We start from the raw sequence: 144,179 nt of genomic DNA, 5'->3' as shown, positions 1-144,179 counted from the left end.
ACAGGGGGGGAAAAAGTCATCTTACTACAGGTCCCATTTGGGCTTAGGTGATGCCAGTAGATCTGGGTGAAAATTGAACAAAACAACTCTAGTTAGGAATTTGCAAACCAATAGTCCAATATTTAGTGCCTGGCACACAGTAGACATCAGGAAATATACGTTAGGTGAAGGTTTCAAAATGTATATTTTGGCCACAGGTAAATAAAATGTCTTAGCTACTGAGTTATATTTACATTTTAACTGGTTGAATCGCTCCTGTATAGGCATCTCGCTATTTCTATTACACAGAAGCATTTAACTGGAATATCCTGGCACAAAATCTGCCCCCTAAGAAAGAGCTGAGACCAAAGAAAGAAGCCAGAATGTTCTCTGAAGAGCCAGCTGAAACTCCTGGAGTCAGAGCCAGCAGGTTTAGAGCTGTTATCGAAGAAGGAGCACCCAGAGCCCCAAGTCATGTTTACTTCATCTCATTTAGCACAGGATTTAAATAATTTTATCTAGTGTCTATGCCAAAGGTTAGAAGGGTTTTACTCAGTGCTAGTTTCCTGGGGTAGAATTTGAAAGCAGGCTTTAAGAAATACTGGACCCTACTTTGGAATCTCGTTGCCTTTTGTCCTCAGTTCTAATTTTAGGACTCTTTGTCTATCTCCAGTTGACCCTATTGTATAATTGTTTATGACTCTAATTTCCTCTTTCAGGGTAGGTCATATATTGTTACTATTTGTATTCCTTACTCCTTTAAAGTCTTTCCAAAAACCTCATACCCTGCAGGCATCCAATGAATTCTTGTGAAACACAATGAATCAAAAATAGAGAATTAGAAGAGTTGATGTTCTGTTGGAAGCAACAAGAAGTCACAGCCTTGCTGCCTGGGTCATCGTGCCCGCTGTCCCCCCGGCCCCAGCCACTGCCCAATAAGGGCACAGTGATATGGATATGCTTATAAACTGCTGGAAGGCACAAACCGTTCAAGAAAAACATTTTAAGAACAATGCCATATGTTTGTGAAGACATAGGACACAAGGATGTTCACTGCAGTATTGACACTATGAAACATTGCCCATCAATAAAGAGCCAACAAATATTTTGAAAATTAAATTAGAATATTTCAATGTAATATAAATGTATACATGTGCATTAAAAAGAACACATGCGTGTGTGAAAGGACGTACACTAACATATTAACAGCGGATGGTGGCATCACAGATGGTTTTTATTTTGTTTCTTACAATGCTGTTTTCCGAATTTTCACCAATATATGCGAGTTAATTTAATAAGCAGAAACAAGAAAGAATTTTCTTTGTGTGTGTTCAGGGGTAAGCTGTAGCTATCTGAAAAATTCATTTATGTAGGGAAACCCATGCCTTGACCATCCTGTGTTAGACTTTTAGGAAATGCCCACTATGTTAGGTCCCGAATATTCAAAAATAAAAGACATGGTCCCTAGGCATTTTGTTACGATTACCTCATTTAACCCCCACAATTATTCTGTGAAGTTAACATTAATATTATTCTCCTGTCACCTAGCGGGAGGCTGAGGCTTAGAGAGGTCAAGCGACTTGGCCAAGGTCACAGCTTGTAAGTAGCGAAGGAGAGCTTCGAACACAGCCACCCCCGCTCCAGACGCCCTTCGCCAAGACTCTCTCAGACAGTTATTCTCAGGGCGATGTGTGCTGAGATGGAGGTAAGCGCAGAGCGTTCTTGGAGCGTTTCTAACCCAGAGCGAGTGGAGGAAGGGACGCGGAAGGCTACCTGGAGGAGGAGGAGGGGCCACCTTCACGGAACAGAACGTGAATGGGAGTTGGGGCCCGGACAGGGGCAAAAGGGTGTTCCGGGCAGAGGAAGCCTCGTGTGTCTGTGCTCGGAGGCCCGAGGGATGGCGGCCCGTGAGGCTGGAGCCGCGCGTGCGGCTGGGGCCAGGGGGAGAGGGGGCACGATGACCCAGGCGGCAAGGCTGAGGCTTCATTTCAAGGGGGAGATTTGCTTGACCCAAGAGTGCCGCACAAAATGAAAGTCTTTCTTTTGGTGTTGCACTCGAGGGTAAGAAAAAGGGTTAAGCAGGCTTTAAAAATCCCATCCCGGCTTGACTGATCGGTGCCATGGCAACCCAGCAGCAGCCAACACTGTCAAGGCCTCTTCTTGGATACAATAATAAACAGTGATAAAACATTACCTCAAGGCTTTATATTTTTGCCATCAGTTAAAATTCTGTGTGGTGAAGACTTCTGCAAATCACAGCTAAGAGAGAGAAGGAGAGAGAGAGAGAGAGGGAGGGAGAAACGTACATTTAAAATAATGTACTGGAAATACTTTATGCATATGCTCTAAGAATTCAAAGGCTTTAACCTATCAGCCCCTTGAAAAGGCCAAAAGCCTGATCAGGCAGAGTTCTGAAAGGGCTTTCTCCGGAGGAATAAAGACTTGACAGGAGGTAAACAATGACGCAGCACTCCGTAGCTTCCAGAAGCATCAGCCCCATGATGTCTCTAGTAATGGTTGCTGTGGGGCGAACGCCACCCCCTCGCCCCTCCTTTCACTTTTAACTCCAGCTTAAAGAGAGGAGCACAGTCGCACAATTGCTGCCGTGTGACAGCTGTGTGGCGGGTGGGACTTATTTCTAAAACAAACCCACAAATATTGAGATCTGGTACCCTTCTCTCAAAGCCGCTCTCCAGTCCCGCAGCGTCTTCAAAGTGACAATTCTTCGGAGGAAATGAAAGCTTCTCCGCGGGGAGAGACTGGGCTGGGTTGGAATCTGGATCCCCCCTTCTCCTGGCAGCTTCCCCTTCACCCCTCCCCTCACCTACAAGAGCTCAGTCTCCTGCTTTGTAAAATGGGCCTCTTCCCCCTCCAGTCTAGAGAATGAATGTAAAGGCGACAGGCAGGGGTTGGTGTGCAAAAATTACTAGCTGTTCCTCTTTACTCAGGGACACGAACTCTCAGGCTAAGTCAGACCATGAAACCCTAGGCAGTCTGCACCCCTGGTACCGTATGTCATTCATCCTGAGCCACACGCAGTTTTCATGTTGTAACGTCTCTGAAATGGGCCTGTGTCTTATAATAGTGCGTCAGACTTAATCGGCAATGAGTTTTCTTTCTTACTGATCAGAAAATAATGGAGCATCTCACGGTGGGCGGAATCTTACATTAAACGAAACAGGGTAGTCCCTTCCAGCATATGGAGCATTTTTCTTTGGTTACCTGCCAACAGATAAAAGAAAGAGCCAAGCCCTCCTCCTATGCAGTCAATCTCTGACAGCGGAGATAAGATTCACGGCAAGTACTCATCTGGTCTTCCTGAGCGGTTGCAACCTGGCAACACATCTGTTCCGGAGAGAAGACACATCGGAATCATCCGTCTACTCAGTCTCCTATGTGGTCCACACCATCTGCCGCCACCTTTCCCTGTCCCCTCGACTGCCCGCCCCGCTGCACGTGCTGCTCTAAAGGGAAACAAAACAAAAGAGACTTGGAGATTTTCAGAGCCGTTTCCAAAATGGAATCAGGAATGTAATGAATGTAATTTTCTGGGCTTGTAGAAACGTGTTGATCACAGCGGCAAAGCTTGCTGGGGGAGAAAGTAGGAAGGTGCTCAGGCAAACACACACACACACAGACACACACACACACAGACACACACACACACAGACACACACACACACAGACAGACACACACACAGATGCACACACGCACGCAGGCACGCACGCACGCATGCACCGGTTCTTGTAAGAATCAGAACCAGATTATGGAGCAGGTAAGGAAGCACTTGTTTGGGGATCCAATCTATCAGGGGCTAAAACGTCATTGGCATGAATTAGAACCGCGATACCAACTAACTCCGGTTGTTCGAAAGCAGGTTTCCCTACCCGGTGGCTGGCTGAAAGAAACACAGGTGGGTACTCTTCCTGCTAATTGAGACACTGACTTTTAGGAGAAATAGTTAAAAACACACAAATAAACAAACGAAACAAAACTCCCTCCAGGTGCTAAACCTGTTTCAAGGGAGTATTTTGGGGGTGCTTGTTGGCAAGTCATATAGTGTGGTTCCGGGACTGACCACCGATCCTAAACTCTCATGCCTGAAATTAGTACTCGTGGTTAGCAAGTTAAAACAACTGTCAAAAACTGTCAAGGATGTGAGATTTTGGTCTCCTTGCATGCTAACAAGTTTGTCTGCCACTGTTCCACTGGATGCTAGGAGGTGACACGTTTCCGGGTCAGATAGTTTGGAACAAAGAGAGTTAGCACCTTGCTTACAAGATGTGTGGAAATGCCAGAGACCCTGGAGAATTGTTCCCCAACAACAGCCTCATAATGTGACCTCATGGAAGACAGTATAGCATGCCCATCCCATGAAACAAACTCATTGAACAGTATATTGAAACAAACATATCGAAACATACACCAAAAGTATATCAATGTCAAGAGCGGATTATTAGACTGCGTAGGAAGTTCACATGGTCTAGCTCTTGCCTAGGGCAATGCAGGGTTCATTTTCTCATGGGAATGAACTTGAATAAAAAGATCAACTCATAGAGAAGGAAATAGGACAAAGAACACAAGACTAGCTCTTTTTCCTCCGTATTCAGAGACATACATATCATGCATTTCATCATTCAGAAGAAAGGGTAAAACTGGATGCTTAAAAGTCGTTGGAAACATTTAGCCTGCAGGCGATCCAAGGGTTCAAAGTTCCATCATGGAGTGCTAACTTTGTTCCTCTTTCAGCAGAGATGGCTTTTCCTTTCTTTGGGGGTGGATCTGAGGGTTCCTCGTCCTCATACTTGAAGGACTTAAATTGGGAGAGAAAGCTGCCAGATTTGAGATGACTGGAACTTGAATCATTTTGAATTTCTATATCAAACTGATTGGAACGTTTGGAATAACCTTAACATGTGTAATTCAGCTGTAACTCTGATTTCTAAATTTTAAGCAGTTTTTCCTTTTCCTAAAATGAATCTATGTGATTATTGTCTTTCATGTAATAGTCATTTTCGTAATAACTTTGACTAACCGGTAGCCTAGTGCTATTTTGGAAAATAACATCTCCATACTACTAGTAACTAACCCGCAGGCCTTACTCAATTTTTGTCAATGGTTCCTTCTGGTCCAAAACTCAATCCAGGTCCCCCGCTGCATGTAGTTTTCAAGTTTTTAAGCTCTCCTCCAATCTGAACAGTTCCTTATTTTCCATGCCTTGCCCTTTTAAAGAGTCCTTCGGTTTGAATTGGTGTCACGTTGTCTCATGATTATGCAGAGCGTATGCATTTTCATGATTATGCAGAGCGTATGCATTTTCGGCAAGAAGACTAAAGAAGTGATACTTGGCGCTCTTCTCCCCGCAGCCCGTCAGGAGGCGCACGAGGTCAGCAGGTCTCACTGGTGAGGCGGCCTTTGATCATTTGGCTAAGGTGGTGTCTGCCAGGACCCTCCACTGTAAAGTTACGGGTTTTTCTCATTGTAACTAATAAGTATCTTGTGGAGAGACACTTTGAGACGATGCAACTATCCTATTTCTCATCAGAGTTTGTCCGCTAATGTTGGCAATCTTGCTAGCCTGTGACAATTACTACTATGATGTTTACCAAAGAATCATTTTCCTGTCATTCCTTCAGCATTCATTAATTGGAATTCTACAGAGTCTAGGCTGATCTTTGGACTTCCCTTTCCCAGTCCTGGAATCAGCCATTTCTCCAAGGAGCCCGGGTTCCCTTGATTGAAGAATGATGTTTAGAAACCAAGATGTGGTGGGTACCAGGTGTGCTCATCGTTGCTGGGGTGTCATCACTGCCAGCCACTTTCAGTGTAAGAGCTAGGAAACATCTGTATGCACACACACACACACACACACACATCTCTAACTACTTAAACCATGATTCACATTCATATCTCTGATGCTATTCCAACACAAGATTGCTGGTAATCTCCCTTTTGTCCTTATTTATATCTTCTTTCTCTTTTATTAAGATGCTTGGTTCTTATTATCCATAATTTACTTATTTGTATAAGCCTATAACGCACATAAAGTAGTTTCGGAGTTGCTACCCCATATCTCTGTGGAAAACAAATTTACCAATTCAATAATCAAATATTTCTGTAAGTTCATTTTTGTTTTTAGCCTTACATTACATTATATTGCAGTGTGTCGTGATTAATTTTATGTTTCAACTTGACGGGGCTCTGGGACACCCAGATATTTAGATGACCATTATTTCTAGGTGTGTCTATGAGGGTGTTTCTGAATGAGATTAACATTTGAATCAGCAAACTCAGTAAAGCCAATGGTCCCCCACCCCTAGGTGGAGGCCAAATGCAGTCTCTTGAAGGGCTGAATATTCAAAATCAAAAGCTGGTGAGAAATGATTATTTTCTCTCTGCTTATCTTCCAGTGGGGGCCTTGGTTTTCTCCTGCCTTTGGAGTTAGACTCAAACTAGAACTTATACCAATTCTTGGGCCTTCGGGCTCAGATTGGAACCATTGGCTCTCTTGGGTTTCCAATCTGTGAGCTGCAGATCCCAGAGCTTTCTCAGACCTGTGTGAGCCTATTTCTTATAATAAGTCATAGGGAGATATGATATAGACCACATGGTATCTATCTATCTATCTATCTATCTATCTATCTATCTATTATCTATTTATCTATCTATCTCATCAATCTTTCTATCTATCATCTATCTATCTATACCTATATTTATATCTGTATCTGCTTCTATCTCCTACTGGCTCTGTTTCTCCGGAGAACCTGGACGACTAATACACAATATAATCAAAATATTATTTTCTAAAATTACTTAGGCTAATGCTTTTCTCTGGTATTCTCTTCATCGTGATCATGTTGTTCATTTGTAATTGTCCATTTGGTACCATTTATAGTCCTTAAAAAAAAATTAAGTCAGGTCCTATCTGCACAAAACCCTCCAGGGCTTTCCATCTTACTCTAAGTCAAATTAGGGGTACTTCTGTGTTCTAAGCCACACGTGATCTAGCCTCCTTATGCCTCTCTGACCTCATCTCCTCACCACGCAGCCCCTTGCTCACCCCTGTCCAGTCACCCGGGCCTCCTTGCTGAGCCTTCAGCAGCCCCCACACGCTTCCACGCTACTGCTTTTGCCCCCGCTCTCCGCCAGGTAGCAACATAGGCGAGGCCCTCACTCCCTTCAGGCTCCTGGGCAAGAGGCACTTTATATATTTACTTCTTTTTTTTTTTTAAAGATTTTATTTATTTATTCGACAGAGATAGAGACAGCCAGCGAGAGAGGGAACACAAGCAGGGGGAGTGGGAGAGGAAGAAGCAGGCTCATAGCGGAGGAGCCTGATGTGGGGCTCGATCCCAGAACGCCAGGATCACGCCCTGAGCGGAAGGCAGACGCTTAACCGCTGTGCCACCCAGGCGCCCCTATATATTTACTTCTTTATCTGTCTTCATTATAAAAATGTAAGCTCCGTGAGTGCTTTGTTCTGCTCGCTGCCATGCTCCCTGCCCTAGGATAGGACCTGGAACTTGGTAGGAAACGAAGTATATTTGTCGTTGAATGTTGCTGAATTAACCTGCTTCATATTTCTTTAAGAAAATATCCTAGGTGTTCTAGATGTCAGTGAGGAGCGTGAATTGCTAACAAATTGCCAGCATAAGGACTGACAGTCGGTATTTCTGCCTCGAACGCATATTACAGTAACTGTGCAAGTTCGGTGTGTGATTCAGTCTTATTCATTAGAATGTTTGCCGGCAATACAGTCCTCCTCATCTCATCTGACAGCTGGCTGTCCGCAGAAAGGAAATGTGTTTTTTTCTCCTAAGTTCTCGACAATGAACATGTATTATTTTTATAATTGGAAAAAGAAGCAAATTTTGCCAACAAGCTCATCTGTTAAAGCAGGAGTCCCCAGCAAAGGATTATTGTGATTGTCGTGATACCCTCCCTCACTCCTCATCCTCCTGGGGAATCTTTCAGGTTGCCAGGCTCCAGAATCAACTTTTAAGGCGTCTGTCTGAAAACAGGATTTGTGAAGCGTATTTTCACCTACAGACAGGCCATCCACTATTGGGTAAACCAGCCTATAAAAGGACAGTTATCCCAAATCATTTAATGGGAAGAGGCAGAATAGGGAAACAGTACACATCACCAAAGCACGAGGCAATCATTGAGCTGGTTCTTAGGGAACTTGACAAAGGGAGACAGAAGTGAGAAGAAAAAGGAATTGAGCTCTAATAGAGGGTCAGGATGTCGCTGTCGCCTCCTGCATTTGAGCACAATAAGGAGGGTGGGTGGATAGCTCTGGAGGGAAAGCACTTAAGATAAGTGAACTGTATTATCAGCTCTAGGATACCGTGTTTGGAAGCCAGATACAAAACACCAAATTATGAAAGCAATTGAATGGTTTTTCAACTGAGAAATAATAGCTAGAAAGTGTTTCCACCAGTTGAGAGCAGGATTTATTTCTGTAAATTGAAAAGACTGGGACTAGCCAAAGGGATTGTTAGATTAATGGAATCCTACACCGAGTTTCACTGGGGAAGGTCCTCAGCCAGCCCATTTCCTGATGGAATGTTACCAAACCTAAGGGTCGGTGGGTGATGGAGAATGAAATGGGCAAGGGGAAGAGAAAAGAGGACAGGAAGTCTTAATTTTGTAAAATCTCATGGGATAAGGGAAAGACTCTGAAGGTTGACAAATATCGAAAACCTCTGTGGTCCCTCTGGTGATGGAGAGCGGTCCGAGATTTAAGGGACTCTGGTCAGAAGCCCCAGCATCGGGGCCAGTGGGGTGGGCGCATCGGAATGAATGATGAAGACGTAGGTGAGAGGAAGGATGTGCTCCCTTCCTGAAGCCAAGGGCTCTCCGTCACAGAGAACACCTGGACAAAAAGTGGGGAAGATAAAGCTTCTATGAATATCAAACATGGCTCTTCAGGCTCTTCAGACTTTTCTCCTAGGAATCATTTAACTCCAAGAAACCGAGGCAACACAAAGGACCCCTGGCACCCCCCCATGAGGACTGCAGATTTCAGAAGCTGTGGAGAATCGCCCCCTGGGACCCCCCATGAGGACTGCAGATTTCAGAAGCTGTGGAGAATCGCCCCCTGGGACCCCCCATGAGGACTGCAGATTTCAGAAGCTGTGGAGAATCGCCCCCTGGGACCCCCCATGAGGACTGCAGATTTCAGAAGCTGTGGAGAATCGCCCCCTGGGACCCCCCATGAGGACTGCAGATTTCAGAAGCTGTGGAGAATTGCCTCTCCAATGCTGATCTACCCAGCAGTTTGCTGCAGGAGGACAACTTTGGTTGCCTATCCAACAGCAATCCCCAACTCACTCTCTTCCAACAGACCCTGAGGTTTTTTTTAGTATCCACATTTTGCCAGGGAACCGTGGGCTCTAGGGAATGCCTGTCCCATTCACAGTCCCAGGTGTGGAAGTTTGATTACACTAAGCCAATGGAGAAAATCTCATTCCCTGACAGTGACTGGCTTAGGAAGAAGCCATTTTGGCCAGGGAGACATCAAGGAAGCCTGTGGCGGAGGCTTCTGGGAAAGTTTTCGTAGTTCTTTAAAAGAGATACAAGGAAAAGTCCCATTTTTGAGTTTGGATAATGGACTACGAAGATGTGAGACCTGGATGGCTACAGCCATTTCTTTTGGCCATGAGGAAGCTGACCAACATGATGGGAATGGAAGAACAGAAGAAAGAACTTGGGTTTTTGATGACACTGTCACGGCGCTGGGTTGAACAATCCCGAAGCTGTGTTACCTCGGACCTCCTTGTTATGTGAGCTAAGAAATCCCTTAGCTGTTTGAGCCATTCTGAGTTGAGTTTTCTGTTGCCTGCGTTGTTCCTGTTTCATTTTCTTACTCTTCTAATGAAACTTTGAATGTGCCTGCAATAAATCCTTTACTCTGGAGCCGGTTATGGAGAAGCAGTAAGGCCTCTCTCCCACTTACTGTGTGGGAGGTCTCCCAGAGTGCAGAGTGGGATACTCCCAGAATGCCAGTCAGCCCCAAGGAGAGACAGGGGCTCCCATCATAGCTAGATTCAGAGGCAGCTTTTCCAGGTTCTGGTAGCCCATTGCGATAGCTGAAAATGCCCATTGGCTTGGAGGACTCATGCATGGACCAGACTTAGAAATTGGTTCTTAGGCTCACCTTTGGGCTGGGTCCGCCTCTGAGGTACTTGCTGTTGTCTGCTGCTGTCCTCGGGATGCCCGGACACCATCCCCGTGCTGTGTAATCTGTTATAGGACTAGCTCAGCAGACTTGGAGTGCTCAAACCTTGCACATTCTAAAGAAAGGGCTGGCCTTAACTAAATCCTGGCAGATAACCTCTAGGCCCTTGGAATATCCTTCCTCATGAGAGTGTCTTCATATAATTGATTCTTTGGTCCAAGCCAGATCGTTTATGCTAACAATGTGATTTATGGTGAACATCTGTTTCATCTGCCTGGGGCGCTGGACCACACTATATCCGTTTGACCCGTGGAGACCTGGAGACTCAGTAGGTAAGGTCAGTCACTCGGGTGCTCCGTGCCTATGTGACTGGCCCCCAGTAACAGCCCTGGACACGGAGGCTCAGGTGGCAATAATACTTTGTTCGTGTCATCCCATATTGCTGCTGGAGGCATTAAGCAAAGCCTGTACAGCTCCTCTGGGAGGAAACAACTGGAAGCTTAGGCCTGGTTTCTCCTGCTCTGTGCGTCTTTGCCTTTACTGATTTTAATCTGTATTCTTTGCTGTAAAAACCATTAGCATACATTTCCCAGCTTTTCTGAGTTCTGTGAGTCCTTCTAGTGAATCATTCAGCCTGAGGGTGGTCTTGGGGATCCCTGACACTCCCACTACACAGAAACCTAGAACTTCTGTTGGAATCTCTTATATTCTTTCTAGAGTCACATATCAACTCAATAGTTTACTGTGTCAACTGTTCCCCTGGAACTAGCACCGGGACACGGAAGACTTGGCTTTGCATCCCGGTTCCATGACATGGCACTGGCGGGGCCTTGGGGAAGTCATAGATCTCTAATCTGTTCTCTTTTGCCAAGTGGGACAATATCTGCTCTGTCTATTACAATGCATCGTTGTGGGAAACACGTCAGATAGTGCATGTGACAACGCTTTGAAAATTGTACGGATTTTTAATGAATAGATGTTGCGTATACTTTTAACACTTGACACAGAAGTGGAATATTTAGTGGCTAACACTGAGTGCTGAATTTGTGCCAGGAACTTTGACAGGAACTGGCTCATTTAATCCCCACTCTAGAATCAGCCTCATGTTGTATCTTCAATAGAAACTTTGCGAGGAGGAAATCAAACACACTTCCCACAGTTCTTTAACTAGCAAAGAGCAAAACCAGAACTCAAACCAGAGCGTCTGATTGAAGAGCTCAAGCAATCAGCCATTTTACAATGCAGCTCTGTCCTTTCAAATACCTCCAGTGAATTCAGTCTCTTAAATATAAAACACCTTAAAGATGTGTAGTCCTTCATCTGAAAGTACCAATAACGACCTAGAAATGATCCCTAGACCGAGGCCACTAGAGAAAATACACCAGTCTTACTACCTAAGACAATTCTCCTTCATTCTGGGTCAGGATATTCAACAAGTGAACTTATCTTGGGACATTTAGGGACACACCACTCCACAACACTAACAAGAGGAGGGGGATTCACTGCCCTGGCTCCCTTTCCCTGTTTACCCAGTTGTATTTTGGATAGATTTTCCTTTCGGCATACAACTGCCACAGTCATGACTAGGGGAGAAATCTGTTATGTCATCTGTCAAATGTGTGAAGCATCTTCCACTGTCTTCTGAGATAACTGGAAGCTTGGTCATGAAGCCCATCTTTAGTACCTCAGTTTTGGTTGTGTTTTCTATGTGGGTCAAGGACGGAAACAGTATATCATTTCATTCCACTGATTAAATGAGGAGAGAGGTTTTGGGTACAGATATTCATACATAAAACAGAGTTGAAAGTGACAACATATTTCGTTGTCCCTGACACTTTGATACACGTTTCTTGGCAGCCCATGATGCCAGGGGCATAAGAGACTAGGTAATGTAGGTCAAGGATCCTTGGGCTTTGAAACTCACATTCGAAACAGAATTATAAACAATGAATCTTAAGACTCTGTACTTTCTCAAGATGCATTGTGGATTTGTTTTGCACTGTGTGCTTTGCTGCATGATCTATTTGCGGTGTTGGAAGGCAGTAGATTTCAATGGTCATGTAGCAGAAGCAAGCACGGTTCTTCCTCAGAACGCATCAGTGAATTATGGAAAATCTGGACCATCGATAAGCCAGATTCCTGACGAGTATGCAGTAACATACGCAAGGTGGTCTTCAACCCCGTGGTCTCGTTCGGAAGGCAACGATCAGATTCTCTTTTCAAGCCGAGGTTTTGAAACACGCCGGCAGCATGAGTTTTGAGAAGCTCTTGTTGTAACTATCATAGTAGCTTCAACACACCCATACACACACCACCACATACACACACGCCACCCCACAACGACTCCCCTCTCACACCAAACACGCTACACACAATACGTACACCACACCATTCGCACACTACACTGCACACACACACCATACCCAGGGTATCACACGCTCACCTTTCCTTTCCACCAGGCACAAATACATCCACTGCACACGTGTGCCACACCGCGCCACACACCATAGCGCACTCACGCACACACACGCACACACGCACACACACACACGCACACACACCCCTCTCACATCAAACACACACCACAAACACCTTACCCCACGCACATGTCCTCTCACACCAAGCGCAATACAGCCCCTTCCCCCCTCACCCCCAACATGATCTGGCCACTGGCTACCTCCGCACCTAACTTCCAGCCTTCTCTTCCTTGTTTACTATACTTCACATACACCCGCCTCCTGAACCATTTCTCGAACACTCCAAACACACTCCTGTCTCTGCACCGGCAGTCCCCTCTACTGAATCTCTCCTCTCCTGGATATGCACATGACTTGGCTTTCTTCAGAGAGCCCTGCCCTGACCCCTCTACCCAGGAAAGCACACAGATCACTCACCGTCTGTGTCTGCCCCTTCCCATCACTCTCCAAAGAGGCTTTAGTGATTTGTATTCGCGGTCACAACCATGAGTTGCGAATGGTCCTTAGACATCATCTAATCTAGTCTGATAGTCTCAATTTGCAGAGAACAACGTGGAAACCTCAAAAGAGGGAACTTGTCCAAGGCGACACAAATCATTCCTTCATCCATTCAGCCAATGTCGAGTAGCTCCTACGTGCCAGGTGCTGGCTCGGTACGAGGTAGGGGAGGGGTACACAGAGGGCAAGGAAACTTATATTTTATTCCGGGAGCCAGGTAATAAACAAGTAAATGTATAGAGAATGTTAGGGAGTGATTCATGCTTAAAAATAAAACTAAACAAAACAAAAAGCAGGAAGGGGGGGGGAAGCCAGAAGTAAGAAATAGCCAAGAATAGTTGAGAAACGTGACCCCAAAGGCACATGGAGATAGAGTCTGTCGGGAGTTCTCCAGATGTTAATCGAAGATGGTAGCCAGGTGGGAGGCTAACTTAGGAGTGCAGAAGGGTTAGCAAGGGGTTCCTTTGGACTTGAAAAGGAGGCCCAGTTTCTGCCTCTAGCCTCGGCAAGTGTAAAACACCCTTAGATGGCATAATACTTTCACTGTAGCAATAATTGCAGCGAAGACAACGGTGAAATCTGGACTGAATCCACTCAAAACACTGCATAATGAACCATCACAGAGTTTAGGTACCTCAGTTAATGTCAGGGACTGATAGTGGCTAGAGCTGACTTGAAACCCAGGAACACACAGAACCTTCTAAGAAAATAATTAACCATCTGAAAGGGGGAGCCAGGCTCTGGAAAGTGGGGGATTCGGACTACTCAGTTCGGAATGTCCCATTCTACACCCATTTGGGAATGGTAACAGTCCACTGGTGCCCCTCATGAGATGAGACCCAGAAATAACAAAGGCCGAGAAAGGTAGACCAGATCTGAACAAAGACAGAGATCAAGAAACAATGGCTCCTGTGAAAATGACCCGTCCGGAGCTCAGAGACTCCTTTTATCCTTTTATCTCCTCATGCTTGAGGTTCCATCTAGGAGGCGGGTACCAAATGGGAACATCTGAGTGTGTGGGTGCACGCAAGTGTGTGCGTGTATGTGCGCACGTGTGCATGTGTGAGTGTGTGTTGTGTGTGTGTGTGTGTGTGTGGTGAAAGAGCAGGCCTATTTGGGAGGAGTCCCTACCTGTTAATGAAATGTCCTGTCCGCCTTGTCTGGTACAATTAATTAACTCAACTCATCATCATTTTAAAGAAAGAATTCTCTTGCAAATGGTAGCCTGGAGTTTTCTGCTGCTCGAACCTCCAGAATGAGGGCTGCTTCTCAGATCATCACAACTGTTCACTGGCAATTTCTATAAAATAGGCCATTTGCACTTTGATCATAAGGCCCTCTTTGATGGCAAGGTTGAGTGTTTCTGAATAAAGTTGCAAATCTCTAAAGTGGCTCAAACCTCTCCGCTTCAATATTAACAGCTCTGGGTACAATGTAGATTTTAGGGCTACCTAATCCTCATAATTTTAAGCATTAAAAAGATACCTTTTTTGAAAGACAAAAAAGCTTTTCCGAGATGTTTAGAAATTAGAATAGGAACATTTTAGAAATACTTCTTGCTGTATGGTGACTAACATAATATAACAAAAAAACATTAAAATAAAAAAAAAGAAATACTTCTTGTATAGAAATCTTTCTAATAGCGCTCTTGTGAGTCTTACTTTATATACCTTAAGTATTTTATTTCCTATAACAGCTAAATCATCTTTGCAAAGGACTGCTTTGGATTTGTTGACGATTCTGCTTCTAATCATTCCTGTATTTGAAGACATATATTAAACATGATCAAATAGGAAGTTATAATGTGCACATTGAATCAAAATATACCGTTATTAAATATGAAGACAATAAAATTAACTTAAGGCTCTGTTTATATCCACACTATGGGAAAATTTTATATTAGGTTTTGTGATCAGTACCACAATCTTGCACAAGCTGGAGGACAGTCAGGAAGCCAATGAGACATTGCTGAACGTGGTTTACAGATATATTACTTACTCTCCACCAACTAAAGTAATTGTGAGTGCTATGCGGTTTGCGAAAATGTTTTACCATGAGATCTTTTAATTTGCAACACAACTATTTGATAGGTAGAATAGGTTATTATTTCAATGTTATAGATGAGAAAATTGAGACACAGAGAACCAGAGGGAGTTACCTAAGGTTACATGACGAGAAAGTAGCAGAGACAAGTCCCCCGACCCTAACCATAACAGCCACTCGACAGCGCAGTTCTCTCGCTGTCCTATGCCTTGAATTCAAGTATAAGTTGATATCCTTTTAGTTTAAGGATTTGCTTACCATTATTTTGCAGTGGTGCTGAGCTGTTCAGAATAGGACTTATCATTTGTTAGTGGCATCACTTAAAATTGGGAAGATTCCGGGTTCTGAAAGGTATTGAAGAGCTACATGAAAGAGTCAGCCTTTTGAAGTTCTGGTGTGCAGGTTTCCTGCAGATGATAAAGGCCTGGATATTTGGTTGCTTTCCCAGCTCTTATTGATCAAATGTCCCTTGAGTACATCGTGCTGCCTTCTTACTGTTCATTTAGCCTTTAAAGTAAGTGATAGTTTGGCTTTTGTCATCTCTAATAGCTCATTTTTAAATGGGATCAGGCTGAAATTCTTTTTATAAGAGGACTTACTAATTCCATCTGCTAAGATGAAGGAAGATAATTTGTTTTTACCGTTAGAAGAGTTTGACAGATGGACAGGCCAGTTTTCTTGATTTATAAAGAGATCATTCAAATAAATTAAAAGGTGAGCGAGCCAATAGAAAAGTGGGTATAAGATATGATCATGAACCTTAAAGTACAAAAATACAAATGGCCAATAAATAGATGAAAGATGCTTATAATAAAAGAAATGAACAGCAAAACAATGAAATAACTATTACATCAGGGAGAAAGTTGGATGGTACTTACTCCTGGTGAAGGTTTGGGGGGATTAAAGGCTCTTGTATCCTACTGATGGAAGTGTAAATGTGAAGACCCTTCTGGAGTCCAATTTGTTATTATCTATAAAAATTTTCATTGCACATGTCCTTTGAAGGAACAATCCCTTTGCATGGAGCTTACTATATAGATATATTGACCGAAGTTCATCTGGATTCTATGCACATCAAATTTCATCAGTTACAGTATTATCTGTAATGGCAAAAAACCATAAACAATGAATTCCAATCAGTAGGAAATTGGCAAAATAAAAGATAAGTCCATAGATACAAATACTGGTACATAAAAGATAATGTAGATCTGGATGTGGAATGTTTTTCATTATTTGGTAATAAGTTAAAAAAAACAAGAAAAGAAATATGTAGTATGATCCCCTATTCAATAGATTAAAAAAGAAGAAAAATAAATAGAAAAATACACATGACCACACGCACATGTCTAGAGCCCGCACAAGTCCTTCTGCGTCACAAGTGAACCACAAACACTATCGAGTAGCAATTACCTCTGATGTGAAATCCTGGACAAGAAGGAGTCAATTCAGGAGAGGGGATGTGGCTTATAATTTCATTGTGTGTGTTTGCCTTGTTTGAATTTTCTATTTTTTAACCAGAGACATGTATTATTTCTGTTCAAGTGTTAATAAGGAATGTCTTCTCTCCATTTCACTAAAGTGAAAGAAAAAATAAAAAGGAAGAGAAGGACAAAGAAAGGGGTTTTGTGTGGAAAAGGAAAATAAACACATAAACAGTCCTATCTACAAAGTAAATTCACAGTTATCTCCTGTCCTAATCTAATTAAGGCCTTGCATTTGCCAAATCCCCTCCTGATTCTCCCCTGCGGCAGGGAATGACCATCTTGCCATGGATTAGGTCCCTGAGCATCTGCAGATGTCCTCACATCTCGATTGGCAATTCACATCAGGAAGCAAGCAGGGATCTTGGTCACTGGAAATTGTATCTTTTCTTTAAGATCGTATTTATTTATTATTAGAGATGGAGTGCACACATGAGAGAGAGAGAGAGAGAGAGAGAGCACAAGCACAGGAGCAGGGGCAGAGGGAAGGGGAGAAGCAGACTTCCCGCTGAGCAGGGAGCCCAACACGGGGCTTGATCCCAAGACCCTGGGATCACGACCTGAGCCAAGGCAGACGCTTAACCAACGGAGCCACCCAGGTGCCCCCTGGAAATTATATCTCAGAAGTCACCACTAGGACTTCTTTTCTTTCTCTGGCCCCGGCCAGTAAGGCACCTGCTGTGAGTCATCTTATGCTTGTACCACGATATTGGTCTTCAAGGAGCGGGGATGTATTTAATATGCAACAGGATTGTACTAGCGCAAAGTCCGAACCATGACAAAGGCTCTCTCCTTGACCAAGCTGTAGTCAGGCTCCTCTGAACCCTCTTCTCAGCCTGATCTCAACTTCAGCCTATAAAAACTGTGGACGCTCAGCACAAATGATTTTGTCCATTCCCATCTGCTTGAATCAACTCTAGCACAGTTTCTAACAGCTCGAGGCTGCTCTCCTAGGTTTACTCCAGCCTCTCTTAAAGGATCTGCCTGAAAAAGCTCAGTGCTTCCCAGAGAATCTACTGTTTGTTCCAGCCCAAAGCCCGGTGATAGGCAGATCAGTCCTTGAACACCATCTTCAAGAAGATTCTTTAGAAAGCTTGCAATTGTCAATTTTTTCTCTGCCCTTTGAGATATAATTCTACCACCCAGACTCTTTTCTCAGGGACCTGAGAGTCTTTGGACAGCAAACACTCGGGGAGATGACTCTGCTAACAGACTCTCCAGGGGGGGGGCGCCCTACGTTGGGGGCTGTCTTGCTTTAACATGTGCGGCTGCCTCCTGTGGATCATAAAAATAGGGGATGTTTGCTTCTCTTCCAGCTAAGCACTAATGAACAAATCCAGAGGATCTAGTCACGTGGACCAAGCCCCCTTAACCCCCTTCAGGGCCTTTTCCTCAGTGCACTCCAGCCTTTAAAAGGCTCTGCCTTTTGGCAGTGTTGAGTTCGGTTCACGCCAGCTTCTCTTTCCTATTGCAATAGTTTGTGGCCGCATAAAATCTACCCTCACGGCTTTAACTCCTGGCTTTGTTTATCTTTAACAACAGGTCTCAGTGAATATCAGGTCATTGGGTCTGGACCCCAGAAACTCCACAACGGTCTTCCAGATCTCACCAGCATGATGTACCCCACCCCAACCAGTCCACTCCCAAAATTCAACCTGAGCCATTATTATTGAATTGGAAATCACATAACTGCTTTTGGTCCAATTATCTACCCATTTCATTTCTGTTCTTTCGGGGCCCCATATGAGGGGTGTCACATCAAGGCATCCATCAGAGCAAATCCTTTTAGGATGGGTATAGAGTCTTCTTTCTTCTCTTAGTACAACCTTGCTACAGAAATCATGGACCTTGAGGTACTTGGAAAATGTGTTTGCTGATGTCATGTTGCCTTATTTGGTTTGGCTTTTTAAGGATTAAATCCTATGGGGCACGTGGGTGGCTCAGTCATTAAGCGTCTGCCTTCATCTCAGGGCATGATCCCAGAAGCCTGGGATCAAGCCTGGAATCAAGCCCCGCATTGGGCTCCTCCGCTGGGAGCCTGCTTTTTCTTCTCCCACTCCCCCTGCTTGTGTTCCCACTCTTGCTGGCTGTCTCTCTCTCTCTCTCTGTCAAAATAAATAAAACAAAATCTTAAAAAAAAGGATTAAATCCTAAAACTTGTGCAGATTTCTAAACGTGTGAAAACAGTCAGCAAAGAATGTTTGTGTCTCAGTGATTTAAATTACCTTTGTATTATTTTACGGGCCTACATGTAAAGAAAATATTCTCTAGAGTGTCCTTTATAAGAAAGATGGTGGAGTTACTTTTTAAATTGTACTTTTAAGCTCCAAATAGGAAACACTTAAAACATTTATAAAAGTAGAATAGTGTTTTGCACCATTCTCTACTCATCAGTGTTACAGAGAACCATAATGTCATATATCTTTTATTATTTCCCCCTGAATGTACTACATCTCTAATGATAATCTTTACGAAAAAGAGCTAACTTTTTGTGCGTGTGTTTTTATGGAAATTCTGGTTAGTTGACACACAGTGTGAGTTTCAGGTGTACAACATAGTGATTGGACACTTCCATATGTCACGCGGTACTCATCACAGCAAGTGCATTCCTTCATCCCCATCAGCTATTTTATTATTTTAAGTTCTAATTTAAATTCTAGTTAGTTAACATACAGGGGAACATTGGTTTCAGGAGCAGAATTCAGTGATTCATCACTTCCATACGACACCCCGTGCTCATCCCGACAGGTGCTTCCTTCGTGCCCATCCCCCATCTAGCCCATCTCCTTCTGTCAGCTTCAGTTTGTTCTCTGTAGTTAAGACTCTCCTGTGGTTTGCCTGCCTCTCTCACGAAGAGCTAACTTCTAAAGTCCTCAGATGTGGATTGTGCACCAGCTGGGTGTCGGTAGGGACGGCTGGCATTCAACAGTAAGAGGATGTTACTTGGTCATGATTTGGGTTTTATTCCAGGAACAGTGATGCACTTGGGCTGAGTTGTGTGCTGTGTCCCTTTCAGTCTCCCTCCTCACTGACAGCACCATTTCTTAGGTCTTGGGTAAGGTTAAGAGTGTGGTTAGGGCCATCTGAAAATTGAGTAACAGTACAGTACAATGGCTAACCTGGCCTCAGAAGTCCGCCGCTCAGCCTCACGATTTCACATAGGCCATGCAGGGCGTGATGCACTGTTTCTTTGATAATATAAAGATGGCATTCAAGTTTGAACTATAAATCCAACTGTAAGCCATTTAATTCCTCCATAGCATGAGGACATTTATACAGGGCCATTTATTTCAGAGGAAAAAGTCTTACTAAGATTATATGAGGGCCTCAGTTTTTTATTTTGAATGAACCGTATCAGAGCTCCGGACTACAGGATTCAGTGCACACAGGAATAAAAATTAATTAGTGCAATGTGTTTATGGCATGGTTATTTTTTGCCCCATAACCATGTTTATGCATAGCCACTTAAATAAATCAAGGTTCCGTCTTAACTAACTTGTTTAGAAGAAGTTCATTGGCAAATAACAGAGTTCACGAAAAGGGAAGGGGCGATTTACAATTTATTAATATGCGTACTGGCCGCCAGTTATTGTTTTATTGAAAAACCAAAGGCATCGGAAAAATTGCAATGTTTCCACTGTTGTCAGTTGTCCTGGATGCAAATGGCTTCCCATGTAAAGTGCAAGACACCTGCTTCCCCCTGAGCTCCTCATTTTTTATGTAAACATGAAGCAAAACGTGACAACAGAGTCAGCACGATCAGGATGTCGGATAAAACTGGAAATGACCCATGCTCGCGCTGTTCCCTCCAACCTTCCTTCCCTTTGCCTTCTGCTCTCAGCAGTTCCAAGAGCGAGACTCCGCTGGTATAATCCGCCCCAGGACTGGGGAGGCATAGAACAACAGCGTGCACCTCTGAGGGTTCTCCCGGATGAGGACCTGCAATTGTTTACATATTCACTCTAACAAGTGTCTAGGAAAGATGACTAGTTGAATAATTTTCTGCTTAAATCAGACGCCAGGAGTCTGAGAGGAGGCACAGGAAGCCTGTTGCCTTGTGCTTGTTAAAGAGGGCATTTGTGGAGCATTCCGAAGAGAAGGATCTATCGGGGGTATTTTTGCTCAACTTAAGGAGTGGAATGCTTGGATGAAAGTTTCAGATACTTTTATTTGTCATGTCAATAAGTCACAGGGGCTTGACAGTTTTATAGGATGAGTCATCTTTTAAGCATGTGACAGGTGTTGGGATGTCCCCAGTCCTAGAGTAAGAATATGGTTCCTCGATTAGAAAAGTCATTCATATTTATAAATACCATCAGGAGGCCTTTAGGTTTTAAAAAATGTTCTTAGCAGACGATTGTTCTATGCTAAAGACTGAGCATAACAAATATGATTGTTATAATAAAAATACAATGCATGCCTTGGTCTAACACATAAGTAATGTGTATGGCTGCTGTGCTGTATCTCAGTTCATCATAGCTAACTGTTAATGGAACTAACAACATAAACTTTTACCCTGATGCGGCAGTTCCGTATCTGTAAACAAAATCAAACAAAACAGTTGTAATAATATGTTATTTTAACTCTTTGAATGTGCAATCTGCTCATTGCCGTCAACATTTTTATCCCACTCATCAAATATATACTTACAGTAATGATTAAGCAATTCCCATAACACCCAAAACATAAAAACAATTGGGATAAGAAATATAATGTTAAGTAACCTTAACCTGATTCTGTCTTCCTGTTTACCCCTCCCAAGAGGATTTTACAGAAAACTGAGTAAAATACCCTAAGTGATCTCTGGTATTTCAGTGTGTATCTTATTAGCTCTGCTCTTGAAAAATGAAAGCTTCACTACTTTAAAAAATTATCCAAATAAGAGTTTTTCGGCTCCTGTAGCTTGGCGGCTCTCCATCCACTATTTGTGAGTAGTAGAATCTTATCTTCAAATGAAGTTTTATTTGAAAACCCTATATGTAATAGTGAATCATATGAAACTGCTCGGGTTGGAAATGGGCAGAGGGAGCTCCGAGTCCTACTTATGAAGCGTCTCCTGTGGGCAGAATTCAAGACTTCCTGCCCAGAGAGTCTGAAAACCACTGCTGCAGCCCATCATAAGGACATGTGTTCTTCATCGGGTACCAAGCAAATCAGTCAGTGAACACTACCCGGTTGGAGTTGGCTGCCATGGAGAGGTCCCGTTCCCCGCCTGCTAGGTACGCTGCCTTCTGCTGGGATTCTTCAGCGTTCCTGCCAGACACATGGTCCCTTCCCCGTCCTTTGTACCTTGTGATTCTGCAGACTTAGCCGCAGGTGATTGGACTGGGGATGGGCACCTGCTCTAAGGACAGTTATCTATAGGCTGCCCAGTGACATTTAAGTAACCTGGCAGGAGAATTCTGCCCAAAGGGGCACTGCATTCTGGAAGGTCACTCATTAACCTACCATTATCTGTGGGAAATTTGAACTTGGGATGTACACGGAGGAATGTAGTAGGGAGATAGACAGAAAGAAGGCAGAAAGCAGAAGACTTGAGACAACATGAATTGGAGTTAGTTACGGCAGGAAAAGTGGAAGAAAAGAAGAGGTAGGTCATAATGAGGCAGAGCCCTGGGGAAGGAAGAGGCTGTCCCCCCTTCAGTTCCCTTACCAGACGGTTGGGACATTGGCCTGCCAAGCCCGCCATGAAGGAAGTTCTGGGATGGCTTCCGGCACTTCCTCACTTTCCTGTGTATCCTTATAGAAATCTCAATCGCACAATGTTACCTAAGCTCACTCTGCGCATTTCAACTTGAAAAAGCCTGACTAACGCCATTGGGTAGTTTTCCTACTTTAACAAGCCTATAATTCAACTCGGAGATCATATGTGCAACCAGGTTTAGACACCAGATGTGTCCATATCTCAGGACCCAGAATATCAGATGCAAGGCATGTGCTCTTCCAGTTCCACACCTGCCCCTTGGCAGACATCAATCATTGAACATGACCCTTTATTTTACTGTTGAGACAGGAATCAATTTCAGAAACTTTTTCAAGTCGTCCAGTGGGCAGTTTATCAATCAATATTATTGATGCAAGAGTTGATATCTATTTACCTTGCTTCAGTAGTGCTCTGAGTGGAATTATTTTTCTTTTCTTATTTAGCAGAGTATTTGGGTAGATCTATGGTTTTCAGTACTTCCTAGGGCATCTGAAAGCTTCAGCTGGGGTACCTCAGTGGTTGCCTCTGGGGAAGGGGAGTAAGGCTCAGAGTGAGGCTGAGTAATTGAAGTCCACATAAAGCCTGAATAGCTCCACTTTTATCTGATGTATGTATTGATGTCCCTGGTAAAATTTTATTTGAGGAAAAGTCTCTGCAACTAAAAACTTTTTTCCCCCCCAAATCACTGAATTATTGTATCATCAGCAATTGGGCCATGGTATTCATACCACCATGACATTTCATAGGTTGATCTGACAGAAACTATCCACTGGCATAATCAGCCAACTATTTAAACTTCTCATTTCAAGATCTAAAATGGCAGAGCAACATTTCTAAGTACTGTTTTCAGGTTTTTTATTAATGAAATACTCTTTCATACATCAATGACTTGGACGTCACTAATCAGCCCATTTGATCTAATGGTTAACTTGCAGAACATTTCACCCAACAACAGCAGAATACATATTTCTTTTCAGGTACACATGAAACATTTACCAAGACAGACAGTATTCTGAGCCATAAAATATGATTAAATAAATTCAAAAGGATTTAAGTCATGCCAAGTATGTTCTCTCGCCACCATGGAATTAAATTAAAAATCAATAACAGAAAGATAACTAAAAAGTTGTCAAATATCTGTAAACTAAATAACCCACTTCTAAATAACCCCTGAGTATTGAAGTAAATTAAAGAGAAATGAGAAAATATTTTGCACTGAATGCAAATGCAATCAAAACATACCAAAATTTGTGGGATACAGTGGGATTCAGCTGACAGAGTTATTAAAGGGTAGTTTCTAGCATAAAAATGCCTATATTCAAAAAGAAGTCTCTGAAATCATTGACTTCAGCCTCCACTTTAAGTATTTGAAAATAAAGAGCAAATAAAATCCAAAGTAAACAGATGAAATGAAATAATTAAGATCAGAGTGAGAATCAGTGAAAGAGAAAACAGAGAAGCAACATAAAACGAATGAAACAAAAAATGAGTTCTTTGAGAAAATCAATACAATGAATTAAACCCCCCGCCAAAACTCCAGACAGACTGATCAGGGAAAAAAGAGAGAAAGAGAGTGAGAGAAGAATAAACAAGTTAAACAATAAACAACATCAGGAATGAGAGAGCTAATAACACTACAGACTCAACAGAAAATAAAAAAGATAATAACGGAATTTACTTTTAAAAATTTATGCCAATAAATTTGACAACTTAGATGAAATTCTCTGAAAGGCATAAACTATGAAAGCCCATTTTACAAAAAATAAATAACCTAAATAATTCAGTATCTATTAAAGAGATTGAATTTGAAATTAAAGCTTTCCCCCAAAGAGAACTTGAGGCTCAGATGACTTCTCTAGTGACTCTTACCAGATATTTAAGGAAGAAATAATACCAACTTTACAAAAATTCTTCAAAAGAATTGCAGAAGAGTAAATACTTCCCAACTCAGTCTAGCAGGCCGGCACTATCCCAATACCAAAAGAAAAGACATTATAAGATGAGAAATCTATACACCAATATCCTTCATGAAACTTAGTGCAAAAATTCTTTTTTTTTTTTTTAAGATTTTATTTATTTATTTGAGAGAGAGAGAAGGCAGGGGCAGGGACAGAGGGAGAAGGAGAGAATCTCAAGCAGACTCCATATTGAGCACAAAGCCTGATGCAGGTCTTGTTCTCACCACCCTGAGATCATGACCCAAGCCGAAACCAAAAGTCAGAGCTTCACTGACTGAGCCACCCAGGTGCCCTCTATACTGCAAAAATTCTTGATAAAAGTTAGGTGAATTGGGGGCGCCTGGGTGGCGCAGTCACTAAGCGTCTGCCTTCGGCTCAGGGCGTGATCCCGGCGTTCTGGGATCGAGCCCCACATCAGGCTTCTCCGCTATGAGCCAGCTTCTTCCTCTCCCACTCCCCCTGCTTGTGTTCCCTCTCTCGCTGGCTGTCTCTCTCTGTCAAATAAATAAATAAAATCTTTAAAAAAAAAAAGTTAGGTGAATTGAATCCAACATTATGTAAATAGGATAATACATCATGGCAAATAGGATTTGTCCCAAGAATGCAAGGTTGCTTTAACATTAGAAAAGCAGTAAGTATAATCCATCCATATTGAGAGATTAAGATGAAAAATTGATCATCTAAGTAGATACACTTGGCAAAATCCCTTTGTATTTGGCATTTTGCCAAATCCAACATATATTTCTCATAAGAACTCACAGTAAACTAGGAATAGAAAGGAAAATTCTCAACCTAAAAAACAATTTTTACAAAAAAAGCTTACAGCTAACATCATACGTAATGATGACAGATGATTGAATGTTTTCTTTATATTATTGAAAACAAGGCAAGGATGTATCCACTTTCATTCATCATTGAACTAGAGAGTCAACCAATGCAATAAGAAAAGAAAAAAAGGAAAAACACTGCTGAGAAAAATTAAAGACCTAAATAAATGGAGAGATATACTATATTTATGGTTCAGAAGATTCAAGATTAGTAATATGTAAATTATCTTCAAATTCATCTATAGATTCAACATAATCCCAATCCAAATCCAAGCAGGATTTTTTGGGTCAAAATTGACAAGTTGACTCTGAACTTCATAAGGAAATGCAAAAGACCTAGAAGAGCTGAAACAACTTAGAAAAGGAATAAAAGTCACGAGCTAACACTACTTGATATTAAGACATATTGTAAAGCTACAGTAATCATAGCAGCATGATATTGTCATCATAATAGACAAATAGATCAATGGAACAGAATAACAAGGATAGAAAGTCCAGACCTACACACATATGGTCAATTGATTTTTGACAAAAGTACAAAGTGCTATTTACTAGAGGAAGGATAGTCTTTTCCACAAATGGAAATACAACAATTTACAAACCATATACAAAGAAAAAGAACAAGCAAACCCTCTTCATTCCATACTTTGCATGGTGTACAAAAATTAGCACAAAATGGATCATTGATCTAAGATCTAAAATTATAAAACCTGGATAACATAGAAGAAATTCTTTGTGACCTTGAGTTAGGCAAAGATTTCCCAAGTGCAATACCAGAAATAAGATCCATACAATAAAACCTGAGTGAGACTTTACTAAAATCAAGAATATCTGCTATTTAAAAAACACTGTTTTGTTTTGTTTGATTGAGAAGTCAAACCACAGACTGGGAGAAAAATGTTTGCAAATGGTCCATCTGATAAAGGACCTGTATCAAGAATATATAAAGAACTCTCAAAACATTTAATAAGAAAATAAATAATGCAATAAAAAATGGGAAAAGATTTGGACAGACACATCCCCAAAGATGTTACACAGATAGCAAATAAGGTTGAAAAAAGTGGCTTAACATCATTAACTATTAGCAAAATGCAAATTAAAATTGCAATGTAATATCACCATACCCTATGAAAATATGTATTTAGAATATCTAGATATCCCACCCTATTCAGAATGTCTAAAATGAAAGACTTGCTATAATAAGAATCAGTAAGCATTGGGACAACTGGAAGTGTGGTCACACCCTGTTGCGGGAATTCTGAAAAAGGTAAATATATACCTACCACATGACCCAGCCATTCCACTTCCAGTTTTCTACCCAACAGAAATAAAAGCATATGTCTACGCAAAGATGTGTACATAAATATTTATAGGAGCTCTATTGGTAATAGCCCAAAATTGGAAACAACCCAAATGTTCATCAACAGATAAGCGGATGAACGCATTGTGGTATATCTACACGCCGGTACTCAGCAATAAACGGGATGAGCTCTCAAAACAGAACAACATGCATCAATCGCAAAATAATTATGTTGCGTGAAAAAAGCCAGACAAAAAAAGTACATACTTTATCATGCCCTTCTACAGAATTCTAGAAGATACCAACTAATACATAGTGGCAGAAAGCAGATCACTGATTTTCCTAGGATGGGGGTGAAGAACGAAGAGAGATTAAAGAGCATGAGAAAACTTTTTGATTGTACTGATAGCTTTGTGAGTCTATATACATGTGAACACTTACTAAGTTCTACACTTTATCTACAGTGTATTGTATATCAATTATATATAAGTAACATTGATAAATATATATGCATAAGGATGTTCATTGCACTATTATTTAAAGTAACCCAAAACAGAGACAACAAAATGTCTAACAGTAGGGAAATGGCTAAATAAATAACGATGCGTTCATAAAATGGAATTACCATGCAGTCACTAAAATATTTTCAGGGGATGTTTAATAACATGGGGAAAAGGTCGCATCACAATGCAAATATTAAAAATAAAGAGAATTCAAAATTCTAGATTAGAATGATCTGATTTTGTGAATTAAAATAAAACAGCAACAAAGCAGGAAGAAAAATGTCACTTTTTAAAAAAAATTTTTTTATTACATTATGTTAGTCACCATACAGTACATCCCCGGTTTCTGATGCAAGGTTCGATGATTCATTAGTTGCATATAACACCCAGTGCTCCATGCAATATGTGCCCTCCTTACTGCCCATCACTTGAACATCTGTGATGCACTGGCTGTATCACAAGAACATCTGTATTCAACTTTTGTTCTTGCTTTCTTACATCCAGCCATCTCTGACTTGAATATATAATATCGTAAGGAAGGGGAAAAGAAACTTTTTTATATCCTGGTAAACTGAATAGAATTTTGGCACATCGTTTTGTTGATTGTAATGAAAGTACGTATCTTAACCGTAGATCAAATAGGATCTTTAAAAGGCAATGTTTTTGCAATCTCTGTTCTCCACAGATAACTGATGTCGTGAAAAATTAATCACCTTTATCTGACCTCAGCTTGGGCTGACCTATATATATATATATGAGGCTGTGTTTATACACTGTTTAGAAGGGGCCATTCCAGAACTCAAGTAGCACTGTTATACCTCATACAATAATTTTTAGTGTTCAGAAACATGAAAGCATCTTTTTTACCTAGTAGAAGTTGTAGGAAAGGTTTTTTCGACCATTAATTGTCACTGAATATGGATCTCTTTAATGTGACTGCTATCAAAGGGAACACCTGATTTTGTGGAAAACCAACAAGCCGCGGATTTGGTCAAACAATCGAGGCTATGACATAACTGTGCAGTTAGCCTAGGAAGTAGGATTTCTCAATCAGCAGATGTTAATTCTTCATTCTAATCTAATAAGCTTATTTTCTGCATTCTGCTTCCCAGAGCATGGTAAGCTTATCACGAAGCTCAGGTGTTTCCCTCACTAACGAGAAGATGGGCATATGATTTGGTCTTGATTTAGGGAGTTATAATCTCCAGGGGGTCACTGACTAATTCTTTCGGGACTTCTCAAAAATGCACAGGACATTGCATTGCCCTTAATAAATCTTTAATCATTGAACAGGTTTTTGACAAGATTTGCACTGTACAGCCAAGCTCTACAAATGACAGCAAGATAAACTTGTAAATCACTTGTCATCCAAGTACCAAGGGTTGCGCCCCCATCTCCGATTCCTCATTTTCCAGATTTGAGGGACTTCACCACAGCCTACAGTAAAGCTGCTCGATGCCTTGAGGAAAATGTTCATTTTCTAAAGAAGAATGGCAGACATTGAGAGCAGAGGTTGGAAGGAGAGAGGCACCATCAATCTAGTTTTCCATACTCTATATCTTGACAAAAAGATTAAGCAGCTTCAAGATGTATAATGACTTTTTATTACTGAGGACATAAGGGAAGCGATTGTTTTTCACACTCAACAAAATATGGTTTGAGCAATTACGATGTAAGTCGCACCCTGACAAAGTGGAATACCAAGTTCTGGATCCAAGCGTGTGTGATTGGCATCCTGCCCACCTTCAGGGAAACATCGTGTTGGCTCCAATTACGAGTGAAGCACATTTTCTGTGGTATAAACACTGAAGTCAGTGGCAAATCCACCATGATGCTTAAAAAAAAAAAAAAAAAAAAAGAAAGAGGACCAGAATGAGTCACTAGATTCTATGTATTCCTCCAATAGAATACTTTTAGGCCAAGGGACGAATACCTAATTGACAATAAAAACGATGGAAAGCCTTTAGTGTGAGTACTACATATAAACTCTATCCACTTTATTATTCCAATTAATGTGTTCATACCTTCGCGAAGACTGAACTATAATTATACCCATTTTAGAGGCCAAGAAAGGGAAATTGACAACATCTATCTACAGCTTGCTTTGACAGAGCCAGGACAGAAGCCTAAGTCCATGGTGCTTTTAACCACTTCTCTACTGCCCCCGTCCCTTCCTCAGGCAGGTTAACCTACTCATCCAAAATACTGTTTAGCCACTTAATTAGATTAAATTATTGTTTTATTAGAAAGCATATTAGCACACCTCAAACAGGCATTCTTATTCTTGCATATTGAGGAAAAATCACAAAGGAAGTTTTGCTTAAAAAAAAAAAAACCTCCAATATTTTTTAGTAATTAAAAAACTCAATTTAGTATGGGCTTCAATTTACTTTAAATTTTTATAAAATCTGGAAGTGGTTTTGTTCTTAAAGAGTCAGCGGTTTCAGAGCAGGTTTTCTCTTACAGGGCAATGAGCACCCACCCATTAGTGACATAAATTTGTAGCCATGAAAGAAAACCGGGGAAACCACATAGAGGCCTCTGCCTTTGGTCAAAGCCTCAGGTATAAACCATCCTCCACAACGTAGCAGCACAATGGCTTCTTTCCCAGTGTATAAGAATAAGGTTTTCATGGACTTTTCCCATAACTTTATTGAGATATAATTCACAAAACATACAACTTACCCACTTAAAATGTACAATTCAATGGCTTCAGTATTTCACATGACCACTGTCTTAGAACATTTCATTACCTCAAAAAGAAACCTTGTATTCCTTGGCTTCAAAAAGAACCATGTTCCCATTTTCTCCAGCCCTAAGCGACTATGAATCTACTCTCTGTCTTTGTAGGTTTGCCCAATATGAACATTTCGTATAACTGGAATCATATAATGTGTTGTCTTTCACGGAGCGTGTTTTCAAGATTCATCAGTGTTGTAGCACGTCAGTGCCTCGTTGCTTTTTTACGGCTGTATAATAATCCACCGTCTGTATAGCTACCACTTTTTGTCTGTCTATTCATCAGCTGAGGAACATTTGGGTTGTTTCCACCTTTGGGCTATTACGAATAATGCTGCTAGAAACATTCATGTGCAAGCTTTTGTGTGGACATATGTTTTCATTCTTCTTGGGTATCCACCCAGGAGTAAAATTACTGGGCCATATGGTAACTCTATGTGTAAATGCTTGAGGAACTGCCAGACTGTTTTCAAAAGTGGCTGTACCATTACAAACTGCCACTGGAAGCATGTGGGGGTTTTGATTTCTCCACGTCCTTGCTAACACTTACTATCTGACACATTTACTCTAGCCATTCTAGTGATGCAAAGTAGCATCTCATTGTGGTTTTGATTTGCATTTCCCTCATGACTGACTAATAATGTTGAACATCTCTTCATATGCTTTTTGGCCATTTCTCTAACTTCATTGGAGAAATGTCTTTTTGGAACCTTTGCCCATTTTATAATTGAGTTGTCTTTTTGATCAGTGAGTTGTAAGAGTTCTTTACAAATTCTAGACACAAGTCCCTTATTAGATACATGGTTTGCTCATAGTTTCTCCCATTCTGTGGGTTGTCTTTTCACTTTTTTGATGGTGTTGTTTGAGCACAAAACTTTTACTTTCAGTGAAATACAATTTATCTATTTTTTTCTTTTTCTGTTTGTGTTTTTATTGCTCTAAGAATCCACTGCCAAATGTGAGGTGATGAAAATTTAACCCTAAGTTTTCTTCTGGGAGTTTCATAGTTTAAGCTATTTAGTTTAGGTCTTTGATCCATCTTGAATTATTTTTTGTATATGGTGTGAGGTAAGGGTCCAACTTCATTTTTTCTTCATGTGGCTATCCAGCTGTCCTAGTACCATTTGTTGAAAAGATTGTTCTTTCTCCTTGAATTATCTTGGCACCCTTTTCAAAAAAAAAAAAGTTGAACATAGACATATTGGTTTTTCGAGACTCTCAATTCTATTCTATATATCTATATTCTGTATATCTATCCTTATTCCCATGCCAGTACTGCTGTGTTGCACAGAATAAGATTTTACAAACATTCATGGTTGACATAATCCAGGGCCTCGCAAACTCCAATAATGATTAACTAGCATTTACCTTGGCAAATAATTTGACTCAAAAGATCTGACCACTTTTTGGAACCTTATACTATACCCAGAGTGAACTGTGATAAAGTTGCATGCTATCTATCATGTTTTGGATGAAATTTGCATGACAAAAATAAGTCATATTTTCTTATCTGTGCTTTTTGAAAATCAAAATCTCAAAATACAATAAACTATACAATTTTGGAAGGGGAAAAAAACTTAGACATTATCTAGACCAATCTATTTTGTTGTATTGTTTTTACAGATTAAAAATCAGACCTTGACTGTTTTCATAAGAAAGGGACCACCTTCTCCCAAAGTGTGACCTAAAAAGCATTTGCTCCATTAAATTTATTTGCAGACTAGAAATAATTCAGGTAGTTTGACAGACTGTGAACCTCTCGAAAGGGAACAAACAATTATTGGTGTGGACAGAGTTTGTCAACATTTCTTTTGTAGCCAAGACCCATCGCACAGAGGGTGTGTCAGCAAATATTTAGATGACAGAATTTTGTCTTTGTCTTCTGGATACTTGGCCCCGTGTGCACCCCAGAAAAAATCTTATTAGTAAAGATCATTTTAAAATAGAGACATATTGAGAAAATAACTGTCATATTTTGAAACAAAACACTAATGAAATAAACTAATAGAAATCATGGAATGATTGATTTGGGAATATTTTCTTGTTCTGCATACCTTGTATATCTGAATTTTTCATTAGTCTGATTAATATAGATTTCTAGTGTGTTAATTTAAAGGAACATGGTTTTATGGATATTGAATAAAAGCTCCAGTGTTCTGCCATGCACTGAATTGTGTCTCCCTCAAATTCGTATTTTGTAGCCCTAACCTCTGGTTTGGAAACAGGGCCTGGGAAGAGGTGATAAAGGTTAAATGAAATCATCAGGGTGGAGCCCTGATCCCATAGGGCTGGTGCTCTTGTAAGAAGAGGAATAGACATGAGAACTCTCTCCCTCTCTCTCTCTCTTTTTCTCTCTCTCTCTACCATGTAAGGACACAGCAAGGAGGCAGCTGTCAACAAGCCTGGAAGGGAGTTCTCACCAGAAACTGAACGGATCAGTAATGGGATAGAGACTTCCTAGCCTCTGGAACCATGAGAAGTACATTTCTGTGGTTTGAGCCACAGAGTCTATGGTATTTTTATTACAGCAGTCCAAGCTGACCGATAAATGCTCTCAGATGCCAAAAACCAATCTAGACAATTTTTCAGGATCAGAATCTAGCTAGCGGTTCACATTATTGTATGCAATTGTGTTTCATTGTAGTTACACATGAAAGGATGATATGAAGATGTAAGAGGTATAAATCTGAAAGGCTGCCTCTGATCTGTTCTAATCATCCCATCACGTAGAGAATGGGTGGTTGCACGTTGGATGAACACAAACCCTGATCTCTAAGATGAACAAGGAGGTGCAACCCATACCACATTTTTAAAAACACTGTATTATTTGTTTATTTTAGAGAGAGAGGGAGGGACACAGGGAGACAATCTGAAGCAGACCCCGCACTGCATGCAGAGCCAATGTTGGGCTCGATCCCAGGACCCCAAGCCGAAATCAAGAGCCGGTCACTTAACCAACTGAGCCACCCAGGCGCCCCACCTCTCCTCCGCAATACCACATTTCCTAACAGCAAAGAAAGAGAGTTTTTTTTAGTTGAAAACATTTCTAGAAGAAGGAGGAGAAGAGGAAGGAAAGGAGGAGGAAAGAAAGAAGGAGAAGGAGACTTTTTTTTAAAGGGAGAAAACAGATAAAGCAAAGAACTTTTTCTTTCTGTTTGCTTGTTTGTAGGCATCGGATGGCCCTGACTTTGAAGAAGTTTAAAAGTACATTTCACTATTTAAATACCAATACAGGGAAGCTGATTCAATTATAGAAATGCTATGTATACGCTGAGGCTAAAATCTTAAATGTACCACATGAGCTCATGCGTGGTTGAAACAAAAGAACCCCAAGCTTGAATATTTTTAAAGAAATCTAATCAAGGCTAAGAAAAAGAATTTTAATCCTAAAAAAAAAATAAGCTATTTCTGGAACTACAACAAAGTACTTGAACTAATGCGACTCAAAGAAGAATCTTAATAATCAAAAACTTTGGGTCCTAAAATATTAAAATATTAAAGATTTAAAATTCCCAGCCAAGATTTGTCAAAGGAGGTGCAAAACTGCAGGCCAGTTGAATAACTCATCCCATACAGCTTACTTAACTGCTTAATTCATTCACCTGTTAATCCATCCTCATCAATCCTTTGGAGAGACTCTTTTTTTTTTTTTTTAAAGATTTTATTTATTTATTTATTCGACAGAGATAGAGACAGCCAGCGAGAGCGGGAACACAAGCAGGGGGGTGGGAGAGGAAGAAGCAGGCTCATAGCAGAGGAGCCTGATGTGGGGCTCGATCCCACAACGCCGGGATCACGGCCTGAGCCGAAGGCAGACGCTTAACCGCTGTGCCACCCAGGTGCCCCCGTTTGGAGAGACTCTTGGTCAAACTCGCCTTTGTATGCCCGACTCTCCGAACACGGATGACCCAGTGAGTGATTGTCTTCACAAATGGGACCACCGTAACTGCACTGAAATTCCACTAGCACATTCCAGAGGACATGACACTTACTACAATAGACAGAAGCTGTGATGTCTTTAAAATCCTTGTGAAAATTCTCTCCGTGTCCAAGAAAGGGACCTACTCATTGGGCCCATCTCCAGTGAGGTAAGAGAATTGTGCCCAAGACAAAGTCATTTTTGAAACAGCTTCCAGTTGTCCCTCATGACGGTGGCTATGGCTTTAAGACAAACCTTCCGTGTTTGCCTCCTGAGAAAGAAGTCCTGATTGTCATAGGCATTTGGAAGAGGAATGGAGAGGTGAGGGGAAAAGAAACCACCAGCAGAGGCCAGCATCCAGGGCGGATCCCTCTCACAGGGGGCTTACTACTGATTTTGGCAGAGACGGAGGGAGGACTGGAAGAAGCTTTTAACCCTTCTCTGACTCTTGAACCTGAAATTTCCTTCATCATTTTTATAAAAATTCCTAATGAGGCCTAATGCAGAGAAGGCTGTCACCCTTAGTTTTGGCAAGGTCCCAAACCACCATCCATTCATTTATACAAACATTTATTGATAACCTATGTGACAGGCTTTCATACATAAACCCCTTCTTATACCCGGATAAACTGGTGACAGCACGCTATAGTCAGACCACAGTGAATTGGACTAGAATTGACTTAATTTGCTCTATGTGTTCTTTATTATTTTTGAAAAAGATAGCAACTTTGGAGTAAAGTAGACAAAAGTTAGAGTCTTAATTTGCACATAGTCTAACTTCCCCAAACTGTTCCCACCTGACTCTCCAGATTCAGATCATGTGGTTCAACCTTGCTTCATGGATGGCGGGAAACACGAAAGGAAAACCTCTTAAAAACCTGCTGTGCCTTGGAGTCGGGTGACCACTAGAGGAAGCCAGATGCTGGCGCCCTCTAGTTCTTAAAGACTCACCCTGAGGCCTGCCTCTTGCCCACGGTCCCTGGGGATAGTGGTCTCCACTCCTGCTCTCGCTGGAGGGCTTCATGGCCGCAACCTCAAGGCTTCTGAGGTAGGAGTATTTGCTTTTTTGAGTTGGGGAAAGCTTTACAGGTCAAGGGGCAGGAGGAGTATCAGGGAGGCAGGCCTCGCTATCCCAGGGCAACCTAATTTTGAGCTAGATTTGAGGTGTGTGCATATGCGCTCTGAGCCAGACAGAGATCTGGTCCCTGGCGCCATGTCTTCTGTCTCTTGCCCAGTGCTAAGGAGACAGAGCAGAGTGGGACAGCTGCATTTCCTGCTCTGACAGGCCAGATCGTCATTAGCTAAACAGCTTCTGCCCAGATAGCCAACATGTCTGTGTGTAAGTCAGAAGCTGCACTTGGAGGCCGACGAGCTGAGTTTGAATAGAAGTTCTATCACTTCCTCCCTATCTGGGCCTCACTTCCTCCTGTGTCGGCTGGGGGCGCTTAGCTCCCAACTCGCAGCTCTGCTATGAAGCTAAAATGGTAGAAGACACGCCTCTAATGCAGTGGTGCGTGATGGGTGCTCCGAAAGGTGTGCCGAGCCTCCATTTTGATAGTTGCTCTCTCCACACGTGTGCCCCTCTGTTTACTTTGACTTTGTGTCTCTTCCTGTTCTCAGCAAATCTTTAGTGAATTACCCAAGTCCCAACTTAGTCTTTTCCCTTCCAAATGGAAGAAGAGAGAATGATGCGAACATACGAAGAGCTTTACCAGTATGTTTCTCTAGATAAAATATATGACTCTCAAAACCATGTTCTTTTAAAAAAAAAAATCGCATTCTTGGCCACCCTTTGGGCACATGTGTTTCCCTGCATACACGTCCCACAAATTTCTGATGCAAACTGGAAGGCAGTTCAAATCTGGGAAAAGCTGATTTTCTGAAGCCTCCCCATCTTTCCCTCCTTTTTTAGGAGTGAGATGCAGGATCAATGATGGACAGGAAGCAGGAAGGTACCAGCAGGACATAGTGCAGTAAAAAGCATAAAAGCCGAGCAAACAATCACACTTGGACAAACCTCAGTGTCCTTATTTCTAAGTTGGGGGTAGAACGCCTCATTATATCAAGGTTGTGAGGACTGAACCAGCTAATACAGCGAAGCTGCCCCACACATTACCTGACAACGTAGTGTGTGTCCAAGAAAAGTTGCTTATTTGTACTCCTCATCTGTGACTCCTAAATTCACAGATTCGCCCGTTTTCTGAATTTCCAGAGCCTTCTCTTCTATCATGCATCATGTCTAACCTGTATTACAGTAAACGGCTGTTAATCCACTCCTTACCCTTCAGGACAAGGACTCTGTCTGCTTCATCTTGTCACATCCCAGAGACCTAGCCCTGTACCATACCCAGCATTCATTTATGGAATGGATACGACATCCTATGGAATTGGGAGGGGACTGTGTGTGATTTTAAAGAAAGCATGTTCTAAATAAATAAATAAAGAACCAGCAAGCTCTAGTAGGCAGCAGCCTCTAAAGACAAACCTACCAAGAATGAGGGAATATTAATTAAGAGGAAGGGAAAGGAATTTCCATTTGGCTTTGCACCCAGCAAAGCATTAGGAGGCAGATCAGAGACAATCTCTTGCCTGCTCACGATGCCCGCTGCACATTGACGTTCTTCGCCGTAGAAATGGAACTTTAGTGCCCAGTTCAAAGGGCAGAAGCACTTGAACATCCCAATGCTCCCCGGAGCCCAGGGGAAATGGGGGGTCTCATCAAAGGCATAAGAGAAAGGCAAGTATTATGTCTGTTGTGAGCAATGACAAATAATGTGACTTCACAAGGTTTTCGTTAAAAATTTACAACACCGGAAGGCATTACGGTAAAATAATGTATCTTGGTCTTGGCTTTCCTATGAAGAAAACACAAATTTCTATTTGCTGAGGTCAAAGACATGGGTTGTGATTAAAATCGCAAATCTTCAGCTAAAATCACTGTTTTTCTGTGAAATAGAAACAGTGAGGGATAGAGTGGGTGGAAACGCTTGCTTCATCTTCCGCACTAACTTCACAGAATACGGACGGATATATTTTCCTCCGAGACAGAAACCTAATGGAGTAGGGCGAAATTTGCCTAGGGACTCTCATTGGAATAGCACTTACTTAAAAAAAAAATTCCACAGCCCCGCTCTTAGAGTTTAAACAATCAAGATTCTGTATTTGGAAGGCAGTAGGAAACGGGGCTGCTGTTCAGTGGCCTGGAGGAATCAATCCCCCGCAACAAACTTGGCAGAATGGTCCCTTGTACAATTGACGGGGACCGTACTGAATAATTCCAGGTTTGTGCGCTGCTTGGTGCAGTGTTGGCTATCTAACGAGTGTTAAATAGAATAATACCACCGTGTGACAATGGAGAGCCCGATCCTCTCATTCTTACTGCTAAACCCACATGCCAGATGGTTGTACACACCCGTAGTCAAGCGCAGAGCCGTGTGGGCCGGGGCCGGCGTGGTGGCTGTGAGTCAGGCCGCAGCCGTCTCTGCTGCTCTGGTGGAAAGAGCCCCCCTACCTCCACGAACAGTGATTAAAAGCTGGGCTGGTGGGTTTGAGAGCTCAGCGAGCCTGGGATGGGTCCAGACAATTCATGAATGACACTGATTTCCCTCCACTCTGGGCAAAACGATGACATCTCAGCTCTCTTTGCCACCTAGAGAAGGGACTTTCTAATTGGATCTGTAAAGAAACTGGGCCACCTCAGCTAGAACAGGTGTGGCTGGCTGTGGATGAGATGTTTAAAGTATTAGCTCCTTAAAAAATAGTCTTCCTTGAGGGCACTGCACTGAGTGAAGTAAGTCCATCATGAAAGAGCAAATCCTGGATGATTTCACGTCCAGGAGGTCTTCAGAGTCGGCAAAGGCATCGAAACAGAAAGTGGAAGGGTGACTGCCCTTCTTAGGGAAGGGGGGATGGGGAGTTACTGTTTTACGGGGAAAGAGTTTCAGTTTTGCAAGATGAAGAGCTCTGTGGAGGGAGGGTGGTGCTGGTTGTGCAAACGTGAACGTACTTAATGCCACTAAACTGTACATTTAAAAAATGGTGACGATAGGGCGCCTGGGTGGCACAGCGGTTAAGCGTCTGCCTTCGGCTCAGGGCGTGATCCTGGCGTTATGGGATCGAGCCCCACATCAGGCTCCTCCGCTGGGAGCCTGCTTCTTCCTCTCCCACTCCCCCTGCTTGTGTTCCCTCTCTCGCTGGCTGTCTCTATCTCTGTCAAATAAATAAATAAATAAAAATGGTGACGATGGGAAATTTTATACTATGTGTATTTTATCAAAATTAAAGATATACAAAATAAACATACACATAAAAATCTAATAGGCATCTATTTTTTTCCTGAGGGTCAGTGAAAACCATGGAGAGGTTCTTCTTCTCATAAAATGAGAGCAGATGATTTTTGGAGCATTTTAAAGGCTGTTTTCCATAAGACTCTTTCATGGCGCTGTTGGCTCCCTCTAGAGCCTGGGCTCTTTGGGGCAGGGTGATGCCCTCTTCATCTTTGCGTCCTTACGGCTCGGAGTACGAGGCCCACAGTGTCCCTGGGCTGATTAAGACAACCCAAATGTCAAATGGATTCTTCCCTTTCACCAAAAATTAATTTTAAAAAATCAGACTGCTTCTGAAGCAACCGAATTCAGTGGGAGGAGAGATGTATTTCTCTTTGACATTTGAAGTTATATAAGTCAAACTTCAAAGAACACCAGCACATTCTTTCATCCGCATACGGTTTTTGAATTGAAGATCTCAAACCTTCAGTGCTCTGACCTCATGTTTCCTTGTATCTGGGAAATCGAACTTCACAGTGGACCAAATTGTGTTGTGTCAGTTATTGACTCAGCAGAGAAGGCCTGATCAATAATTACCTGAAAGAAAATGCTAGTTTGATCTATGAAGCTCATGTTTTTACGATCAAAGGACCTTCTGAGGGAGGCTCACACCCTTTCACTGATTATGATCCCAATTGGTGACACAGAGGGCTCCCCAAACATTTCTCTCTTAAGTTCAAGGTGAGGCTACTTCTCTTGTACTTGTGATCTGTGCCATGAGATTGAAAAAAGGGTGTTGTGGAGTAACTTTGTGTCTTAAGGGTTTTGTCTCCCCAGTAATAGTCTTTAAGTTCCTTGTGCAGCCCTGTTACCACATTTTGTTAACAAAGTTGGACCTGACCGTATACTGGACACATTGCCCTTGTCAACTACAAATTTACCAAACCCTTCCTGGGTGAAATATGCTTGCAATTTACAATTAATTGATTGGTTGAATGGCTATTGATGGAAAGAAAATTGTTTATCGAAGTGGGTCTTATTGCAACCATTGTACTTTTCTCTTCATTAACAACCAAGTTGGCAAAACACCCTTTACACACTTTAAATCCATTGTTTTTGTTTTTAATCTCAAAGTAAGGACAGAAGAGGTCATTGTTGGCTCTTCTTTAGATTGGTAATTTATGGGACAGATTGTTCATTCCTTTATCCCTCCCACCTTCGTTCACTGGCTTTGAAAAAAAATGTTTTTATTGTGGTCAAACACACAAATACAGAAAATTTACCATCGTCACCATTTTTCAGTGTACAGTTGAGAGGCATTAAACACGTCCATAGGGGCGCCTGGGTGGCACAGCGGTTAAGCGCCTGCCTTCGGCTCAGGGCGTGATCCCGGCGTTCTGGGATCGAGCCCCACATCAGGCTCCTCTGCTGGGAGCCTGCTCTTCCTCTCCCACTCCCCCTGCTTGTGTTCCCTCTCTCGCTGGCTGTCTCTATCTCTGTCAAAAATAAATAAATAAATAAATAAACACGTCCATAATGTGCAACCATCACCACCGTCCATCTCCATAACTGTTTTCATCTTGTAAAACTGAAACTCTATACACATTAAACAATTATTCCCCAACCCCCCTCTACTCCCCAGCCCCTGGCAACCACAATTCTACTTTCTGTCTCTATAATTTTGACTATTCTAAGCACCTCATATAAGTAGAATAATACAGTATATGACTTTTTGTGACTGGCTTATTTCACACAGCATAGTGTCCTCAGGGTTCATCCATGTTGTAGCAGGTGTCAGAATTTCCTTCCTTTTTACATCTAGACCGTATCTTGCTTACCCATTGCTGATGGGTTGCTTCCACATTTTAGCTATTGTGAATAATGCTCCAAAGAATGGAAGTATTATGTTCATCTACTTTGCTCAACAAAGCCCATAATACTTCACTTGGAGACATGAACATCATGGAAGGGGTGGAAAAAGCAAGAAGATTCGTGAATGATTTCAGCCACGAGTAAACATCCTCCAAGTCATCTATGTAAGCCAGTTATTATGTAAAAAAATAAAGTAGGATCTCTATTTTATGCACTTAAAAATCACCGAAGGGACTGTACACTACCCAAATCTCCGTGGATTTCAGAGTCCTTGAGATGTTCGCCAGAAGCGATATTAGGGTTCAAGGTTAGTGATCCCTATTCTTGATTGCACATCAAAACCACAGGGCTCCTTAGAAAAATACTTATGCATAGATCCCACCCCCAGGTATCCTGATTTAACTGGCCTGAGGGTGGGCATCAGTATTTAAAACTTTTTTGCATGGGGCGCCTGGGTGGCACAGCAGTTAAGCGTCTGCCTTCGGCTCAGGGCGTGATCCCGGCGTTCTGGGATCGAGCCGCACATCAGGCTCCTCCGCTAGGAGCCTGCTTCTTCCTCTCCCACTCCCCCTGCTTGTGTTCCCTCTCTCGCTGGCTGTCTCTATCTCTGTCAAATAAATAAATAAAACCTTTAAAAAAAAACTTTTTTGCAGGTAATTCTAATGCGTAGCTAAGGTTAAGAATCGCTGACACAGCTTAAGCCCCCTCCTCACTCCCATTTAGGGAGAGAAAAGGGGAATGATGGGCCAACAGCGACATGGAAATTGGTGTAAGGATGCAAAGAGGGACTTGAAAATCCCAAATCTAGTACTCTAAACCTCTTGAAAATGTCTCTTACATATTCTGTTCTTTAGAAAGGACAAAAACATAAGTAAAATATTATCAAGTAGGTAATTTTTATTCAACATAGAAAGATGTAAATTGAGATCAAATGCATGTTGGAAACTTTAATTTAGCTTTCACTTTTATATCTTAATTATAATGAATCCAAAAGATGAAAAAATTCTACCTCTTATCAGAAATCTGACAAAGGAAGACAAACATCATCTGGGTATGCCTTGAGATATTATAACTTCTAAAATTAAATCGATTAATCAAGGGCATGAAGTTTATTTTTATTTTATTTTTTAAAAGATTTTATTTGTTTATTTGAGAGAGAGAGAGAGAGTGCACACCAGTTGGGGGAGGGGCAGAGGGAGAAACAGACTCCCCGCTGAGCAAGGAGCCTTTTGATACCAGGACCTTGGGATCATGACCTGAGCCGTCAGACACTTAAATGACTGAGCCACCCAGGCGCCCTAGGGGCATGAAGTTTAAAGAAGACAAGAAAACAGAAATGAAAGAACAGGACTGATTCTAAAGATGATTCCATTCTGCTGTAAAAGTCAAGTAATGGAAACCCAAGAGGAAGTGCAAATGGCCAATAAACATGTGAAAAGCTGCTCAGTCTCGCTGTGGTCAGGAAAATGGAATTTAAACCATGGTTTATTTATCAGATTAGGAAAAAGCAAAAAATTGATAACATCCAGACTGGGCAAAGATGTGGAGAAAAGGGCAATCCGATGCACGTTTGAGAAATGTGTTGCTTCCAGACAGAGCCTGAATAACAGGAATGTGCAGAGTACATAAGGTCCTAGGAGAGGAAGTCATTGGGAAGGATCTATTGTTCTTTACCAACCCCATTATTTTATCTTCCACTGAGATTGCTGACCTGCCCCATCAGACTCACTAATCCTTGCTTAGTGTGTCTGAGCTGTTCCAGAATCGACTCCTGAAAAGCTCAGCAGTGTTTGGGCTACTCTCTTTCCCACTTGCCTCTTGTTCTTACTCTGAGCCCACTCCAACGGTGAATCTCAGTGTTCTTAGCTGGAAAAAGCAGTGCTCACTCACCCACTGTGTCTGGAATGCCTCATCATTGTGCAGGTCTGCAAGTTCCATACCCCCGGTAGTAAGCTTCTCACCGGCTCAGTTGCTGGATATGTATCTCCCTACCACTTACTGAGTGCTTGCTGGTATCAGGCAAAGCCCTGCATTTTGTCCTCTTGTCATTTTTGTCCTCCAACAGTCCTATAAGGTAATTATTATTTTTATTCATAATTACATATGAGAAAACAGATTCAGAAAGTTTAAATATCTTTCATGAGGATACCCAGCTTAAAATTGGCAGGCAAGGCCCTACTTTTCTGGCTTAGGAGTGTCACCTGGAAGTAAAATTTGGGGGTATGAAAACACACTTTTCCACCAATTCCTTCTTCCAGAGGACACTGTCTCTGACCAAATCCTTGCAGAACTGGCTAACCTCGGGGGTGCTACCCCCAGGCTGGGGACTCCAAAGCCTAAGACTTAAGCCCTAGGCTCTGCTTCCTTTCCTCTCTCAGGCAGAGCACCCATTGCAGAGACTGGCTCCCTGCCTGCCAGGGTCACTGCCAGCCCTGTGTGCAAGTCAGTCCCTGTGCCCCCTCCACTGCACAGTCCTTGGATAGAGAGGCCACTGTTCTCACTGCTGCCACCTGCTGGAACCTGGTCTCTGCCCAAGCTGATGTCAGGGGCCAGGCCATGGACCTCCATAGCGCTCTAACTTTGATCTGTTGTACTCTATGCTTCTTCTGGGAAAATGGCCAAAACCTCAACAAGTTTGCCTCCATTTACCCTCTTAAATCTGAGGCCTGAGGGCTGCCACCTTTGTGTTCCCTCCCTGTGTCCCGCTGGGAAGAAGCGAGAACAGCCTCTTTCTTTAGCAGAGTCTATGCTGTTTTGTCCCATAGACCTGTCTGGAAAATCAAGATCATGGTCCATGGATGTGGGCAAGACTCTGTCCCTATCAAGATCTCCAGCCTCTTCCTGTGGATGCGGCATGGTGACGCCTTTGCCGTGCGAGCCCTGGCACAGGTACTCACCAATCAGAACTTTAGAAATCTTGCAGGAGCATGAATCAACAATGAGGAATATCAAGACTGACACCATCCCGCTCATCCCACTGACTTTGAACAAAGGATTAGGGTACTTGCTATAAGGAAAATGTGCTTCAAGGAGATTAAATAAGAAAATTAGAACATCAGTGGACTCATTTGAAGATATGCCCAGACAGCCCAGCCACATGTAATAATCCATCCTAAGAAATATTTACAACATCAAATACTTGCTTTCTGTATTAATATGGACTCATCATTACCAACAGACAGACACTGACTCAAACTCACTTGAGCTGGAAATAGGAGTTGAAAGTCTCCTGTATCTGAACCATGGAAAAAGTCATAGAAGACTGGACTTTGTGGTATGTCTGAAGCTAGGAACTCCCACCACTGGGTTCTCTTTGTCTCTGATCTCTGCCTCTCTCTGCGTACTGGCTTCACTGTAAGTTCAGAGGTACTTGGAGGAGTCTGGGGGAGAGGAGAATGGGCATGGACAACAGCAGCCCAAGCTTACATCTCCTCCACCCCACCACCAACAAGGGAAAAACCTTTCCAGCAGCTCCACTTAAAAAAATCCCAAAGAAAGATTCAAAGAGTCCTCTTTTGGATCATGTGACCATCTCTGATAACTGGAATGGGCTGTATTATCATGAGAAAGAGGAAGGAATGCTGGGCAGAAAATGGAAAGTGGGGGCGCCTGGGTGGCACAGCGGTTGGGCGTCTGCCTTTGGCTCAGGGCGTGATCCTGGCGTTGTGGGATCGAGCCCCACATCAGGCTCCTCTGCTGTGAGCCTGCTTCTTCCTCTCCCGCTCCCCCTGCCTGTGTTCCCTCTCTTGCTGGCTATCTCTATCTCTGTCAAATAAATAAATAAAATCTTTTAAAAAAAAAAAGGAAAGTGATGGCTCTACGCATGAAATGGTGTTCCTAAAACATACATTTATTTTATATAGCTCCCAGTGTCATTCTGTTTAATAGTTGAAATAGGTTTCCACAGAGAATTCCAATTGATAAGACTGCAACTATTGGAAATTAGGTCTTAACTTATTACCCATATTTTTCCTTGATGCCTTTATCACAATTTAATTATTTCCCTATCATACGATCATTTGATTGTTGCCTGTCTGCTCAGCTGGAGTGTAAACTCCATGGGGGCAGGGATCACAAGTACTTTTATTCACCTTTTTTTCCTCAGCACCTAGAACTTTCCTGGCATGACTGAATCAACCCCCCCCCCCCAAAGATCGGATGAAGAATCACCTCCACCTTGATGCTAGATTCAATCTCAGTCAGCCCTGGATGATTCCAAAGTTAAAGAATCAGAAGTTAAGAAACACTGACGGAAAGAAAGAAGAAACAAGAGGACTGCCTAGAACCAGAAGATCCAACCAGCCTCACCTGACAGGGGATCCACAGAACAGAGACACGGACATACCAGAAAATAGTGTCTGAACAGCTGCAAGTCAAAAACTTAAGATGGTTATAAAAGAAAGGGGTTCCGGCCAAGAAAAAAAACAAAAGGTTCAAAGTTTCGGCCAATTCCGAAAATTTTTAAGTTTACCCAAAAAGTTGACATTTATATTACGTGAGTACAGAACTGAGCTTAAGAAACTTACCACCTGTCACTATATTTCTGCTTGACCCAATTTTAAAAGGCAAGAATCATCAGGCCAGACATCCAGATAGATCTCTCCATTCGTCTGTGTTTAAGGGAATAACGCCCTAATGAAAACACACTACTTGAGTACTTCGCTGGGTTGTGCTAAAAATTATGGCCTTTCAAAGACTCTCAATTGCACGTGTTCTGGCCCTATGTACACTTTAATAAAATACAACTGTTTGAGTTTCTGTTCATTAAGCCTGCAGCTTCCTGTGCCCAGGACTTCCCGTGCCTGAGCCTGGGCCAGCTCACGGAGCTGCTGGGAGAGGAGTCGGCCGCAGTGAGCTGTGCGGGTCCCTGGGGCACCCCCTCCCCGACACGGAATCTGCAGAGAGAAACAGGTCTGGGGGAGAAGGTGTCCTGGAGGGGAGGCTGCGGGTCCCAGAGGCAGAAGAGCCAAGGCCCTGCTGTGTGTTACGCCTGCGGTGGAGAAACGCAATTTCAGCAGAGAGGTAGGGCCTGAGCAACGGAAAAGGTTGGAGGGAAAACAGAAGGGGCATGCTCTGACAGAAAGAATTTATTTTTCCTTTACACTTTGTCTAGGAAAAGTGAAGAACAGGGAATTGTGAGGATGGATGCTCCCGGGGAAAGCCAAGACTTCTGTGAGGTCAGAGGGAGGGGCCCTGTGATGTATAAATAAGACAGATATATTTGATCTTGGTCCCCAGTCCCTGATACGGGGCTCCGAAAACCCTTATTGATTCCTAAGTGATAAGAGCACAGGGACATCTTTCGTTTTACAGAGGCAACTCTGGATGGGCTGGATGGGGGGTGGTCACCAGCAAGACCAAGCCATGATCAGCAGCTTGGAATGTTCAGCCCCACTCCCACTTTTCTAGAGAGGAAAGAGGGACTGGAAATGGAGTTAATAATTGATCATGCCTACGCGAGGAAACTTCCATAAAATCCCAGTAGCAGGGGGCTCAGAGAGCTTCCAGGTGGGTGCACACACAGAGAGTCAGGGAGAGGGGTGCACTTGGAATGGGGGCGGAGGCTCTGCACCCTTTCCCCACACCTTGCCCTAGGCATCTCTTCCATCTGGCCCTTTCTGACTTCTATCCTCCTATAATAAACGCATAATCTAGTAAGTAAAATGTTTCTCTGAGTTTTGTGACCGTCATCAACCCAAGGAGAGGGTCATTGGAACCTCAAATTCACAGCAGTGGGTCAGAAGCCCAGGGGACAGCAGGCACTTGAGATTGGTTTCTGGAGAGGAGACTGGGAGATAGTCTTGTAGACTGAACCCTTACCCTGTGGGATCTGATGCTGTCTTCGCGGAGACAGTGCCAGAATGGAGTTGAATTGTAGGGTACTGAGCTGGGGTTGGAGAATTGCTCAGTGGTGTCCCCTGTATTGGAATTGGTACTAGAATCATCTTAGGCCTTCTCTGAGAACAAAAAAGAGACACTCGCAGAGGGGAGGGGGCAGCGAGCGACTCCTGCGGGGCGCAGGACTCCTGCCCGCCCGCAACCCAACCCCCCCCTCCCCCCCCCCGCAGGAGGCTCCACGGTTGACAGTGTGGACACATGTGAGTTCAGAGCCAGCAGTGTGCTGATGCTTCGTGAATTTGCCTTACCTTGAATACCAGTTGAGTGGGCTGGCCAGAGTACTTTCCCATATATACCCTCTCTCCTTGCCTCTACACCACTTGTCCCCTGGGGTAAGCTATCTTCAGCCCAGAGAGTACCTCATGGTAATTATTTAATTCCGTAAGCAGGAAAAAAAGTATGCAGTATGGAGAATTGTGAGAAATGTATGCAATAAAGCAGTTCCTGATTTTAGAAAGAAAATGGGAAGCACCAACTCTTCTCCATCGGCAATAGAATGGACCTCAGGGATTCTCAGGGCAAAGCAGAAAGAGCACCAGACCCGGAGTCAAAGCAGTTACCTTCTAGCAATGGGTGTTGCGCGCACTGGCTGGGTGGGTGGCCCTCCGTGGGTTGTTCACTCTCTTGTCCTGTTCCCCTTTCTGTAAAAGGATGAACATATCTAAGTTCTCGTCCAGATTTAATTTTCTGACTTTCCATATCAGTGATTCAGTTAAAAATGAAAAAACTTAAAAAAATGATAAAACTTGCTGACTGTATCATTATTAGGATATTTTTCTACTCTCAGTAGGAAGCTACAGAAAGCATTTCCCAATAGTAACGAAGGAATGAAATTGTACTTAGCACAGTAACATCAGTGCACAGTGTGTTCCTTCCCCAGACACCAGCACTTTGTCGCCCTCACCCATTCGAGCCCCACCCACTTCCCTTGTGACTTTCCTTCTTCCGGAAGCAGTTTTAATCAGCTTCATACTGGCGCCTTTTTAAAGGGGCAAAATACGTGCTCTACGAAAATCCGATCAGGATTTATAGGCATAAACCTCATTTTATTGCACTTCACTTTCTTGAGCTTTGCAGATAATTGTGTTTTTTACAGATTAAAGGTCTGTGGCAACCCTGTGTCACGCAAGTCCACTGGTGTTATTTTTCCAACAGCGTTTGCTCGCTTTATGTCTCGGTGTCACATTTTGGCGATTCTCGCAATATTTCAAACTTTTTCATTACTATAGTCTTTGTTATGGTGTTACTTTAGCAATGAAATATTTTTAATTAAGGTGTGTAGATTGTTTTTTAGACATAATACTATTATACACTTAACAGACTACAGTATAGTGTAAACATTATTTTTATGTGCCCTGGGAAACTAGAAAATTCACTTTATTGCAGTGGGCTAGAACCAAACTCACCATGTCTTTGAGGTATGCCTTTCCTGAATGACGGATTGGGGCAGAGCATTGACAAAATAAATTTTTGAGATTCCGTTCTGAGCAATGGTCTCCGCGCCCTTTGCGTATGATCGGTGCCTGTAAGCAGATCACCAGCCCAGTGTACAGCATGGTCTTTTTCATTCCCAGGTCCCATCACCTCGGGCCCCAGGCCCCTCCCACCCAATCTATTCCCAGCGATTCCATAGGCAGAGCACTGCACACTTTCTTCCCCCTGCAGTGCTGCTTCGACCCTCCAAAGTTTGTATTGGTTGCCGGATAGTTTAAGGCCTTAGCCCAACCCTTAGACTGTTCCTGGCTGCTGTGCGTCTCTCCAAGCAGCTCGGCTACCATTACTCCCTTACGCGGTCTATGCACAGTCTCTGGGAAGATTCCCTCTTCTAGGTATATTTCAGACCCTTCCCACTTTGCTCCTTCTCCTCACTGAACTGGAACATCTTCTCTCCTTCTCTTTGGCAATCTGAATCCTACCGATCTTTTAAAGCCCAGCTGAGATATCTCTTCCTCTATAGAGCTTCCCCCGAACTCTGCATCTCGAAGGACGCCATCCCTCCTTTGTAGAGTCCGCTGCCCTGCACAGCAAAAGACGTGACCACATGAGACTGAGAGGTATCCTCTCCTGGAGCTGGGATTTCCTTAGCAGGGCTGAGCCTGCTTTCCCTCAGTATAAGCTCAAGGTCCCCCTCCAGCACAGTCGGGTGGGACAAGAGTCAAAGTTCAAAGGTGGCCCTCCGACCAGTCTCAGCAGAACGGGACAGGGAGCCTGCATTCCCAGAGATGGAGAACCCAAGGAAGGGCCAGGGACACCTTGCCTCCCCAGGTGTGGTCTTCTGGGTCCCATCTATTCCACCACCTCCACCCTTCAAAAAATCTTTTTAGAGTAATTAGAAGAGGATGGGTAAAAGTTGAGCTCCCTAAGGCCCTGAGGCATGGCTACCTGGGTTTTTCTCGAAGCCTAACATAATTTAACTTGAATCTGGGCTCCCATGGAGTCAAAGGGACCTCGACCGAGTCGTGAGCAGGGACTCTCCAAGGGGATGAACGGCAGGCTGAAGCCGGATAGCCGCAGCACGCAGGAGAGGATGTCCCCAGGGTGATAATGAAAGCGAGCTTATGAGTGATTAGCGTTTATTGAGCCCTTCCCATGCAGCAGGCCTCTTGTGAGTACTTTTCATTCATGCGAGCATTCGATGCCTACAGCAATCCTCTAAATTGGTTATTATCATGTCCATTTTACAGTTGAGAAAATCTTTCATGTCAAAAGGTTAGCTGCCTTTCCCCAGGCCTGACAGCCAGGGAGCCGCAAAGCTGAGCCAGTGACTGCTTTCGTGTCTGTTTTGTTTTGCTTGAATTTAGGCAAAGGGCCTGCGCCGAACCTTCTTTGCCATGAGCCCGGAAGAGAGAAACTCCCATGTTTGCAGGAAGTCCTGACTTGTCATATGGTGCCTTTGGGATCTTAGGGCCTCTCATTACCTGAAATATGAAAATGGCATAAGTTTAATTATTCACTTTCCATCACCCTTAATGAGGGGATTAACCACGGTGTGAAGCAAAAGGAAATGGTTTGACCTTCAGGCTGTCAGGAAGTGATAATGAACTAAAACCTGGAGTCAGTTTAAACGCATAAATGAAAGTGTTTTACTGATCTTGATGTAAATGAACTATCAGGGTCACTAATTGATTAAGTCACATAATGGCCCGAAGGCAACGAGAAAATAAACATGGGCTAAAAGTACACACGTTTCCTTAATTGTGTTCACAGGTGCTCTTCAGGCATCTCTGAAGCTCCTCTGGCCCCCCTGAGTCTTAGGGTTCTGAGTGTGGATGGAGAGAGGGTCGTCGGGCTGCGGCTTGCAGGGAGGTGGGGAGGGGGGGGCTATGAGCCCAGGGTGGGGGTGGGGGGCGGGAGTCTTCAGTCTCAGATGCGGAAGGGCATCAGGAAAGTGGGGGCTAACGCAGGGCGACCTGTTCATCACAGCTTCGGGACCAACTGGTTGGTTTTTTCATTACTTGGTAAGTTTGACCAAAAGTTACTGTGGGAGTGACTCCTGGAACCGTCCTGCGGCTCGGCATGTAAACACAGCCTTCTAATCTAGAGCCTCGCTATGAAAATGGTCATAAATAGCTGCGAATTACTACAGTTGTGCAACTCATGACTTCATCGTGGCTTCTGGCGGAGCAGATGGGAGCGGCGGTCCGGGGGCCACTCAGCCCCCCGGCTTTTCCTTCGCCGCTAATGAGCGAGGTGCACGGGCTGCCGCACGGATGCCAGCGTGGCATCCTCCTTGCCCGGCTCCGGTCCCGAGTAACACATTTTTCAAAAGGCCATCGAGCCCCGAAAGCCTCGCGCACGCTGCATGATATATAAATATATAACTGCCAAAAATATGGCAAAATGAGTCACTATTAATAACACAGAGAGTCCTGGGGATCCAGGCAGTCCGCTTCCTCTGCCAAAAGTTCAGAATGTTTGCTTAGTGCTTTGATTTTTTTTTTTTTTAACTCTGTTCTTGATTTGCTTCAGTACGTTTCCTATTTAGATACTCCGCTGAGTGCGTGTCAAACTCTCTCTGTAACCTTACTAGGACAGACCGGAGCCGACAGGACACGAACGGAGGCCTTTAAAGCTAATGGGGCTTACAAATGATGCTCTTCTCATGAGCATCTTCCGTTTCTCTTTGCCACAGCGACTGTCCCCTTTGTCACGGGTGCAGAAATTGCTCAACGGAGAGGGAAGAGGCTCCCTTAATTACCTACATCGGTAATGATACTGTATTGTCAACTAGGTGTCGAACGCTTACTATAGTCAAGCACGGTGCTTCCACTCGTCACTGCTAAGCCTCGTATCAGCCACACAAAGCGGGCCCCTATTTCCATTTCACAAACCAGGGCTCCGAAGTGAAGAACTGCCCTGAGCTGACAGGCAAGTGACTCCCCGGGCTAGAATTCCAACTTAAGGCTCTCTAGCTTGAGTCATACGACACTGCCAGTGGTCCATCATTTTGGACCGCTAACGCCAATTTTATGGTTCCAGTTACTACGACAATGCGTTGGCGCTAAAAGGAAGCCTAGAATCTCTTCCTGACACCACAAAGTCTCCTCACAGACAGGCAGCGTGTTGACTGGAAAATAGTCTGATGCAGTCCTGGGGGCTGGGGAAGTGGTAATATATCATTTACTATCTTTGCGCAATTATCATTATTATTACTACAAGTAAAGATAAGATGTGAAACTACCGAGAATGATAAAGCATATCAAAACTCTTTAATCTACTGATATTCTCCGATACAGTCTATCTGAAAATCTCCACGTGTAAGCTGCTCCCCAGACTTTTTCAAGCACTGAAATGATTTCTAGTACTTAAAATTTAATGATGTTAAGTCAGAGGAAGACACACCGTATGATTTCACTCATATGTGGAATTTAAGAAGCAAAACAAATGAGCAAAGGGGAGAAAAGAAAGAGAGGCAAACCAAGAAACAGACTCTGAACTATAGAGAACAAACCAATGGTTACCAGAGGGGAGGTGGGCAGACAGACGGGTGGAACAGGTGATGGGGATTGAGAGGGCACTTGTGATGAGCTCTGGGGGATGTCATGAAATATTCAATCACTGTCGTATACCTGAAACTAATATTATACTGTATGTTAACTCTACTGGAATTAAAACAAAAGCTTTGGAAATTTTTCAAAAATTAAAAAAAGTTAATGATATTAAAATGTGATTTGGTAGACCACATATTTGAATGAGCCAGTAGGCTGTGAATTTATAACACAGATATATTAAAAAGGTAATTTGGTAAGAGCAATTGAGTTTCTTGAGACTTGCCTGGGAGTCAATAGCATAGTGCTTCAGATAGAAGCTATGACAATATTATTTCTATGACAAATTATTTCTCTGAGTTCTTCCTCTAGTCATAATGCATAGTAAACCCAAATCTTGAACAGGTTTCTTCATCGTTATAGTTAGAATGGGAAATATTAAGGTGGCCACTAATAATTATTGCCATTAATATATGATGGCTACTGAACAGTGAGTTGTTAAATGCATAATAATTAGGAAGATTTAGCATCACAAGTTCAGAAGATAAATAATAAAGAAAGGGTCAGTGAGTCTTGGAATATTTCAGTCAGGGGAAGAGTCTCATTTTACTAAAGGGGAAACTGAGTTACGAGAAAGCCAAATAAATGACAGAGCCATTCAACTCACCGTGACTAGCATTCAGTTCTTTTGACTCCTGGGCCCATGTTTTCTCCCCTAAAATCATAGTTTGATTCCAAGTAATTATTTTGTTTCTTTCTACCTACATTTCTTTTCCTTGAGGCCATCTGGAACATATAAGAAAAGATGTGCCCACCAAATTATTATATTAAAATGGACTCAGGATCCTAGATGATTGTATTGAAGATGTGATGAACTAGAGTCTTCAGATTTGTTGAAACAAGATGATCAAACAATTTTTTAAGTCAACTCATACAGATTTATCACCAGAATCCAAAGTCTGATTGGCCTTTCTTGGGGCCAGAAAAGATTTCTTTCCTGTGCTGTCCTTTCTGGACTCTGTTTGACCTCCTCTACGGAAGGCATCAAATTTGAGATACTGGAGGACTGTGCGTCACTCAGATTTCTGACCCAGTATTATAAACAGGGATCTGAACCAACACAACGTTAATGACAGCTCTACCACAATATTTGTGAATCAAACAACCAAAGGGGAGGACTTTAAATGAAAAAATTATTAATATCTTTTTTCATGTAATGATAAATATATAGAAGAAGATAAACAAGTATATTGATGGGCGGAAGGATGATTAAGCTGGTTTCTGTACTAACAATGACTCATTCTATAAAAGTTGGAATGTTTAGGAAATAAGTGATACTATTATACCAGAAAAGACAAATATACACTATGCTAGAAAACCAAACATGCTCAAAACGTAATTTTCTTTTATTTTCATATACAACTTTTGAGTGTTCTGAATATTACTCTTGCCTTTAAAGACATAGAAGAGGGAAATAAAATGTTCATGATAGTGTGTCAGATAATGCATTCCTATGTGCATGAAAATAATTTTCTAAAACAGGAGTTATGAATAGTCCAGGATTCAAGAGTTTCTGTTAACATTCCCTCATTGGCGTTAGACCAGATCTGCGTGAATGGCCACTTTTCCAAGGAAATGGTTAAATGGCGCCCAGCGTAGCCACGTGGAGCGGCTGGGCTTATGCACTTGCACCTGCATTGATGCAAAAGTCTGCTGTGTCTTCTTCAGAAAGTCAGCTTTATGACTGGCATGTACTGGAGGTGAGCCTGCAGATTTGCGGGCCAATGTCAGGAGTGCCCGGATGGAGTGGGAGGATGGAATGGGATAGAATGGGATGGAATGGGAGGCTGGATGGAACGGGAGGCTGTGAGGACTCAGAAAACCCCTTTCAATTGCCCATATTGGCTCTTTTAATCATAACTATAAGTATGATTGGGCCACCTCCAAGTCTTCTTTTCCTGGTCTAGGTAAAGTCTAGTATGGCTTTCCCGTCTTCCTCGTGCTTTTCAAACAAATAGCACAGTTCACAGAGGTCCAAGGAGACATGGAAGTCCAGAAGGAGTGGCAAAAAGGGAAAGAAAAGTTTCTGAAAAGGTGATATCTGATGTCCTCAAAATATTCATGAGAGGTGGAGAAAGGATATTTGCTCAAATTACATACATGACGTGTATCCATTCAAGTGAATGCTATAATTGTTAGGCGCTGTTCTACGATGCTGAGTGTGCAAAGATGGTGCAGACATAACCCCAATTTTCGAGGCACTCAAATTTGATAGAAGAGTTAATATGGTGTGTGTGCACATGTGTGTAGAGGAGGGGGGCTAGGGAAAGGTTTATGTGAAATGACCAGCGGCTCTTTTGGGCAGAGTAAGTCATAGGCTACGGAGCTAATAGACGGTGTTCTGGGAAGACTCCTCCCAAAATATATTCCAACCGATGCCAAAAATGGTGTCGCGAATTGTTATTCCTTAGTACCTAATGTTGCCTTCTCGGGGTGGTGCTTTTCTAAAATGTTCCTGGAGAAGGCAACAAACTAAGCATCGGATAACGCAGAAGTTTTTCACATCGCTTTCTTTCCTTGCAGGAGAGAGAAGAGCGGTACCAAAGCACTGGGTGCCCGGGGGGTGGGGTGGGGTGGGGTGGAGGGAAACCTATTAGTCAAGAGATTGTGGGTTGCTAGGCATCAACTCTCATTCAGATGAACTCAAATTAAAAAAGAGGAGTTCACTGTAAAGATAAAGGCAGCAATCTTACAGACACACAGAAGCAGGAAGCAAAGTCCAAGCTGGACTTCCCAGCGACCTAAGCCGAAACTCAAGTCAGTCCATTTGTGTTCTCTGACTCGGATTCCTTCTTTCTTTCCTGTTTACTGACTCTTTCTCCTTTTAACTCTTCTTGCTTCTTAAAGCACATCTGATATCTTCTCTCGATAGACTGGGCTTCCTCTGATTACTTATAATTTTGCTCTCAAGTGACTTTGGTTGTCCTTGCCTTTGGTGTGCACTGGTATGTCTCGGCTGTGCCGGATGTGAGCTCTCAGAGAAAGTTCGCAACCCCTGAGTGTAGTCTCTGTGATTTGGCTCAAATTCTTTAGAGAGTCTGATCGTTGTTGTCTATGAGTCTGTTCCTGGTCTGCTTAGAATGGGGTGAGGTGGCGAGGGGTTGGGGTCAGAGCCCCTTAGGTAGGCCTGGCCTTCACAGCAGAGAGTGAACAGCAGGAATTCTGACATAGGAACTGGGGAGACAGCACAGATGTCCCAACACATGTCAACTACTCCCCCAAACCCAATGTCTTCTCCTGACAGCGTGACAGTGGGCAAGCCTTATTTGGGGAGGGCAGGACCCTGCTGGTTATGGCACAAAACCGAGTTGGATATCCATGTTTGGAGTATGGATAAAAGTTTGATTTCTGATTCTCTGTACTTTTTCTCCCTCTACTACAAATTTAACAGAAAGTTAACTGCTGCCCTAATGGCGACAGAGCCACCACTGTAAATGGGATGAAGAGAATTTTTGGGTAATCTGAAAGCTAAATACTTGTGTACTTTTAATTCTTTTACTTATTCTTTCAATTAATGAACCGTAGCAGGCACCTACTCGCCTGTGACAGATGAGCAAAGAGTCTCAGATGCTCCGAAAGTTCATCTTATTAATGGCTCTGTGGGATATGTGTTTGTTGGGCTTTCCAAAGAACACAATCTAGGTTTTACCAGTGAGAAGTTCCAAAATACTCTTGGAATCTATTGTACCTAAAAATTTCCAAAAGCAGAGTATTAATAAATTTAGATACACAAACAATAGTCATTTCTGGCTCTGAAAACTAAGTTTAGTCCAGTGCTTGGAAAGAAAAACTAAGCAGAAAGACTAAAGCAAACATAATATTATCAACCTCCCTTTCCCTTCCCCATAAATGCATGGCTTTAATGTGAGCTTCCAGTTGTAAGGAAACTTACTATGTTTACTGTAGACCGGTATTAATGTGTGTTTGATGTCTTAAAATCTACTGACAAGGAACTATAAAGAGAAGGAAGAGGATGATCATTTAAGAAGTTGTAATTAGGGGCACCTGGGTGGCGCAGTCGTTGGCGTCTGCCTTCGGGTCAGGGCGTGATCCTGGCGTTATGGGATCGAGCCCCACATCGGGCTCCTCCACTATGAGCCTGCTTCTTCCTCTCCCACTCCCCCTGCCTGTGTTCCCTCTCTCGCTGGCTATCTCTATCTCTGTCAAATAAATAAATAAAATCTTAAAAAAAAAAAGAAGTTGTAATTAAACTGTGTATTTTGAGGGATGTATTTTCTATAGACACATTTAGCTTTATAGACATGTGAGTTATTTTAGGTATTTTTAATTGATACAGATGGAGGACTGAACTAGGTAGCAGGGGACTTGACTTCAGTGTAAGGTGTGTGAATGCGGGCAAGTCCCTTTGTCCCCATGATCTGTACTTCCTTGTCCTTTTGGTATATCCATTGACTTAGTGGGATCAACTGAGAACTGAGAATGTTAATGGTTTTTGAAAACTGCAAAATCCCATTCAGTAACTGTTTGAATTTGACTAAATTCATTAGTTTATTGAGAAATCAATATTAATGCCTGACCTTGGTAGTGAAGTTGTCTTACTCAAATTTACAATCGATTTCTGGTAACTATTTCATCAAAATTCCATCTCAAATATATTTAAACTAGCGTACTTAATTTATATAGTGGTTGTGTTGCAAGTTTATTTTCTGAAAAAGTGCAGGAAGGAATGAAAACATTAGAAAGGGTAAGTATATGGATATTTATAGATTACTATTGACTGTACAAAACAATAATTATAATTTCCTTTGTAGTATAAAAGCTACGTAGAACTAAAGCTTAAAGCAAGAAGTACATAGAAGTCTGGAGGAGTAAATCGTTTAAAAGGTTTAAGGGTCTAATATCATAGGAGTGGTAAAAATAATAATTTGTATAATTTTTGAATAAATCAAGGGTATATGTTGTAAGCCCAGGATAACTACTATCAGAATGAAAAACTAATGTATAATTTGCCAAATTATTAGAATGAGGACATTAATGAGAATTTTTTGAGCAATTTAATAGGGGCAAAAGAGAAAGAAACAAGGAACATAAAACAAAAGGAAAAAGGGAATATAAAGAGAAGAGCCTAATAGAAAATTTAAAATAAGATGGTGGCTAGAAAGGCAATTGGGTTGGTGATTACTCTGCATATAAGTGAAATAAATCTGAAGTAAAAGACGATGATTGTTAGAGTTGATAACAAACCCAACTGTATGCTTTAAACATAATGATCAAGAAATGTTTAATGTATAAGGAAAGATAGATAAAGCGTGCAGACACAAACCATAATGAAAAAGCTTGGACAGCTCTACCAATATCAGGCAAGGTAAATTTTAAGGCAAGAAATATTGTCAGAGATAAAGAGAGATGGTTTGTAATTATAAATGGGTCAATCCAATAGGAAGATATTAAAATCCTAAATCTCTATGCACCCAATCGCATTGCTTTCAAATAATTAAAACAAAAAAACGAACAGAAAAAGGAGCTATGTACAAATCAATAATCATAGTGAAAGGCATTAATATATCTTTCTCAATAGCTGGTAGAACAAGCCAAAAGTAACAAATCAGTAAGAATATAGAAGATATTAACAGCACAAGTTTGCAAACCTGATCTAATTGCCACACATGTAAAATTGCACCTACTAATGACCAATTCATGTTTATTTCAAGTGTACATGAAACACTTCTTAAAATCAGTATAGTGTAATATAAAGAAGGTCTCAACAATTTCAAATTATTGGAATCTTTCAGAATATCTTCCCCAGGTAGGAGGAGCTAAGATAGTGGAGTAATAGGAGGACCCAAGGCTTGCCTCAGCCCTTGAACACAGCCAGATAAGTACCAAATCATTCTGAACACCCAAGAAATCCATCTGAGAACTGACTGAACAAGCTGCACAACTAGAGGAAGAGAAGACGCCACATCAAGGAAGGCAGGAGGTGGGGAGATGTGATTTTGGGGGAGAAATGGATCACAGGTGTTGCAGAGGCGAGGGAGCCCTGGTCACAAAGAAAGATCAGAGAGAGAGAGAGAGAAGAGCGCACAGGGGATTGCACAAGGAAAACACTTCCCCAAAGCCATTGACTGGGAAAAGGAGAGGGGTTGGTTTTCATGAGATTTTACAACCAGCAGGGCTCAAAGACTGGAGTTTTAGAGGTCCATAGCATGGCTGGTGTGGAGCCCTAAGGTCACTGCAATGTTCCCGTGGAGAAGGAAAGCAGATGCCCCAGGGGGAAAAGGCATGATCAGAGGATCCCCTGGAACAAACTGCGAGAGACACTCCCCCCTACTCGGAGCACAACTGGGAGAGGTGGCATTGCCTCTCTGGGGACAAAAGAGTCGGCAGGTGCCATTATGCTTCCCCAACCCTTAGCATAGGTGCAGAGACACCTGCTGAGAGCAGCTAACCTAGACACCGGCTGTTTGCCGTGCCTCACTTCAAACACCATGCCCCTGTGCTTTGGTGTAACTGCCCTTCTGGGACAAGCCTGCATCAGTTCCAGCATGGCAAGACCCTCCCCCACAGGAACAGTGTAGGTCTGTGCCAGGCCAGGTCCCTAAAGATTGAAGTTTAAAAACACGGCAGGGGGTGGGGGTGGGGAGTACCTGGGTGGCTCAGTCAATTGAGCACCTAATCCTTGATTTCAGGTGGGTCGTGATCTCAGGCTCATGAGTTCGAGCTCTGTATCCAGCTCTGCACTCAGTAGGGAGTCTGCTTCTCCTCCTCCACTCCCTCTGCTCCTCCCCCACCCCTCCCCCGACTTGAGCACGCACTGTGTCTCTCTCTCTCTCTAAAATAAATAAATAAATCTTTAAAAAGTACCAACAAACTCAGCCTGCCTGCTCTGGCTAGAACACAGGCACACTGCACTGCCGGTGGGCGGATGGCCAGAATACAGAGAGAGTGAAGGCAGGGATCCCAGGAAGGATGCCTGGGACACACGAGGGGAGATTATTTGCTCTTCTGGAAGGGCTTCTCAGACAGCAGCAGGGGGAAAACTCTGCTCTCTGGGGACAAGGGAGGTGGCTGATGCCATTTCTCTCCCCCTCCCCTCAGCATGAGCTAACTTCAGCAAGCAGCACAGCGCCAACAGTGGAGGCCTAAACTGCTTACAACAAGCCCAAACCCCTTGCACTCTGCAGGCGCTGCTTCTCTTGGGCAAGTGGGCCTGAGAACCAGAGCAATGCCCCGCCCCCCAGAAGACCAGCACCAACCCCCCTGCATGCACCACATCTACTGACCATAGAGTTCTGCAAGGCTTCAGCTGTAGTGGAAATAGCAGCCAGTCTCTTTTAACAAGCATACCAGAGCACACCTAGTAAAAACTCTCCAAACTCTGGTTAATGCTCAAACACTCCCCACTGCAGGCAAGGAGAAACTCTGCAGAGAACTGACCTGCGAGAAAGAGCAGCCAAAATCTCGCTGCAGAGTGCACACAGCACACACCAGAGACACTTCCTGAAGTGCCAGGCCCTGGACAGCATTTGACCTCTTTATAAAGCCACTACTCTCAGAAGCAAGAAACATAACAGGCTTTCTTAACACACAGAAAAAGACAGAGGAATTCATCCCAAAAGAAAGAACAAGAAATGGTCACAACAAGGGATCTAGTTGAAACCAATATAAGTAACATGCCTGATCCAGAATTTAAACCAACAATCATCAGGATACCAGCTGGGCTTAAGAAAAGCATGGAAGACACCAGGGAACCCCTCACCACAGAGATAAAAGACCTAAAAACCAGTCAGGCCAAAATAAAAAAAAGCTATAACCAAGATTCAAAACTGACTGGATGGAATGACAACAAGGATGGAGGAAGCAGAGGAATGAAAAAGTGATATAGACGATAAAATTATGGAAAAGAATGAAGCTGAAAAGAGGAGGGAAAGAAAAATATCAGATCACGAATGAAGACTTAAGGAAGTCAGTGACTCCCAAAGTGTAATGACATTGGTATCACAGGAGTTCCAGAAGAAGGAGAAAGGGAAAAGGAACAGAAGGGTTATTTGAGGAAATAATAGCTGAAAACTTCCCTAATGTGGGGAAGGAAACAGACATCCAATCCAGGAGGCACAGAGAACTCCCATCAAAATCAATAAAAGCAGCCCAACACCAAGACATATCATAGTTAAATTTGCAAAATATAGAGATAAAGCAAAAAGTTCTAAAAGAAGCAAGAGAAAATTACAAGGGAAGACAAATAAGGTTAGCAGGAGCTCTCTCCACAGAAACTTGTCAGGCTAAAAAGGAGTGGCAGGCTATATTCAATGTGCTGAATGGGAAAAATATGCAGCCAAGAATATTCTATCCAGCAAGGCTGTCATTCAGAATAGGAAAGACAAAGAGTTTCCCAGACAAACAGAAACTAAAGGAGTTCATGACCATTAAACCAGCCCTGCAAGAAATATTAAAGGGGACTCTTTGAGTGGGAAAGAAAGAACAAAAGTGACAGACTAGAAAGGGACAGAGAAAATCTCCAGAAACAATGACAAAAAAAGTAATAAAATGGCACTAAATTCATATTTATCAATAATTACTCTGAACGTAAATGGACTAAATGCTCCAATCAAAAGACAGTTTGTCAGAATGGATTAAAAAAAAAAAAAAACAAGAACCAGCTATATACTGCCTATAAGAGACCCATTGTAGACCTAAAGACACCTACAGATTGAAAGTGAGGGGATGGAGAACCATCTAACATGCAAATGGATATCAAAAGAAAGCCGGAGTAGCCATTCTTACATTAGAAAAACTAGATTTTAAACCAAAGACTGTAACAAGAGATGAATAAGGGCACTATATCATAATAAAGGGGACTGTCCAACAAGAAGATCTAACAATTATAAATATTTATGGGAGGACCCAAATATATAAAACAATTCATAACAAACACAAAGGAACTCATTGATAATAATGCAATAATAGTAGGGGAATTTAATACCCCACTTACAGCAATGGACAGATCATCTAAGCAGAAAATCAACAAGGAAACAATGGCTTTGAATGACACATGGACCAGATGGACTTAACAGATACATTCAGAACATTTCATCCTAAAGCAGCAGAACACAACACACATTTCTTTTCAAGGGCATATAGGACATTCTCCAGAATAGATCACATACTAAGTCACAAATCAGGCCTTACAAGTTCAAAACCATGGAGATCATATCATGCATATTTTCCAACTACAGCACTATGAAATTCGAAGTCAACCACAAGAAAACGTTTGGAAAGACCACAAATACATGGAGGTTAAAGAACATCCTACTGAATGATGAATGGGTCAACCAGAAATTAAATAAGAAATAAAAAAAATACATGGAAACAAATGATAATGAAAACATGTTGGTCCAACCTTTGGGATGCAGCAAAAGCAGTCATAAAAGGGAAGTATATAGCAATACAGGCCTACCTCAATGTGAGACATCAAAATCCTAGAGGAGAACACAGGCAGCAACCTCTTCAACATTGGCCTGGCAACTTCTTACTAGATACGTCTCCAGAGGCAAGGGCAACCAAAGCAAAAATGAGCTATTGGGACTTCATTAAGATAAAAATCTTCTGCACAGCTAAGGGAACAATCAACAAAAGTAAAAGGCAACCATTGGAATGGGAGATGATATTTGGTAATGACATATCTGATAAAGGGTTAGTTTTGAAAATCCATAGAGAATTTATCAAACTCAACACCCCAAAACAAATAATCCAGTTAAGAAAAGGGCAGAAGACACGAACAGATATTTTTCCAAAGAAGACATTCAGGTGGCAACAGACACATGAAAAGATGCTCAACATCACTCATCATCGGGGGAACACAAATCAAAACCATGCTGAGATACCACCTCACACCTGTCAGAATGGCTACAATTAATAACACAGGAAACAACAGATGTTGGTGAGGATGTAGAGAAAGGGGAACCCTCTTGCACTGTTGGTGGGAATGCAAACTGGTGCAGCCGCTGTGGAAAACAGTATGGAGGTTCCTCAAAATGTTAAAAATAGAACTACCCTACGATCCAGCAATTGCACTACTATGTATTTATCCAAAGGATATAAAAATATTGATTCAAGGGGATACATGCACCCCTATGTTTATAGCAGCATTATCAACAATAGCCAAATTATTGAAAAAGCCCAAATGTCCATCAACTGATGAAAGGATAAAGAAGAGGTGGTGTGTGTGTGTGTGTGTATATATATTTGTATAATGAATATATATAAATATATATATATGTATAATGGAATATTACTCAGCTATCAAAAAGAATGAAATCTTGCCATTTGCAACAACACGGATGTAGCTTGAGTGTATTATGCTAAGTGAAATAAGTCAGTCAGAGAAAGACAGACACCATATGATTTCACTCATAGGTGGAATTTAAGAAACAAAACAGATGAACATAGGGGAAAGAAAAAAGAGAGAGAGAGCCAAATCATAAACAGACTCTTAACTATAGAGAACAAACTGAGGGTTGATGGAAGGAGGTGGCAGGGGATTGGCTAAATGGGTGATGGGTGTTAAGGAGGGCACTTGTGATAAGCACTGGGTATTATATGTAAGTGATGAATCACTAAATTCTACTCCTGAAACTAACATTACACTATATGTCAACTAACTAGAATTTGTTTTATTTTACTTTTAAAGATTTATTTATTTATTTGAGAGAGAGAGAGAGGGAGCATGAAAGTGGGGGGAGGGACAGAGGGAGAGAGAGAATCTCAAGCAGACTCCCCACGGAGTTTGGAGCCTGAATGCAGGACTTGATCCCAGGACCCTGAGATCATGACCTGAGCCAAAATCAAGAGTTGGAGGCTTAACCAGCTGAGCCACCCAGGCGCACCAACTAACTGGAATTTAAATAAAAATTTGAAACTAAAACAAAAGAAAAAAAGAAGAAGAGTATCTTCTCTGATCATCACAGAATTAAGCTAGAGGTCAAGAATAAAAATAGAAAAAAACCCAACTGTCTAAAAATTAAATGATACCATTGAAATAATCCATAAAAAAAGGAAAAACAGAAATTAGAAAATATTTTAAACTGAATAATTAAAAATACATTTCAAAACTTATGGGGAAAAGGTAAAATGATGCTTAAAAGGAAATATATAGTTTTAAATGCATATATAAAGGTCTAAAAAGTCTAAAAATCAACAATTTAAGTATTAATCTCAAAAAGCTAGAACAAAGAGCAGCAACCAAAACCTAAGGAAATAAATGAGAAACATAAAAGCTGAAACCAAGGGACTAAATATCAAACATATAATAGAGAAAATCAACAAACTCAAAAGTTAGTTCTTCCAAAAGATTAGCAAAACTGACAAAACACTAACAAGACTGACATTTAAAAAAGTAGACAGGGGCGCCTGGGTGGCTCAGTCGTTAGGCATCTGCCTTCGGCTCAGGGCGTGATCCCGGCGTTATGGGATCGAGCCCCACATCAGGCTCCTCCGCTATGAGCCTGCTTCTTCCTCTCCCACTCCCCCTGCTTGTGTTCCTTCTCTCGCTGTCTATAAATAAATAAAATCTTATAAAATAAATAAATAAATAAATAAATAAATAAATAATAAAAAGTAGACAAAACGCAAATTAGCAACAATAGAAGCGAGAAAGAGGATATCACTATAGATTGCACAATAAAGGTATTCTAAAAACAACTCTGCAGATAAATTTGATAATTTGGATGAAATGGACAAATTATTTGAAAAACACAACCTACCAAAGCTGACAGAAGAAATCAAAACTATGAATAATCCTGTATGTATGAAAAATTTGAACCTATAATTTAAAAACTTTTCTCCAAAGAAAATCTCAGGCCCAGAAAGCTTATCAATGAATTCTTCCAAACACTTACGGAAAAATAACACACATCTTTTATAATTCTTCAAGAAGGTGGAAATCAAAGTTTCACAGACTTCAAAGGTGAAAACAGCAGAGACTTGACTTTGGAATTCTGACATTCCGAGAAAAAATGACAAACCTTTCTCATAAACATTATTAAAAAATTCTTAAAGAAGTATTAGGAAGTCAAATCCAGTGCCGCAGTAAACTGAGTGCAGTTTAGTCTAGGTGTGCAAGGGTGGTTTAGCCTTCAAAAAGCATAAACTTAGTTTACCACATTCACAGAAAAAGGAATAAACTCACACGATCATTTCAACTGCAGAACAAACATTTGATAAATGCAATATTCATTTGTGGTGAAAACTTTTAGCCAACTAAGAATAGAACTTCCTTAATGTGGTAAAGAGGATCTACACAATACCCACAACAAACATCGTTGGTAGAATCTTAGAAACTTCCCTCAAATATTGGGACCGAGTCTAGAATAGCCACTGTGACCGCTTTTATTCAACATTGTAACTGGAGGTCTAGCCCATGCAAAAGCCAAGAAAAAGAGACGTCACGGAGACTGAAAAGGAAGAAATACACTGTCATTTCCAGACAATAAGATCATGCACATAGAAAATTTCTAAAGAATTTAGAGACAAACTCTTAGAATTAATCAAAGAATATAGGAAGGACACTGGATATAGCCAAAATATTAAAATTAATTGCTATAGATTGTATGTTTGTGTTCCCTCCAAAATTTGTATTTTCAAATCCCAACCCCCCACAGTGATGATATTAAGAGATGGAGTATTTGGGAGTCAATTAGGTCATGAGAACAGAGCCTTCATGACCAGGATGAGTGCCCTCATAAAAGAGGCTCCAGAGACCCCCACCCCTTCCTTCTATCATGTTGAACACGGCAAAAAGCCACTATCTATGAATGAAGAAGTTTCTCTCCAGACACCAAACCTGCCAGCACCTTGACCTTGGACTTCCCAGCCTCTAGAACTGTGCTGACTATGGCATGAGTCATATTTGTATATACTGGCAATAAACAAATAGAACAGAAAACATATTTACAAAAACTCAAATGCTTAGAAATAAATCTAATTAAAAATATGCAAGACCTCCAGCTGAAAATTACAAACTATTATTGAGAAAAAATAAAGGAGAGCCAAATAAATGGACATATATATATTGTTATGGACTGGATGATTCAATATTGTAAAAATGTAAGTGCTTTCCAAATTAATACGTACTTCTATGCCCTTGCAAATAAAATCCAAGTTGTGGGGTTTTTCCCAGAAATTTATAAATCAATTTTAAAATTCATATGGAGCATCCCAGTCTTGATTTTAGCTCAGGTCATGATCTCAGGGTCGTGAGGTCACCTTGGGCTCCGTGCTGGGCATGGAGACTGCTTAAGATTCTCTCTCTCCTTCTCCCTCTGCCCTTCCGTGCCCTCTTTGCTCTCTAAAAAAATAAATAAAAATAAAATTCATATGGAGATGCAAAAGGCCAAGAATAAACAAGGCGTGCTTGAAGAGCGAATATGAAGGACTAACAACATGAGATATCAGAAACTATTATTATAAGGCTACGGGAATTGGGGCATTTGGCTGGTTCAGTTGGAGGAGCATGTGATTTCGAGCCGCACATCGGATGTTGAGATTACTTCAATAAATAAACTAAACTTTTAAAAAATTAATAAATAGTAATAAAGCTATGGTAATCAAAATTGTGTGGTACTGGAACAAACAGAAGAGATAACTGTCCAATGGAACAGACCCACACATACATACATGATCTCACGACCCTACATGATCACGTGATTTATGACAAAAGTGACCACGCAGAGCAGTAGGGAAAAGGATGGTCTTTTTAGTAAATCATGTTAGGGCAACTGAATCTCCATACAGGAAAAAATGTATATTGACTTCTATCTCACATTTCACACAAGAATCAGTTCCAGGCGTGTCTCAGTCTGCTTAGGCTGCTAAAACAAAAATACTATAAACTTTGGTGTCTGGTGAGGGTCTGCTTTCTCATTCACGGATGGCATCTTTTTGCTCTCTTCCCATGGCGGAAGGTGATGAGGGATCTCTCTGTAGCCTAATCCCATTCATGCGGGCTCTACCCTCATGAACTACTCACGTTCCAAATGCCCCATCTCCTAATTCTATCACCTTAGGGGTTAGGATTTCAACACATGAATTTGGGGGGACCACAAACTCAGATCATAGCAAGACGGATTAGAGAAATAAACTGAAAAGCAAAACAATAAAGGAAGAAACATCTTTCTGATCTTGAAGTAGGTAATACTTTCTCAAATCAGAAATAAAAAAGAAGAAACATAAAAGAAAAAACGTGATAATCTTGGCTATATTAAAACTAAGAACTTCTGTTCACCACAGTGAACAAAACGGCAACCCACAGGGTGGCATAAAATACTAAATATATATATTTATGTACACATACCTAATATATATGATAAAAAAAACCACAAATCCAGAATATATAAAGAATCAATAAGAAAAAGACAGCTCAATAGCAGAATGGGCTAAAGACTCATAAAGGAGGATATGTAAATGGATGATAACCATATGAAAAATCGCCCCAATTCGTTAGTACTCAGGTAAATGCAAATTTAAAGCTCAATGGAATGCCACTATCTACCCCCCAAAATGGTCGAGATAAAAAAGATGGGGAGTAAAGAGTGCTGATGAGAATGTGGAGGAATAGGAAGTCTCCCATACCTATGGGAGAATAAATTTGTACATCCACTTTGGAAAACTGGCAGTTAACTACTCAGGCTGACAATGAGCACCAGCTGTGACCAAGCAAATACATTTTGAGGGATATACCCAATAGAACTGTGTACATTATGTTTATCAAAAGACATGTATTAGAATATTCATGGCAACAGTACCTGAAATAGAAAAAATTGAAAATTACTCAGATGTCCATCAGTAACAGAATGGTTCAATAAACTGCAATAGAGTCACATCGTGGAATATTATATAGCTATGAAAATGATCCAGGACGACGCATAAAAATAAGGACGAATCTCTCAAATGCAAGTTGAGCGATCAGAGCCGGACACAAAGAGTATGTCTTTCATTTCTATAAAGTATAAAAAAGAGCAGAACTAATCCATGTTGATGGAAGTCAGGAGAGTGGTTACCACTGGGGGGCCAGTGCCTAGAAGGGGGCGTGGGACCTTTAGAGGGCTGGTAAATGTTCTGTTCCTTGTTTGGGGTGACATTGCCCTTATTTGGCTAATTCTCTTCTGTGCATGCTCCATGATTCTTGTCTCATGACTGCCTTTACGGGAATTTGTCATTTGGTTGGACAGAACTCAATTTTCTGTTTATGTAATTATTCATTTTCCTTTCAATGCACATATTTATCATGACGTTTTATTGAGGTTCTGCAAAATGGCTGCTTCTCAGGACTTAGTTCTGGAGACTGGCTTTTTCTCTCCAGGTAGCTCCACTGCTTTCTGATATTTCTTTCTTTTTCTTCTTCCTTCTTTCTTTCTTCCTTCCTTCTTTCCCTTCTTCCTTCCCTCCCTTCTTCCTCCCTCCCACCTCCCACTTCCCTTCCTTCCTTTCTTTCTTTCTCCTTTTCTTTCTTTCTTTCTTTCTTTCTTTCTTTCTTTCTTTCTTTCTTTCTTTCTTTCTTCTTTCTTTCCTTCTCTTTTTAATTCTTTTTAAAAGATTAAAAGAATAAGTAAATACTTGAGAGAGAGTGAGTGCAGGGGGGAGGGGCAGAGAGAGTCTCAAGCAGACTCCATGCTGATCCCAGAGCCCAATGCCAGGCTTGATCTCATGACCCTGAGATCACAACCTGAGCCTAAACCAAGAGTCAGAGGCTTAACCAACCGCACCACCCAGGTGCCCCTCTGATATCTCCTTCTGATAAGAGTTGGGTTCTTTGCTCATCCCCCTCTCTTCTGTGTGACCACCATTCAGCCTTACTTATGACGTTGTTCTGCCTTGGTGTACTCTGTTATTGTGGTGATGAAAAAAGAGGGAGAGATTGCCTTTAATAAAAAGAGTAGTTTTCTTATTGGGGCAGAATCATGATGCCATCGTTCTTCTTGTGTAACTTAGAAGCTCACCGATTAGCCGCTTGGCACCTTCTGCCCAGGAAGGTCGATGCCATATTCAGCCAATCCGAATGACCTTCTCCATCATGTCGCACTCACCAAACATACCTGTGAATATAAACCTGGCTTCCCCAAGCTTCCTTACGGGAGGAGACGATGACAAGGCCCATATCGAGTTCTGATCCACTTGATCTTCACTTTAAATTCACAGGTAGGTATTCTTTTGGTGGACATTAAAAATCACTCACGTTCTCCACAATTACCTCCGGCACAGCAAAAAGACCGAGTTTCAGAACCTGTCGAGGTGGGCTATGTGGATGTGATGAAGGCGGCCGTAGCTGGAGAGTCCAGCCTCCGGCTTTCCCCCAGACTCACCGAACAAACAAACAAACAAGCATGTCCATACTTACTGGGGAAATGCATATTCCGCTGGTGACAGGGAGCTAAGGTGCTCAGGGCCTTCTCGGCAAAGGAGATTTGGAAGAGAGGAATTTAGATGTCCAACTGCTTCAATAACTATAACTGAGTAAACGAAAAAATTCTACTTTTGGATCAATGTGGACAGCTGCCACAATAGCATGTTTTCCATCATCCTGCTGTTTCCGTAAAGTAGGAAATGTCAGTGAGCAGACTCATCCCCCAGCAACTTGTTCAGATCTGCCCCTGACCTCTTCCACACAACAGCTTCCAAGGAAACCTTCCTCGGTTTCCTACCATGTATTTCTATCACGATGCAAGTAACAACCTGTCAAAACTGCTCTCTGGAGAGAGTGATTATTATTATTGGGTGTTTTTTTTAATTTTGTTTTTCCCTGTAGTTCCAAACTCCTTTGAGTGGCCTCCAGTGTGTACCGAGGCTGCCAATCATCACTCCTAGCTAAAAGTCTCCGCCCAGGATGTTCCCCAGCAACATGTCAGCTTCAAGTCCCAGGGGGCTTTGAGAAGCCCGGGCCTGCAGACTGGCGGCTCCTTCCACGCGGCAGCAGGGGACCTCGGAGAATAAGGCAGGGCTGAGCCAACAGCAGGTCCTCATTTGCAGGACCCGCCGGACTCTGGTGCAGCCAGGCTCAGGGGAGCCACATAATTAGTCCAAACATCATTGTGGCGAGGCACCTCTCCAGCTCTGTTTATTTTGTACATAAACCGAGCTTCGGTTCCAATAGGTTCAACAGACATTTGTTAAACATCTGTGCTGTGTCCGATCACGTCCAGGGCGCAAGGACAGCAAGGATGAATAACATGTGATTGGGACTCACTGCGGTACTCTTTTCCAGCTTTATCATCCCAAATGAGCAACTTTCCAGGTCTCAGCTCATCTCAGTCAACCTTGTGAAATCAAACGGCGCATGAGCTCTTACTGTATTCCCATTTTACAAATGAGGAAGTTGAGTCTGAAAGACCAGGTCACTTCCCCAAGACTATACCATTAATAAATGGAAGTTCTGCCAGCACAACCCAGAAAGTTGATTCGTTATTCAGTGTTCTATGTTACCACCTTTTGTTTTCTTTAACACATTGCCACTCGGCATATGATTAAAGGAGGTTTCAGACTCTTCATCTGTGCTACTACTTTCCTTGCTTATAATTCACCGTTATGAATGCCATGGATAAAAGAAGCCATATTATTGTCGCTTAATTCTAAGAGATAATTGTCATCCCTGACCATTCAAGTGTTTTCTCCCAAATTATACTTTTATTTGCATACAAGTCTCTTTGTGGAGTCAGCTATTTGGTCAACAAGAAATGAGGAAGATCTAAAAATCTTCTTGTACTGGAATTTTCAATGCCTGAAATACCTATTCTCTTGCAAGTATTTTGGCTCTTTTCTATATCCAATTGAAACTGAATTATATGCTGTCTTATATCCTATAATTATTTCGAATAACACTACGAATTCCTAGAGGAGAACAACCATATGATGGCTCTGGGAGTGTGGCCAGGACTAACAATATTTGCTGAATGGAATTTAAATTAGGGCTGACCCCTCTCCTCCCTAATGGGAAGCATTAGAGCTAATGGTAGAGCATGAGATCAGAGTGAGACAGCAGGGTGAGAGATCTGGTTCCACCACTGATCTTGGGCAAGTTACAGAAACCAACTCAGGCCCACTGCCCTCATTAGACAGTGGGGATGTTAATGACCGTCTCGTAGGGCCCTCATAAGAATTAAATGAGAAGTCTGGTGTATTGTACTAAAAATGCAATAAATGTTGGGTCTTGTTATCAAGACCACATCCTTGGATCTTTCCAGAAGTCCTCTGCCTTCCCCTATATGAATGCAATATTGCTTTTCACTATTGCAAGCTGAAAGGTCAGAGTTCCAGAGCAAATTATGCATAGAGCACCCACCACAGAGAGCCTTATATTTGCTGAAAATAATTGAACGAGTATTTGCAACAGTGCCGGCTGTCTGATAGAGAGAGTTTATTATTTTTTCTCTCAATTCCATTTTACTTTATTTTGTGTTAATTTTGTCTAGCAAATACTTATTGCTTCAAATCAGGTATTTCTTTGAATACTCAGATATTATCTTTATGAAAAGTGACCAATTAATTACTGCTACAGGAAATCATATTTTTTTAAAGAACATAAAATAGGAGTCTGAACACTTCATATAATTCTCCAACCTGGGTTTGTTAAACATTATCCATATTCATCAGGGAGATAAAATTAGCCCCAGTTTTGAGGGATGCAATAGCATTTAGGAATTCAATTAGACGATTCCCTTCAGGCTAATAATGAGCACAACGGAAATTAGAGCACCTACCATTTATGACCAAAATTGCAAGAGGTAACCATAATGCTAGGAGCATGGCCTTGACACACTGAATTTCATAAAACAAGTTTTCATCTGCTTACTTCATTCCTAAGGCTGAGAATTTCAGAGCATTAAAAAAAAAGTCTGTTTATTTCTTTTCTCTTTACATAATTATGACAAACCATCCTTTTGCAACGTCGCAGGCTCCTCACTACAATGGATTTATTCTTTGAGCAGAAATGTAATTTACCAGTAAGATTATGAATGACATTCTCTGATTCTTTACATCTTTTCTGTATTTCCAATTTTTCTACATTGAGCATGTCATACTTCCAGGATTAAGGAAAAAAGGGCTTTAGTTGCTCTTTTTGTTTTTCTTTCTCACGGAAAAACACATGGACACATGGTGGTGTGGGACAGAGGCTCCTGCCACCTTCACAAAGGCGGGTCTAAAAATGCGCTGAGAGAGAAGGATTCACAGCTGTTGGGAGTTGACCCCAAACAAGGATGTTGAGCCTCAAATCTGGGAGTGTGGACAATCGGTCAATAAGAAACACATGATTGACTAGTATGCCTCTCATTCCAGCTGGGCTGGCACGGCTCTGGCAGCCTTAACGTATGGCTATAATCCTCAGACTAAAGAATAGTGCCTGGCACATAGTAGGTGCTCAGTAAATACCTGCCAAATAAAGGATTGTAGTGCTAGCACAGAACAAATCAGGGGAAACTGGAGTCACCTGGTACCTGAGAAACCAGAGGAGGGTTTTGCTCTCTGAAACTAGAGTCCCCGGATATTAAATAGGAATCACAATAAAGCAGAAACATTGATGCATATGACTTAGTCCCAGGTAACTTTAAACAATTGCAATCACTCATTGTGCATTTTCTTATCACAAAAACATTGTGAAAAAAATAGAAAATGCAGATAAGGAAAGAGAAGACAATTCTAGAAACCTACCTTTTTTTTTAAAAAAAAGATTTTATTTATTTATTTGACAGTGAGAGAGACAGCCAGAGAGAGAGGGAACACAAGCAGGGGGAGTGGGAGAGGAAGAAGCAGGCTCCCAGTGGAGCAGGGAATCCGATGCGGGGTTCCATCCCAGGACCCTGGGATCAGGCCCTGAGCCAAAGGCAGACGCTTAACGACTGAGCCACCCAGGCACCCCTAAAAACCTACTGTTATGACATAAGTATGTGCTCTTTCAGATGATCTTCAAAGGTAAAAAAAAAAAAAAGGTGAATTCTGTTTATGGAATTTCATCTCAACTAAATGAAAAACGAAAGAAACAACCTATGCAGCCTATGTCCTTGAAGACAGGAGATAGAGCAGAGAGTGAGTGAGAATTGCCCAAAGAGTTGCCCCATTCTGGGCTCTCCCTGGACAGGGCATGGGGGTAACTGACTAGCCTGCATTTCTAGCCAAGGTGGCTTCCGGCTTTTGAGAACCAAGCCCCCTGGAGTTCAGAGAGCGGGGGCTGGAGCCTAAATCTCCATCCAGAGAGCAGCGTAGTACTGGGTGAGAGATCTGGTTCTACCACAAATCCTGAGCAATTTACAAAAACCAACTGGATGAGGCCAAAGGAAAAACAGGCTGTTATAGGAACGGAATACACTTCCAGAGCTGGTGGGCGAAGGGATGTGTTTCCTGTGGGCCGAGGCTCCAGTCACACTGTAAAAACCCTCTGCACAGGGCTGCCCCCAAAGCGAGGGGGCCTCGGCATAAAGTTCCCTGAAGAGCTGGAGACCCCTGGGAGCTGTCCCCGAAGAACACCGGATGCACCCCCAGGTGAAGAGAGGAGTCCATGATAGATATCGGCTGGTGTCCCAAGTACGCCTGCTTACAGCATGGGTTGCTAGAATCCAAGGAAACACGCATTGGGCAAGCCCTTCATCGGATATAAAGTGCCATGAAAGGGTTCATTCTTAGTAAAAAGGGCTCTGAATCACACACTAGTGCTGCAACCATCTCTTGTCTCCTATCTCTGAGGCCTTAAGTCTTTGATTACAACCGGAGAAAGCCCTGAGATTTCATCGACCGAAATCCCTGCCCCCAGGTCGGTTACTTGCAGACTCAGCCAGACACCCACATGTTCACCCCTGCCTCAGCACACAGGATTCAGAATCAATCCACTTTCTACTATCTGCTGGAGTCACTGAATGGTCAAAAATACCAAACGATTGTGCCATGTGGAAAAGTCCAGAAGAATATCTATCTGTCCTATTTTAAACTCCTGAGAAGGCAACTCAACCATCTGTCTTGGCAACCATTCCAGCCTGGAGCCACCCCGTCAGAAACATCTCTTTTCAGTTTAATCTAAATCCTTCAAATGGAGCCTCAAGCTAATTTCATCCCATTCCATTTTCAAATAATTTGGAACACAGTTGTTTACCATCTGGATTATAGGATTACATAATGTTGCAGGGTTATGGCGAGCAGTAAATGAAATAATTCATGTGAAACACAGAGCTCAGGACCTAGCACATCATAATAGCTCAATACGTATTTATTATTACCATCATTACACGCACTCGGACTCTTGCAGTCATAAGGACATGAACGCAACTCAAAATAATTTAAGGAAATATAAAGGGGGGTGGAGGATGTAATTAGAAAGGAAGTAAAAGTGTGTGGTGGCGTTCAGGTTCTACGGGATCCAGGACCCAAGTCATTTCGCAGGGCTCCTCTTTCCCTCTCTTCTCTTCTTTCTGACAAGCTTTGAAGTATAGAGAGCAGAATATCAACCAGCAGGCTCAGCTCAACGAAGCCTAGAATAGGTTCCCCATTCCTCAGTTTATTTATCAAAAATTTACTGAATGCCAAGCAAGCGTCAAGCAGAGTTCCAGAAGCTAAGAATAGAGCAGTGTCCAAGACATAACATTTCTGCCCTTGTGGAACTTCCCTTCTAACGAAAAGAGAGGATCTGGCAGGATCGGTGAAAGGATGTAGAGAAAGTTCCTTCCACAACATAAGGTCACACCTTATGCCCAAAATTAAGGTAAATGCTTAGCTTTTTCTTCTCAAATCCATGTAAACCCACCCCTTTCAAAACTCCTTTCCTCTTGCCAAATGGGCAGCATCTCAAAAATCAGGGCTTCAAATAGATACATGTGTGTGGATTTTGAGTGCATTTGGTTTATTTCTGCTGGGTAATCTTTGCACGTGTTTCTGCGATGCCCCTGGAGCTACTCAGATTGAGTCCACGTTTGAGCCCTTTTCTTTTGACACTACTTTCCTAGGACATACAGGACCTTCTCCCACCTTCCTGGTTTCCTTTGAATAGGATGTTATTTCCTTAGTAAAACGTTGCAAAAACCTGTTTGTTAGTCATTGAGAAAGTATTCCTCTGAGCGATCCCAATTCCATTTCTCTGTGTTAATCGTTGTACTGTAAAAAGGAAGGCTGGAGACCCAGGCTTTTTGAGAAGCCCAGGAAGTGTGGCCTAACTTTGGAAACGTTCAACTTCAGCCTCTCCTGATTGCTCACAGTGAGGAAGCTTTCCTAGAGCATGTCAGGCGGCATTCTTCTTAGGATAAAATTCCTGAATCAAGCTGCTTTCACCTGACAAAAAATCTTGATTTATCAGCGCTATTTCAGATTTAGTCTACAAACAGGCTGACTAAATTAACAATGCACAGTTTTATTTAAATTTGGCACTGCGCTACCACGTGAACCCACGTGAATCCATTCATGAGCAATATAGGGACCAACTTCCATAAATTCAAGGTTGCTCAAGTGTGGGGGTGGGGGTGGGGGTGGGGGTGGGGGTGGGCGCGTAGGTTGTTGCAGCAACAGTTTTATTTTTTTAAGTCATATTACAAGTTACGTGCCATGCTCCTACCTGTGTTCTCAATTTGGTCTGCCTTCAGTCTCCCTATCCCTTCTGCTTTAGTTAGTTATCTCTTGTCAGGGCAGTAATTTTTTTTTAATCCAGATATAATGGACAAATGCGCCATCCGGCTCAGTCAAATCCCATCGTTAAAACTGATCTTGGAATTAAACAAAAAGGGATTTTTAATAGAAAAGCTCATCAACCCCGAGCCCTCCACCTTGTATTTGTCCACCTGGGCTTTTTTTCGGGGGGAGGGGGTGTCCGCTCCGGATTGCACGTCTCCTAGCCTGCTAGACCAAAGCACGCTTGAGTCAGACGCCGGCCCGCCTCTTGAGAGGTATGAAGAACCTCCGCGCCCGGCACCCCTTCTAGGGTCAGACCCTATCCGGCATGAACACATTGGCCTCCACCCCCACCCCCATTCCAACCCCCTAAGAAAAGAGGGAAAAAGTCTGGCTCCGGGATTTTTTTTTTTTTTTTAAAGCTTAATACCCTTATCTTTGCATTCCAGCCGGAAGGTCGGCCCCAAGCCTTCTTTCCTGTGCTTCTCCTTTTCGGATTGGGCACCATCCTTGATGCCGCCTCCTGAGTTAGAAAGGGATAGAACTTTCCCAGGGAGGTGCGGCGTGTCTGCGCAGCGCCTTCCCGGTTCCTTCCTCCAAACAGAGATCTTGGTCGCACCAGAGGGAAAGTGCCCATTTCCCTACACACCCCCTCCCCCCAAACGTGAGCGGAGACGGAAGGCGACTTCTGTGTTTATTTTCTAGACCTTTAAAACCAGCTGCACTTAGCCCTGCGGAAGCCCCCTTGGCCCTGGCCCAAAGAAAGCAACGAGAGGTCGGGGAGTGGACACGGGCGGCCGCGACAAGTGGGGTCTTCAAGCGAGACACCTCTCCTTCCCTGGCTGGGCGTGCCCCCTGAATCCCCCGCCCCACCACCCCGTTCGGGGCTGGACACACGCACACAGCGGGTGGGAACGGGTGAGCCTCGGGTGTGCACCCCGCTCTGCCGCGTCCCTCTCCGGGGAGGCGGGAGGTGGCGGCGAGGCCCCGGGGTGGGGGCGAGAGGGATGCCGGCCGCCGCTCCGATTGGCTGCGCCGCCGCCCCCTCCCCGCGCCGCGCGCCCCCCGCCGTGCGCCCAGCCTGCTCCCGCCCGCAGCCTCGGAGCTGCTTCCAGCCGGAGGGAGGACGCGCAGGGGCGGGACCGTCTCCCCGCCCCGCAGCCGACCCCGCGCACGGGGATAAAACCCGGGCGGCGGCGCGCGGGAACCCGGGGTCCTGCTAGCTTCGGAGCGCGGGGAGGCGGGGCCCGGACCCAGCCGCTGCCGGCGCCCCCGCCCCTCGGACCCGGCTCCCGGAGTGGGGCTCCCCGCGCCCGGACGCGCGACGGCCGGGGCGCCGAGGCGGTACCTTTAGCCGAGCAATGAAGAGAGCCCGGGAGAACCCACCGGAGCCGACCGAGACGTTTCCTGCGTCCGGGGTGGCTGCTGCCGCCGCGGCTGCTTGAAACTCCCCAAAGTTGAGAGCCAGCGAGAGGCTGCCGCCCGCCGGGAGCAGGAGGGAAAGGAACTCGGAAGATGCCAGAGTGACGGACAGAGACAGACAGACTCACAGACCTTCAGAAGACACCACCGTCGGCGGCCTATCCCCGGAGCCAGTGAGGCTTTTCAGCTCTGTGAGTTGTTTTCTGGATGGGTGGCTTCCTATGCATTTCCGTTTGTTTGTAGGATGCGTTTGTGTATTTTTGTGTCTGTTGGAGGAGTTTAAAAAACGACGCAGCCTGCACGTTAAAAAAAATACTGAATTTCTGATGTTGAGACAGTTGTACTGATAGAGTGTGACCGTAAATGAAAGTAAGCAGGAGTAGCCCAGGAAAAAATTGCATTTAACAGTAAAAAACCATCGTAGGCTCCCCAGCGTGACACAAAACCTGCATTTCAAAAGTTATTGAAAAGAAAGCAAGCTATGATTCTTAAGGGTTAACTGGTGGTAGTTAACTTTGCTTCCCCCCCCCCTTTCAAATATTGATTGTTTACCAGGTTCACTGGTGGGAGGCTGAGCTGGTGGAAAGGCGCCAGGAAGAGACTTGGAGGCGACCATAATGTCTTTACGTTTACACACGCTGCCCACCCTGCCTGGAGTTGTCAGACCGGGCTGCAGGGAGCTGCTGTGTTTGTTGGTGATCACGGTGACCGTGAGCCGCGGCGCCTCCGGGGTGTGCCCCACCGCCTGCATCTGTGCCACGGACGTCGTGAGCTGCACCAACAAAAACCTGTCCAAGGTGCCTGGGAACCTTTTCAGACTGATGAAGAGGCTGGATCTGAGCTATAACAGGATCGGGCTTCTGGATGCTGAGTGGATTCCAGCATCATTTGTTAAGCTGAACACCCTAATTATTCGTCATAACAACATCACCAGCATTTCCACAGGCAGTTTTTCCACAACTCCAAATTTGAAGTGTCTTGACTTATCCTCCAATAAGCTGAAGACCGTGAAAAGTGCAGTGTTCCAAGAGTTGAAGGTTCTGGAAGTACTCCTGCTTTACAACAATCACATTTCCTATCTCGATCCTTCAGCTTTTGGAGGGCTCTCCCAGTTGCAAAAACTCTACTTAAGTGGAAACTTTCTCACGCACTTTCCCATGGATTTGTATGTTGGAAGGTTCAAGCTGGCAGAGCTGATGTTTCTAGATGTTTCCTATAACCGAATCCCCTCCCTGCCAATGCACCATATTAATTTAGTACCAGGAAAACAGCTGAGAGGCATCTACCTTCATGGAAACCCGTTTGTCTGTGACTGTTCCCTCTATTCGTTGCTGATCTTTTGGTATCGCAGGCACTTCAGCTCCGTGATGGATTTTAAGAACGATTATACCTGTCGCCTGTGGTCTGACTCGAAGCACTCCCGTCAGGTGCTTCTGCTCCAGGAGAGCTTTATGAATTGCTCGGACAGCATCATCAATGGCTCCTTCCGTGCACTTGGCTTTATTCATGAGGCTCAAGTTGGGGAAAGGCTGATTGTCCCCTGTGACAGCAAGACTGGCAATGCAAATACCGATTTCGTTTGGGTCGGCCCGGATAACAGACTGCTGGAGCCGGATCAAGAGCTGGAAAACTTTCACGTGTTTCACAATGGAAGTCTGGTTATAGAGAGTCCTCGTTTTGAGGACGCGGGAGTGTATTCCTGTATCGCCATGAACAGGCAGCGCCTGTTAAACGAGACCGTGGACGTCACCATCAACGTGAGCAATTTCACCGTGAACAGATCCCACGCCCATGAGGCATTTAACACCGCTTTCACCACCCTCGCCGCCTGCGTGGCCAGTATCGTTTTGGTACTTCTGTACCTCTATCTGACGCCGTGTCCCTGCAAGTGTAAAAGCAAGAGACAAAAAAATATTCTCAACCAAAGCAATGCCCATTCGTCTATTCTCAATCCCGGCCCTGCTGGCGACACCCCTGCTGACGAGCGGAAGGCCGGGGCTGGTAAAAGAGTGGTGTTTTTGGAACCCCTGAAGGATACTGCCGCAGGGCAGAACGGGAAAGTCAGGCTCTTTCCCAGTGACACGGTCATAGCCGAGGGCATCCTGAAGTCCACGAGGGTGAAATCCGACTCCGATTCGGTCAATTCCGTGTTTTCAGACACACCCTTTGTGGCGTCCACTTAATTTTGTGCCTGTCCCTGTATGCTGTAGTAATTTAATCACGCCATACTTCACTTTCTGTGCAGTCTGCAAAATAAACAGCAGGACAGAAATGGTGGTGTTTTGTGTTTTGCAGTGCAACCGAATGGCCTCTTTAACTGATTACTAGGAACTGTGGTCAGGTGCGCTTTGGTTCCTCAATGTGCCAGAGGAAGATGGGGTTGTTTTCCGAAGTTTAAGTTCTAGATAACAGTCTCTTAGTTTTTAGTGCCACCGATAATTTCGAAGCTGGTCTGGAGGTGACCTTGTCTTTTTGTTCAGGATTCTTGAAAGAAAGAAAAAATTTCACGTATTGGTGTTCTTTAAAAAAAGAGACTTTACTGACTTCTTAGGACCAAAGTTATTTTAAAGAAAAGCATTAGTGTCCTATTTCATTTTTTAAAAGATGCAGAAGGAAGAACCAAACGGCACTTATGAAGCACAAAGTAAGGTTAGATCTGGGAGTAATTCAGCTCATGTCATCATTCGAGACCACAGTAAACAGACTACTCTGATAAAATTTGCTGGATAATGCCACATCCCAAATGGTGTTAGATAAATAGTGCAATCAATGTACATTTGTTTGTCTTCTTTCCATTCTGTACATTCTTATCCTTGCACAAAAGATCCTACCGAAAGTTGGAAGTTATCATCATTTGTTGCCATAAACACGTAGGTGTCAATACCAAAATGTCCAAGTAACTTCTTAAACCTTTGTTCTAGCTGATATTTGTTCATAGGCTCGTGTATATGTAAATCAAATTAGATGAACTGTTAAGTAGATTCTACTGTATTGTGCTTCGGACATTTGCATTAATGTAAATATATGTATTCTGTGACTTGATGTTGTATTTGGCTGTTTAAAAACATAAATCTGAGATGTTTTATGTGATCATATTGTTCTGCTTTGTCTAAAGCATCCTGTCTAGCAAATATCTCTCCAGATTGTTTGCAGTTACGACATAGAGTTCATCTTCTAAAGTGTTCTACCCAGCTGATGCCTTCTGTACGACACCTTGACCCTTATGCCCTTCGGCCGGGTGTGGAGGACACCGAAGACCCGATTCGGCAGCACACTGAGGGCCCAGGCGACCTCCTCCTTGTTCCCATCTCTGCTGTCAGGTGACCGAGTACTCCTTCTGGGCCTCGATTTCCTCAGCTATGAAATGAGGATGGCAGGCAAGGTGATGTTTTGGGTTCCTTCCCACACTGGAAGTGTTGATGTCCGGGTGGCCTTGGCCACCGCAGACTGGTACGGGCTCTCGGAAACTGTCCCACATACCGATGGAATACAGGAGTGGGGTTAGGATAGACTAGCCTAGAGCTGCGTAGCCCGAAGGGACATTTTGGACCATCACGTCCAGCTCCTTCTCTTTCTCAGGGACAAATGAAGCCCAGAGAAGATTGTGGGTTATCTAAGACCACACAGTGAATTAGTGACCAGGATGGAAGGAGGGCTAAGGTACAGGATTCTTCCTGGCAAGGACAAGAGAGTCAAAGAATGGTTATTTCTAATGGTGGGCATGGAGAAAGAGCCAAAGAATGAGACAGAAGAGTGGTCAGAAAGTGGCAAAGGAGAATCAGGGCTGCGTTGTCCCTGGGGCTAAGAGAGAAGACAATTTGCAAAAGACGGAAATGAGCAACGGTGACAAAAAGCGAAGGAGATGAGAAGGGAAGACTAACAATGGTGGGTTTGGGGAAACAGTGGACATTTGGTGACAACTCTGTAAGTGCCAAGCCAGGCTCCCGTGGCAGACACTGGTCAGCAGGGTGTTGAGGAGTGAGTGCGTGGCCCGGTTCTGTACCCCCACAGATCAGGATGCAGAGCCACTACTCAAGAGTGTTGAAAATTCTTTGTTGCGTGGTGTGAAAAAATCGCTGCCTCTGCCTTTAAAACACAGACTTCGCCAATTAGATAAGATCCTTTAGACCCAAAGCTGTTATAGGCAAACGTTTTATTCCTGTTCCTGCCATTTTGTTAATTAGGAAGAATTCTGTGATCTGTATGACCTTTGAAGTCCTCACTCTTTCTTCGTACTTGGAGAAACTCACTCAAAGATGCTGTGATCTGTTGAGCTTCACACAGCTAGTCTGGACACAAGGAAAATCTCTTGAACCACTGATGCTCGCCGGCCATAGGCAGAGCTGCCTGCAGGGGCCGTGATTACCCTGACTTTGAGCGTGCCAAAGAGCAGGGCCATACACGGGCAGGGAAGCTACAGAGAGGGTCTCTGAATTGCACCTTTTCTGGACAGGATCCCTAGGGTCCTTCAGCCCTCAAAAGCCTTGATCCTAGGAAACGTGTGTTGCATTTGGCAGAATAACATAGACAGTGCTTGGAGTAGGGAGTTTGTGGAGCCCAATCTTGGCTGGTCCTAGTATATTTCAGGTAAATGACAGGCTGAGCTGAGATCAAAACTAACATATGCATAATCACAATGAAAACAAAATCCTGAATACTGAAAAGCAAAGCTGTATTTTGAACAAAAGTAGGATGGCATGGTGGTGAAAAAGCATGGAACTGAATGTTACGATGTGGAATTCTAAGTTCTTAGGTATATCTCTCTCTCTTTTTTTTTTTTGGTAGCAGCCTGACCACATGTATTTTAAATATAGGAACAGAACTAATTTGTATCTTAAATTTGTCCCACTCAAAAATTTTATATAATTTTCCTTCCAAGTAATAATCTGGATTATGTGACTAGGTTATTCTTTTAAGATACTTAGTATTTTTTATTATAGAGTTGTGAGAGAAGTGGATACACATTGAAGAAATTCAGCAAAAATCAAAGACGTGAAATTTTCCTGGGCTTAGAGTATTTTTCACTATAATTAGAAGATACTAGTTTTATGGCAATGGACTCGATAGATAATCATGAGTTTAATTTCTTAACTACACTTTTTCTTAAGATTTATAATCTGAGGGGCTCCTGGGTGGCTCAGTTGGTTAAGCCTCTGCCTTTGGCTCAGGTCATGATTCTAGGGTCCTGGGATGGAGCCCCACATCATGGTGTGTGTGTGGGGGTGGGGGTGTCCCTGCTCAGTGGGGTGTCTGCTTCTTCCTCTCCTTCTGCCCCTCTCCCCACATCATGTCTCTTGCGTGCATGCTCTCTTTCAAATAAATAAATAAAATCTTAAAAAAAAAAAGATTTATAATCTGAAAGAATGACCTGAGACAGTTTCTTATTAGAATCAACTTCTGCATTAATCCTCCTTGTTTGGCCTATAGAGATGTAAATATGTTTATTTTTGGCTTTAATTGCATGAATTATTTGCCCAGAAAAAAATGTTTGTTTGTTTTAACTTTTCCAAATAAACATTTTCCTAAATGTTCATCACAAGGGATATAGGTGGAAACCAGAGACAGGAAGATATATAATCAGTCCAAATTCTAAATAAGACATCTGATTTGGGATTGACCTGCTAAACACTGTTAAAACAGGATATAGCCTAAACATCCTCTAACATCATTGGCTTTTCCTTTGCCATAACTGCTGCTTGATTATTGTCCCCTTTCGGGGTATCATCTAGTGTTTACGAAGTGATCTAGTAATAGGTCTGACACCAGGCTTCTTGATAGAATCACAGGGGAAAGGTAGATAAACAGGGTTTCTAGCAGCTACCCTCTACACACTCCCCAACCAGAGAATCTGACTGAGGAGATTTGGGGTAAGGCCCTCCCATCATATTATTAAAGATTTTTTTCTCATAATTCTGATTCTTCCTATTTTGATGAAATATATCCTAAACTGGACCACAGCAAATGTCGTGGTTAGGGCTGTGTCAAAATAGACTATTATTACTTGCTAATGGATTTATTAATAAAAAGAAGAATTTTAGCGCTCTCTTAAAAAAAAATTCTGATGTGTTGGAGAAACAAAGGAGTTACTTCTCTGATACCGAATGAACTCTAGGGTCGGTTGTTGGCTGTAATTTATGATTTATATTTTTCCCAATTTTAAAACAGAGGAATAATTATTTTGAGGTGACTCAATCTCTGATTCTCTCATTTTTAAAACTATTTTTGTTGAAAGCAGCTACAACAGGTCTGTAACAATAAACTTTGGAGCTTTAGATTTGATTATATTATAGTGAAGTGAAGGCATGTTTGAGTGCAGATTTCATCTGCAGAAAACCAAACGCCTTTGTTTTTTCAGTATAATAGAATAATAGTTTTTAAAGAAACATTAGGATTCCTTTCATGGTTCTCTCATGACTCCCTGCCCAAGAGCCAGCCTCCAAAGCCCTATTTTTATATTTTATAATAAGATAGTGTGGAACGATGTTGGTTACTTTGCCCTTGCAAACATTATTGCATAGTAATATATTAAGAAGTAGAACTAAAAACTCATATAATAACATCCTGAATAATTTAGAGGACTCTGTGAAGGACCATTGTTGCTTGTGGATGGATTCCAGGGAAGAGATCCCTTCCATAGTTGAGGACCAGAGCAGAGTATGGAAACATACAAACCCTTTGTAAATTATAAAATGTGATATATATATATATATATTGGGTTTAATTTTTTAAGTACTTGCTAAGTGCCAGGCACACTGTGAGAGATGGTGGCATTATCATTCCTTATCACAGAAGCCCTCAAAGGTGGACAATATTCCACCCTGTCATAGATAGGAAACAGAGGCTCAGAAGGGATAAATAATTTTCCCAGACAACTTGGCCAATCAACCATTTTTACCATGAGAGTCATTTCAAAGATAACAGCACAGCAGTCTTGTAAGTGTTCTACCAATGGAACGACCTTGGAAAGCATAGGTCATGAGTAAACTTTCTATAGACGTAAACGGGAATGGATTAGTGCGCACAGCCAATCTGGGAGAAGAGGAATAGAAGGTTAGGGGATCGGAAGTCATTCAAACATAATAAAGGTAGGAATTTTTTTTCCCTGTAAGATACGATGTGTCACATGTAGCAAAACCGGAAATCTCTGGGTTTAATAGACAAGGTCTCCTCCTGTCTACTGACTCAGTCTGGCTGCCCTTCATGCCTGAAGTTGCTTAATACACAAAAAACGAAAAAATATGTTTTATCATTATAAATGACAGGTTGAAGATATTTAAATGAATAAATGATTCAATTACATTTTTTAAGGTTTAAAAGTGTTTTTCATATTTTTAATTTTTATTTATTTATTTATTTTGTCAGAAATACTTCCTTGCGGCACCAGGAGTGATTGATTGATTGATTGACTGATTGATTATTATGTTCAGTTAGCCCCTGTAAAGTACATCATTCGTTTTTGATGTAGTGTTCAATGATTCATTAGTTACGTACAACTCCCAGTGCTCATCACAGCATGTGCCCTCCTTAATACCCAACACCCTGTTACCCCCTCGCCTCTGAAACCCTCATTTTGTTTCCTGGAGTCCATAGTCTCTCATGGTTCGTCTCCCTCTCTGATTTCTCCCCCTTCGGATTTCCCTCCCTGCCCCTATGGTTGTCCATGTTATCGCTTATGTTCCAAATATGAATGAAACCATATGATAATTGTCTTTCTCTGCTTGACTTACTTCACTTAGCATAATCCCCTCCGATTCCATCCATGCCGATGCAAATGGTGGATATTCATCCTTTCTGATGGCTGAATAATATTCCATGGTATATATGGACCACATCCTCTTTATCCATTCATCTGTTGAAGGGCATCTGGGATCCTTACACAGTTTGGCTGTTGTGGACATTGCTGCTATGAACATCGGGGTGCATGTGCCCCTTCTTTTCACTACATCTGTATCTTTGGGGTAAATACCTAGTAGTGCCATTGCTGGGTCCTAGGGTAGCTCTATTCTTAACATCTCGAAGAACCTCCATACTGTTTTCCAGAGTGGCTCCACCAGCTTGCATTCCCACCAACAGTGTAAGAGGGGTCCCCTTTCTTCGCATCCTCACCAACATTTGTTGTTTCCTGTTTTGTTAATTTTTGCCGTTCTAACTGGTATAAGGTCGTACCTCAATGTGGTTTTGATTTGAATTTCCCTGATGGCTAATGATGTTGAGCATCTTTTCATGTGTCTGTTGGCCATTTGTATGTCTTCTTTGGAGAAGTGTCTGTTCATGTCTTCTGCCCATTTTTTGACTGGGTTATTTGTTTTTTGAGTGCTGAGTTTGAGAAGTTCTTTATAGATTTTGGATACCAGCCCTTTATCTGTAGTGTCATTTGCAAATGTCTTCTCCCATTTCATGGGCTGCCTCTTAGTTTTATGACTGTTTCCTTGGCTGTGCAGAAGCTTTTTATTTTGATGAAGTCCCAGAAGTTCATTTTTGCTTTGTTTTTATTTAAAATGACCCAAATTTACAGAGTAAATAGTTCTATTGGAGAGGATATCTGAGAGTTTGTTTTACATTTCTGGACGAGTGGAAGGGACTATTCAGAGCCGGGGGTACTTTTTCAACTAATTTTAAAGTTAGATTTCTCAAAATAATTTTAAAATTATTTCACAAGACAGCCTTAGTAACTTATCTTTTTTTTTTTTTTTAAAGATTTTATTTATTTATTTGACAGAGATAGAGACAGCCAGAGAGAGAGCGAACACAAGCAGGGGGAGTGGGAGAGGAAGAAGCAGGCTCATAGCGGAGGAGCCTGATGTGGGGCTCGATCCCATAATGCTGGGATCACGCCCTGAGCCGAAGGCAGACGCCCAACCACTGTGCCACCCAGGCACCCCTAGTAACTTCTCTGATTAAACATCTCTATTAGGTGATATGTCAGCAGAGCATCAAATATATTCGCGGAGAATTTTGCAGTGTCTATAGAATCAAGTATAATGGGATCAAGGATCAAATCCTTGGTGATGAATAGCCAGTTATTGCCAAGAGATGATTGAGCATTGTAGATACTGTGGGGGCCATAAATGATGTATAATTAACTACTCTCTCCCCTTAAAGCAGATTACAGTACAACTGACAGAGGAAACATTATTAAACGAATTCAAGAGTAAAAGTTGATTTGTCCACTCATGACTATTCTGGCAAATAGGAGGTGAGAGAAGGAAGATAATTGGCAGCGATGTCTCTTTGACCAGCTGGACTAATGCAGCACAGGAGCGAACTGGATGCCATCCCGTAGATGCCCTGAACCTTATGCTAGCGGGCACTCTTACCTTCCAAAAGCCTGTATGGTAAGGGGGTGCTGCAAGCTAGCTCACAGTGCTCTGTAAAGAATGTCAGGGGTTCTATCTAGAATTCTACTGCCAATCTATTCTCATTTTTAACCAAATCTAGAGGAGAGAGAGACCTAAACATTTCACATGGGTCCTCTCTCTGCACTCACAGATCCAAGACTCACCCCCACCACAGTTAGGGTGGGGGTATCCTAGCCAGGGAAAGCAGGAATGAAAATAAGAACAGTGATAATGATAATAGTTACAAGAGTAACATTTTTATGGGTAAGCACCATGCTAAGGGCTTTGCATATTTTTTCTCGCTCCTATGGGGGAGTTACTATTTTTGTGCCCATTTTACAGATGGGAGAACTGAGGCTGAGGAATGTTAAGCGATTTGCTTAAAGAACACATGGTAGAGAAGTCAGAGTTTGAATCCAGTTTGGTCTGCATCCGTCCAGAACCCAGTCTCTTAATGTCTACACTGTACGGCTGTCTACACACCGTACTACATGACTACATTGCTACATTGTAATAACGTTTCAGCTCTGTAGCAGGGCCTGGCTCATCACGCCCCCTCTGCCCCCCTGCCTCCTTGTATCTGCCTTCAGGTGACCCTTCCTTCGGGGGCATGGCTCTCCTCTCAGGATTCTGCTCTGGATCCTTGTCCTGCAGTGATGCCCAACCTCCCCCCACCAACCCTGGCAGCTCACTGCTTTGGCCCTTCACCAGTGCTGGCGTTTACTTTCTGCCTGTCTTTACGTTCCCCGTATTCCTGACCAGATTCTCAGCTACTGGAGGATGTGTCTCCTCTCTCTTCCTCCAGCACCTAGCACATAGTAGGTGTTTGCGTGTCTCAGCTTTTCAATTATATTCATTCATTCAACACACAATATTGAATAGCTAATATGTGCCAGTCCCTGAGCCTGGCCCGGAGATCAACTATGATCAAGCTGCTCCCAAATTTTGAAGAGAGGTGCAAGTCGAGTTTTGTCATCAGGCAAGTGTGCTGAGAGAGGAATGCCCAAAGACAGCGAGGTCAATGCAAGTTTCCCAGGAGAAATAATGCCTGAGCCAAGGCTTCAAAGAGGTCTGTATATTCAGAAAGCCTAGTTTGTTGGACATGATGGAAGACAAGGCTATGAGTGTACCCTGGTCCCTGGGGATTCAACTAAATTGGTTGTCAGAATCCAAGGCCCCGGGGCCCGCAGAACTGCCTTATAGTGGGACCCTTCGGCAGATGGATCCCGAGGCCCTCAGGATGGGGTCCAGCATGAACCTTCCTGAAAATGCAGCTGCGATGAAATCATTTTTCATAGCTCTTCATGGAGAAAACATACCAAAATCGCTCATGTAAATGCTGATAGCATGTTTTGCTAGGCTAGAACGAGATGGAAATATTAGCTTCTTTTGTGTAATAATGCAGGCTTAACACGATAATGATGAAATAATCCTACTTAATTCAGTTATCACTCTATAGACCAAGGAATGTCTTAGAGCTAATGTTTATCCAAGCTTCGCTGTAATTACATTTACACTGCTAGCCTAGATATTGATTTGCCTAAGCTGGCTTTATAAGAGCGAATGATTTGGGTGGGAAGAGACAGAAAGATGTGATTTTCAAGCAAAAGGGGAAAAAAAACCATAGCAGACTGACCTGCAGAATTAAATTACAACAATTCAGGCTGCCTGTTGAGCATTCGTGTGCATTCTTGCCCCAACCCTGCCTGCTTAAATACTTCTTGAAAAGCTTCATGCTTGAGCGAGTCTTTCTTGAAGTCTAGACTTGTAAAACTATTGCACAGGGTTTTTTAATTTATTTTTTTTTCAACTGTATTCCTTTTCCAAAGAAAAGCACCTTGCCTGAGGTGGAAACATAATGAAAGACCTGTGATGTGAAAGCTTAAAAGGAGTTGTTTACTTTTTTATTTGTTCTCAGTTTTTTAAAATATTCATACTTAATTACAACCTTAGGGAAGCCTTCAGCTCTCCATCCGACCTACTTCAAATCAGTGGAGAAATAACAAATATCTCCCCGAAGCCACCATCTATAATAACTTTGACTTTTTCCTAAAACCCAGAGGAAGTGCAGTTCTTGATCCGGGGCCAAGTTTGTCAGGAGCTATTTATATTAATAAATCTTATTCACCTAAGGATTCGTTTGAAAAATCCCATTGCTAAATATTATATATAATTTGTAATAAGGATCTTAAAAACGACCTTCGTTAGCAACAAAGGATGTAGTGATTTGATTGACAAATATGTTATTACTTATTTTTTTGCTCTTGTTCATTCATCAAGGAATCTTGGAATCTGGCAGGGCATTGGAAAATGAAATCCTCAGCAGCCTTGTACGGGGTCTGAGATTTTCCTGAAGAAGGAGACTCAGGCCTTGCTCTTTAGGGACTTTTCTGTATCGAATGATGAGGTGGCTGACTAACTCCCCTGCTATTTGTCATTCAGAATATTCTCAAGTTCTGCTTCGGTTTTAAGTACAGCACACTCAGGGAGAATCATCCCCCAGTGGCATGAATCCCATGCATCTCTTGAGTCCTGCCGGTTGCCAGGATTCCTGCCAGGCAGCAAAGCCTCTTCCCACAGGGTCTAAAGATTTAGAGGAGATGGAGGCAGAGGCATTTAGAAGAGGTTTTTCCTGACTACGTCTTCATCTCTTCTACTTATTTCTGGAAAATTCTTGGAACATGTGTTTATTATCTGCTATCAACCACCTTCAAGCGATGTCGCTATACACACAGGGGCCCTCTAGCCCCAGCCCACACTCCCTCTCTCTCTCTCCCTCAGCCATTGTTGACCCTGGGTAAGAGCCAGGCACTGAGCACTTTACTATCTATGGACATTCCCATGCAACGTGTTTATATTCGATCTAGAAACGCCTTTGGGGTTGTTGCATAAACGTGGTCCTTCCCGTGGTCTTTCTCATTTCCATCAAACGATAACCCCATCCTTCCAACTGCTCAGGCCCCAAACACTGGTGTCATCTTTGACTCTTCTTTTGCTCTCAGCCAATATCTGATCTGTGGGGAAATTCTCTTGGCTCTATCTTCAACATATATCTGGAATCTGACCTCTTCTCCTAACCTCCACCCCATCCCCGCCTAAGCCACCAGTATTCCTCTCTGGAGTTTTGCAGGAGGGCTGGCTGTTCCCCTTGTTCCACCTTGGCCCTCCTAGGGTCTCTTCTTAGAACTGCAGCCACCACGACTCTTCCGAAAAGAAGGCCAGGTGTTCATGGCCTTTCTGCTCAGAACCTTAGGATTCACCGTCACTCAACCCCTGGTTACTCCCTGGAGGCACATGTAAGATTATCAAAAACATTCCCAGGCCTGCCTCCATCCCTGGAGATCGTCATTCACTTAATTTTAACAGTTCCACGGGTAAGTCCACAGTGTAGCCGCAGTTGAGGCCTTACGGGAGGTCTGCAGGCCCTTACCACCAGCCCGGTTCTCTGCCTCATTTCCCACCTCTCCGTCCCACACTCCGTTCCTGCCCCATTGGCCTCTGGGTACACCAGACACACTCCTGCTTTGTGCTTCTGCTCCTTCTGCGTGGAATTCTCTTCCCGATTCCTGCTTGACTGGCTTTGCCTCTTTTGGGTCTTTGCTCAATGTCCCCTTTCCCGTTTTGTTTTTCGCCGTCACCTTCATCGGCCTCTGACATCCTATATATTTTACTTACTATGTGAGTTCCACGAGGGCAGGAAGTTTTATGAGTTTTGCCTGGTGTTGTGTTCCCAGTGCGAAGAACAGGACAAATAAATATTTGGAAATAAATATTCATCCAGTGACCACAGCAGGCCTAGGAGCTGTAAGGCTGCCCGCTGTAATGGACTCAGGGGTGGTCACCAGAGTCCCGGCCGTTGACAGCATGATTGTTTCCATGTGGTACGTTGTCTGCTGTGTCCCCGTTTGTGGCGCTCTTCTTCACGCCCCAAAAGAGCACAAGAAGGGTTTTGCCATATGCAGTGATGAATAAACTGTCTAAATACAGCTTAATACCCATTTTGCACATATTTCACACTTGTTTAAGGCACCCCATTTGGTATTTATGAAAAGATGTCATGCCGAGTACAAGAGAAGCAGGAAACCCGTGTCTGCCTCTTCTCACGATCTGCTAATTGGAGTAACGCTGATGAACATGGGTCGAGGGCCTGAAAGGAATCAGATTGGGCTTGAAGGCACCTGGCAGTGGGCCTGATGCAATTTTAATAAGCTGTCTCCTACCTTTGGAGAAAGTTTTTTTTTTTTTTTTTTAATCCAGTTCTGCCAAGAGGAATTCTGACTGCTTTAGTGAATAAACAGCAGAGATGCTGTGTTTGCTTGGTGATATTGAGTGTAGTCAAAGATGACCTCTGTGGAGGTCATGTGGTCTGACAGACCAATGAACTGCCCTCCTTGTCTGTACATGGAAACTTCTAGCAACTTCCATGGCAGTGTGTTTTCTGAATTAGTTCCTGCTATGAGGAAAAAGCTACATTACCACAGAGAAACCCAGGTGAAAGAAGAAACTTGAAGAAGCAGGGTGCGTAATGTGAGTGTTGGCCACTCAAAACACCCACCTGCTCTGAGTGAGAGTCAAGTATGTGATAGTGGATGTGAAGTGCTCTGTGGACTGGGAAATACAAGATGATAATGATTATCAAAGATGGCAGCCAGTCCAGTTTTAGTAGCTCATGGTGGGGTCACCACTGCTGAGGGGCCTCTCTCCTCCACCAGTGTTTTCTAGAACAGCTACTGCTCTCCTCCACCTGGGACTTCTTTCTGTTCCATTGAGTCTGGGTATTACTAAGCCCAAGAGAACAGGAGTCAATGTACCGCCTTTGGTAGGTCACACCTCTTGCCATATTATGCTCTATATTGTAAACACTTTTTTTTTTTTTGGTCTATGCCATTGTCATCTCATCAATCTAGATGACCCTTGTGGCTATTACAATAACATCAACAAATAACATTTATTGAGCACTCACCATGTGCCACCACTGGTTTAAGTGCTTACCATGCGCTAACCCATGTAACCCTTACACCAGCCTCGGAGATGGGCATGACTGTGAAAGCCACCTGACCTGTGAGCAAACTGAAGCCCAGAGAGATTTCGGAGTTTGCCCAAGGTCATTCCGCTGGTGAACGGCAGAGCCAGGATTCATACACATTGCATTTAGTCCAGACACCACGCTGAAGTAGAGCTGCTCCCTTTTACAGAGGGAGGAAACGGCAACGGGTTATTCACCTAAGACCTTGTGGTTATTAAGTAGTAAGACGTTTGGAACCCAAGTTTATCTGTTTTCAAAGCCCTGGCCATGCTTTAATTGGCTTTTGGGGTAAAGCCCACTCTTTTTGATTCATTATTAGTATTCTAAATTGGCTATTACCATAAATCTTGCTGGAAGCAAAACTATAATTTTTAGCGTCATTTAAAAAATAATAGCCATTCATCAAAATCTGAGCAACAGCATGGTAGAGTGGCAGAGAGTTACTGCTGAGGGACAAGGGTGGTCTGCGTGCTTGGTTCTTGCTTACATAATTGCAAAGAAGTATGCCATCCCCTGGAGGTAGGCATCCATAGACCCATCCTCAAATGGGGAAACTTGCTTGGGGTTCCATACCACAGCTAGTAGGTAGCTGCGATGGGATGTGATCCCATGTCCCTTGACTCCAAAGCCTATGCTTGGCCCACAGTCCTCTCTCTACCAGTGGTCAGTGCAAAGGTCATGTGCTGCCAGATACCTAGAAACTTAGTCACATCTTCCCCCCTTTTGTAATAGAAAACTTAAGAATGCTGGGGGCACCTGGGTGGCTCAGCTGGTTAAGCGTCTGACTCTTGATTTTGGCTCAGGTCTTGATCTCAGGGTCCCAAGATTGAGCCCCACATCTGGATGCCTGCTGAGCGTGAAGCCTGCCTGAGATTCTCCCTCTCCCTCTGCCTCTCTCCCTACGCGCTTGCATGCACACACTCTCTCTCAAGATAAGTAAGTAAATAAATAAATAAATAAATAAACAAACAAATAAATAATATTTTAAAGACATGCTTGTCATTGCATTGGGAAATTTTTGAGTGTGTGCTTAAGGGCCAGATCCCTACCTGAGCTGGTCTGAATCCATCTACCACCAGCCGCAGACCGGTTCTCTGGTCCCAGCCAGCAATCTCAGGAAGAGACGCTACTACTGGCCATAGGAAGACCCTTTAAGATTGAATATATTCATCATAAACATAACATTTCTGTTGGAAAAATACTTCTGAGAGAATAGCTTTCCCATGCCGGCTCCAGCAGCATCTTCATGCCTATGCCCAAAAGTAGACATCAAAGCCGTTTGGCCCACATGCTCTTCCTTCTGCTCATAGATGTATTATGATTATTTATTCACCATTTCAAATGTTCACATTCAATTCATTTTCTGGCAACTTTCAGAAAGTATTTACTGACAGCTGGATAAAATTAACTGAATGTGTCCAATAAAAACATTTCTGAAAATAGGAATGGCATTATCATTTTGACAGCAAGTGTAGAATTTGTGTTCATACATATTATTCATGTTTCTAGTCTTATGTTTGGTTTTGTCTCCTGGGGGAAAAAAATCCCACTGAATTCGGCACCAAATATAAAGTCAGTTCTCTTTACTTCTTTTTAATTTTCTCTTTTCCTTTCTTTCTTTGTCCTTCCTTCCTTCCTTTCTCTCTTTCCCCATCTCTCTGTTTTTTCTCCTTCTTTTTCTTTTTTTTATTAAGTCACTACTCACTTTACGATCATTTTAGTTCTAGTATAGAAGAGATTTTGTACTGCCCTCCTAGACTATTACATTCTTTAGAATCTCACAGTTGGAAGTCTGCTAATATATGACCCTTTATAGTCTGAAACCACATTATGTTTTATCATCCAGCACAATTTCTAACATTAAATTTAAGTCATTGCTATCACCGGTCTTTCTTAAATGGTATATAACCGGGAAAGATTACCTTTCTGTGTTACTCCTAAGAATGCTGCCATTTCAGTAAATGTCATTCTAATGGAGGAGAGAACGGAGATAATCACACTCAATTCACTGGCCCTCCATTTTACCGAACCTTCAGTGTTCCTTTAGGTGCCATAAAATATCCCATAATAGGGGCGCCTGGGTGGCACAGCTGTTAAGCGTCTGCCTTCGGCTCAGGGCGTGATCCCGGCGTTGTGGGATCGAGCCCCACATCAGGCTCCTCCGCTAGGAGCCTGCTTCTTCCTCTCCCACTCCCCCTGCTTGTGTCCCTCTCTCTCTGGCTGTCTCTCTCTGTCAAATAAATAAATAAAATCTTTAAAAAAATCCCATAATATTGCCAGAACTCACATTCAGAATCATGACAACTAATATTTATTATTTTCCCGAGAAATAATTATAGGACCTTAATCTAGGTCTGCCAACTACGTAGATGATTAGCACATTGTTACTCAGAATTTTTTTTTCAAGACCTTTATTGACTGATGGACAGAATACAGTAGCATGAAGTTCTCGAATCATTGTAGGTGTGGAAATTTAATCCAGGTATTCCCGTTCTCGGTCGATTGTTTAAAAAAGCCTTGAAAAATAATAAGAGAAACTACATTAATTCAACCTTTCTCAGTCTTCAAGTAGTTTGAAAAATTAAAAATCACTGGTTTAATTATTAGCGAGTCAAAGATAATGCACACCATTAAGGAGAACCTATGGAGAACTATTTATTTTGTGGCTCACAGAATAGGAGTCTTTCCCTGGAGTATTTGAATTTGATAAACAAGCTTTTACCTAACAATTCACCATTTTGAACAATCTATCACTTTCTCTGCAGACAAATTTTTGTAGGCCTTTTTTTTCTTTTTAAATAATGGTACTGTTTTTCCTAATCTTTTTCATATTCTTAACAGTTGAATCACTTTTTTGAGGATAAGATGTTCTTAGATATCTTAGATTGATACACATTCTCAAATTAAACATTTAAACAGGACTGGCTTTGGTGAAATATTACATTGCTAATGGCTTACTTTCTAAAATATTTTTTCCCAGTCAATTTATATCTCAGTGATTTTCATATCAGGATATTCAAATTGCACCTTTAAAATTATTTCTGTCTGCCCCTTCAGCTCTTTCCCTCCCAGCATCTCTCCTGGCTTCTCTTCTGGCATTGCTATGACATTTCAGACTTTGGGATCTTGTGAATGACCTGTCACCTAATAATAATCATTAAAATAATGCCTTTCACTTCACATTGAACTTTACTAAGCTCTGTTAGTCTGAAGTAGGGAAATTAGAAGCAGAACTCCATTTTTGTCTTGCATCAAACACATTTAATGGTGCAACTCTTCAGGACTGCATTTAAAATTCTCCTTACATTGGCTCCAGGCAATTTTTCAAGTGCTCACCCCCACAATTCTTCTATCTAAACAACGCATTCTAATGTGGCCTTCTCAGGGCCCTTAAAGAGGTGCCTAGAATGGACTCCCTAGCATATTCCACTGATTGATAGTCTAGTGGTCCTAGAAGACCTGGCAAAAATCCCACTTCCGTGGAGCCATCTTTGACCTCATTCATTTATTCATAGGTGAAAGTATCATTTTCTGAATCAGTTCTGATTTAAGCCCTCCTTAAAAGACCCTTTTGGAGCAGGGGAGGGATATTCAATTTGCATTAAGAAAGAAGTCTTCTGGTAGTGATGTTGAGATGGGTTGGGTGTGGAGAAGGCAGGAAGGGAAGGAGGGAAACCAAATGGAGTGCTTTACAGTGGCCCAGGAGCAGGAGTAGGAGAGATTTGTAGAGAGATTAAAGATGCCCAATTTTTTGGACTTCCTTGATTGAAACTAGACAGATCATTTCAGACTCACATAAGGGTAATAATGAAGATATGCACAAAGGATTATAGGAGAACAAAGAAGGGTGGCTGAAAAGTGTCCAGAAAAGCTTTTCTAAGGATAAAAGGCTCCAAGACAAGCCTTGAGGAACGAGTTCGTACGTGAAGCAGAGAGGGAGGCAGGAGATGCTATCCAGTAGGAGGGAGCAGCATGGGAAAGGCTGAGAGGAGAGAGAGATTGCGGTACATCTAGTGAGTTGAAGGAACAGTAGTTTGATTTTGCCGGAACAACGGTTAGGGATGGATAGAAATAGGAACTCTACAGAGGGGAAGGTGAGAAGGTAGGCAGAAGTGAAATTATGAAGGGTCCTTTGTACCACCCCAAGTCATTTCACCCTTATTCTGAAAGCTAGAGGGTCAGCCTGTGAATGAATTTAGCAGCTACAATGATATGATTTGTAATTGAAGGGTAGCAAAATATGCCACCCCAAAGTACCACTTCAGCTTAAGAATTATTTTGAGCTGAAGGTAATTAAGAAGCAACAGCTATGAGAAAACTTCTCTGCCTTCCTCTTATTTGCCTAAAAGCAGGACATACATTTATAAAGATGGCTGCCTTCCTCTCTCTACCAAGGACAGAAGTTAGTCATGAGAGACAGCTCTAGAGTCTTATCAGCCCAGGGATGGCACTAACAAACTCTAACTTCGCATAACAAACTTTACTAACCCGCTTTTATCTTCCATTTGTTCTCCCATATACTTACCTTCCCACTATTTGCTGCCTTAGAAACTCAGCCCTTTTCCTTTATCTTGTTACTTCTCTAAAAATTATTGTTCTTCTGTTAAGATGCTATATCAGCCCAAATCCTAGCCACTTCTTTGAGTTAGTCATCCCTGAGCACTGTCATGTATATGCATGATGCACTTGTTAATACACTTTTGTTTTTCTCTTGTTAACCTGTCTTTTGTCACTCTAATTTGCAGGACCTCACGAATGAACCTAAGATAAGTAGGAGGGAAATGATTCTGCTTCCCCCACTTAATTAGAAAGAGCCTATTGACTGCAGTGAGGAGGGAGTAACAGACTAGTTAGGGTACTGTTAAGAGTAATCCAAGTAAGAGATGATGAAAACATGAATTGAGACATGGTAATGGAAATGGAGAAAGAGCTGTAGTTGGGAGATGTTAAGATTCTGGGATTGGCAAGATTGGTGCTTGATTTGATGGAGGGTGGAAGAGAGCATCAAGACTTGCTTTCTGACTTATAGCTTGGCTGGTGCAGTAAAGGGTGGTACCATTCTCCACAATGTGGGAGATAGAAGAAAATGAGTTTTATTTTGGACATGTTGAGTTTGCATAGCTTGTGGGGGCATTAAAGAATGACTGTCCCGTACAGAAACAGATGAAGATGCCTGGAGCTCAGAAGGAAGAGCTGAGCCAGAGATTTAAATTTTGGTGGTCAGTAAGCATTTAGTTGGTAGTTCAAGCCATTGAAGTACACAAAACAAATCAGAGACTATGTAGCAAGAGAAAAGGAAGAGAATGGAACAGTGGAGACAGCAGCATTTCAGTAATTGGAAGAGTGGGAACCGAGAGAAGAGCCACAGGAGAGAAGGGGAATGGAATTACTGAAGCCAAATGAGAAGAAAGAGATGGTGTCCAGCAGGGCCAAATACATTATAGAGATCTAGGAAGAGAGAGCCTAGAAATGCTCACTGGATTTAGAAACAGGTGACCTTGGCATGAGTAGTTAAGTGGAAGAGGAAGACATATGGCAGTGGGTTGAGGAATGCATAAGAAATGAGTAAGTGCAGACATCTCTTTCAAGAAGTGTAGATATGAGGGAAGAAAAACAAAAGATAGAGGTTGCACTATGTAGGGGGAGTACAGAATCAAGAGAGGGCTGTTGAAATTCAGGAAGTGTGGGTGTATTTAAATGCTGGCATGGAAAAGTCAGTAGAGGAGAGAAAGAAGATCCAGCTAAGACAGGGCATAAGGAATGGAACAAAGGCATGAGATAGTAGGAAGGAAGGAAGGAAGGAAGGAAGGGAGGGAGGGAGGGAGGAAGGAAGGAAGGGAAGAAAGAAAGAAGGGAGGAAGGAGGGAAAGAAGGAAGGCAGGTAGGCAGGTAGGCAATGAGTTCATGGGGGAGACAGAGAAGAGGGAAGAAGATGTGTATGAACACAAACAGGATTTGGAGGACTGTGTAGGAAGTTGAGGGACTCTTTGCCTGAGGATCTCAAGTTCTCTGTAAATAGAAAAGGAGGTCATTTGATGACATTGAGAGGAAACAATATAGTGGGGAGTGGCTTAAAGAAACTGAAGATTTGAAATAATTGTTGTGGGTGTCAGGGAGGAAAATCTTTTCCTCTGTCCTCTTAGATTCTATTGGGTCCCGACGATTAAACTGACAAATGACAGGCAGGAGAAAACACAGATTTTTATTCACAAACACACAGTAGTCCCTCTTACTTGAAGTTTGCTTTCCAGGGTTTTAGTTCCCCACAGTCAATCACGGTCCAGAAGCAGATAATCCTCCTTCTGACATATCAACAGAAGGCCAAGAGCAGCCCAACACTGCATCACAGTGCCAACGTCATTCACCTCACGTCATGTCAGCATGTAGGCATTTTATCATCTCACATCACAAGAACGGTGAGTGCAGTACAAGATTTTAAGATTCATTCTTATAATCTTATTCATATCCTATAATTACATTCATAACCTTCATTACAGTATAATTGTCTGTTTTACTATTAGTTATTGTTGTGAATCACTTACTGTGGCTAATTTATAAATTAAACTTTATCATAAGTATGTCTGTATGGGAAAAACATGGCCTGTATAGCATTCATACTATCCTGGTCTCAGGCAACTACTGGAGGTCTTAGAACGTATCCCCTGTACAAAAGGGAATCTTTTGTACACAGAAATTTATAGAAAATGTGACTTAAGGAGGTGGTTAGAATGGGGGGCTTATATACTATCTAATAGGGGAAGAAAAAGGAGGAGAAGGGCACTTGGGAAAACAAATGACTTTTAAGAAAGATAAATGGGCCCCCAGGAGAACAGATGGAAGAGATGATAGTTCTGTGACAATGTCTGTTTAGGTGATGTTACCCTGGTGCTGACTTCTTGTCTTCGATGATAGGAGTCAATCTTGCCCCCAAGAAGAGGATTTATGACAGCTGAGTTTTTCTGGGAGGCTCTGCTTTCAGGCAGATAGGTGAGTTCAGGAAAAAACAACAAAAAACAAAAAACGAAAACCCTCCTCCTGTATCTGGTGATTCTCGAATGCCTTCAGCTCAAAATCATTTTATGCCCCAGTGGCATATTCTGGATCCCTTCATGGGAAATAAGAGTCATAAATGATTAGGGAAATGGAAAGGGTTTTCAAGTTGAAGACAATGACATGTGTATACATTTGTGTAAATTTTTTCCCAGCAGTACCCAGCAGAGTAGGTGTAGGTGTAGAGAAAGTAGACCCCAGGATTGATCCATGTTTAGTTTCTCCAAACTGGTGTGATGGAAGGACAGTGGTCAAGGGAGTCAGGTTATTAGCGTAAGAATGATCAAACTTAGGGATCACCGAGAACAAGATGGTGCTATGGACTGTATGTTTGTGCTCCCCTAAAATTCATATGTTGAAGCCCTAACCCTATATTTGGAGATGGGGCCTCTAAGGAAGCAGGTGAGGTTTAACTAGGTCATAAGGGCAGGGCCCCTATCTAATAGGATTGGTGTCCTTATAGGAAGAGACACCAGAGAGCTCTCCCTCTCCCCATGCACACACCCTAAGGGAAGACCATGTGAGGACATGGTGAGGAGGTGGCTGTCCACAAGCCAAAATGAGAGCCCTTACCAGGAACTGAATCAGCCAGACCCTTGATCTTGGACTTCTAGCCCCTGAACTGTAAGAAATAAATTTCTGTTGTTTAAACCACCTAGTCCGTAGTATTTTGTTATGGCAGCTTGGGCTGACCAACCCAGATGAGCAGGGAAGGGAGTACAGCCGGATAGAGTATAAAAGAAAAGTGGTAAGAGGTCCTGAGCATGTGAAAGAACACAGAAGTAGCTGCATTACAGCTAAAGGAAGCTGTGGCCCACAGTGACTTCTGAAATTTATGATTGACAAGGAATAGAAGCTTAGGGGATGACGAACTCTAGGACTGTCATTAAATGTCACTGAAGGGAACATGGGAATGAAGGTTAACGAGCTTAAGGGGAACTATGAGCTAAGGCTTTTGAAGGGTCATCCATGTAGACATAGAAGTCATCTAGGGTGATGGCAGGACCTGAGATGAGAAGGAAGTATGAGTCAGGAAAAGCAGTGCTTGCTGCTATAACAAGAACGCCCCAGACTTCTGCAGCTTACCAAAATAAGAGTTTGCTTCTCTCTCATGTCATGGTCAAATTGGCCAGGCACCTGTCCCGGGAGCTATCCTCCAAGCAGTTACTTCGGGATTGGGACTATTGTGTGGGGCTCTGCCCACCTGGGCTTATTTATTTCCAACCAGTAGAATCCTAATACAAAGCATAAAAAGGAGAGCACAAGGAAAGGACTACTACCATCTCATTTATGAATATGGATAAAAAATTTTAAATAAAATGCCAGCAGTAATAAAAGAAAAATACAGCATGACCCAGTAGAGTTTATTTTAGGAATGAAAGAGAGAGGTTATGTCTATGTGGATCTGGCTGAACTGGGTGGAATGGAAACATTTGCTTTGCTCAACCTTCTGCAGCTCGTCCAAACATTCGTATATCATAGAGTCAGAAATACTGACTTCAGCGAACAACAGTGAGATAAATCTGTGAAGACACTCTGTAAATTGAAATGCGCTCTGTAGGAGTGAGGAATTTGTTGAGCACACAGGGCCCAAGCTGGGTGCTGTTTAGGACAAGAAGTTTAAGGCATGATTTCATTTCTCCTGGATCTTACCATCTGATTGGGAAAGAAAAGCCATGAAAAGATGCAACACAAGTCAGGCGATAAAAGCCCAAAAGGTGGACAGACTATGTTTAGAGTTGAGAGGGAGACAAGATAATCTCCACACATTGTCTGTTGCAGAAAAACCAAATCATTTCATTTCCTTCCTGGGCTCAGGACGAATGCCTTTCCTAGCACCCCCTGCTTCTAAGAAGGGTCAGGTAACAGCTTTGGTCCCTGGGATACAGGTTGAAGTAATGGATGCCACCATCTTGGTCTTCAACATCCTGCTGGTTTCCACTCTGTGTTTTCCCTATTCATGACAAGAAACAGAAGAACCAAATTGTTTTATAATCTCCAATTTTCTTAATCTATTCATTCATTTAAGCAGTATTATGTGCCCATTATATGCCAGGCACTGTATCTTAGAATGGAGCTTACTACATTCTGGTTGATCGGTGAACTACAGGAATTTTTACTTTTATTTTTTTTTACATTTACAGTACTATACTGTATTTATTGAAAAAAACCTGTGTATACTGAATTCGTGCAATTCAAGCCCTTCTTATTCAACTGTACATTTTTAAACGCTTTAATTCTAGTATAATTAACATATAGTTACATTAGTTTCATGTGTACAATACAGTGATTCAACAGTTCTATCCATTGCTCAGTGCTCATCACTATAAGTGTCCTCTTAATCCCCTTCACCTGTTTCACCCATCCCCCACCTCCCCTCTGGTAGCCACCAGTTTGTTCTTTATATTTAAGGGTGTCTTTTTGTTTGTCTTTTTTTCTTTGTTTTGTTTCCTAAATTCCACATATGAGTGAAATAATACGGCATTTGTCTTTCTCTGACTTATTTCACTTAACATTGTACTTTCACTTAATGTTATAGTTTCTAGCTCCATCCATATCTGGCAAATGGCAAGATTTCATTCTTTTAATGGCTAATATTATATATATATATATATATATATATATATATATATATATATATATATATATGCATATACATATATGTATTTCTATCTATACATACACACACAACTTTTTTACGGCTGAGTAATATTCCATATTTATACATGTATATATGTATGTATACACACATAGACACTACTTCTTTATCCATTCATCCACTGATGGACACTTGGGTTGTTTCCATAATTTGGCTATTATAAATAATGCTTTAATAAACATAGGAGTGCATATATTTTTTCAAATTAGTGTTTTCATATTCTTTGGGTAAATACCCAATAGTGGATGTACTAGGTTATATGGTAATTCTATTTTTAATTTTTTGAGGAACCTCCATACTGTTTTCCACAGTGCCTGTACCAGTTTGCATTTCCACCAACAGTGCAGGAGGGTTCCTTTTTCCTACATCCTTGATACTTGTTGTTTCTTACGTTGTCGATTTTAGCCATTCTGACAAATGTGAGGTGATATTTCATTGTGGTTTTGATTCGCATTTCTCTGACGATCAGTGATGTTGAGCATCTTTTCATGTGTCTATTGGCCATCTTACGTCTTCTTTGGAGATATGTCTGCTCATGTCTTCTCATTTTCAAATTGGGATTATTTGTTTTTGGGGGGTTGAGTTGCAGAAATTCTTTATATATTTTGGATACTAACCCCTTATTGGATACGTCATTTGCAAATATCCTCTCCTATTCAGTATGTTGTCTTTTAGTTTTGTTGATGGTTTCCTTTGCTGTGCAGAAGCCTTTTATTTTGATGTAGTCCTAACAGTTTATTTTTGCTTTTGTTTCCCTTGCTTGATGGGACATAGCTAGAAAAATGTTACTCTGCTGATATCAGAGAAATTACTGCCTTTGCTCTCTCCCAGGATTTTTATGGTTTCATATTTCACATTTAGGTCTTTAATCCGTTTTGAGTTTATTTTTGTGTATGGTGTAAGTAAGTGGTCCAGTTTCATTCTTTTGCATGTTGCTGTCCAGTTTGCCCAATACCATTTGTTGAAGAGATTGTCTTTTTCTCATTGTATTGTCTTGCCGCCTCTGTCGAAGATTAATTGGCCATATAATCATGGGTTTATTTCTGGGTTATCAAGTCTGTTCTATCGATCTATGGCTCTATTTTTTTGTGCCAGTGCCATACTGTTTTTGATTACTATAGTTTTGTAGCATATCTTAAAATCTGAGAGTGTGATGCCTCCAGTTTTGTTTTTCCTTTTCAGGATTGCTTTGGCTACTCAGAGTCTTTTGTGGTTCCACACAAATTTTAGGATTATTTGTCCTAGTTCCATGAAAAACGCTGTTGGTGTTTTGGTAGGGATTGCTTTAAATCTGAAGATTGTTTTGGGTAGTATGGACATTTTAATAATATTTGTTCTACCAATCCATGAGCACGGGCCATTTTGTTTTATTCTTTCAAAAAGCACTTCTTGGATTTATTAATTCAACCAATTTTCTGGTTTTGAATTTATTAATTTATTAATGATTAATAATTAATTTATTAATATCTCTCTTTAGCCTTATTGTTTTCTTGTTCTGCTTTTTTTTTAGTTTGTTTTGTCACTTTTTAGAATTCCATAGGTTGGCTTGTTTTTCATTTTCTCTTGTTCAGTGGTGAAAGTTTTTTAAGGTACAATGAAATCATGTCATATCTACACTTAGAGTTTGTTAACTAAATATTCTTAAGTGGGCATTCCTCAGTATTATCAATCCCATGACTTATGTAGTGGATGCAGTCAAGTCAGAAAACCATGTGCAGGAGTTCCAGAACCCAAAGATAGAACGCGTGAATGATTTTAACCACTGACAAAGTCATGAAATTAATTATTTGTTTCAAAAAGTCAGCATGATCAGTATACTATATGGGCAATTATAGGTATTTTCAAGACACATTTTTACTATGCGTGATTTTCACTTTATGAGCTTATTTTAGAGCCGATCTATGTTACTTATTGGCTGAGAGCCATTATTGTCTCTTGTGTGTTTGCAGGTACAGCATTCTGTTTATCGTTAACCTAAACACCATTTACTATGGTTTTGATTTCTTTGAATTTGAGTTGATATGAAATGTCACTTCACTTGATACCTTGCTTTCAGGAAAACTCCACATTCTAGGAAGTGTTAAGCATTCCTGTGGTTTCGAAAGATATATAATCGATTATACACACACACGAGTTTACAATGGTCACACTTACTCTTTACTAGTCTGCTCTAGGTGTGCTAGAATACGAGTCACCCACTTACGCATCTTTACCTACTCACACTAATATAAATATCTGGCAAGAAAGCATGATAATCAGAATGTTACAGAAATCCCCTGTCCCACCCATGCTTAGAGCCACCCAATCCTCAATCCCCTCTCAATCAAAACTATTTGGCTCCCAAAAAGGGTTAGGAATAGGAATGGGCTTGCTTATCATGGGACTTAACTAACAGCCAAAGAGCTGAGGCCACTGGGAAATCAGGGCAGTGCCTGGCACATAGCAGGCAATTAACACATTTTTGGTAAATTACCCAGCAAGTGAACTCTGACTTCAAACATGTGTTCTTCCTACCTCTTGCTCTCGCGGTGTTGTTGTGAGGCTCAAATGAGAAAGATGTGAAAAAGGTTTTGCACACTGCCGTGCTAGTTATCACTCCTCGTATTTTTGCCACACTGCGGTGGTTATGGGAGGTGTCCCGTATCCCATGTGACCCTAGGGCATAATAGCTGACAGAGCCACAAGAGGTAGGCAGCCCCGCCCTGCTGTTCTTGAAAAACCTCATGGTGGATACATTTTAGATGGGAAGGAAGGGCTCTTGTTGAATCTCTCAATACATCCAAAGCTCATTAAAAGGTTTTGTACTTGACACTCTGTAAGACTCCCCAGATTCAACCTTGCCTTTACTTTTGTAAGGTGGCTGAGAAAGTGGGAAAGGAAGAGGTCAGATTTGGGTAGCATCGGGATCTTACCCATTTCCTGCCCCGCCCCCCCCCAACCCCCAGTCCCCCGGGTACAGGTGGGGCTGCAGAAAATGTTTATTTCTTACTCTCTTTATGCAAATCAGGTTTTGAGAAAAGCAATCGATGGATCGACAGTCTACCATATTAGAATTATTGATTTGTGCCTTTGTTTCTCTTAACATTTTAGGACATTTATATCTCCTGTGACATGATCTCATGAAAAGAACTGACACTGATTCAGCAGTTCCTCTTACCAAGCCCTGTTCTTGTTGCTTTCTGTGAACAGGTGTGACAATTATCTCCATTTTACACATGAGGAAACTGACGCACGAAGACGTTAGGTAATTTGCCCAAAGCTGCCCAGCTAGTAAGTGGCAAAGCTAAGCTAGGAAGCCTCATGCTTTGGCTTTAAGACGTGTACTCTTAACCACTGAACAACATTACCCTTCAGAGATGAAGGCATTTTTCCAACTCTCACAATCGCAGCTAGATTACTTGTGGAGCCTTACACCTAATTCTGTACTTGGCTTTATACTGAAGGCGTGCATTATTTCCAAATCACTAAATGGTTCCAAGTAATTGTCACTGTGTAAGTAGTAAAGTCTGATATGTGATACAGACACTAACAACGTGGGTGCCATTACTGCAACTAATTGAGACATGGCCTTCCACAAAGCTGAAATTGTGTGGCCAAAGTTTCTTTCAAGAGAATCGTGATGACCTTCAGAGTAGATGATCATACACTTTAGAACTTGAAAAGGGACCTTACAGATGACCTTGCTCAGCCTCTGAGAGGCTCAGTGACTTGTCCAAGGCTTCACTAGTGGAGCTACAATTTATTTATTTATTATTATATATTTCTTATTATTAAATATATATATATATTTTAAAATAACATATAATGTATTATTTATTTCAGGGGTACAGGTCTGTGATTCATCAGTCTTACACAATACACAACACTCACCACAACACATACCCTCCCCAATGTCCATCCCCCAGCCACCCCATCCCCCCATCCCCTCCACTCCAGCATCCCTCAGTTTGTTTCCTGAGATTAAGAGTCTCTTATGGTTTGTCTCCCTCTCTGGTTTCATCTTCTTTCATTTTTTCCCTCTCTTCCCCTATGATCCTCTGCCTTGCTTCTCAAATTCCACATATCAGTGAGATCATATGATAATTGCCTTTGTCTGATTGACTTATTTTGCTTAGCATAATACCCTCTAGTTCCAACCTCGTTGCAAATGGCAAGATTTCAATTTTTTGATGGCTGCATAATATTCCATTATATATACATACCACATCTTCTTTATCCATTCATCTGTCAGTGGACACCTAGGCTCTTTCCGTAGTTTGGCTATTGTGGACATTGCTGCTATAAACATTGGGGTGCACATGCCCTTTCAGATCACTACATTTGTATCTTTGGGATAAATACCCAGTTGTGCAATTGCTGGGTCGTAGGGTACCTCTATTTTCAACTTTTTGAGGAACCGCCATACTGTTTTCCAGAGTGGCTGCACGAGCTTGCATTCCCACCAATAGCGTAGGAGGGTTCCCCTTTGCGGAGCTACAGTTTAAATCCCAGGGTCTGAAATTCCCGGTTCCAAGTGCAGAGCTCTTTATGACAAAGCTTTTTCCACTATACAAGAAATTTCTCTTTCTTCTCAGCCCTCTTCCAGGGCCTTCAGAATTAAAGAGTTAAAAATAATTGAGATGTTTCTCTCGATGTGAGCTTAGCAAAATGAATAAAAGAACTCCCCCAGGTCCTCACTTATTTCGTTAAACTCTGTGCCTTTCCTGAGTTCCTTCTGTTAGTGATCAAATAAAAAATTTCAGGTATGTGTCAAGAAGACAAAGGGTCTGAGATTTACCAACTTGCAGACTAACTAGTCTACCTGCCACAGTCTCGTGGATGCTGGCGGAAGACTTCAGACTCCCACGTAATATTTATTACTCACAGCACCAGTTGTAGCCAGAGTATTAGCATTTGTGCACCAGTTCTCGAAGCCCCAGCCTCCAGAGCACAGCAGGAAAAGGCCTGATGATACCTTCACATGCAGCGGGGTTGTGTTACAGGAAAGGAAGTCAGACTTGAATCTTTTATGTAAGCACACCTGGTCTTCACTCCAGGGACATTATATTTATTATACTGGACAGCAAACATGCCGTCCTTTTCTCCAGTGAGAAACACTATCTCTATCTGTCAAGGTTGTTCTCTATATAAGCATCCTTGAGTGGTTAGTTCATAGCAAAAGGTAGTCAGTGCCTCTGTTTACAAGATATGCAGGGTCATTGAGAGACTATAGGCCTGACACCCATGGAGAATTGTCCCCCAACAGCATGAATCTGTGCAACTAGCCCTGTTCAAGTCACTGAATGTTATGTAAAGTGCCTAAAGTAACTGAATTACTTAATAATCAGACATCAGTTTCAGTATTATTTCAATAAAGCTTTGCAGCAAGAAAGCTGATTTTTGACCCAATCCAGCAAAAATAACTCAATACTAATGAGAGCATTCTGATCAGTTTTTAAATTATGGGAATAAATTTTGCCTAAGTATCTCACTCCTTCAAAGAAAGAGAAAACCTTTTCTTTCACACGTAAGTGCACATGAAATATTTCCTTGTTTGGGAAGTGAAATGGAGGAGGCCAAGCCAGTGACGACCCCATTTCTTATCTGCAGCACGAGCAGTGCCTATTTTCATGTACAGTATGGCACGGGCGCGGTGTTGCCGTGTGGAAATGTGCAAATAACCCCCCTTATGAAGCTTGTTTATGTTGATACAATTTTCCTTTATGAAAAAAGATACTATCATAAGTATTAAAAACTAATGCATACTATGTAAATGGCTTTATGATTAGAATTGCTGCCATTTATGCCACAATTTTTCTCCTTCCTAGTTATGAATAATACCAGCTACCATTTGTCATGTTCCGAATATTCAGATACTTTGCATATTTTATCTCATTTGAATTTTAATTGAGGTGTATGAAGGAACAGAGACACACACAGCTACAGATAGAATAGCCGAGATCCAGGCTTTATATTTCTGTTATATTCCTCTGCCTTACAATAGCTAGGCCACCGCTTGGCCTGGGGTATGGGTTTCCAAGGAGACCTCGAAGCCGTGCCCTCCATGTTGCTGAATCCCTTGCCTTAGTCCCCTTCACTCGGGCATGTTGGCATTCCCGGCAGTGCTCGCTCAGGAATATCATGGACTCTCAGAGGTGGAAGGGATCCCGAGTCCTCATTCTACAGCATCCCCAATGGGTGCCCATCTGTTTTCGGCTTCAGTGCTTCCTTTGTTGGAAGCACTTATAATTAGCGATTTTAAAAATCTTGCCCAATTCTGTCACTTTGTATTTTTCACACATTGTTCTAAGTCTGCTCTTCAGTCTACTTCCTCCTTCTAGAATGACCTCTCATGAATTTCAAGAAAAATGTTTCCAGAGAAACATTAATAATCTAGGAGAGCAATAATCTAGGAGGTTTATATCGTTATATCTTTAAATATATTGTTAAATACTAGGCCATAGTCACTTATTTCTCAAACACCGATTAAGGCTAAATCATGCCAATAAATCACTCTAAATCATTTACCGCTGCAAAGACTTGTAGGCAACTTAACGAAATGCTTATTGGTGCTAATCCCTCTTCTATTATGCATCTAACAACGTTGTTAAAGTTAGTAGTTTCAGCAGAAACCCAACGTTGAATAAATGTTGGATGAGCATTTTTAAACGCTTCTTGGAGACACTGTCATTCTTACTTTCATTTACCCATTAACGTATCCTGCAGGCTTGATCGATGCTCTGATACGAGATTGTTCTCCCCCAAAGACACCCTCAATAGCTGCTAACATTCTTTCTTTTTTGTGGCCTTTAGCCTCTGACCCATCTACTCTTTCCGACTGAGTGTTTTTTAAAGCAATTCCGCCTCGAATACGGTTCATTTCTTCAGAACCAGACAAAGTATTAAGACATTCAAAAGTCTCATTTTAGGAAAACTGTTTTTTCTTTTAGGCTTCAGAATTATATCAGGTATTTTTGTTGTTTTGTTTTGTTTTGTTGTATTTCAGGCCATTGGAGTGGATTGAATAGTGTTCCCTCAAAATTCATGTCCACCCAGAACCTCAGGATGTGACCCTTTTGGAACTTTGTAGCTATGATGAGTTAAGGATCTCCAGATGAAGTCACCCCGGATTTAGTCTGGGCCCTGAATCCCGTGACTGATGTTTTTATAAGGAGAGGAGAGGATGCAGGGACACAGAGAAAAGCACAAGTGAAGGCAGAGGCACAGATTGGAGATATGTGTCTACAAGCAAAGAAACACCAAGGATTGCCAGCAATCACCACAAGCCAGCAGAGAAGCGTGGAATAATTTTTCCCTCACCACCAACCTTGCTGACACCTTGATTTCAGACTTCTAGCCTCCAGAGCTATGAAAGAATAAATATCTATTATTTTAAACCAGCAGGTCTGTAGTAATTTGCCACAGCAGTCTTAAGAAACTGAGACAACAGCATAATGACAATGTAATACCGAACAGGCGTGTTTATCGGTAAGTGGTGTCCTAATCAAATGAGATCCATTAGGAAAAGTAAAAAAGATCGGATGCAAGATGTTACAGATCTGGAAATATGCTGCTGCTAATGTTGCTTTAATGTAAAAACATTATTCTTCATAAAGAGCCTGTGAAGACAAAGGGACTGCTTGGTTTGTTCTCTGTTATCCTCCCCAGCTCTGATCACATGATATTGAAGTGATTTGTCTTTCCCAAGGACCCTTTCTTAGTCTCAGATGAGGCTTTGTGTCCTGGCAAAGACACTGGCACATGGTAAGTCACACTAAGTGCTCAATACATAGGGAAACCAGGACAGCTGGTCACCCAGCACAACCCTGGAATGCTCCTGTTTTTCTTGCATCATTATTAATAATGTCCTCTATTTTCAGAAGTGTCCCATTTGGACAAAAAGCTACATGGTCATCCCATCAATAGATTCTTATTACATGTATGGAGCAGATGATTTTGAAAATTCTGTTAGGAGGCTATTTGACAAAATGGCAGAGCTAAATTTTTCCCTGTCTTCACTTGTTTTTAATGTAAAATTCATATTTGTAATTAATACATCCATAGTGATCATATTAAAGTGAGTCAGATCATGTGTTTTCACTGTTTCAAATCCTTCCATGCCTCCCCATCTGACTCAGAGTAACAGCCAAATGATCTGACCCACTTCCTCTCTGATCCATTGTCTGGGGTCTAGTCAAACTGTCCTCCTCGTGGATACACAAACACATACATATGTTTCTGAATCTCATTGCTGATCAACGTCAAAATTTGTGGAATATAGTTAAGGCAGTATTAGGGTAAGAATAGACTCAAAAATATCTATAATAAATTAAAGAAGATAGAAAATTAATGACCTAAGACTAAAACTCAGCAGAAACAAAACCCTAAATCAGGGGCGCCTGGGTGGCACAGCGGTTAAGCGTCTGCCTTCGGCTCAGGGCGTGATCCCGGCATTACGGGATCGAGCCCCACATCAGGCTCCTCTGCTATGAGCCTGCTTCTTCCTCTCCCACTCCCCCTGCTTGTGTTCCCTCTCTCGCTGGCTGTCTCTATCTCTGTCAACTAAATAAATAAAATCTTAAAAAAAAAAAAAACCTAAATCATCCCAAAGACAGTAAAATAAAGGAAATAATAATGATAAACTAACAAGTTAATGAAATGAATCCTATAGAGGTGACCAGCACAGAAGTGGTTATTTGAGAAGACTAAAAATTCTGGTAATTCTGACCAAGAAAAAAGACAGAAGGTAGAAGTAAATAATATTCGGCATGAAGAAGAGTAAGCTCTATTAGGGATTTTTTTAAGAGATTTTATTTTTGAGTAATCTCTGCACCCAATGTGGGGCTCGAACTCACAACCCTGAGACAAAGAGCTCCATGTCCCACTGACTCAGCCAACCAGGGGCCCTAGGGATTTTTAGATTATAGAGAATAAAATAAACAAGTTGTGACAATAATTTTTGAAAACATAGATGAAATATTTGTTTTAAGAAAAATATAAATAACCAACATGCGATTTAAGAACTTTTTTTTAAGAAAGACATTTTTTAAATGCAAAAATACTAGCACTCATTAATGATGTATTAGTGATCAAATCTTCCTCTCCCCAAAAGACATCAGGTCCAGAAGGTTTTAGAAGTGAATTGTACCAAAACTTTAAGAACAAACCATCTCTATTTTATACAAACTTTTATAGAAAAAGAGGGAAATTAATTTATTTTACACATTAGTACAATCTTGATAAAAACATAAGAGTAATTCAAGATAAAAATTCTACTTACAAACATTATTTTAGAAAAATATTTGCAAATCAAAATTCAGCAACATACAAAACCAAAAAATATTAAATGTTCAACATCAGAAGCCTATCATTATAATTTACAACATTCACTTTATAAAGAGAAAAATTATATGCCAGTCTTAATAGATGCATGAAGAAAACATTAATTGAAATTCAACACTTATTTGTTGGTTTTAAAAAAACCTTCACACATTCTAACAAGTAGTAAAGGACAAATTCTACCAAATATTTATCAAATAATAATTCCAATTGCATAAAAATTCTTTTTGATTCTAAAAAAAGAGGGAGCATCCCCCAATTCATTTTATGATGTTAGCATATCCTTGATACCAAAACTAGACAAGGACAGTGAAGGGTAGCAGAATATGATATCCCAAAATATGCTACTTTGGCTCAAGGATTATTTGGAGCTAAAGACACTTGGAAAATAGCAAATGCAAGGACACTCTGACCTTTCTCTTTCTTCCTGAAAGCAAGAGATAAGAACTCCCATGTGAAAGGTGCTCTCATTGTACCAAAAGGAAGAAACATTCCTATCATCAGAGATGAGGAGTCAAGGCAGAGAGAAATCTGCACAGACATGGTTAAAATAACTGTCCACATATTTTAGCTACTTTTCTACAGTGGCTACTCCTTGTTCAACCTAGTATCTAAGCACTCAGGTCTAGTCCCTTCTTTGGGTCTGCACTCTCCTATGGGAGCTCCCATGTATATGTAAACCTCTGTGTGCTTTTCCCGCTTTTCCTTTCCCATCTGTCTCATGTCAATTTAATTCTCAGCCCAGCCAGCGACCCTAAGGGGGTAGAGGTAAAGTTCTGCCTCCCCTATAGCAAAAATAAATAGAAAATTTACAGTGTAATCTCATTCGTGAACGTAGGTATAAAAATTCTAAACAAAATCTTATAAAACCAAATTCCCTAATCTATAAAAAGCAAATAATTTATGATCAGGTTGAATTCATTCTAGGAATCCAAAGCTGATTTAGTGTTAGAAGGTTAAATTATGGGGCACCTGGGTGGCACAGTCGGTCAAGTGTCTGACTCTTGGTTTCGTGGTCTCAGTGTCATGAGATCAAGCCCAGACCTGGGCTCCAAGATGAGCGTGGAGTCTGTTTGAGATTGTCTCTCCTTCTCCCTCTGCCCCTTGGGCTCATGCTCTCTCTTTCTTTCTCTCAAATAAATAAATAAATCTTAAAAAAAAAAGAAGCTAAAATTATATTATTTACTTCATATGTAGTAAAGATTTTAAACTTGCCTCAAAAGAGGTCTGGCCTTTGTCCTTGGCTTCTGGGAAGTCATCTCTCAGCCTCTGTGCCATCATGCCTGATAGGAGTGTCTTTGCTTGCCCTGGAGCTTTGGAGAACTGGATAGTCTAACAATATGATTTAGGGTGGTGGCTGGATACATCAGAAGAAGACAATGTGATTTAGGGTGGGGACTTTGGGTCACGCCTGGAAGAACTGGTGACTAGAGATTGAAACCAGCCACGTGGGCAATCAGTCATGCCTGTGTATTGGAGCCTCAGTAAAAACTCTGGATGCCAGGCTCAGGGGAGCTTCCTGGTTGACAATACTTTGTGCATATTGTCACACACTGAAACTGGATGAGAAATGCATCCATGGCTCCATGGAGAGGATAACAGAAGCTCCAGGGTTGGTATCTCCCGGACTCTGCCCGGGGTGCTTCTCTCCTTGACTGATTTTAATCTATCCTAAAACCATCAAGTCAATCAAATGACCTTAGTTCTTATATATAACAAGCGGGTTTTAAAATTCAAATGGAATAGTGAAGGACCAAGAATAACCAAGAACAACGAAGATACTTCTGAAGAAGATGAGGTCTTCTCATCATTCTTCATATGTAACCATTTGTCAAGATTGATCATAGAGCTGTAGATAGATCAATGGAATAGACTAGAGAGTCCAGTAGTAATAGATCTACAGATATGTAGGTAACGGTCAGTGTTAAGGAGAGGAGATCCAAGGATGAAGAGAGAGAAAGGATAGGAAAATAGTTGAAAGACCATTGGAGAAATAGTGATCTCTGTATACATTGTACCAAAGCCAAAGCTGTTTTCCTTAATATTTAAGGAATGGGGGACATCGAGTGTGGTCTGAGTTACAATTCAGTTTCCACACCAAAGCAGAGGATCACTAACATAGTATGTGGGGCCCATGACGGAATGAAATTGCAGGTCATTTGTCTAAAAATTATTAATAATTTCAAGAAGGTGACGACGATATTAAACCAAGTGCAAGGCCCTTCTAAGCTTGGGGTCTTGTGTGATTGCACGTGTCCCATGCCCAGGAAGCCAGCCCCACCAGGAACGTCCTACAGGCCTCTCCGCAGTGCACATTCTGGAAAATGGACTATTAGGAATCATGTATATGTTGCTATCAACTGAGGCAGAAAAAAGTGCTATCGTGTCAGTGTCTTCACCTACAACCATACACAATATTCTCTGGAATTAGTGGCAAATAGTTGTCTACATTTTCTCCAGTTCAATTAACTCAAACATACTGATAACTCAATACCTACCTTAAACTTTTCACTCAAAGACAGTTGCAGGGGCATAGCCTAGTTCTGAGCATTTAAGAGAGTACTTTAAATTTTCTTCCATTACCCTAATAAACTTTTTATTGTTTGTGACCTTTTCCTGCGGCATTCATTTTCAAACTTGAGTGGTTACTAGAACATTTCACCAAGGCAACGCTCATTTTATTTTAGGTTGCTCCATTTATTATTGTCAAGCAGAATGAATAAGTCAGTGTCTAAAGTTATAGAGATTGTGATATATTGATGCAAATAATTGGTAATGCATAAAAATTGATTTTCTAGAATGGAGTATGGCTGAACCATACTCAAAATTGGTCTTTATAAAGGAAAAAAAAATCTGATCTACTTTATAGAAGACATTTTGAAATACATAAATGTACATAAACTTACACAACATTATTTAAATCTTCCAAAGACTGACTGGTTGCATTTGTATTTAAAAAAAATAGAGCTACCCTATGACCCAGCCATTGCACTACTGGGTGTTTACCCCAAAGATACAGACGTAGTGAAGAGAAGGGCCATATGCACCCCAATGTTCATAGCAGCATTGTCCACAATAGCTAAATCGTGGAAGGAGGCAAGATGCCCTTCAACAGATGACTGGATTAAGAAGCTGTGGTCCATATATACAATGGAATATTACTCAGCTATCAGAAAGAACGAATTCTCAACATTTGCTGCAACATGGACTGCACTGGAGGAGATAATGCTAAGTGAAATAAGTCAAGCAGAGAAAGACAATTATCATGATTTCTCTCATCTATGGAACATAAGAACTAGGAAGATCGGTAGGGGAAGAAAGGGATAAAGAAAGGGGGGGTAATCAGAAGGGGGAATGAAACATGAGAGACTATGGACTCTGAGAAACAAACTGAGGGCTTCGGAGGGGAGGGGGGTGAGCGATTGGGATAGGCTGGTGATGGGTAGTAAGGAGGGCACGTATTGCATGGTGCACTGGGTGTTATACGCAACTAATGAATCATCGAACTTTACATCGGAAACCGGGGATGTACTATATGGTGACTAACATAATATAATAAAAAATCATTAAAAAAAATACTGCTTCCACTTTATCAATAGGCCCTCTACCTAAAGTTATAGTTGGAGTGAAAATATTTGCAGGTGTATGCTAGTTTATTATGGCCAGATCGCGCTGCTGGGGACATTCGGGGTGAAATCTATTGTACAGTAAAATTTCACCTCAAATGAAGAATTGAGCTCACTTTCAGAGTAGTGAATAATTCTAATTGCTTTCTTCTTGCACAGTTACTCTTAAAATGCTGCAGATTTCACCATCAAATAATTTGATTTCAGGTCAAATCTCACTGCAAGCTTTTCTCAGTAGAGTTCTAGCTGAAGCCTCAAGCCAGTGTTTTCAAGGAGTTCAAAGAGTGTGTGAGGTCATCGGCTATGGCCCCTGTCATGAGTGATTTTATTTGACAGCATCATAACCTATTATCTGAAAATGTGAGCCAGTTGTCCCTTCAAGAAAAATTCAATATGCAATTTACATCTTCCGCACTCCCTTTGTGCTAGCTAACAGATCAACTGTAGATCTCTGCTCAGCCCCGAAAGACACTTCTAATGAAAAAAGAAACAGCCTTGAGCCTCCTTCAGGATTTAGCAGCCAACTGAGAAAAATCAGGCTCTATGACTGAAGGCTGGGTTGGTGTATGGGGATAGGGAACGACTTACTGAAAATCCAAGGACCCAGAGAAAACTGGTAAGCTTTCCAAAGACAGAGGCTGGTCCCAAGAATCCCAGTTAAAAATAGTGTTGCTTTATTGACTATCACGAAGTCTTCTAGCCTAAGGGCTCGCATATTCTGTTCCCTTTCCTCTGCACTCCCTGTCTGCCAGTCAGCCACGTGACCTCCACTTTCCTGTGTCTTGTTTATCTTTCACTTTTTGTTTGTTTTTCAGGAATTTCAATGTCATAGAAGAGGTTACTCGCCGTTTGAATAGACTCTTTAGTGATTTGCTCTTATTCATTTTTGTATTGGAGTATCCATTTATCTTATTAATTTGTAGACATTATTTACATACTTTGTGATAACCTGTTAGCTGATAGCTGTTGTTTGCATTGTAAATATTTTCTTCCGCCCTGGGCTTCCCTTTTCACTTTCGAAGGTGGCTTTTGGTGAACAGAAGTTACTAATTTCAATGTATCAAATATGTGATTTGTGCTCTTATGATTTCTTAATGGTTTGTATTTTTTATGTCCTATTTTAAAATTCTTTCCCTACTCTAACAATTGGAAATATTCTCCTATCATATCTTTGTGAAGTTCTTTCACTTTTTTTCACCTTTATGACTAAAAACAAATCTGGAATTAATATCTGTTTATGGTGTCAAGTAGGAGTTAAGTTTCTTTTTTATATGAATATTTAATTGTTCCAATGTTATTGGTTATAGAGATTCTCCTTTCCCCACAGTTCGTAATACCACATTTCTCGTAAATCAAGTGGCCACACGTGGTTGTCTCTTTTGACTCTCTCCCTATTTCACTGTTCTATTTTTCTCTTCTGCACCATTCTCTTAACTTGTGCCAATGTCAACAGGTAGAACTTCATAGTCTTGCTCATCAGAAATCCAGCTCTGCTGTTCTTTAAAAAAATTTGTCTTGACTATTCTTGGTCCTTAGATTTCTAACTAAATTTAAAATCAGCTTGTCAAGTTTCATTTTAAAAAAACCAATCAGAGGGAGTTTGCATTAAGTATATTGATCCATCTGGGGAGAATTAGTCTTTACAGTTCTGATTCCTCTAATCCATGAACGTGGTATTTCTAATCAATTATTTAGATATAATTTTATATATTTTTATTAATAATATAGCTTTTGCATTGAGTTCTTACATATCTATACTTTGTTAGATGTACTCTTTGATATTTAATATTTTTGAGGTTATTTTTATCTTTTGGTTATTTTAAATGATATCAATTTGATTGTTTTCTGGCTTGTGTACAGAAATTTAAATTGACTTTAAAATATTGTTTGTAATAACTGAACTTAGCTCACTTATTAATTCTTTTATTTTAGCTGTAGGTCCTTTTCAATTTTCCACTTACATAATCATATCATCTGTGAATAGTGATCTTTTATTTCTTCATTTCCCATAATTATGCTATTTTAAAATTTTTCTTTTCATAATGCACTGGCTAGGACCTTCAGGTTTTTCAATGGTGTATATTGAATAAAAGTGGTAATAAAATATTTGTCTTGCTATGAATCCCAAAAAGAAAACTTTCAACATTCTATCATTAAGTATGACATTCATCAAAGGTTGTTTTGTAAATATCATGTATTAGGTTAAGAAAGGTCCTTTGTAGTCCTTGTAGTATTCGCTTTTTAAAGTTATGAATGGATATTGAATTTTCCAAATGTTTTTTCTTTTTTTTTTTTTTTAAGATTTTATTTATTTATTTGACAGAGACAGCCAGCGAGAGAGGCAACACAAGCAGGGGGAGTGGGAGAGGAAGAAGCAGGCTCCCAGCGGAGGAGCCTGATGTGGGGCTCCATCCCAGAACGCCGGGATCACGCCCTGAGCCGAAGGCAGACGCTTAACGATTGCGCCACCCAGGCGCCCCCCAAATGTTTTTTCTGTAGCTATTAGGATGACATGTGATTTTTCTCTTTCATTCTGTTAATATGCTGAATTACATCGATTGATTTTTTTTCCATGGAAGACCAAAATTCAAAATTGCATTTTTGGAATAAACCCAATTTAGTTATTAATGATTATTTTTTAAATATTACTGAATTCTATCTGTAGAATATAAGCGTCATGAACACAGGTCTGTTTTACCCACTGCTGTGTTCTCATGGCATATTTGTTGAATGAATGAATCCCTTAGAATTGTGATACTCTTTAGTCCGCCTGTGAATAGAGAGCCCTAAGCCCCTGGTTACCTGACCTGGGGTCATTTTTCCTGGCTGTATTGGGATTTCTTACATTCTAAATCTAGGATTTAGCAGATCCATGAATCACTTGCTCACTGGTCTCCTACATAACTCTCACAATTGGCACAGATGCCTCAGGGCCAGACAAAGGACAAGGAGAAAAGGTGAAGAGAATGTGTCAGATCTTGGTTATTTCCCTGAAGCTAATGCTGAAAATGCTAGGCTCTGGGAAGAACTCTAATCTGTTTTGTGAAACTCATCCTTGAAGGTGGCCTCTGAATACACTGAAAGAGCTGAAACACACGTCTTTCATTGGGAATCATGAAACAAGAAGAACCGAAATCAAAATGTGTTGTCAGATAACACGAACACATAGATACCTATTTCCTTTATCATAAAGCGTAAGAAATGTTTTCAAATGTTAAGCAATTCATTTCCAAACATCTTAAACTTAATGAGAAAAAAAAAATCTCATTTTTAAAGGATCAATGTACCATGAAGTTTACAGGCTAATTTGGAACAAACAGGACATGAGCTGTATGATGAGTTCTTTACTGGTGACATCCTGGTTCTAATTATAAAAAAACTAAATCCATAAATAAAACATTTGACCTTAAGTTGGTTTCGAAGGTTGTAGAACTCTTCATGACTCGACTTCTGCCCACTCCTGTCTTCTCTGTGAACTTTTGCCCTAGGGGTTTTGTGATTCATTCTAATTCTCCAGTAAGTCAGGTTTCTGTGACTCTAGATGTGAACCCAAACACACACACACGTGCACACACACACACACACACACACACACACACACACACACACACCCTCTACTTGGAACACTCTTTCCCATCCAGTTCTTTGGCAAACTTCAACCCTTCAGAGGGCTTACATATCACTTCCTCCTAGAAGTGACAGCTCCCCTCCTCCGTCCTCCAAATAGGAACCATGCCCATAATGTACTTTTATAGCACCTTGAATTTTTCCTCTCATTCACCAAATTTCATTTATTTGCTTGTTTTCCCTAGAGACTGTAAACTCTTAGGGGAGGGACCGTGCTATCTTGCTCACAGTTGAATCCTCAGCCCAGGAGTATTACGGAGCATATATCAGGGATTCAATAAATATTTATTAAATAAATGAATGAGCAATTTAAAAATCTTAAACTTTCTTACATTCTTGAATTATTAGTGCTAACCATGTTATCTTTCTAAAGTGACTTAGAACTAGTTACAAGGTCCTACCGTCTGTATCTGAAGAGTTCCTAAGAACATAACTTTCCCTAAGGTGTAATGTAGATTAAGAAAGCAATATAGAGAAGGAGAGGTGCCTTTGCCCAGTGCCCACTGAGAAACAGACTGCCTGGGTTTGAATTCCCACTCTACCACCAACTATCCTTTTGACTTTGGACAAGTGACTTAATTTTTGTGTACCTTAATACTTCTCATAAGATGGTGGTTGAAGGATTAAAGGAACTTAATACAGTACCTGGCACATAGTGACTGCCTAATGAATGCCATTCCCTTATTTGAGAGTAGGTTAGAGGACATTTGGAGTGCCTGGCATTCCCAGGAAGCTGGGAAAGAGGATCCCATTGGGAGGGAACATTCAGTTCTCTTGTAAAGGGATGGTGGGGATACCAGGGAAAGGGTGAAGTTTCGGTCACCTCAACTGAAAATGGAGTTGGGGCCGCTGAGTCCCCTGTAGTCTAAGACAGATACTGAGCTCCAACGAGGGGAAGGGTAAACCTATTTAAGGAGACATAGTGACTCTTCTTTAAATTTTCAGTTCAACCCTGAAAGACTAAATGTCTTCTCAAAAAGATAAACTTCCTTTATCATCATCTTAGTCCAGGGAAATGTTTTGGAAGAGCAATAACCATAGGCACATTTGGGGGTCATCTGCTAATCTTTCCCTATCAGTGTCCAGATTAACTAAAGAATGGTTGCTTGAGTGGGTGAGAAAGAACAATGGGGTGGTTTGAAAATGCATTAGTGTGTTCCATACTGTGGGTTGGTTAGCCTAATTCTTATCCCAAGCCTACTTCCCATCGGCGCCCTTCCAGCAAGGGGTGGACCTGTGGTGTAGCTCTGATGGATGAGATATAAGAGAACATTTATGTCCTGGAGCCTCTGGAAAAGTTCTGGGATTTTTTTATTTTGCTTTGGTTTGGGTTTTTTTGCTTTTGTAGGGACCAGGAACAAGCCACTGCAAAATGTGCCATTTCAGCATATTAATTATTTTGAATTAAAAGTTACTTAAGAAATAGCCAATGTAAGAACACTCTGATCCTACCCCCCAGCTCTGTCACCAGAAAGCAGGAAATAAATCTCCCATTCGAAAGGTACCCTCCCTGTACTATGAGATAAAGAGACATCCTTACGACCTGAGATAGGAAATTCAGAGCCAAGAAGGTTGTATAAGCACACCTGGTACTTTTACTAACTAACTACCACAGTCTAAATTCTGTGTAGAATTCCATATTAACTGAAGCTCCCAGACATAAGTTCTCTGTCCTGTCAATTCCTCACAGAGCTATTGTCTCTTCGCCTAAAAAGTATTAGAAAATGCCAGCCTCAGCAAGCTCTACGACATCGGCCAAAGCAACCTTTTTCATGACACATCTCCAAAGGCAAGAGAAACAAAAGATAAAATGAACTTATGGGACTTCATCAAGATAAAAAGCTTCTGCACAGCCAAGGAAACAATAAAAAAAACTAAGAGGCAGCCCACGGAATGGGAGAATGTATTTGCAAATGACACTACAGATAAAGGACTGGTATCCAAGATCTACAAAGAACTTCTCAAACTCAATACACGAGAAACAAATAAACAAATCAAAAAATGGGCAGAGGATATGAACAGACACTTTTCCAATGAAGACATACAAATGGCTAACAGACACATGAAAAAATGTTCAAAATCATTAGCCATCAGGGAAATTCAAATCAAAACCACACTGAGATACCACCTTACGCCAGTTAGAATGGCAAAAATAGACAAGGCAAGAAACAACAATTGTTGGAGAGGATGTGGAGAAAGGGGATCCCTCCTACATTGTTGGTGGGAATGCAAGTTGGTACAGCCACTCTGGAAAACAGTGTGGAGGTCCCTTAAAAAGTTAAAAATTGAGCTACCCTATGATCCAGCCATTGCACTACTGGGTGTTTACCCCAAAGATACAGACGTAGTGAAGAGAAGGGCCATATGCACCCCAATGTTCATAGCAGCAATGTCCACAATAGCTAAATTGTGGAAGGAGCCGAGATGCCCTTCAACAGATGAATGGATTAAGAAGCTGTGGTTCATATATACAATGGAATATTACTCAGCTATCAGAAAGAACGAATTCTCAACATTTGCTGCAACATGGGCGGCACTGGAGGAGATAATGCTAAGTGAAATAAGTCAGGCAGAGAAAGACAACTATCATATGATTTCTCTCATCTATGGAACATAAGAACTAGGATGATCAGTAGGGGAAGAAAGGGATAAAGAAAGGGGGGTATCAGAAGGGGAAATGAAACATGAGAGACTATGGACTCTGAGAAACAAACTGAGGGCCTCAGTGGGGAGGGAGGGTGGGGGAATGGGATAGGCCGGTGATGGGTAGTAAGGAGGGCACGTATTGCATGGTGCACTGGGTGTTATACGCAACTAATGAATCGTCAAACTTTACATCGGAATCCAGGGATGTACTGTATGGTGACTAGCACAATACAATAAAAAATCATTAAAAAAAATAAATAAAAAATAAACTGTCAAAAAAAAAAAAAGAAAATGCCTGCCTCGGTCATTTCTTTGAGTCTCATTTTCATTATTGGGCCTCCATGCATATATAATTAAAACTTGGGTTTTTTTCTCCTATTAATCTGTCTGCCAACTTGATTCTTAAACCAGCTAAAAGAGTCTTGAAGGGTAAAATAAAATTTTTCCTCCTCCACACGTTCCTGATGAAAAAGACGGAATGGACTAGCATGCCTCATTTTGCTCTTTGTTCTTCCCCCTCCTCTTTGCCTTGAAGGCGAACGCTTCCAAGTTAAGGATGGCAGAGGGAAAGACAGATGAGGCTGGGTCCCTGACAGCATCAGGAGCTCCTGTTCCAGCCCTGGACTGTCTACCTCTCACCCCGTTATCTGAGACAGATAAACTCCTTTCTGTGCAGGTGAGTGTTGGCTGGGTTTTCTTACCTTTGAATGTCCTCCTAACTGATAAATTCGCTGCTGCCCAAAGTTTTAGACTATGTGTATCTCCATTGCAATACTTACCCACAGCACCTTATGATCACTAGTTTTCTTTCACTTCTACTAGACCTGAGTTCCTTGAGAGTAGGGATCTGGGCTTATGTATTTCTTTATCTGCAGCATATGGTAGACAGTAGATGTTTGATGAGTGAATTAATTTCAGTTGATGTATTCTAATTAGTGAGCTTGCTAATCAGGAACTGGTGCTGTGGAAGGATTTCCTTAGGTTTCTGGTCCAGCCGGGAGCAGGGTGGTGCTGCTTTACAGAAACCAGGGTTACCTTGGGACAAATGAGGGCTCGGGAGCCATCAAAACAAAAAAACAAACACTTCTGCAATTTCCTTTATTTCTGGATGTATTATGACAAAAACAAATAAAGTATGCTAATAAATATAAAAATTCAGACATTTTTACCAGATAATGAAAACATATGCTCTTCTCAGACATAGAATTAACCTTAACGGCAGAAGGGAGTGACAGGAACAACAAAACAGAGAAAAGGGCAAGACAATTTTTTTTCCCCTTATTAATGTGGCTGCTCCCTCACGGAACGAATCTTTATTTTGCCAGGAAAAATCTAGGCGTTTGCTTTTTAAAGAATCTGGAGCCAGGACTGATCCAGAAATGCCCACTGTTGACCTTACCGGCTTCTCTCTGGGACGTTCTCTGCTGCCCCCCCCCCCCCCACCACCGCGCAGATGTGCTCGCCAAAGGTTATTTCTTAGGCCTCTGTCTTTCCCACTCTGCCTTCTCCTTTGCCTGCGGCTGATCTCATCTCCTTCAGCATCGTGAAGCTCCCGAGCCAATTCACCCAGAGCCTTTCTGTCGTTTGCATTTCGGCTGCCCACTTCTCAGCGTCGTTTCTATTTTAAAATGCTTATGTAACAGCTCTGGGTCCGCTGGGGTCCTTTGATTCTTGAAGATTTTAATCAGATTAGCTTGAATGCCCATTTCATGCCCCGTGGAAAATCTAGTATCTTCTCCAAGACGTCTCCTCATTCCCGGGAAGCTCTGGGCCAGCCTCACGGCCAGCTGTGGCTCCCACTTCCCAGCGCCGAGGAACCGCTGCTTGGCACCCTGTACTCACGCCAACTCCTTATCGCTACTTGCGTATCAACACGCGCTGGACTCGGAACGTTTCCTTAATTTGTATTTCTGTTTTGAATAAGCCAACTAATTTATAGCACTAACTGTGACTTCTTCCTTCTAAGTAACATGTAGAACTTCTTCAGTGAATATCTATTAAGCACCTATCCTATGCCCGGCGCTGTCATGCCAGGGACACTTGAATGAGCGACTGATTAAAGTCGATTATTGGGAGGTACGGTGACCCAGAGCCGCAGGCCCTGCCGCCGGGGGGCGGCAGCCAGTCCAGCAGGAAGAGCAATGAGGGCACAAGCCCCAGGTAGAATACTGTGGGACGGGAGAGCCAGGGGCACTCTGTGTTCCCTGTGCAGACACAGGTTTGTAGAAGATTCTGTGATCAACTGAGTTGCAGCCTCCCTTAAATTCCCTATTTCTTATACATTGGATTTCTTTACTAGAAAAGTCCTGTTTAGGAGTTCTAATAAAATAGGCCAACACTGGCAAACAAGCCCCTCATATAGGAGCACCTGCGAAAATCACGTACGCTGAAGACAAGCTGGTTATTATGTAGGGACCTACATGTTACCAGGAAGAAAAAAATGCTACTACGCTCAAGAAATAAAACTTGATTCTCTTGATCAATTAAGTTAACACAGGGTAGATCTGATGCCTTTGTGTGAATTATTATCTTTACTATTATTATCTTTCCCAGTTTTTACTCATGAGCAAATGACTAGATTTTTTTTTTTTTCTTCTGCTTCTTGGCCAGCTCACATATAATGGTGTGTGATGACCCCTCCCTCTGAATCGGAGGTCTTCCGAATTTGAGGTGGGCTTTAGGGCCCTCTAGTGGCTTCTTGAATATTAAATACTAAACATTACCGTGAAACAGTAAGAGAAAGAAAATCCGCCCTTTAAGTTTGTTACGTGTTAGCTCTTAGAAGCTTTAAAGACAGATATTGGAAAACTTGTGGTAGCTCACAAATATTCTTTTCCGTCTTCCAAAATGAAATATGTTATCATATCTGCATTCCCATAATAGCTACATATGAAAAGCATCCCTCGTTTAAGCATTATCATGTAAAGATCTAACATGTTTATATTTAGAATTAGCACGTTGCACCAGTGCGCTTTGTAAGACCTATTTTGCCTTTTTAATTGGCTCATTCAAATAATAGGGACACGGTGATGACCCATGTGAATTCTTGGATTTTTGAGGAAAGACAAAATTTTGGCCTCCTGTGGAGGTTTTAGTCTATCCTGACAACTAAAATAATTTTCTGGCACCAACCTCTCTGCTTTTCTATACTATCCATTTTGAAAGAGATCAGCCTAGGCCCATCCTCACATTTAAGCGGTGTTGATGATGTCGTGGTGTTGTTACTGACTTCTCTCCATGCAAAATTCCTGAGCCGCCAAAAGCTGGCTCCCCAGATATCACCCGCGCGAACGGGTGATAGGACAATTTGAGTTTATCACTTGCCCCAGTTAGGATGAACACCACCTTGCAAAACTTTAATGTTGTCTTGGAGTGACGGAAGGCTAGGACAGAATTCTTTGAGACTTGGAAGTGCGATTTAAGGTGGGTCTTTCAAAATGGGGCTCAGAACTGGGTGCAGATCATACGACAGTCCAGGATTGATGGAGACATCAAGGCAAAGGGATCAAAGAATTTGTTGATGTTTTTCGTTGCAGAGATGATGGGTTTGGGGGAAGGTCCTGTAATAAACAAGCCAATTGCCAGAGAGGAGCACTCCTGGAAAAATAACCTCGTGCAGAGGAAGACGGGGGAGTGGCAAAGTCATGCTGATGTAGGGAGTAGGTGTGATTTTTGGTTCTCGGTGTCCAGGCTGAGCATGAGCGACAGTTTCAGTCTGTAGCAGCTGTCCACAATTAAGAAGTCTTCATGGTGTCAAAGCAATACTTCCTGGTAAACATGCAAATACGTAGAGGAACAATACATACATTCGGAGTGTTTTACTCTTTAGAATGACTATATGTTAGGACTTTGAAGGAGAGCAGAATATGCCACCCCAAACTATGCCACTCTGGCATATTGATTATTCTGGTTTTTGTTTTGTTTTTGTTGAGTTCTAATGGACATATAACATATTAGTTTCAGGTGCAGGACATAATGACTACATATCTGTGTATATTGTGAAATGATCACCACAATAAGTCTAGTTACCATCTGTCACCATGCATAGTTCCATATTGATTATTTTGAAGTAAAACACAACCAGTTGACCCTCCTTTGTCTTCCTGAAAGCAAGAGATCGATCTCCCATGTGAAAGTTACCCTCCCTGCACCCGGAGGGTAGAAGGCATCCTTATCACCAGGACCAGATAATTGAGCGCGAAGAAAGCTGTATAAACAAAGTTACTCCTTCACTAATTTACTACCCTGAGCCCAAACCCCTTTGTCTTGTCAATTCTTTACAAATTTATTGTTTCCTTGACTAAAAGGTATAAACGCTTCCTGCTTTTGTCACTTCTTTAAACCTCGTATTTTTTTTATGGAACTCCATACATATGAAATTTATTTTTCTCCTGTTAATCTCTTATGTCAATTTAACTATTAGACCAGGCAAAGAACCTGAAACGGAAAACAGGAAAATTTTTCCTCCCCTACCATTGTTTTCTATCAGCACATTTACACGGAAACAGTTCTCTGAAGGAGCAGACACCGTTTTGATAAGCTTTGACTTGGGGTGTCAGCTAGAAAGAAAATCTTTAAGCATAAAAAATTAGCAGGTAGGTAGGAAGCCGCGATTCAGGATTACGGGACCGCCACGCAGACACAACGGACTCCCAGCCTGGTATTTTGTATGGAGTAAACAATATTACGAAAGAGGCGGTAAGCAGAAGACACAACACTGCCTCCAGTGTTGCTCAGGGTTTATCTGCATCCTCTCACGGATTCAGAGTCTGGTGACCACCCTCAAGTGCGTGGTGGTGGGACGGGCAGGACTCCCCGTTGACATCTACCATGATGCCTTCATTCTAGCCCATCAGCACCATTTCTGGGGTTAGCGTGCTTTCGTCAGTCTTAAGCAGGCCATGGTTTTAAAAGAGAAAAAGTGAAAGGTGTCAAACTGAGGGCTTCAGAGGGGAGGGGGATGGGGGAATGGGATAGGCTGGTGATGGGTAGTAAGGAGGGCACGTATTGCATGGTGCGCTGGGTGTTATATGCAACTAATGAATCATGGAACTTTACATCAAAAGCTAGGGATGTACTGTATGGTGACTAACATAATATAATAAAAATATTAAAAAATAAAATAAGCACTGTGAATAAGCTAAAAAAATAAATATACTATTATATTCTTTTTTTTTTTTTTTAAAAAGAAAGGTGTCAAGGAGAAATTGCATCAGACACTTGTTAAAAATGGCAAGACAGATTTATTCAAGCCACTGCAGTAGAAGACATGGACTTCAGGACAGAACTGAGCTCAACTGCAGAGACAGCAAGGGCTGCTGGGGATTTATAGCCAAGGGGCAGTGGGAGATCTGTGGGTAGAAAATTAATGAGACGTGTAGGTATCAAAGGCCGAGGAAGAGGAACATGATTAGACATCATGAATTAGGGGGTTCTCTTCATAAATATTTGCATTTCTGGGGTCCTGTAGCAGGGGAAGTCCTATGGTCAAACTGGTCTGGCAGACCAAGGATGAGGCCGGTCAAGAAGAGTGCTCAGAAGAGCCTGATGAGGGTTTGGTCAAGGTGATGGTCCTTGCCAAAGATGGGAATATTTGAAGATAATAACATTTGGGAGTGAGTGGATGAGGATAGGGGTCCAGTTGTGGTGAGCCCAGCTCCATCTCCCTTCATTCAAAGGAAGGACAGCCTCTGATCTAGGTGCCCCTCACCTCCCCAAAGACTTGCTTGGTGTTAGCAGTCACATGGCTATAGGAGCATGTATACTTCACTGGTAGGAAGGAGCAAGAGGCCACGCCAGATGAGGCTGTCAGTAGAGTCATTGTATTTGTGCGCTTTAAAGGCATTAAATTATTGAATAAACATTTAAAATATATCACATTTGTAACATTGTTTTGTCCTTTCTTCTGTTATTAAACATGCTAAGAGCCTCAGTGTAATGTGAACAGACGGCACCTCTCCGTCTCAGCAAGGCCTTTCGTGGATGATTTCTTGAAGACTTTGCTCGTCAATCATATGGATTTTCAAAGAAACCGAGTATTAGTCAGTTACTCACCCCTCCCCACCGTTGTCTCCCCACCTCACCCATGAAAAAACTACCCACGTGCTGAACAAGAAAGAGTCTGACCTGAAGACATAAAGCCATCATCATAATGACGGCTTTTAAAACCATACGACCAGGGGCGCCTGGGTGGCGCAGCGGTTAAGCGTCTGCCTTCGGCTCAGGGCGTGATCCCGGCGTTATGGGATCGAGCCCCACATCAGGCTCCTCCGCTATGAGCCTGCTTCTTCCTCTCCCACTCCCCCTGCTTGTGTTCCCTCTCTTGCTCGCTGTCTCTCTCTCTGTCGAATAAATAAATAAAATCTTTAATTTAATTTAAAAAAAAATAAAAAAAAAAATAAAACCATACGACCAGAGGAGATCAATTAAGGAATAAGTATAGACGCAGAGAGGAGCTCAAGGGGTGGGCCTTGGGAGACGTCAACATTCAGAGGTCTGGAAAAGGAGAATCCAGAAGAGGAGATGATGAGAATGAGGAGGAGAGAACAACTAATGATTATAAGAAACACCTCCATGAACTCAGAGGTCACTCCTTCCACAGACGCAGATTCCTGTTAAACCCACCAATTCCTCCATGTCTGCTTCCCATACTTCAGAACCACAGGATGCCTGCGAAGGTACAGCCCTCCTAGACAGACCCTCCGTAACCCTTCCCCCAGCTTTGGGATCTATCTGCTGACGAAGTGTTGTGGAGTATGACAGAGTTAGTCCTAGGTGTTGAACTGTTTGTGTGTAATAAATCAGGCTGCTTCTCCTTGCTGTGCGGATGTTATATGGAAGTTCAGTACATGGACTAGAAGCCAGCTGAGCTTTTTCAATTAGGAAGGAACATGAGGTAGGCCATGCGGCACTTACAAATCCATCGGAAAGTCATGGGGCTACCCCTGCACAGTCGGCTTCATGGTCTAGCTTCCCGTGCGGCTAATGCCTCACGCTCACAGCGGCTTCCACAGCTGCTCACACCCAGGAAGCTGAACCCTGACCGTGAGAGCACAGAGTCCAGCTACCAGAGCACTTGTGTTTGCGGGTCCTGCTTGCCAACTCCCACACCACGAAGGTGGACTTCCCTGGAACTCTACTTTCTATATTTATATGAATATATATCATTATCTGGACGCAAATCACATTTAGAACAAAACTCCAGGGGCGCCTGGGTGGCTCAGTCACAGTCAAGCATCTGCCTTCAGCTCAGATCATGATTCCGAGGTCCTGGGATCGAGCCCCTCCTCCAGCTCCCTGCTCAGCTGGGAGTCTGATGCTCCTTCTCCCTCTGCCCCTCCCATGGCTCATCCTCTCTCTCTCTCTCTCTCTCTCTCAAATAAATAAATAAAATCAGAAAAAAAATTTAGCTCCAAGTGATTTTGAAAAATGTGGTTTTTGGACTTCTAAGCCTTAAGATACAGAAGGCATACAAAAGAAGTTGGAGGGGCGCCTGGGTGGCACAGCGGTTAAGCGTTTGCCTTCGGCTCAGGGCGTGATCCGGGCGTTATGGGATCGAGCCCCACGTCAGGCTCCTCCGCTAGGAGCCTGCTTCTTCCTCTCCCACTCCCCTGCTGTGTTCCCTCTCTCGCTGGCTGTCTCTGTCTCTATCTCTGTCGAATAAATAAATAAAATCTTAAAAAAAAAAAAAAAAGTTGGGACTCAGTGCGAAGCAAGAATAGCTAACATCCAGCCCAAATGTGTTCAAATGTTGCAAGCCTTATAAAAGGTTATAAGACTTAACTGTTTTCTGAAACCTGCCACGTCTACATTACTTCATAAATATTTGTATTTCTGCCATCCCAGAGTAGAGGAAGGCCTGTGGTTTATCAGTTTGTTGCCCTCTGCTTTTATTCACTGCTGAGCTTCCGAAGAATTCCCACACCTTTGTCCATGAGAATGTCTTTTACTCAAAACTCTCTTAATGTACTTTATGCAAAAACATTTTGGACGATACATCGAGGTGCCCCCGCAATGAGGCTATGGGCAAACTCTCTCCTGGCCTTTTGTCCTTGTGAGCATTCATCGGTCAGCTATGCAAAAAATCAAATACCAGAATGGCTATTGAGGGAGGAGAGTATGAGGGGCATTTGAGGTGTGGCAGAAGGTTCATAATCTGTTAGAATCTATCTTAAAAGCATCAAGCGACCTCACACACTGTTTCCAGGTTGATCTCTTACTCTTCATTTAATTACGGGTTAATCTTATTTCATCACTGCCAACCCATGAAATGCACTTGGCTCCTCTGCACCTAGCCAACCTCCTCTTAATACTTCATGGCCAGGGTCAAAGGTCAATACAACTTTATAAAGTAAAGCAATACGTAGTGGCTTCGTTCATTACAAAAAGAAAATGTCTTCTGAGATTGCCGTTTTAAAATTGGTTTTGTATCTTCTCAGCCTTTTTAGGAGATTGAAGAAAGAACTCCAAGAAATAAATAAACCCAAAGCCACAATTGCCAAGGGAAAAAAAGACATAAAATTAATTCTATTGTAAAAATACTTTGGAGTTCTCCTCCCTGTAGACCTGACACATGAGGAGAACCTGGGTTCTAGGAACATGGGTCATGGTGAAGACTCCTTGACCAGTCAAGTGTCGTGCACATTGAAAGCACAGCCGTCCAAACGAGGGTGGCGTTTTGTTTTGTTTTTTGTTTTTGTGAATTCCATAAGACTATGCATTGTGGGATATTGAGATCTGTGACTTAAAAACAGGAATTGCCTATGACTTGGTATCGTTGACCACCTCCTGAACTGACTCGGGGCTTCTTGAAGACAGCTGCAATGTGGGCCATGCCCAGGATATTGGGGTAGAGAGACGCTCCCCGACTAGAGATCGGAAGGGCTACTAGAAATCAGCCGATTGGAAGAAAAGAGAGTCCGCACATTCCAGGCGGAAAGCAAAGTATGTTCAAAGGCAAAGAGCTGCTATGCCAAAGCATAAAACAATTGAGTTAATTAAGTATTATTTTATGTTTCCCTGGTGGCTACTGTCTTCCTTGGCTACCTATTTTCTTCCTATTTTCTTTATTCTTCCTCATAAGATCTAAATCAATCAAAGGGTAAGGACATTTAGTTTCACTGTCCAATTTCCCCAAGTCTTATTAGATCGTTTCCGTCAATCGTACAGGGAAAAATGACAATGGGAAATAATCAATCCCTTCCTAACGACATTCGCATGGCCCTGTGCACACTAGAGCAGAGAGCGAGAGTGGCGGCCAGCGTGGAGGTGGTGGTGCTGGCCCTGGCTGTGGTCCCAGCTCCCTGGAGCGGAGTGTGCGCATCCCCTTCCTCTTCCCAGGCTTCAAATTGGTAGGGCCGTGGTGGGCGCTTTGACACCCCAGAAATCAATAAATGCCACACATCCAGGCTTTCTCCCCCCACCCACCCCAGCAGACTAGTTTACCTGCACACCACGGGTTAAATGCCAGAGATCTTGACAAAAAGATGAACTTTTAGGTGGCAGGGGAGAAGGAAAGGAGAGGTTTTGACTACTTGAAGAAGTGAAATAATCGTGAAGTTTACATCAATTCATAATATTGATTGAACCAAACGAAACTTTTGATTTTCAACTATTTTTGAACCATGAAAAATTTCATATGGCTCAACCTAATACGTAGGCTGCAGGTAACAGAAAACCCAACAAATGGTAACTTAAATAAATAAAATTTCTCTCATGTAACAAGAATCCAAAGCAGCCCTGGGATGATAGGACTGTTTCATTATGCTGTCAGAGACCAAGGGTCTTTCTAGATTTTTGCCCTAACTCCCTTAGGAAATGGATTTCTGTGCTCACACTTGTCATCTCATGGTCACACCTGTCTGCTGTGTTCCAGGCATCATGCCTGCACCCCAGGCAGGAGAATGGGGTAGGCGAATGGCTATGTCAGTCAAGGTTATTGGTGTTAATCAGGAAGATAAAAGATTTCCCTGGTGCCCCGTTCAAAAATTTCCCTTTAAATCTCATTGACCGAAATCTGTCACACGGTCACTCCCAGACCCAGAGAGAGAAGAACGAGATTACTACAGCAGATTTAGACCAACCATGATTCATCCCCGGCACTGGGGTGGGAGCCTACTCTCTGGGAGGGGAAGAGCTCTCAGTCACCCCCCCGAGCAGGCTGGGGTGCCATTGGGTAAGAAGAGTAGAGAGGGGGTGGGGGTCGGTAGAGGGAGGACAACAAATGGTAGCCCTCACCATTCCCTTCTGATTATTAATCTGGACATCTTCAGATTTTTAAAGAAACTGACAAGATTGTCCATTTCTGGGTGTAAATACTCTGAGTTTGGTACAATGTCTCACACTGGCTGCTTAGCACTGTGCCCACTTCAGATGCAGCTCCGACACCACTCAGTCAGACACATGGGCTTTGCAAGGTTCACATGATCATAATACTACAGTCCATCCTTGAAAGCTCAGCTTCACACTTTGGTGTATATGAGGCATCGTGGGCTGTTTGCAGCTTTAAACGGTGAGCTTAAAAAAAAAAAAAATTAACAGGGACCTGACTTCAGGTGAAATCAGTGACCTGGAACCTTGACTGAACAGATAGTTAGAAGATGATAATGATAGAAGGCAATATATGTTTTTGTTTTGTTTTTTGTTTTTTTTTTGTTCATTTGTTTGTTTCTTTTGTGAATAAAAAGCCTAATGCTGGTCATTTGGAGGAAGCCAAAAAGAAGAAGAAGAAGGGGGGGGGAGGAGGGGGGAGGAGGGGGGGGAGGAGGAGGAGGAGGGGGAGGAGGAGGGGGAGGAGGGGGACACTCCTCTGTGATGACGACTGTATCCTTTGAGAAAGCCGATGTGGCATTTACCTACTCTGGTATTTCACAATCATGATTGGTAGCCTTGCTTCAGCAATAACGGCAGGTGTGCCTCCTTATAACCCCCAGTAATAGACTGGTCTGGGTTAACTACTGTTGCTGCTTCGCTGTCCCATTGATTTGCTTATGGCTGCTCTGTGCTTGGCTGGGCTTGGTTGAGAAGCATCGACGATGCAGACCTCGGAAACACGGTTATAAAATACTTTTGGTCACATTTATGAGCACAAGACCTAGAATGAGGCACACTCCGGCTCTAAGCAGACGAGGCCCTTTACTGGCAATGTGAGTTTGAACAAGTCCCTTAATAGCTCAGCCCCAGTTTCTTCATCTGTAAAATGATACTTTGTCAGGTCACTGTAGGGATTAAATGACACAAGTAAGTAAAGCAGTTAGCATATGGTAAGAACCTAATAAGCGGAAGTTACTGTGGACGTTTACGTGTGTCTCATTCAAAGAAAGTTCTTCTGAAATGATGTCATTTGTGATGACTGTCCCTTTCATCATAACAAATATAACACAGGTTTTGTTGTAATAACTGCGGTTTCCAAGGACCAACGCGCCATCACTAATTCTACACTTCCTTCCAATTGTACTTCTTGCCAATATTATCTGTGCATGTTTGGAGAATATCATTTCGCTTTTGTCCTTTTATCTTCAACAGCAAAACCACTCATTCTCCCAACAGTTATAAGTCTCATAACTTTGAAAATATATGTAGCAATGAAAGGAATCTCTTCTATCACTTTGAGATGGTTGGAAAATAAGGCACTTAAAGGCATTTCTATAATTAAAACATAAAAATCAGTATCATTATCTCTCAATCTCTACTTAATGCTCATTAGGAATAAAGCAATACATAAGATTATGTGGTTATAATTCTACAAAGGATCAATTAAAATGGTGCATTTGCCACCAACCACACTATTCCCGTGGGTTTGGTCCTTTATAAATACAGAATCACATTTAACTTTAAATCCAAGCAACCAGAAAGCTCAAATACGCACTTTTTGATAATCACAGTTTAGGCCTACAGGACTCTAAAGAATCATCCAAATAACAAAAGAAATTAAAGCTAATTTAAGTTTAAGGGCAAGATTACGCTATTGCATTCTGGTTGTTGGTATATTACCAGTGTACGTATGGCGTGTGTATCATGATACCATAAGTTAACAAATAGTGTTCAATGTTCTGAAAGTTTAATTTCTTTACAAATTGTGGTATCATTGATGTATTAGTTTTAGGTGTACGATAAAATGATTTGATATTTGTATACAGTGGAAAACGATCACCACAATAAGTCTAGTTAACACCCACCACCATACATAGGTATACATTTTTTTCATTTCTTAATTATATTGGCTAAATAAGAATTAACACATGATATCCTATACATTTGTGGATGACTCAAGATTTTGCCATTGGCTATTTTATAAAACAGTCTTATCCCTCCATCCTACCAAAGAAAAGAATCTCACTGGACCTTTCCATAAATCCTGTATCAAGTGTCTTTAACCTCAAAGAATAGAAGCTATCACAACACCAGCCACAAGATGGCACTCTAATAGCAGTAATACTCGAGTATACGGCGGACAACAAAACAATTTTTAAATCTAGAGTTAAAACAGATTATATGGATATACATTATATTATTGGGTAAATGAAAAGATCAAAAAGCTGACTGTAAATATGAATTACATATACAATAAATTTTCTTTTCCCACTGACTTCTATTAAAAAATCAAAGATGTGTTTCCCTAATGTGTTTCTTTAGATAAAAGTTGATGTGTGTGATATAATAAATTATTATGTAACAGAGCAACATCTTTTATGTTGATATATTTGAAGGAAAATTCTATTTTAAAATGTTTTTAATTTAATTTTATTTTTTAAAGAGAGAGAGTGAGCAGGCGGGAAGGGCAGAGACAGAGGGAGAGAGAATCTTAAGCAGGCTCCGCACCCAGCTTGGAGCCCGAAACAGGCTCGATCTCCCGACCCTGAGGTCACGACCTGAGCCGAAATCAAGAGTCAGATGCTTAACCAACTGAGCGGCCCAGGTGACCCAGAAAATTCTATCTTCAAACCTTTATTAAAATGTTAAAGATTTAATAAAGGTATTCAAATGTCCAAATCCAAATGTTATACAGTTAAGATTCATTTCATGTTTGAAATAAACTGCACTAAATACATGGGGCTAAAAATCACCCAGACATAACCCCTTTGAGGTGCTCCAAAGTGGTTTCCAATAGTTGCTGAAGGTTTTAGAAATAAATAGTCTGGGCCAAACTAAAGGAGAAGAACCGAACACAGCAGAGGCAGCAGTGAAAGCAGGTCAGCAAACGACCCAACCCAGCAGCAGACCCTGCAAGTCCCTGGAAGTTGTTGAGGCGATGGGAAGCCCACCGACCGAGACGCATCATTGGAAGGGTTGTGGAAATCTGTGAAAGGGTCCTTAGTGAGCCAGTGATTCTTTTTTTTTTTTTTTAATTATGAAGCTATGCCTGAGTGAGAACCACATTCATGTTAAAATAAACATGTTTCTGAAGCTATAGTATTTTACTCAAACATCATTGTTTATCAAATAACTCTTGTTTAAGGACTGATTTTCAGCTGTCTCTCAAGTCACAATACAATTCATAATGATGGGGTCACAGGTGCCCCACCATCTGGCTCTCCATCCTTGCCTAACTGTTCTCATTGGCCACGAAGCTCCAATCCACAGTCCAGCCAGCAAGCCTGCTCCCTGTTCTGAGCGCTGCTCCCTCACCCCCCATGCTTTGCTGTGGCAAAGATGGCAAATGCCATTCCATAGCGTAGGCCTGTCGCTGGGCTAGCCTGGGCCCACATTTCCCAGCCCCCACGCTCCCTTGCATCTAGGTGGGACAGTGTGACGAGTTCTTGCGATGGAATCATGCGTGTTGCTTCTTGGCCAAGAGGATTAAGAAGTAGCAGTGCCTTCTCTGTGCGTTTTCTTTCCCTACCTACCAAGGGGATATTGACACACAGGATGATGTTGGAAGCCACAGACGGAAGGTGGTAGAGACTCCCTCAGCTTGGGGTTCTGAATGATGGTGTGGAGCGAGCCTTTCTCCACTCCTATACCCTACCCTCCTGTCCACTCCTGCTACTCAACCAGGAACATCTGGTTTGGATTTTATAGGAGTAAGAAATAAGTTGCTGTTATGCTAAGCCATGAAGCCTCTTCTTTTTCTTCAATACAGCCAGTAACCTTAACTAATTTATTTGTAAAGCTATTTTACTACTTGAAATGTCTTTTCCATTGTAAGGGGAGATGGAGACTGTTTATTAGGCACCTATGTATCAGAGACATCATAATAGTGACGTCTTCATGGTGATTTCTATACAGTATCATTTTGTAAATCTTCCCAATCCCAAGAGCTAGTTATTACCATGTTATTGGCCTTGACTTATACTACTGGATAGTTCTGTTTAGGTGTAGGCAGTCTCTGACTTGTGAACATTTTATATTAGAAGGTCCAGCTGAAGACTTAATTCACCGCTGGGGAGGGGGTTGAGTAAGCCAAAGATTGATGGGGAAAATATGGGAGATGGTCACATGACATTCTAAAGTATTTAAGTCTGGCTGTACCGTAGATATAAGCTTTGGGCTACGTAAAGAGATAATGGAGAAAAATAGAATTGATAGACAGTAGGCCCCAGATCGAGAATGCTATTGAATGATGACAATCCCTCATATTACTGTCTGGTATATATGAATGACCCTAGAATTCTTTGCCCAAGTAGCCCCCTCTTTCAAGTGATGGTGCTTGGGGGTGACTAGAGATTGACTTCGGACATACAGGCTGGGGTATCCACATGCCTGTGCCTGAAGTTTCTATGGTAGTAGATGACCCAGTGTGGGAGAAGGGGAGTGGCTCTTCAAAATTCCTGTGTGAAACTTCAAGAAGCCTGATAACTCCAAATTTGAGTCTGACCTACAAGCCTTGGGACCTTCTGAGAAAGTTAGAAAGATAATGCCAGAAGTGGTGGGGATGACCAGGGGTACCTTTGGCCAGGGTTTGTTGTGCCAGTTGAATGAAGTGAAGTGAGGAGAAACTGAGCCATAGCGGACACAACTTCTATCTGCCCCTCACCTCGGAGTCAGAACTTGGATTCCACAATCTAATGAGGGTAACATGGTGGGAGGAAGATCTTCATGTTGTTGTATGCAGAATGCTTAAGCACTTGGAAGTTGTGTAGGGGATGGGAAGACCCAGTGTGCTTGGAGAGAAGAGCAGAGGTGAATCCGAAGGATCCAACACAAGAACCCTGCAGGCCACTCCAAAGACATGAGCAATACAGAGCTTTGGGGATTGCTAAGCAGAGCAGAAAATCCTGACAAAGATGCTGTGCTGACTAAAGACTGAGCATGGGAGAGAAGAGGAGAGAATGGAGAGATCTTGTGAAGGCCGCATTGCTCTTAAGAATGGTAGACATTAATGCAACGTGGGCATACAGAAATATAGAAACAGGCTTTGGTTTTTAAGATTTTTGGCATGAGAGATTTCGGGGTTTTCATGGGGCCAAATCAAATGAAAGTTTTAAATAAGATTTAAAATTTTTACTTTCTTCTTCTTTTTCAGGACTACTTTTGTACCTCCATAACTTTTAAAATTTTGCATTTCACTCCTGTATGTGTGTGTGTGTATGTGCCTGTGTATATGTGTGTGTGCCTGTGTATATGTGTGTGTGCCTGTGTATATGTGTGTGTGCGTATGCCTGTGTATATGTGTGTGTGCATACTTATTTTTAAAACAGTGCATAAAGTTGATTTTTCCATAAATATGATCAAACAGTAGAAACTTCAGGTTGAGTGAAGTCCAGAGACGTTATATTTGGAAGTGACAGGGATTTGGGTGTCCCTGAAATCACTCAGCCTTTGTGCCTCCGAGTGCTGCCAGTGTGGACACCTTTCCATGTCACTGTCCCCAAAGGCATTAGCCTCTAATGCATGGAACCAATACATGGAAATGAGAATCAAAAGGGTATAATATTAAAGTTTAAATCAAGAGAGCAGATTCTTTTGGCTTCGTTTTGGTAAAGATCATCTAAATTAAACATTAATTTGAACCTATATGCAATTGCCTTGAGCTGTCTTCAAGAAAAGGTAACTCGTCTATAGTTGTTAAATTTCGACAGGCAATTACAGCCACATTCACCTTTTGTTGGGACATCTACAGGAGTGAGATGTCTCTAAATCATTAGCATTCTTCTCCACAACTGGAAAATTCCATCACTTCCAACGAGTTTTCAGACTGGCTCCTTTGGGTCCTGTGACTGCAAAGTGCCAGTTAGAACGTTGCAAACAATGGGCTCACAAGGCCTGGAAGAATTCCAAATCATTTTAGTGGGCTTATCAAGCCTTCTTCTGGACAATGGAAAAAATGTGGGAAATGCAGCAGCTACGTTAAAGAACATTATTGTTCAACACTGAGACGCCTCTGTGCACTGTGTTTGGATACACTTTAAAGTTCATGGGATCAGGGCATCTCAAGTCAGAAGAGGCCTTACAAGGTCATTTAAATCTTTCATTCTCTTCCCCATTTTATATAGACAGATTTATTTATATCAACACATTTTTATAATGTTAACCCTGTGCCAAATACGGGTATTGCTGTGACGCAGCAAGAATAAAGCCCCCAGTATGAGTCAGTAAAGACAGCACAACTGTTGGAGCAGATATGAGGGAAGGTGCCATTGGAGATGTGGCCATGCTGAGTGTAACAGAAAGTTCCCAAGCAAAGTGACGAGGTCTTTGAGCGCAGCTAAAGCAGCAGAGGTGGTTCTCCCTGTGCACGTTATCAAGCAGCACCCAGGAAAGAGTCCTTGATCACCACCCTTGCTAAGCATCCCCATATGCTCTTGGGCCCCGGACCAGTTCATAGAATTGTGTTTGAAAAATCTTGATCTCTTAAAGAAGACTGTGGAGTCTTAGTTTATCTTTGGCTCTCATACCCTTAAGTTTGGATATTTAACTAATTTTAACTTTAACGTGGGTCTAATTTATTTGCAGTTTCATTTTCCATGAAATTCAGTTGATGTAAAAGTTCTCATCTCATACTGTGTATCAAAATAAAATTTTGAACAATTACTTAGTTCTTATCTGTCCTCACGATTTGTACCCTTTTTAACTCTACTTAATGGAAATGAATGGTTGAACTTTCAGTGTGGAATTGTGAGAGCTTAACAGTACACATTTATGAAATAAAACCATCTTGATTAATATAAAAAGAAGTGGAGTGGTCAGCAAAGCCTTTTCAGAAAAGGTGGGAGGTGAAGTCAGAAGTGCTGTTTAGATGAGATCTGCGAGGCTAGGAGAGCATGTGAGGTAGAGGGAATGAGATGCAGAAATGTGCGGAGGTAGGAAAAACAACGCCGGCCAGTAGGATATCAACGCACCGGGTGACCTGATGGAAAGTTCACAGAAGAAGTAGGAGCCAAGGCAAGGTAGGCCTTTGTAACCATGAGTTCTTCAGACCCTTCTGAGAGTGGTGATGAATAGCAAAGCTTTTAGAACAGGCGATGAATAATAAACCCACCTATTGAACAAGGAACTCACTCATGGAAAAAGGAAAAAGGAAAAAAAAAATTAAGGAAAAAATTGATTCTGATTTAAGAGAAACTATGGATCTGATCTTCCCACTAGAGAAATCTAGAATAACGACTTCCGTTTATGCTTGATGAGCTGGGCTTCTTACAAACTCATCTCTAGGAAACAGGCCCTGTGCCCTGCCAGTTACCCCTTTGGTGCTGTCACCTATTAGAATAAGAAGTAGCAAGCCTGGGGAAATGATGTCTCAACACTCTGAGGACATATCCTTTCCGGATAGTGCTAAAAGGATGTAGGCTGGAAGGGGGGTTGTGTTACCACTGACTTGGGTGGCTTAAACAACAGAAATTGATTTATAGTTCTGGAGGCTGGGAAGTCCGAGATCAAGGTGCTAGCCGATCCAGTTTCTGGTGAGATCTCTCCTCCTTGCTTGTAGATAGCTGCCTTCTTGATGTGTCCTCCCATGCCAATGAGAGAGAGAGAGCAGAGAGAGAGAGAGCAAGAAAGCAAGAGAGCTCTTTTCCTCTTCTAAGGCTAGTTTTACTAGATTAGGACCCCACCATGAAGACTTCACCATTGATTGTCTCCTAAAGACTGTGTCTCCAGACACAGCCCCATTGGGGTTTAGGGCTTCAACACATGGTTTTTGCTGTTGTTGGGGGATGAGGCACAGTTTAGTCCACAGCAGGAAGGCAGGTGCAACCATCGAATCAACTGAACATTGAAGATTTTTCATTTACGCAGGATTTGAGAAACCATGTGGTAGTTGCCCAATCATTACTGTGGCAGGTAAGAACATAATATTTTCACCTGACCTCAGCCAAAAGGCCAAGAAGTGATAGCATGTAATATTTTCTACCACATTCTTTTATATATTAAATTTGTGTAAATCACAGTACATGATTAAGGAGTTATTTTCAGAAAAATGTATGTAACTGTATGGAATAAAGTCGGCTGCCCAATCTACCCTTTGATAATCATAGTTTTCACTTAACTGATCACTGGGCATGTGTTGGGGTTTTACATGTTATCTCATTGACCCTCACAATAATGCTCTGATGTAAAGATCTCCACTCCACGGGTGAGAAAATTGAAGCTTGGCGAATTTAGGTAATAGGACAAGACAGAGCCAGATTTCAAACTCAGGCTTGGATGATTCCTAAGCCCAGAAATTCCCTTGTACCATCTTGGCATTCTTGGTATTATATTGTCTTTCACTGCATTGATGACATAACAGATAGAAATGACATTTTCAAAAATCAAGATATTGAAAGGATTGGGGCATGACGACCATCAAAATTACCGAGAGAGTTCTTCATTTTTTGTTTAACCCTGATGTAGTTCTCACCTCTTACCATAAAATACAAACAGGCACAAAACCAGGTGGAGGGAATCAGAATGTCTAAGGACACTATAAATATATATGCCCCCAACAGGGGAGCAGCAAGATACACAAGCCAACTCTTAACCAGAATAAAGAGACATATAGATAAAAATACATTAATAGTAGGGGACCTCAACACTCCACTCTCAGAAATAGACAGAACACCCTGGCAAAAACTAAGCAAAGAATCAAAGGATTTGAATGCCATACTCGACGAGTTGGACCTCTTAGATATATACAGAACACTACACCCCAGAACCAAAGAATACTCATTCTATTCTAATGCCCATGGAACATTTTCAAGAATAGACCATGTTCTGGGACACAAAACAGGTCTCAGCCGATACCAAAAGATTGAAATTATCCCCTGCATATTCTCAGACCACAACGCTCTGAAATTGGAACTCAACCACAAGGAAAAATTTGGAAGAAACTCAAACACTTGGAGACTAAGAACCATCCTGCTCAGGAATGACTCGATAAACCAGGAAATCAAAAATCAAATTAAACAATTTATGGAGACCAATGAAAATGAAAATACAACAGTCCAAAACCTATGGGATACTGCAAAGGCAGTCCTAAGGGGGAAATACATAGCCATCCAAGCCTCACTCAAAAGAATAGAAACATCTAAAATGCAGTTTTTATATTCTCACCTCAAGAAGCTGGAACAGCAACAGAGGGACAGGCCTAATCCACGCACAAGGAAGCAGTTGACCAAAATTAAAGCAGAATGTCTAAGGACAGGGCCTAGGGATCTGTATTTTCTAAAGTTACCTCGGTGATTCTAGTGACTGGCCTAGATTTGAGAAGTAGTGAGTTGATATGTCTGTCTTAATCCCCAGAAACTGTGAATGTGAACTTTTTTGGAAAGAGTCTTTGCAGATTCAATTAAATTAAGGCTTTTTAGATGAGATCATCCTGGATTATTTAGGTGGGCCCTAAATTCGATGACAAGTAGCCTTCTAAGAGACACAGAGATGGGAAGGCCATATGAGATCAGAATTATGTACCCACACACCACAGAATGCCTGGAGCCACCAGAAGCTGAAAGAGGCAAGGACGGATTCTCCCCTTGAGCCTTCAGAATAAGTGCAGCCCTGCCAACACCTTGATTTCCGGCCTCTAGAATAAAGAGAGAATCAATTTCTGTTGTTTAAGCCACGAGATGTGTAGTAATTTGTTAGAGCCTTCCGAGGAAGCTAATACAAGGACCTGCAGATTTAGGTGGCATGAAGTAGCAAAAGTAATTAAGGCAGGATTGAATATGGGAGACAGAAAATAATTGGAAATAATATAGGACATCTTTTTGCCACTCAAGAATGCTCACGATTTAATAGGCTATTTTGATTTTGGCCTTGCACCATTCAAAATTCCATCTTTACATCATTAACCATTTCAAAAATGTTGAGCAGACTTGTAAATTTCTATTTACATTAACTGAGAAAGGTCATTCAAGTCAATGTAGTTAAACCCACTGTGCTCGAAGGCTTTGTGAGTCCTAGAGCCTTAGGAAAGCATTATAATTCAATGCCTTGTGGTGGGGCTAGGCAGTTAGTGGTGAGGTTAATAAAACCAGAGTAAATAGATAATAATTACCCAGAGAATATGAATCCACTAAGAGGGCGGGGGATGAAGGGGGAGAGATACCTTTTTTTCTTTGTGCCTCTGGAAATACAAATGCCATTAACTTCTGTTCTTTAGCAAGAACAGCTCCCGTAGTGAAGGCCTTCCCTCTCCTTTGGGAGACAGTGCAAGACAGGCAGTAACACTTCCATGGTTAACATGATCAAAAATGAGCAGAAGACAATTATCTATGGTCTTCTTGGATATCAGGCCAATAATTCTTTCCCCTATCTATTTGTTTTAAAATAGTATGTCATCTCTTCAAGGACTCAGGGCTGAATGCCAATGATCTACATGTCAATTAAAAATAAACAAAAAAGCTATGTATTAAGTTCGATTTTACTGCCAGTGAAGAAAACATCCAGTGTAACGCTGGGCCAACCTAAGGTGGTAGTATTTTATCTGTATTCCAGACTATGGAAGGACCTCTTGAGATGACACTAGAACATCGTATTAGAAATACATCAAGTCAGTTTTCCCAAATTTATGTGTCTAGCCCTAACATCCTCCCTAAACTCCAGACCGGACACTCCTAAACACACCTGGCATCGCCACTTGGATGAGTAGCCAAAAAAGAGCCTTTGATTCCCGCTGCCCCCCACTTTATTTCTTCCTCAGTGTTCCCTATCTCACCACCGTTCACCAAATTGCTCAAAACAGAAACTGTGGAGTCATTCTCTCCTCTTCTCTTTCCGGCAACCTCCTTACCACCCATCTATATCAGATAACATTGTTTCAGTCTTCCAGAAACATCCTGAATCCCACCACTTCCCTCAGCCTGCTCCATCCTTTGTTACCTAGATCACCACAATAGCCTTTAACTGGTCTCCCTGCTTCTACTCTGGCCCCCAGAGTTTGTTCTCTAGCCAGCAACCAGAGTTTTAAAATATATATCGGATCATAATATGTCTTCCCTACTTTAAGCCTTTCAATGACTCTGGATTATTTAGCATATAGGCAACTGTTGAAATTGAGACCCTCCCTCTCCCCCATTAACTGCAGCTTTAACAAGACCAAAGGTCTGTTGATGATGCCTCCACAGACCAGGGACCCTGACAACCCCGTATTTTATTGTTCTACTGCCTATAAGGCTATAACCTTGAAGATACGCATATTACTTTTACTCTCATCCTATTGGTCAGAAATTAATTGTGTTACCACATTTAACCATAAGAGAGGCTTAGAAATATCTTTGTGTCATGTAGTCATATACTGAGCTGGAAAGTATGGGTTCTATCAAAACAGCAAAAAGGAAGAATGGGTATTCAGGGATATTACGGTAGACTAGGCTGTGGTAATAAGAAGACCCAAATATGTTATGGCTCAACAAAATGAAAGTGCTTTTTTTTTTTTTTTAAATGTAGGAGTTTTGGGAGAGTGACCTGGCTGTTGGCCCGACATTTCTCAACGTGGTCATTAGGGTTCCAGGTGATGCCGTGCTCCGTCATCTTTAACATATGGATTTGAATGTTGCCATCAGCATTTCCATCCCAGAGAACAAGAAGGGAGAAGTGGCCCAGAGATGAGTGTGTGAATGATTTCTTATTGGGAAGAAGCGTGCATCACTTGTACTCACGTTGCATTGGCCGGTACTCCTTCATAGGACGCATCCAGGTGCAATATACACTGTGACATTTGGTCCGGCTATGTGCCCAGGAGAAAGAGGAGGACAGAGATTTCGATGAACACCAAGCCAATTTATTATCCCACACACAATAAATTCCAAACTTTCTTCAGGCTTCCTCCTGCTAACTTAGACCCAGCGTCCCTGGACCTCTTTCTGGTCCTTGAACTTACCAAGTCTGTTTTCACCCCAGGGGCTTTGCAACTGCTTTTTGTTCTGTCTGGAATCCTTTCCCCCACATTTCACATGTCTCGCTCCCTCACTTCATTGAGTTCTCAGCTTAACAACGATCTCCTCAGAGAAACAGTCCGCAGCCCCCCCTCCGCCCCCTCCGTATCCCTGATATTTTTCATCACCATCAGATCCCTTATCATGTTTCCTTTTACTCATAGAAACTACAATTTGTTCACTGCTTAGTTACGGCCTACGCCTACTCATAACTTACATTTATTGGATAGAATTATTTGTTTGGTGCATTGCTCTATCCCTAACTACTTAGGAAATTGTCTTGGAGGGCACGCAATAAATATTTGTGGATTTTAATTAATTAAAGGTAGAAACTCTCTTGATCACAGATGAGATTTAATTTACCCTAACATTTATGAACCAATACATTTGCATTCTTACAGATTTTCTTTCTCAAAGAACATTCTCCAGGATGTTTAATATTTGCGTCCATTATGTATAGAATGGGGATTATCACGTTCATATTTCCTAGAATGTTCATCAAGATTCTATGAGAAAACGGTGTAGGCCACATGGTCAAATGAGCAGTGTGTATTCGACCAGGGCTAGATATGACCTCTAATGCCTCAACTGCTGGATTCCTACAGCGAAAGCATTCACAAGTACAGAAAAGGGGGAAGTCTCTTAATCATTCACATTCCTGACATGTCATGTTATCTAAATTTAGGGGGTGAAATGAAGGATCTAAAGCATAGCTCTCAGCTATCTTGATGGTAAAGTGAAAAGTAGGCAAGTTCTGAATTGCCTTTCATGGAATCAAGTAGTTATTTTATAAGAAACTATCGAGACTCTAAACCTTTCTAGTGCCAGTTTGGTTGCAATAATATAAGAGTATAGACTATTACAGTCATTCTTTCAGCATGACCTGTTGAAAAGAAAGCAGAACAAAATCCTTCTGGTAACATTCTGCACTGTGTCTAATGCATTATTGAACTTGTCAGGCACTTCCATTGGTTTTTACTTTCAAATTAAGAATACCTTCAATCATAGAGTTGACGAATGACATCTGCTATATTCCAATGGACAGAATCATTAAGGGTGAAATGGTTACACTAGCAAATCCAGTCTCCTGGATAATTCTTGCAAAAAGCTGTGACCAAAACAACTCGTATGGGCAGGATCACGAGAAATGGCTCCCAAACACTGAAAGAGCCTGAGAATACTTAGCTAGTAAAAAACATTGAAGTCATTGTTTTAAAATAAAGAGTTACTCTATTTGTTTTTGTAGCAATCATTTTTTTATTATGTTCAGTGAACCACTATATAGTACATCATTAGTTTTGATGTAGTGTTCAATGATTCATTAGTTACATATAACAATCATTTTTTTAAAAAAATATGCTCTCCCTTGACTCTCTAGAATAAATAGCTTTCCTCTGCTGTTTCTGCATAATTTCATAGATGTCACTATTGGGTTACCAGTGGGCAAGGTGGAGTGAGCTGGTCTTAGTCTCCCTCATGGCTCACTCTGGCCCTGGCAGTTTCTCCTTCCCACATCGAGCCAGAGAGGGGTAAAGGTCCTGTATATAATGCCTTATCAGACTAGCATACATCTGCTGGGAGGAGCTGGGATTTCTGACGGTGACTGAGGTGTGATTCCTGTGAGAGGGTCCATGAAAGGCCACACTCCGACCCCTGCCCAACATCCACACACACAGTTGTCAGTATAATTGCTGTCCCTACTTTGTATTCATCACCGTGCTACTCAACCTTCTCTACTTCAAGTTGAGCTGCACCCTGGGAGATGTAGTTTCTACATGGATATCAAAATAGAATTGCTGATTGAGGAGAAAGCTAGGTTATGACTTTGGCTGGCTCAGATGACAGCTCTACTGTTTCTGGCCAGTGCATTCCCTAGTCCTGGAGTTAAGAGCAGGCAGTGGGGGAGAGTCAAAGTCTTCCTCTTGCTTTGGGGTTGTTCTTGCTGTTCTGGTTCAAAGGGTAGCATTTGTGCCATCCACGAATGTGTTTCTCAATCCCTCCCCATTAATGATGCAGTTAGTGGCAAGTCCCTCTGAACTTTGACATATTGCCTCTTATTTTTAGTTTACAAAGATGGTGCCAGATTTTTATCTTTTTGTACATTTTCATGGGTATTTTAATAAGAAATTGAGAGGACGTCAGTTAGGTATTGCTGAAATTTAACCTGAAAATTTGTCTGAGTTATCTGGTTTTGTTTCTTATTAAGAAAGAGCAGTTGAGCAGAATGATTGACTCTGAAGGCTGAATGGGATCATAATTACCCCCTAAGGATCAGTCTCAAATACTCAGTGTCTCTGACTCTTGCAGATAGAAGGGAAATGGAACATCATCTACTTTAAACCCTCACTTTATCTTAGGAATCTGATGGCTGGAGAGGATTGGTGACTTGCCTAAGGACTCAGCTCATTAGGGATAGAGAGCTGAGCTCATGCTCCATATCATACTCCACGGCTAATATATTCTGCGTCTTCTATTTGCTATAATTTGAATAGAAGCAAGGAGAGGGAAAGGGGTAGGAGAAATACCAAGTACTTATTGTGGGTCAGGCCTATGCCGGGTTCTTACATATATTCTCCATTTTGATCTTCCTCACAACCTATTGAAAGTATGTACTGTTATCCACATAGAGCTAGTAAAAGACTTAATAAAAGTAAAATAAGAATTTTTATTTTTTATTATTTTTTTAAGATTTTATTTTATTTATTTGACAGAGAGAGAGACAGCCAGTGAGAGAGGGAACACAAGCAGGGGGAGTGGGAGAGGAAGAAGCAGACTCCCAGCGGAGGTGCCCGATGTGGGGCTCGATCCCAGAACGCCGGGATCACGCCCTGAGCCAAAGGCAGACGCTTAACGACTGAGCCACCCAGGCGCCCCAAGAATTTTTTAAATTTAACTTTTTTGCCAAGCAACTACTCACAACGCTGAATACATTTATCATAGAAAGTAAAAATAAAAAAAGCAAGAGATCTTTCTTTCTAATGACCAGACTGGGTCTCTATCCAGCGTATCTCCTATTAATACTGAGGTAGCTGGGAACTTGAGTCAGTAAGCAGGAAGTCACTGTGAATACTATAATGAATGAAAAGACTATGGACGAATTGGGGGAATGAGTCACTGGGAGATGAGGCTCTGTGCATTACCCCTACCCTACCAGAGCACACATATATAAATAATTAGATTCGCAGTCAGTCAAATGTCTCATAGGATATAGCTCAACAAATACCATCTTGTGATGCTTGGGCTTTCCTTTTTCCTTTACACTGGCCAGCCCCTTTGGTTCACATGGTCTTTATTCAGACAGGGTAGAGTAAAATTGACTAGATTTTCCCTTATATTATAGTCCTTCCTCCCTAAGATTACACTATGCCCTTGATTGGAGTTTTGGTTGTTGTCTAAGTTCTTCAAGCAAACATTTGCAGTCCCTAGGCTTACCACCATGATGACTAATCTCATTTACTATATGTAGATTAGACCACTTTTCCTTCTAGAGGACAACCTTCCTTCTTCTCTTTCCAAAATACTAGCAGGTGCTTTTATTATCTCTTCCATATACTCACCACCTAGATTTGTGCAACGATGTAATCAAATTGTGAAAGGAACTGAAGTCACTCCCTATGTATTAGTCATGGAGCCATAGGTCTAGAAGAGACCTTAGGACGCCATCTTACTTAAGACTCTCCCTAGGTGTGTGAATACCTTAGTTCAGGCACATTGTGAACTCATCTCCTCTTAATTAAATCCAAAAATGACATAGAACAGTTTCTTTGGAAATTCTCTTCAGCTGACATTTTTTTATAATAATTTTTTATTATGTCATGTTAGTCACCATACAGTACATCCCTAGTTTTTGATGTAATGTTCCATGAGTCATTGCTTGCATATAACAC

General features: G+C 41.9%; 1 protein-coding gene and 1 long non-coding RNA gene across 3 annotated transcripts; one reads left to right on the top strand and one right to left on the bottom strand.

Moving 5' to 3' along the window:
* Positions 1–27,299: 27,299 nt before the first annotated feature.
* LOC148107811 (uncharacterized) lies at positions 27,300–74,732 on the bottom strand. Of its 2 annotated transcripts, none has more exons than XR_015721677.1 (3): positions 74,637–74,732; positions 46,208–46,288; positions 27,300–30,860 (listed from the first exon to the last, which is right to left on the bottom strand). It is a non-coding gene; the product is annotated as an uncharacterized LOC148107811 (long non-coding RNA). The 2 variants fall into 2 exon arrangements; XR_015721676.1 differs by having other exon boundaries at positions 27,300–28,788.
* A 31-nt stretch (positions 74,733–74,763) lies between these two features.
* On the top strand, positions 74,764–82,110 carry AMIGO2 (adhesion molecule with Ig like domain 2). Its single transcript, XM_045801208.2, has 2 exons — positions 74,764–74,901; positions 75,266–82,110. Exon 2 carries the CDS (start codon positions 75,328–75,330, stop codon positions 76,891–76,893), a length of 1,566 nt encoding a protein of 521 aa, XP_045657164.2. The 5' UTR covers positions 74,764–74,901; positions 75,266–75,327; the 3' UTR covers positions 76,894–82,110.
* Positions 82,111–144,179: the final 62,069 nt, after the last annotated feature.

Source organism: Ursus americanus, chromosome 25 (genome assembly GCF_024610735.1).
Source record: "Ursus americanus isolate L20-20 chromosome 25, mUrsAme1.1.p, whole genome shotgun sequence".
In the NCBI taxonomy this organism is placed as follows: Eukaryota; Metazoa; Chordata; class Mammalia; order Carnivora; family Ursidae; genus Ursus; species Ursus americanus.
Note: the sequence above shows the minus strand (reverse complement) of the source record. Positions and strands in the feature narration are given on the sequence as shown.

What these genes read in the sequence shown, in the direction of transcription:
- AMIGO2 (XM_045801208.2), top strand. Translation starts at nt 75,328, where the DNA reads ATGTCTTTACGTTTACACACGCTGCCCACCCTGCCTGGAGTTGTCAGA.